This window comes from Hyperolius riggenbachi, chromosome 2 (assembly GCF_040937935.1).
Source record: "Hyperolius riggenbachi isolate aHypRig1 chromosome 2, aHypRig1.pri, whole genome shotgun sequence".
Lineage (NCBI taxonomy): Eukaryota > Metazoa > Chordata > Amphibia > Anura > Hyperoliidae > Hyperolius > Hyperolius riggenbachi.
Genome location: NC_090647.1, coordinates 452,914,783 through 453,058,961, shown reverse-complemented (window position 1 = coordinate 453,058,961; position 144,179 = coordinate 452,914,783). Strand labels below are relative to the sequence as shown.

The window sequence follows — 144,179 nt, the reverse complement described above, 5'->3', positions numbered from 1 at the left end:
GAACAGTCATTTCGTATGGAATAAGGAGGCCCAGGCAGCATTTTATAAACTGAAACAACACTTCACACCCGCTCCCGTTCTTAGACATCCGGATCCGGCACTGGCCTTTGTGGATGCATCTGACTCTGCGGTAGGGGCGGTACTATCACAAAGACAAGGAATCAAGGCTTTACTTCATCCGGTGGCGTTCTATTCAAGGAAGCTTTCGGAGGCAGAGAAAAACTACGATGTAGGGGATAGGGAATTGCTGGCTATCAAGGTTGCATTAGAAGAGTGGAGGTACCTCCTGGAAGGCGCAGCTCAACCTATACTCATCTTCACGGACCACCGTAACCTTGAATATCGGAAGACCGCAAAAAGGTTGAATCCAAGGCAGGCCAGGTGGGCTCTTTTCTTTTCGAGATTTGCATTCCACATCACCTACAGACCCGGATCAAAAAACATAAAACCAGACGCCCTATCTCGTATGTTTCCAGAGGATGAGAACCCAAGCGCACCTGACACAATTTTGTCTGATCAGAACTTCCTAATTATTCAGCCAGCCCTGATCAGTCAACTCCGTCAGGCATCAATCAATCCACCAGAAGCCATCAGGGATTCTCTGGAGGAAAAGGAGGGCTTGTGGTGGTGCGGCAACAAGATGTTTGTACCAGAAGAATTGCGCCCCGTAATACTCGAATCTTGTCACGACCACAAGCTAGCAGGTCACTTTGGCGTAACAAAGACTCTGGATCTGGTGCAACGCTCGTTCTGGTGGCCCAAGCTTAGAAGAGACTGTAAGTTATATGTGACTTCCTGCCCCATTTGCTGCGGATTTAAGGGGTCGAAGTTCAAGCCTTGGGGATTACTTAACCCACTGCCAGTACCACCCAGGCCCTGGTACTCCATCTCTATGGACTTTGTTGTGGAATTACTAGGATCGGAAGGGCACAACACCATCTTCATTGTGGTAGACCGACTGTCTAAGATGGCACACTTCCTACCCATGGAGGGTACCCCCTCAGCGCAAGGAACGGCCAAGACCTTTATAAAGGAGATTGTAGTCTTCATGGGGTTCCAGCCGACATCGTCTCAGACAGAGGGACGCAGTTTACATCCCGATTCTCGAAGGCTTTGTGCCTGTGGACATTCAATTACAATTTTCATCTGCCTATCATCCACAGTCAAACGGTCAGACAGAACGCACCAATCAAATATTAGAACAATATTTGAGATGTTTTCTATCATCAGCACAAGATAACTGGGTCCAGCTCCTGCCATTAGCCGAATTCGCCTATAATAACTCTGTTCATTCAAGCACACAACAATCTCCGTTCTTTGCTAATTATGGGTTCCATCCGTCATTCCTGCCAAATACTCTTCCAGAAACATCAGTACCTGCTTCCGATAATCTAATCAAAACATTACATGACAATAATCTGATTCTGCAACGAACCATGTCCCAAGCACAGGGAAACTATAAGAGGAAGGCTGATCTTCACAGGAGAGACAATCCGGATTTCAAAGGGGGGACTCGGTCTGGCTGTCTACCATGAATCTCAAATTAGCCTGCCCTTCCAAAAAATTGGGTCCTAAGTTTGTTGGACCATTCCTCATCAAAAGAAGAATTGGAAAGGTGGCTTATGAATTGGATCTCCCTGATAACCTGAAGATTCACCCGGTATTCCATTCCGCGCTGCTAAAACCTACCACACTGGACCCCTTTCCTGATAGAAGAACAAATCCACCACCACCGATTTTGGTAGAAGGAGAGGAAGAGTTTGAGGTGGAGGCAATCTTGGACTCCAGGAAGAGATATAATCAGATCCAGTACCTTATCAAATGGAGGGGATATGGCATAGAGGAAAACACCTGGGAACCAGCAGGTAACGTCCATGCCACCCGTCTGGTCAATCAGTTCCACAGGGATTTCCCGGAGAAACCAGCCCCTGAGGGCATCCGGAAGCTGCCCCTTAGGGGGGGGCATTGTCACGGTCAGTTACCTGTCCAGAGGAGGCGGCCAGTACGCACGAACGCTGGCAGTCGTCCTGCTGGGTCTCGGTGGGGCGACCTGTCGGTGCTCACCAGTGTGCATTGCATCACACGGCGTAAGCATTGGCGTCAGGAGGCGCTGGCGTGAGCGTTGTGTGGCGTTGCGTGCACAGGGGCGACTGCTGTGTATGTTTGTTCTGGCGTTTGCACGCGCGGGCGTTTGCGCGTGCGTGCGCGGGCGTTTGCGCGTGCGTGCGCGCGTTTTGGTGTGTGTGCGCGTCTGCGCATGCGTGCACAGCGCGTTGCATTGTGCGCATGCGCGCGCGGTGCGTGAAGGCCTATTCAAACCTGGAGAGTGCATTGCTTCCTTGCTGTAGTACTGCAGCTAGTTTTGTACTCCCGTGCCGTGACCTAGTGTCTGCCTGTCTGTTGTTTATTCCGGAACCCGACCTCGGCTTGTCTGACTGCCCGCTCTGTTGCCAAACCCTGCCTGTATGAGAACCCGCTCCGTTGCCGACCTCCGCCTGTTCCGACTACCCGCTCTGTTGCCAAAACCTGCCTGTATGAGAACCTGTTCTGCTGCCGACTTCTGCTTATCCTGAGAGTATTCCTACTACTGTCCACACTGGTTGCTGAGTCCTTGCACTACGCGACTCAGACCAGAAGAGTGCCGTGGTTTCATCCTGCTCAATGGTCCATCGGATTCTGCGAGCACTCCTGCCTCCTGCACACCTCGGTACCCCTGTTCCCACTCCAGGGGTGTCAGGTGTCAAGCTGCAAGAGTTGCTACCCTCAGCACAACGGTCTCCTCCACTACAAGGTTCGTGACAGGGTGGGGGAGCAGAGAAAGACAGTGGAAATATTACAATTTTCTTTTTGCCCATGAGGAAAAGTGTTGACATGAATGCAGAGACAGCAGATAGACAGTAAGGGACTTGAGATAATAATGTAAAGATGTAAGGACTTGAGAAGTAGATTTGGGCATCATCAGCAAAAAGATGATACTCAAAATCAAAAGGGTTTAAAGAGACACTGAAGCGAGACTAAATCTCGCTTCAGCTCTCATATATAGCAGGGGCACGTGTGCCCCTGCTAAAACGCCGCTATCCTTCGGCTGCATGAGGGTCCCTTCACCCCCAACCCACCCCCCGCAAAAGTTGGTCGGAAAGTTGGTCGTAGGATTTGTCTTCCTGGAGGCAGGGCTAACGGCTACAGCCCTGCCTCCAGTCGCGTCTATCAGACGCGCATCGCCGCCTCTCCCCCGCCCCTCTCAGTGAAGGAAGACTGAGAGGGGCAGGGGAGAGGCGGAGATACGTGCTGACAGACGCGCGTGGGGCAGGGCTGCGGCGGTTAGCCCTGCCCCAATGCGGAAGCGCTCCCCCGCATTACGGAGGGGATTTGGGGGGACAGGGACCCCCGTTAAGCCGCGGGATAGCGGCGTTTTAGCAGGGGCACACGTGCCCCTGCTATATATGAGGTCTGAAGCGAGATCTATTCTCGCTTCAGACTCTCTTTAAGAGCTTATTAATTGTCCACAGGCCATGAATGTAAATTGAGATGAGGTCCAAGAACAGAGCCTTGTGGTACACCAGCAGACAACAAGTGTGTTGAAGAATTAGTATTGAAGTATGAGACAGTGAAAGAATGTCCAGACAGGTAAGAGCAAATCCAGGAATGCGCAAGGCCCTTGATCCCAATAGGCGACACACAGTGGATGTATGCATAGTGCCTGTTGGTAAGTGCTTACTGACTGAACAAATTACCGGATTATTCTGCACTTTTGACAAAGGAATGCAAAGACATTACGAAACAATGGATTTTGTTGCATTGTTTACTGAAACCACCCTGCCTGAACATTGGTGTGCCAACATTACGTTTATATTTTGCTAGATGGACCTTGGTGGAGTTGTATACTGAGACATGTTTGAGCACCCTGTAACCCCAATGACAAAACCATATGGTGTTCACGGTTGAACTTTACCCTATATGTTTAAGTTCAACGCACAGCACTGCAATGGATGTAAACTGTATTCTGATTTTGAGGATTAAGAAATTATGTCAGAAGTCTTAAGTTTTGCATTGCATAACGTGTAGAAACTGTCATATAATTGGCCTGTGTTAAAATACATATGATCATAAAGATCTTTTGTTCACCCTGGTTGTTAAATAGGCGTAATACATTGCATGTAATGTATTGCTTTACGCTCTACTCATTGTGCGCTAAGACTTTATGCATGTTATTTCTGCTATTCATAGTTTAGTGAATCTACACCATAGTGATTTCCACTCTCTGTAAGGAGCTGCAGGTTTGTCGCTAGCACAGGGAGAGTTAATGGTGCAGGTTCATAGTCAGGCTGCTTTTGCTGTTTCTGCACAGACAGGTCACAGATGGTAAGCGTCCCCAGAACAATGCAGGGTGTGATCTGACACAGGCTAAGTAGCAGGAGCTTTCCAATGGAAAGAAGTCTGCCTCTGTAAGAGCAGATCCGCTGAAAGCCATCTGACACTAACAGACAGGCAGCGCTACACCTGAAATGTCTCCCTGGTATGACCAGCTGCCAGCAGATCACACAGAGGAAACTTAGATACTGCAAATAGACACAAATGCAGTCATGAGTCAGAATCAAGGCCAGAATAATCCGCTTGGTTTAAAAAAAAAAAAAGGTTCAGAACAAGGCCGGATTTATACTTTTCCTCCCCTAGGCCAACTTTCTTGCAGCTTTCCTTCCATGCGCAGCACCCCCTCCTATTCCTTGTGCAGCCCCCTCTTCCATATCTAACATCATGCACAGCAGCCTTCTTCAGTTCTATACAGGTCCCTTGAGCAGCAGCTCCCTATTTCCATGCTTTGCTCCAGATTTGTAATCTTCGTATTCTATTTGCAGCTTCTTCTTCCATATGCAGCAATCCCTCTTCCATGTCCAGCCGCCCCTTGGCCCACAGCTGCCCAAAGCCCAGGCCATGGTGACCTTTCCAGAAATCCAGCCCTGGTCTAGAAATACCTATATGGCATGAAATAGTGTTCATGTGACCAGGGGCATTTTTGACTTGGGTGATTTTAGGCTAGGTAAGCTGTGTCACCCCATCCCTCATACATAAGCTCTGTATGGAGAAGAGAGGGAAAGGATGAGCAGGATGCACCCCACTATGGGAAATACAATGATTATCCTACAGGAGGCACAGTCGCAGTGTCGCACTCAGAGGTGGATGCCAAACATTCTATTGGTTGAATGGCAACACATCCACTTTCTGAAAATATAGTGCAGGTCGGGTTTGCATGTTGTGGAGATGCAAAAGAAAAACTCAGAGAAGATGAAGACAGACGTGTGAACCAACCCACAGGATAGCATGAGTTCATTATGCAGCTCCATTGGCCTCCACTGGCCTCCGCTGTGGGAAACAGTTGGGTAGTGAACCTAGAGTGAAGCAAGATCCCTTCTGTGAAGATAATTATCTAAATATAACTCATTAAAAGAGCTTTTCCATGCTGCATACCCTTTGATCTGATTTTTGAAGCGCTTGCCAATCGCAAGGACACCGGCAAAATAATGGCCGTGCCTCCTTAATTGGTGCCCAGGGCCACCCCGCCCATGACGCCAGGTGACACTGCTTCCTCAGGTGGTGTCACGCGTCAGGCGGCATCCCACCCACCCCTCTCGCTCCCAGCTGCTGCCTACCTTCTTGAAGCAAGCGGCAGCCGCCTCCTGCAGTAGGACAAGCTCACTGGGTCCCCCTTGCCTATCCTGCTTCTAGTAGATCCCAGATCCGCATTATTACTTCTGGTATATGCATGGCTATGGAAGCTGTGGCGGGTCCCGCTGATCTGAGGTCTACTAGAAGCAGGACAGGCGAGGGGGGCCCGGTGAGCCTGTTCTGCTGCAGGAGGTGGCCACCACTTGTTTCAAGAAGGTAAGCAGCGGCCGGGGACGGAGAAGGGCCAGGGGAACCACCTTGCTAACCTATACTGCACTGCACTGTTGGTGGTACTTGAGGACAGGGTTAAAAAGCCCTGAACTATATTACCTATATGGGGGGGCAACTATGCTACTTATACTGGGGGTAAATATACTACCTATATTGGGGGCAACTATACTGGGGCAACTATACTAGCTACCTTAAGGCCCCGTTCACACTTGCGGTTGTCAGCCAAACGGACCGGATGGCCTGACCGGATCCGGACCGGATCCGGATCGGAACCGTACGGTTCTGATCCGGATCCGATCCGGATCCGGTCAGGTTGCATCAGGTGTTCATCCGGATGCGATCCGGATGCGATCCGGATCCGTTTGGCAAAAGTATCGTAAAAAAAAAAAAAAATGTTGGGGTCTGGGAGGTCAGCAGAAGGGGGACCTGTGGAATCAGGCCCTCTGCTGTTTAGCACTCACCTCCACCTCCAACATGCTGCCAACATCTCCAGCTCGTGCTGCTCCACTCCAAAATGCTTGCCCATGTGTCCCCGATCCAATATCGCCGCAACAATCCTCATAGGAAGTGGGGTAGAACATCCGGATTTTTTGCCAGTGTGTTGTGCGCTCTCCGGTTCTCATTGGTTTCCATTGGCCGGATGGTGCAGTCCGGCTCCGCCCCGGATACGGCTGCCGGAGGAGCCGGACCCAAAAATAGCGCATGTTGGAACGGACACCGGAGTCCGGATCCGGTCCGGCTCCGGTCCGGACGAAACGGACGCATGTGAACCGTGGCATAGACTTACATTGCTATGCCGTGCGTCCGTTTCGTCCGGCCACCATGCGGTGCGGCTCCGGCACGGCTATTCCGGATAGCCACCGCTAATGTGAACCGGGCCTTACTGGGGCAAATATTTATACTCCCTATAATGGGGCAACTATACTACTTATCCAAATCGGGGGGGGGGGGAGGGGGGGGATTGGAGTCGCATCCTCACAAGTTTACCTCAGGCTACAACTGGCCCTGGTGGTGCCTTGCAATGCATTGCAATTTTCATCAAATCGCAATCAAAGTGCTGGCACAGCTGAGAGATCAAATTACAATTGTGATTACTTGCAGCTGAGGGGATTTAGACAGGCTCTTCTCTCTAAAGACAATAAGGGTGGACTAATCTGTGTTTTCCTTGTGTCCTGTGCAAGAGTTCAGGTCTACTTTAACAAGCAGAGGGGGTGTAGCTTGTACTATAACCCAGGAATTATGTACATGTCTATTTTGTTATAATAAAGAGCTATATGTATGCAGAACAGATAATTTGCTGTGGACTCCTGCACTAATAATGGGTTGTACTGATTAAATTACCTGGTACATCGCTGTTTTGTACTGCCTGTGTCGTCTCCCCCTTGATTTTTCATACAGCACAGGATATACTGTAAGCTTGGGGGATCTGTGCAAATGTGTAAAATGTTGGGGACTATACAGTGTTAAAAGTGGAGTTTCCTCATACACACAACACTCTGTGTGGCCAGGCGGATCACTGGTATTTTAAAAGGAATCTTCTAGTTCTGTCATCCGCACTTCTTACTTATACATTTGCTTTCTGAGTACATACTTGTGCAAGCAGTTGCTAAGTGCATAGCTGTGTATTGTAAACACATGGCCACATTCCCACCGAGGGTCTCAGATTCTTCTTCTGTATCTGTAATATTTCTTCAAGTTCAGCCCATGTAGACATTAAATATGCTGTTTTCCAAAGCGCCTTATCCGTGGATTAAGCTGGCAGCACATCTGGAGTCATCTGTGACATCTCAATCGGACGTTATTTAGCTAGCGATGGTGGCCAGAGGTTCTGGAAACAAAGGTATTGATGCCAATCAACATTGCCATAAATGCTTTCTCTTACTATGACGGGGATTCCAAATGTACGAGCAATGGCAGATTGGCCAGAAATCAACCTGAGGTTGTGAAACCACTGGCATGTGTTTATCCCAAAAAGAGGATATTGACAAGTAGGAGATGATTAACATATCTCAGAAATAGATTCAGGTAATGGGAATTCAGTAGGATTTGCAGCACTCCACATTGTTTAACACTTTTTTAACACTCTACCAGCAGCCAGTGACACCCAGGGTTGGCCTTAGGTTTTACAATGTCCTAAGTGGAACTAGACTTTGGTGCCCCCCCCCCCCTCCTTCCCAGATTTTGACTGCCCCACTGGTAAAAATTGCTGCTAGTGAGAACTCTGTGTTCTCGGTAGTGGCAGGTAGCCAGGTAAGCCCCTACATATTAGTCTTCACTGTGGCTGGGTCTCTGTGTTGTACTGGACTACAACACAAGCAAACTTCCCATTTCACAAAAAGACAAGTGCAACAGCACAGTCCTCATCCTCTGGCACACAACAATTTGGCTACACTCTGAACAAGAAATATACCTATTACGGTCCATGCTGGTGGCTTACGTGTTATGTGGTCGCCGGTTTGATGGGCGCAGGGCGAGCCTATTGACGGCTCTCCCTGCTGCCGCTAAACTACACTGACCACATAGGGGGAGAAAGGAACAAGCATTGACTGTTCCCGTGTCCCCCTTTGTGGTCAGTGTAATAATGAACTGTTCCCATGTCACCTCCCCCAACATGGCCAGTGTAATGGTTTGTTGTAACTGTGTCCCCCTATGTGGTCAGTGTAGCTAAATTCCCCGGCAGCATGAAATACTATTCCCCCTCCAAGCTGTAGCAACGTGGATGGAGATGTAATTCGGGGCCTGGCGATCAATGTATCCCTGTGCAGGGCGTGCAGCATAGCAGTGTTGCTATGACGGCGCCCAGCATCGGGGCTGAGCGCCGTAGTTACCTGCTTCGAGCCGGCCACTGGTGCTCGTGAAGTGTTAAGGGAGCTATAGCTGAGTATGCAGTGTCACCACTTGGCTGTACACCGGCCTCACATGGCCTGTTATCCATTGCCTTGTGCAGGTGTAGGAGGGGCAGAGGGTGGGTAAATCCTCTATGCTGCTACTGTGTGTAAATGAATAGTAATTTATCTCCATATTAACTGAAAACATTAAAATATATCATGTAATTAGACATTATTTATTTAGCCTACCTATCCTGTTGTGTTTAGTGTTCACTGTCAGATTTAAAAGAAACGTTATATGAAAAAAGAAAGTAATAGTTCTGCTGGTTTCCATCTTTAATGTTTCTCTGTGATGCCAAAAGTGACATTGTTATTGCCCAGTTTTTTTTTCTGCTTATTTTTACAGATTAACGTCCCTCATACAGAAAACATCTCCTAGATAACAGGCTAACATCACTGTGTAAACCAGAGCTGCCCAATAGGTCAATCGCGATCTAACAGGAGATCGTGACTGCCTGCTGGGTAGATGGCGGCCTCATAGCTGCGTCCCATTAAGTTTTGCGGCCGGCAGCTGTAGAACGCAGCCAAGCGGCCCATCGGATTCTGCTGCTGGCCGCTGGTCTCGATCGCGCCCAATCGGGAGGAGAGAGGCGTGGCTGAGAGGCCAGGTGCGGCTCTGCCATGACGCAGTGTCATGGCTGGGGGCGGCGCTGGAAGCAACACAAACGCCTGCACTCACGCTGCCCGCCGGAGTGCTCCCTCAGCCGCCGGATTGCACATCTGCCCTCCAGGCAGCCGTGGCTGAGGGAGTGGAGACCAGGACAAGCCGCAGACGCTGGAGCTGGAGGGAGGTAAGTGATAATATGTACCCGGCTCCTATACCTAGCTAACGATACTAAAGGCACATATACCTAACTAACCTATACTGAAGGCACCTATACCTAACTACCTATACTAAAGCACATAACATATACCTAGCTAACCTATACTGATGGCACCTATACCTAACTACCTATTAGGGGGTGGGGGGTAAGTTTAGCATTTGATACATTGGTAGATCTCCTGGCCTCGGCAAATTTTAAAGTAGCTCACGAGCCGAAAAAGTGTGGGCACCCCTGGTGTAAACTCTTCAAAGGGAGGGGAGGGCGGCTGTGTTCCCACTAGCGCGGATTTCTGTCCATTCTTCACTCATCGCTAAACGGACAGTGAACAGCTCCTCAGTTGTGAGGATGAGCAATGCAGAGGCGGGATTTGATTCTGGATGTATGCTTCACAATGACACGGTGCTGTACCTTTGCCAGGTGCTGTGCCGAGGATTAATATGCATTGTTATTATACTGTACATGCCAGGTGTGTCAGGATTGAAACAGTCCATACCTGATGCAAGGAACCTCTGTCTTCTCATACAATGTTGAGGTAGTTTGCCGTGATTTTATTCACAATATCTTACATTAAACTGAGTGAAAAAAATATGTTAAGAAAATGTTTTATTGGAATTAAAGTATTCCTTGTTTAATTTTGCTTTTTATTATCAGTGTTTGCTCTGTGCTCCTTAGTGTCTAATGCAGCCTCCCTAGTTACACACATTCCTCTCACATGAGTTTCTCAAAGTGTATTTTTTTGGAAATATACAGACGATCAATTTAGACTTGAGTGACTTCCTCTTAAAGAGGCCTGAATGTATAGAAGGTCATAACACTCTGCACAGCACAGCTGCTGATGCTCTGATAGATCTCACAGTCTCCTCAGGGATGACTAGCTGGGTCACTGAAACCTGCTTCTGTCTCACATGTGGGAGTCTGTTCACATAGGTCTGCTGGCGCGGGGCCAAAACAGCTCAAATTTGGGAGTGCTAACAAATTACCAAAAATAATAAAGAAGGATTGTCATGGGGAATGTTCATGTCATCCCTCTGCTCATCTCAACATAAATATTATTGCTAGACTGTTCTGGCGATGTCGGAGCAGGAATTGCGCCCTAATGATGTGTCTGTGGATTGTATTATGGACATGCGTAAGTGCCGGCTCAATAGCTCTGGTGCTGTTAAAACAGTGAGAAGCTGGGATTTTACTACTTGTCTACCAACTAACCAGCCTGTTTATACACTATGCAGAGCAATTCATTTAATGACCACCTACAGCAAATATTGATGCTGCTTCACAATTAGAAAACAAATATTTGGTTTAGTAAAAAAAAGTCACACCTCTGCCTAATTTGAGTGAAATGATCTCATGTGCATTCATTCATGACGCTCCCGTATAATTTATCATTTATTTGCTGGCTAGAACAGTCCGTTATTTTAGCTAATATGTTTAACAGGATCCGTTTCCTCCCACACAGTGATTCAGCATCCATTTCCGTTTCGCTGGGCTCCGCTGCTCGGAAAAAGCGGTGCAACACCAAACTTGAGGACCCTTCAGTGGATCATGCGGAATGGAATGGATCCATTCGAACGGACCATGTGAATGGATCCATAGGTTAATACTGGATCCATTTGCGTCTGTTACAATCGGCGACCGAATCCGGTTTTTTATTGCCAGTATGTTCCGACCCTAAGGCCTCCGTGCCAGTCTTCATACTACTGAAAGATGTTGTACCAACATGAAAGACGTAAACCAACCAGAGTAATTTGCAAAGGAGCTTGTTTGATTGTTATCCACAGTTACATGTCATACAATACTCCATCTAGATGTGTACTGTGGTGAGGGTAACAAGGGGTGGTTGTGGGGGACTAGTGGCCGGTCACAATCGCGTGCAGTTCACTTGATCACTTGGAGACCAGACCAGGCCTGAGAGAGAGCTATGTTATTATGAATCAGTGGCTCTGCAGTTTGCTTCCAGATTTGGTGCTGATCCATGATGAAAGGCATTCTCCCCTCTGGATACACTTGGCTTAGCCCAGCACATATATTCTGGACCGCACTGAAGAATAGGTAAACCTTTTGGGCAGACAGATTACATGGCGCTCCACCCATCTATTTGACATGAGAAGAAGTACACTTTTTAGTGTGAAAATATTTGGACAAAAGTAAAGCCCTGCCCACCTCAAGTCACTCAGACCCTGAAGAATTCCTAAGCACAGGAAGTGTTTTCATTCCTCACATAGCGCTAGTCCTTCTCTTTCATGCTTAACTTTCCTGTATTTTAACTTTGAAAAGCAAGCAATGCAATAATTGAGGGCTCTTTTCATCTAGGAAATGCTGCAATTGTGTTTACGGTATTCCTAATTTTCACTACTACGATGGAGCTACTATGCAAATAGGAGCTCAATTGCACCAAAAACGCAGCAGGACAATTGCGCTCGGGATAAAATTGCACTGCAAACATATCGCATTACTGAAAACGGTGTAAATCCAATGCCCACTATGTAACCACAACTCCCATAACTTTCGGGTTCACCTGCACCAAAGTGACCAGGATGGCGAGAATCAATGTACGCCCACCATATACCCCTCAGTTGTCCTTTAATTTCATGTAAATTTATGCAGCTTAAAGGGAACCTGTACTGAGTAAAATTATTTAAAATAAACACATGAGGTAACTTCAAATGAACATTACATAGAATACCTTGCCACCAGATCCTCTCAGAAGCTCACCATTTTCTTCTGACAATAATCCCTTCCAGTTCTGACAACATTTTGTCAGAGCTGAAATATATCAGTTGCTGTCAGTTACAGCTGAGAGGAGAACTGATGTGTCCATGTTTCCCTATGGCTCAAGTAGGCGATGTTACCGTTTAACTGTGTGCTGACCAGAAAGCTGTTATTGGGTAATGGCCATTTTCAAAATGGAGGACGGAGAATTCCATTGATCACAGTGGATAAACAGGATGCAGTAGAGGAGAAAGAGATTGATAAGTAGAGTACACGGAAGGTAAGTATGACTTGTGCATGTTTATTTTGACTTTTAATTTTCAGTTCAGGTTTTCTTTAAAACTGGAGCAATCAATTGCAGCAACTGATGAGTTTAATCAAATTCTAAGCTGCATATATATTTGCATAAAACCAACATAAAATAAGCATTAGCTTGAAGTTATTAGCATCACGTTGGCCATCTCTAACCTGTACATGCTGACAAAAAAAGAGACATATAGGAAGAAAGATGGACAAAGGAATTTCTTCTAAAACAAGGACAGTTGTGAGCGATGGAGAAAGGACTGTAAGCTAAAGGAAACATTTCATTTTCCTAGGCTAACCACACTGTATTTCACATTTGTCAGTTTACCTCAATGAACAATTGAAATAGCTGAAGTGCTGCAGGCTAGGCTTAATGCATGAGTGGTCACTATTAGACAAGCATGAAGACCTGGCAGCCTCTACAGGTAATAGCTCTCCTGGGCAGGAAGCTAAAGAACTGTTCATCATGATAACTCCCATTGTATTTTCAATGGTTTGGAAATGGCTGGCATACCACCTGTGGGCACACCTACCTTCCACCTTCAAGACTGCCACTTTGATGGATAACTTATGAAAATGCAGTTATATAAAACAATCTAGCTATATAGAACCTATTGAAAAGAAAAGTGTTGTTTTTTTAAAACTGATTGAACGGTTCAATTGTCCACCTGCACAGTATAAATACCGGGCCAAATACTGTATGTCCTTTCTGCCTGTGCACCCTACCTAGGCCGTTCCACTTTATTCTGCCTAAATTATTTATGGCTATGGTGATCTGCTTCCACTGGGTTTAGTCAGTGGAATCTCTTTTTGTCTCAAAGTCAAAGGCGCTCCGAGGGCCAAGAGGTCTGAGGTGACAACCTCAATGGACTGTAATAAGATGCAGTTCTCATTTCATCTGCACCAGATGTCTTCTGCAGAGCTGGATCATCCACAAGGTAGTTGCTTAGGGCCTGAAGATGCGTCCCTGTGATCTTGCTGCCGGGAGACTTGGGCGCAGGATACACCCGATATGGCTTATCCTGCTGCTGCACAAGTTCCCAGTAGCGTTAAATACTATTCCCCCTCTAGGTCCATGTGGATGGTGGGGAATGATGTAATTCGGCTTCCAGCTATTGCTGGCGGCCGAATTACAGTGTTTTAAAAGTAACTTCAGCTCCGTCTTCTGACGGCACCAAAGTTACTCACTAGTGGCTATAGCCGTATTTCCTATTATGGTCTATGGTGGCATCGGCTGCGCCCAAATCTCCTGCACTGTTATTACAGCGCTCCCTGAAGATAGTCTAGGGACCTGGCATTTCCTACCCCCCACTGAATCTTACTAAAAAAAGCCACATTAAATGGGGTCCTAGGCAAGTACCAACTTTGGGTTCACCCATGATGGCCACCTGGCTTTTTTTGTAAGATTTGGTGGGGGCTAGTGCCAAGCAGGCCCCTAGTCTCGCTTCAGGCCCTAGGCACATGCCTAGGTTTGCCTTATGGATGATCCAACTCTGTCCCTCCTCCTTGGCAATCTCAGGCTACCCACTCACCTCAATCTTGGCGAGCTCCATTCCTAGAGTGTCGTAGATGTGCCCCTTACCACTGAACTTAGGGCACATGGACTATTTCCATGATGTGCTGTCCGTTCACAGTGTCTTCAAAGCTGGGAAAACACTACAAGGGCCACTGGAATGTTGGTAACGCACTACAGGGGCCACTGGAATATTGGTTACACACTACAGTGGACAGCAAATTGCCGGCAGAAAATAGAAATCTATGGACACACCAAACGGGTCAGAGTGTTCTCGGCTAAGGGGGTTTTAAGGCAACAGTTTCAACTGAATGCTGTAAAGTAAAGCAGGGCTATTCAATGATGTGAAGTGCTGACTGGGAGAAATGAATTAGATAAAACTGTCACATCAACCAGTTCTTTTTTTGAAGAAGACCACCACCCTGAAATAACAAATTGATGAGTGCTCCATATCTCTATCCGTTTCCTATTTCTTATTTTGTAGGTTACTGAAATAAAGTCTTTCATGCCTTCCCTTGTGCACAATGCCCATATCAGCCTCTACTGGACATGATAATATTAGCGGAAGCCATGATGCATAAAGCCTGGGACAGATACTGTAAGGTGCCCCTTTATCTTCCATTATTATGAGATATGCTCAACAGAAGCAGCAATTGTTCCGGGTTCCAGATCGGATTCCAGTAAGAGGGTCTTTGTGCAATATGGGCAGATGGAGTTCTCTTGTCACTAAAGCTGTGATTGGAAGTGGTTCTGCAAGAGGTTGTGTGAACTCCATGGCCCATCTTTCTCCAGTGGTATCACGTTAACACATAAAGTGCAATCAGTGGGGCTGTGAGACTCACAGGAGACAGTAGTCATATCACATAACTCCTGACAGTTTGAGTGGACAAAGACAGACACTTATGATAAACACAAGCAGACTGGCCTTTTGTTCCCGCTATCAGCTGGTCATTTAACATGCCCATCCAGCACACAGCGGCTCAGGAGAGCTTTATGCTAGCACAATGAGCAGAACAAATACGAGACTGTACATTTAACAATAGTCAGAATACATTATATTCTGTTAACTCAAGAAAAAGTGCAGATCATCGTGCAAATGTGTAATATTCTTGGACGTGCTCATGCTTAATATAACATAAAGGTCTCAACTCCTCTCCTGCCAAGACTGCAAAAGTATTTGACTCCAAAGGCACACACTTGCAACTGAAGATGCATACACACGGTTTTATCGCACGAAGGGACAAGGGCTCGGTTCTTTGGTTGACAGTTTTGGGAATGAGAGCAGGACACATGCCTTGCTCTACAATAGCAGAGCGCCATGTACTGTTTCTATGGGAGAGGAGGGACGACAGCAGGGCGCACAATGGAGTGGCTTCTGGCAGGAGAGGTAAGGTGGGGAACGTTATTGTTTGAGGCTCCTTTCACACATGCTGCGTCACAGAGCAGTATACCCCCCCCCCCCCATTAGTCTCTATGAGACTGGCCACAGTACCCATGGTGTAACGTGATGCAATGGAAGTACTTCAATTGATGCAGACTCTGTAGTGCATTGTCAAGCAGTATAAGGGGTACCACTCAGTACATGATAGCATTAGAGTCAATGGCACTGCTGTAGTAGTGTTGTCCGGAACATGAACGATTCGGATCTTTGATCCGAATCTCTTTTGTGAGTCGAATCATCCGAATCATCAAAATGAGTGATTCGGATCGCAAAGGGGCGGGGCCAGGAGCGACCTCCCCCCTCTCAGCAGGCTGCGGGGTCCTGGAAGCAGAGCAGAGATGGATCGCTCTGTTGGAGGGGAGCCAGGGACAGGTAGATGAGAGAGAGGGGACATCGGTGCCACTGCCAGATATGTGTAGAGCACACATACTGGCTATAAATGTGCTGCTCGTTATAGGCTGTCTGTTCCGTAGTTGTGCAGTGAATAAATTGGAAACTTTTGGCTCAGCTCAGTAACTTTGCAGGCAGTGTGCTGGGCTAGGACAGGGCAGGCACTGTGATTGCTGTGCAATATGATCCTCCTGCTCTAAACAGCTGCACTTCACTTCTGGGAATGCTTTCTTTCACTGTGTGACGTTTGCATTCAAAGTATACAGATGAACATATAGGTGAAATATATGTAAAGCACGTGGGTATTGTGTGCAAAAAACATTTCTGCTCTCTGCTCGTCCCTCCTCCCTTCTCTGTCCACTCCCCTTCTCTGTGTGTCCACCTCCCTCCCCTTCTCTGTCCACCGCAGGGAAAGACCTGTCCTGCTAGTCATTTCACCCCCGAATGCTTCCGTAGTAAAATGATCCGAGATTCGGATCAAAGATCCGGATCTTTTCAATGATCCGATTCGAATCATCCGGATCATTGAAAAGATCCGAACTTCGCATCTCTACGCTGTAGCAGTGCGGTACTGGTCACATGACAAACTTCCTGTCTGGAAATGTGCACGTGACTGAGGGGGGGACAGCCGTAAGTGACGTCTGAGGTCTCTTGCGTACACGCTCGAAAGCCTGCAGATTTCACTGTCGGCTCAACCTGTAGCAAGGACAAATCTGCACACAATAGTGCAGTGCGCTGCGATAGGTTCTTCTGCCGTATGTAAATTGCATGTACCATGTGCGAAAGTAGCCTAAAGATCCAGTGTTCTAGATCTTTAAGTGAGCTTGAGGGACATCTGTACACAAGCTAGATTCTTTGCCAAGGCGCTCATGAATGGCCAGCTCAGTTGACTTTAGTTTAGCTTGTAAAGTAGACCTTTAGTCTACTATAAAGGATACCCGAGGTGGCATGTGACATGATATGTATGTACAGTGCCTAGCACACAAATAACTATTCTGTGTTCCTTTTTTTCTTCATCAGCTTGAAAGAGTTAAATATCAGGTATGTAAGTGGCAGTTCCTGTCTGAGTCAGACTACAGTGTGACCCTCAGTGATCAGAAATGACAGCTACCCTCTTTCCCCGAAACGAAGACATCCCCTGAAAGTAAGCCCTAGTAAGAATTAAAAAAAAAACAAAACAAAAAAAACCTTTTTGTACATCATGTAGCTAGCACTTGGCTAGCTACATGTGTTGTCCGATTGCCGCCGCGATCTGCGGCGTTATACGCACCCCCCCGCCGTCGCCCAAGCTGGCGCAGCCTTTTCCATCACCACCAGGCATCGCTATGGCGAGGATCGGGACTGCGAATGACGTTGACGACATCAGACGTCATGTCTGATCGTCGCCATAGCGTCGACCGAAGCTGAATGAAGAAGTTACGGCTCTTGCGGGATCCCGGAGTGTTAAATATAGCCGGCGGCGATTGGGGGCAGAACACAGCACCTAGGCAATCAGGGGACACATGTAGCTAGCCTAGTGCTAGCTACATGATTTAAAACAAGTTTTTTTTCTGAAAAAAAACCTCAATTTTGAACGCCACTGAGGTTAAGGTATCTGTATACTATTCACATTTTCTAACAAAAATCTATTAAAGAGACTAACAAAATCTTCAGCCTTTTTTCTACTATCCTACAAGTTCCTATATCTATTCTAAAGTGCTCTGGCTTACTGCAGCCTTTTTTAGTTGCTCCATTGCTGTAATAAATCAAATTTACACTCCTTTGTCAGGCTTGTCGGCCCAAAGAGGAAGTGGCTGTAATTGTTTACAGACAGGAGGAGGTTACACTGATAGCCCTGCTCTGAGTCTTTCACACACTTAAAACTGCAAAAAGCAGAGCTCACACATTCCCTGCTCTCAGTAACTCAGTATCATCTACTGATAAAAGCTGATAATTGTGAGAAGCATAGCTCATAGACTATTGCAGAATGCAGACACGGACCTGCTATCAGTAATCACTACTAAAGATTGCAGCATTCTTTACAAGGTAAAACTTCTTCTAAACTAAATATACTTGAGGCTGAATTTATTGTTCAATAATATAACCTTTCATGGAAACTATAATGCAGTTTACAGGAACATGAAATATTATGATGAACTTCCTGTTTGGCAGCCATATTTTTTGTTTACAAAAACTGCTTTTTTTGGGCCAGGATCCTGGTGGAGAGCAGCGAAAATGTGATAGAGGGGGACAGGAGATGAAAACCTACAGGCTGGTATGTTTAGTGATGAGGCTTTTAGGTTACAGATTCTCTTTAAAAATAAGACCATCTGGGTTGTTACCTAATTGCAGCTGAATATGGCTGGCAGCCAGGAGGCTGAACTACTGTATTCCAAAACAACAAGCAGTTCATCCACCTGTGGAACAGAGGACTAATATGTTCTATGTTACTGTAGGTAAAAGGCATTGTGTCAGGTTATAACAAATACATATTTGTGCACCTTTACTGTAAGAATGTAAATCCACAAGTCTTCAAGCAGATATTTACTGTAAATGCAAAAAGTATAATGTCAAAGCATAAGTGTACTAATTCTAGCCTCTAAAGGTGATACGGACATGTCCATGAGTACTGTAAAACTAGTTTGGTCTTTTACCTAGCTTGTCATCCTTTCAAATACTAGCAGGCTACAGGAAGCTTAGTACAGCTTCTGTTTTAGAAAGGACACCAGTCTAGATCCCCTCTTCCATTGGCTCAGGCATTTTTATTGGGCTGCTGCAGTAATTGGAACTAGTAGTAGTTATAGCAGTCAGCACAACAATGGCCACTTTACCTGGACTGCAGCATGTCATGACTAAAGGCCCATACACACGTCGGATTTTTCTGAACGACCCGTCGTTTGAACGTTCCGTCGTTCAGTCGTTTGCACGCCAAATCCGACGTGTGTACAGACTATCGTTCGGGTGATAAGACTGGTTTCCAGCGATCCGCCCGGAAACCAGTCTTATCACGCGAACGATAGTCCGTACACACGTCTGATTCCGCGTGCGAACAACTGAACGACGGGACATTCAAACGACCCGTCGTTCAGAAAAATCCGACGTGTGTATGGGCCTTTAAGCTTAGTTCTATTTCTAGCGTTTACACAGCAGCCACAGACTTAACTTTAAATAAGCCTGATAGTTCTGTGAATAAGAAGGAAATTATTCCCTCTCCAAATAGAGTCCACTTCAAAAGACAGCTTACAATGGTGCAAACTTTGAAGTAAACCCAATCAATGCATAGAGATGAACTTGCAGTTTGGGCTGCACAACAAAGCAGAGAGCTTGCACTCCTTTTGGTGGACAAACTAGCCATACAATACTCAATTATCACTTCACCTTTTAATCAATATTATGACGATCAATAATACAATGGATATAATTAATTATTTTACAACAGACTATAAACCAAGACTGTGGAAACAATAAAATACCTTCATAGTAAACTTCCAGGGATGAATATATCTTACATTTACTATACCAGATTTGATCATACATTGTATTTTCATACAGATGAATATTTAGGACCTAGGGACTAAGCTCACTCTAACAAGATTCTACTGTATATTTTGATCAATATTAGAGTGTTTGAATATTGTATGACCAGCTTTAGTTAAGCTGCCCAGATACACCACAGTCAGACATTAATATAATATACAGGGCCAGCCTTAGACTTGAATAACCTGAGTGATTAATCAGGGTGCCACAATATTTTTCCTTGGAAGGAGTGCTGGGACCTCCATAAACCTCTCTACCCACCATCATATGCCTCTGTGTAGCCCAGTGATCACGCCCTGCCCCCTCACACAGCATGTGGCAAGGGGAGAGGATGATATGGATGGCTGCAGCAGCTTAAAGGAACACTATCAATTAACATGTTTTTTTTTTCCAATTGAGATAGGAATAGTTTGGAAAGTACTGGTGTATACATTTGAATGCTTCTCTCTTTGTTTACTGTTATCTAATTTTCACACTTCATTATCGCCAAAACTGATGGAACCATGAGGGGAGGGGGGATTCCCTTACAATACATTTATTAACCCTGTGTGAGAGAAAGCTCTCAGAGAGCTGTCTGCAGAGCAGAGGAAATTTCTTATGTGCAACTTAAACATTTGTAATAGTATGCAAACTCTGCTTCAATATTATACTGTTCTTAGCATGTCAGACTGCAGAGATCCATCTATGCAAATGAGACCGAACTAAAAACTACACACAATGAATTACAGCTTTTAGGTGGCCATACACTTATTTGCAGCAGATTCGACCTTCAGGTAGATTGGACTTTACAGGCATCTGCCAGAAATCTAGGAACAGTAGCAATGGACCTCTAGCTCAACTGCAAAGTTATTCACCAGGGAGTCAACCAGTGTGCACTAGGATCCAGCGTTGTGTCAGCAACAGTCACTTCAAAGAAAGGATAACTGGGTCTCCACCTGGATTTTGTGCAAATAGCTTGTGTTTAATTCACATTATAGCAAAGAAACACAATGTTTCAGCCTCACGGCCTTTATCAACACTTGATAAAGGCAGTGAGGCTGAAACGTTGTGTTTCTTTGCTATGATGTGAATCAAACACCAGCTATTTGCACAAAATCCAGGTGGAGACCCAGTTATCCTTTCTTTGATCTGCCAGAAATCTGATGTGTGCCACACACTAGGAACAGATTTTCAATAGATTTCAGAATTAAATTACTTACTGGAAATCGATCTAAATGCATTATTGGACCACTAGGTCCAATGCAACTCTAAAGGCTCATACACACATCAGACCATAGTCTTTGGAAATTGAAAGATCACAGACCAATTTTACCCCCTTCCATGTAGTATGAGAGCCATACCTACACAGTCTATTCTATGGAGCTGAACTCCCCATCAGACAGAAATCTTTGCAAGATGTTGCACACAAAGATGCTGTAGACATTCAAAAGATCAGTATCTGCAAAAGATCTGTTACTGTAAAAGATCCGTTCCTGCAAAATGCATTCATAGTCTATATCTGCAGATCCTCATACGCACCTTGTTTAACAGACATTCATCTGCAGATCAGATCCACCAGGATGGATTTTCAGATCTGCAGATGAATGTCAGTTAAACAATGTGTGTATGAGGATCTGCAGATCTCAGACTATGAAGGCAATTTGCAGGAACGGATCTTTGGCAGGAACAGATCTTTTGCAGATACTGATCTTTTGTGTCTGTACAGCATCTTTGTGTGCAGCATCTTGCAAAGATTTTTTTGTGATGGGGAGTTCAGCTCCATAGAAAAGACTGAAGGTATGGCTCTCATACTACATGGAAGGGGGTAAAATTGGTCTGTGATCTTTCATTTTCAAAAGACTATGGTCTGATGTATGTATGTGGCCTAAGGGTCATCGATCTGCTGTCAGCAGCAGATCAACCTAGATTTTCTATCCTGTCAGATCAATCGAAATCTGCTGCAAATTGATTGAATGGGGAATTTAATAGAATCTATTTCTGATCGATCGATTCTATAGAATCAATTGATCACTGAAATCGACCTAGGTATGGGCCCCTTTTGCCTTTGGTATTTAACATGAAAAGTAGGAAAAGGTTTACACAGTAACTTAGAGGCTTAAAGGAACCCTATCAAACTAAGTGTTCTAAAATGACAATGTACAAATAATATTTGACAGACTAGCAGCTTGTGGGATTTGAAGCTTAAAGAGCGACTGAAGCGAAAAAAATATATGATATAATGAATTGGTTGTGTACTATGAATAATTACTAGAAGATAAGCAGCAAAGAAAATATTCTCATATTTTTATTTTCAGGTACATAGTGTTTTTTCTAACATTGCATCATTCTCTAATATGTGCAGATTACACAACACTCAGCCTTCAAAATGATTCTTTCAGAGCAGTCTGTGAACTAATGACCTCTCCTCTGGCAGAGGAAAAGTAAAAAATTAACAGTTGAGATAATAAAAGTCAGAAAACAGCCCTCTCCACGACTTTGAAAGTCGTAGAGCTTAATAGCTTTTTTGTATAGAGATAACTGGAGTTTCTTAACTCTTCCCGTACTGGAAACAATTAGACTGATGTATCTGATCTTAATGTTTTATTTCTTAGCTGTACTACACATACAAATCATAAATATCAATTTTTTTTCGCTTCAGTGTCTCTATAAAGGGAAGGTTCAGGGTAACCTTTAAAAAAATAAAAATCCATATCCACTTACCTGGGGCTTCCTCCAGCCCGTGGCAGGCAGGAGGTGCCCTCGCCGCCGCCGCTCCAGAGGCTTCCGGTCGTCTTCGGTGGCCGACCCGACCTGGCCAGGCCGGCTGCCAGGTCGGGCTCTTCTACGCTCCAAGGACGGGCTCTTCTGCGTCCCACGCGGGCGCGCTGACGTCATCGGACGTCCTCCGGGCTGTACTGCGCAGGCGCAGTAGTTCTGCCTGCCACGGGCTGGAGGAGTAGTTCTGCCTGCCACGGGCTGGAGGAAGCCCCAGGTAAGTGGATATGGATTTTTATTTTTTTAAAGGTTTCCCTGAACCTTCCCTTTAAGCCATCTTCTCACTCATCAATAGGAATGATCAATGAGTTGCAAATATTTCGGAGTTTATGCAAATGTATGTACATTTTTATGTAAATATATGGCACTTGAAAATGGACCAATCAATTTAAACCTGGGTGGGACTTGATTGGTCCATTTTCAAGCTGCCTATATTTGCATAAATTTAGACATATTTGCGTAATATGTTGGCGCTATATAAATCTAATAAATAATAATAAATCATCCCTACTCATCAATCAACCTCTGTTCTCATTACTCATTCTATTGTCTCTCACCCCTGACACTCAATGGCGTCCAGTCTCCCCACCCAGTACCCTTCATGGTAACACGGTTTCTCCCTCCCCAAGACCATCAGATGTTCCTTTCCCTAAATTAGTATAGGTAATCAGGTGCCCCCCTGTGACCGGCGGACACCAATGTAAATCGGTAATCATGTGACCAGGCAACAAGTTGGATAGTAGCAGATTAGCTACTACATAGCAAATAGTGATTGCAGCTAGTCTATTTGTGATGATCGGCTACAGATAGTGGTCGTTTTTCACCACCGATTAGTGTTGCGTATAACAAAGAAGTGGTTAGTGTTAGGAACTAGGAAAGGAGGTCGGTGTTAGAGAGGATTTATGTGAGAATGTGTGTGGGGGGCAGGCCAGTCTGTAGTAAAATATCAGTAACCCCCCTTCAGTATAAGTAGTTGGGTGGCTTCCCCCTCCCGGTATAAGTAGCCAGATGACACCCCACCCTCTTTTTCTCTATAGGTAGCCAGAAACAACCACCTTCAGTACAGGTTGCAAGAAATCACTCTTCCCCTCCAGCGTAGGCAGCCAGATGCTTTCCCCTCCCCTCCTCTTTCAGTACATTTAGCCAGAGGAGTCTCTCCCCCCCCCCCCCATCCTTTTCCTTTAATATAGTCAACCAGATGTCACCCCCACTATTGGTGCCCTGATGTCCCCTTACTTCATTAAATGTAGCCAGAACCACCAACCCCACTCCCCTTCAATATAGGCCATCACATTGTTAGTGGGCAAGTTTATAGATGACAGTATTTTATGTTTCGTTTTTTCATGCCTGCCACCACTAAAGATGCAGACCTGCAGGCTCTCAGAGGATAAATGTATTTTTTGGTTTTAAGTTTGTTCAGGTTTTTCCATGCCTTCCAGCACTAAAGATGATCTGCAGACTCAGGATCAATCAACAGCAGAAAATTACATGATGAACATCAATTTCTTGATCTACCCACTATTGTTTGGAGTATGTTGAATAAGCTTCTTCAGGTCATTCGAAAGTGCAGCTGGAAGCAGCTTATTTGATGGTCTTAAGGAAGACCGGTAGGGTGCAAGAAGATATGGGAAACCTGTGGACTAACTAAAGGCTTTCCACTACTGAGGCAAGAATCTCATTTTTATTTTTTGAAACCGCTTGAAGGGTATTTTTATCCCCCCGCTGCCCATCTGATTGAGGCCTTACAGATTAAAAGCCATTGTAAAAACTAATGCTGGGAATACGAGGAGTTTTTTCAGCAGATTTGCTGGCCAATCTATTTTCTGATCACTTTCCATTCACTTCTATGAGAAAAACAATCAAAATCAGATCAGACATGTTGTAAATCAGATTGCGCCATCTGCCAAAAATCCTCATGGTGTATTCCCAGCATTAGGCACATTTTGCCAGTCTATCAAGTATTGATTTGAATTGTCCGTTTATTCAATCAAGGCCAAGTTTAGGTATAGATACATAGTGGGTGTCTATCCCTTGATACGGTTTAAAGCTCTCTTGTCAAATATAGCAGGAACAGCATTACAGCCAATAACACATTTTCTTATAAAATCTGTTATTTTGAAGTCAAAGGCACTAAAACGACTCATGATCACAGTTTTTCAATCAGGGAAACCATCATTTATTTCCTTAGTCAAGAATACTTCTGACTGTGTATATTGTGTATGCCTAGATTTAGCAAGTAGCTGGGTTACCAGGGCTGTGGAGTCGGAGTTGAGTAGTTGGGAGTTGGAGCAATTTTGGGTACCCAAAGTCGGAGGTCTCAAACTGAATCAAATGATCTTTGTACCAAATCCAAAGCCCTGGTAAGTATTAGACTAAGAAGTTGTAGTCAGACCCATTTTGGGTACCTGGGGTCAGAGGTTTCATAAACTGAGGGGTTGGATAATTTTTGTACCGACTCCACAGCCGTGTGGGTTACTCGATTTTTGGCATCAATATCCAGCAGATTCGTTCATAACATTTGACCCGCTCATGATCAATGCTGCACCATAGCTGTGATTTCAATGAATAACCATTTGAAATAGATAGAAATCATCAATCCAGCATGTTGGAAAAATCTTGTTCAAAAGGGCTTCATCGGGTGCACTGCGGCAGCGGCGCTTGATTTGCAGACAATTGAAAGACCACCTGGCCGTTCTCCCCCACCGTGGCGAGTGTGGAAGTGGTGCTTACTGGAGCACCTCCCTCAGTGTTTTCTCTACATCACTACCGGTATGCCTATACCCCCTGACCTGACAGCGCATACATGGTCACCCACTTGCCACCGCGTCACAGGCTACAGGTGCCCCTGGCAGTGATGGAGAGAAGACACAGGAGCGCACCAGTGGATAGGTGAGCTTAAAGCAGTATAAAACCCTGACATAATATTCAATAAAAACAAGTTTTCCTACTTTTTATATGCGATACGGTTATCATATTTGCTTTTGTGCACAAGTATTAGTATTCATTTAGAAATTATACGTTCCCAAAGTACACTTTCTTGCTCTGAAAGCTGACTTTTCATTTTATTTATAACTGCTTTATTTATGTTGTAACAAGCAGAAATGCTTTCTAAATTGTCTGACTTTGTTCAGGGGACCCAGCAGTGTGGGAGAAGTGTTTATTTACATTCCTCACTTGATACAATTAAACACAAGATAACATTATCTACAACTTCGGATGATTTCACTGAACTTTGAAGTCCTGTATGTAACCCTTTGAATGCTGTTCTAGTTAAAAAAAATGCTGGTTGCATATAATATGCTGTAAATCTTTTAGAGCAAAGAATACATTCTGGGTTTCATTCCACTTTAAAGGAGACCTGAAGAAAGTAGTAAATGGGGGCTGCCATATTTATTTCATTTTAAACAATACCAGTTGCCTGGCAGCCCTGTCAGTCTATTTGGCTGCAGTAGTATCTGAATCACACCAGAAACAAGCATGCAGCTAATCTAAATCTCAGAAACACTTGAGCTGCTGCATGCTGGTTCAGGGTCAATGGCTGAAATTAGAGACAGAGGATCAGCAGGACAGTGAGGCAACTGGCATTGCTTTAAAATATTGCAGCCTCTCACTTCAGGTGTCCTTTAAGCATGACTTTCAAACTCCATATGGGCTTGGGTGTACACATTACACGGGGGAGATGGCATGGTTTATGAGGGAATTAGGATAGCAGCCTTTAACTTCAGAGTCCCTTTAAAAATAAGACAAGAGCCAAGGCTGTCTTATGCTTTTCACATTCATACTGATTAGCCGCACCCAGGCTATGCATATACATAGGTTAGGATTTAGTTAGTGTTAGGCCCCTCCCATGGAGGATTGACTTCTTCGCAGTGGGAGGGACGAGTACTTAATAGGTTGCATGCAAGCTGTTAATGGAAACCAACATCCTCCTCTAGTGCTAGACAGGTCATGTGTATGCTCGGTGTGTATCCGACCCCACAAGTGGGGCTTGCACTCTTTTGCAGGTAGGCACTAGTCTGTTTTTAAGTAGCGCTGCTCATTTCCTTGCTATGTACATTCATACTCTGGTCAAACAGGCCCTACACAATCCAAAACCTCTAAGAGGTAAGAACCATCATATTAAAACTTACTGTAAGTGACAGATACATTTCACTTTGGAGCAAATATACATCTTATATGTATACAAATGTATTATAAAATGTTGCAGTTTTCGCCAGTGTTCCTTTATGTCTGCTGATTTTTTTTTCCATGTTTATACACAGAACTTTATGGATAAAATCAGAACTTACACACACACACACTACGTGGTTCCTTCTGTTTTAATAATAATAAAGGCAAACACTTGTTTTCATATAAATCGTACTGTACATGTGCCAAACCCAGACAAAATCTCCCTTTATACAAGATCACGAGCAAACATTTATGTCTAGAAAAAGGGAAAGTCAGTACAAAAAAAAAATGCACAAAAAGTGACGGTCGGATACCTGTGTGAGCAGAGGAAGATTTTAAAAATAAAGAGGAAAATCCTTGTTTGAGGGAAGGGACAATAAGTAATCTTCCATTCTCTCAGTCCTTGCTGGTAGCGATTGTATAGAGGCAGGCAAAGTTGGGGTGCTGGTGAGTTTGTTAGTCAAACAATTTTATTCCAGCTTCAGGAGGTGCCGCCCTGCATCTCTCTTGTATCTGGGGCACACTTAAAAACAATTGGCATGTAACTTCTAAACATTAAAGATGGAGAGATCAACATCCCATAATATATAAACACTGAAGTTCTGAAAAGTGGACATTAAAAAGTATGCCGGTAATGGAACCATTTAAGGAGGTCACCTTTTGCAGATCCCAGAACACTAAAATGTCACTTTGAGTCCTCTGCTGGCTGGACACACCAGTAAGTGCCTTTGACAGAAGTGTGTGCAGTGTTCAAATGACTGCTTATGATAAGAGATTTTGGGTAGCAGCACGTTGACAAGAGTGTACTGTACTGGGGTAGCAGTGTTTTACCCAATACTACAATGATTGAGATTCGGTTGGCTGCAGCACACATCTAACGTGGGATTAACAGTATTCGGGGTGGGGGGTAGAAAGCCAGCCACATACAAATATTTAAGGACCTCTCAGTCATGATTCATACAATCCTGAAAACGATGTTTGGTCTCTAATATAGGGGTAAGCTTCCAGTTCTGTCCCCACGACCGACTCTCAAACCCAACTTCGTCCCTCCCCCTGTCTGCCCATTTCCTCATTTCTTCCGCTTGCGCCCTTGGCCATTGCTTTCTGGATCTGGTTCAGGCGCCTGGCGCTTACGATGTCTCCGCTGGTATGCGTGTCCTGGGAGGTGTTTGCTGAGGAGGTCCTTTGCACACTGCTCAGTCTTCTCTAGGCAGGATAACTGCTGGGATTCTGACTCATAGAACAGCTCAGCATTTCCAAACACTAGCTTCAGGTCATTGAGGAACTCCTGTACGGTCTGATAGTTTCCACAGGAACACTTGCTTTGCATGGTCTGGAAGTCCATAGGGTTTGTCACCACTTTAAGATAGTTTTCATCCTCATCTGTGTTAACTGGCTCCCTGAAAGGCAACAAATATATTCACGTAATGTGTATTTTGACAGAACACCACAAAAGCCTAAGCAAAAAAATATTTGCAAACACTGAACATGTAATTGAAAAGTTTTTTGGGGGGAGTCCATACTTCTATTTCTGTAGTTGCACTGAGAGGTTTGGAACAAAGCTGCACACATGGAAGCCATGTTCAGAGTGGAGACAGGGCAGCTGCCATTATCTGTACAATAACCGCTTCTTCAGGACTAAAGCACTGTACAGACAGCCAAAATCCATCGTTATGACTATACTGATAGTACACAGACTATAGCACAGATGACTTTACTGCTCAGCTGCTGGTACCTATGGAGAGGAAACAACATCGCCCGTCAGGGATCAGGAACCAATCTCTTGGAAAGCCTTGCATGGCTGTGGCAGTGCAGATGAGTCGATGGCTTGAAAGCAGGTAAGGTGTTCTGTTCTATGCGGGTGGGGGAGGGAGTGACGTCATGCTGTGGTAGGGACAATTGGAGAGAACAATGCTCTTGATGGAAGTGATCTGCCAGGATGGATTGCTTGCCTAGTGGTTGAGAAGGCTCGTGGCTGCCATGCATACTCTGGATTCTCTGCAGAGGCACCTCAGCCGACTCATCTAATGTGTGTATAGAGCTCAACAGTCAGCACAACTGTACATCTGCTGTACAGTCAGCTTAAAGGGAACCAGAGACTAAGCACCCTCCTGTATTTTACCATATATATCAGTGGGAACATTCGAGAAAACACCTACCCTGCTCTCTGTTTCATTATTTACTGTTCAGATTGCTTCTTATCAGCCCAGATAAAATCCCCGACTGAGCATTCAGTCTGGCTTTGTTCAGGAATCTTTGTTTCAGAGTCTGTCTTCTGTGCTCTTTTCAAACCCAAGCCTGCCCCCTTGTGGCTCTGCTCAGGAATCATTATAGCTGAGTCATAGCAAAGCCAGACAATGCTCAGTCGGGGATTTTATCAGGGCTGATGAGAAGCAAGCTGAACAGTAAATAATGAAACAGAGAGCAGGGTAGGTGTTTTCTCTAATGTTCCCACTGATATATATATGGTAAAATACATGAGGATTCTTCATCTCTGGTTCACTTTAATAACCAGTCAGATCAGATCATCTGATGCAATAAGATGCTGGAATTACTTCGACAGATCAGATCTGAATGGAAATTCTTGTTTTTTATTTATCACCCAAAGGATTTTTAGACTAGTAGGTGACGAGTGGTGATTTCACCTCCTGTCAGCTGCTCTCCTTTAACGGCTGGGTGCTTGTTAGTGCTCAGTACCAGCGCTAGACAGGCAGCCCCCCCACAGAGTTGCATCTGTACTCTGCCACCAGGTAACACCTGCCACTAATTCGGCTGCATTAAAATTGCACTGGCTGGCGGCAGACAGGATGCTGAACTGCTCAGGTAGTGCACAGTTCAGTCATCCCTCTGAAAGAGGCCAAACTACTTCTGGGGAACTTTTGTCTGTTGTGGGCTGCTGCTCCCCTTTCCACCACTCCTGAATCATCCCTAGGGAGCTGCACACATGCCTTTTAGCCTGCACAATGTTAAGACTCTTGAATTAGTCAACATTTTTCAGAAAGTGAACATTTGGAACTAGACCATCAATAAGATGTTAATTTTTCCCAAGCTGTCAAGCTGGTGACCACTTGCATTTGATTGAACCAATTTCAATCTACATTTAAACTGCAACAACCAGGGAATAAAAAACATCTTCAATTAATTGATCACCTGACTGACACACCTGCATATGTAGGCTTTGCTGATCGACCATACTCTTTTTCCTGCAGACTTCTATATGTTTGCTGTGAGACCAGTTTCTCCACAAGATTTACATCCGTGCATGCTTGCACTGTGTCACCATGAGCCACAATCTGGTATTTATATTCTCTAGTGGGCTCAGGAGAAAATATCTACTATATAACAGCTTAGACAAGATATAAAAATAACCCCGAATAACTGGCATTCTTAAGCAAAGGGCATCATACCACCATTGCTTCAGAATACTCGCTGCTTGCGTTTGTGGAAATGGAAAGTGCAGCCTATGGCCAGCTAAGTGCCAGATAAACTTTGGTTACATTAGAAAGCACTGGTATTAAAAACACTCACAAATCACTACAAGTCTGTTTTTAGCATGAAAGTTTCAGTACTTATAGGACTTAAATATGCAAAGTAGTAAGTGTTTGTATCGCACTTTAATGACTAGAAATAGAGAAATAGGATGCCTTTTTAAATCTTGAAATGTCTCTTAAAATCCACAAAATGTGTTCCCATCTCTGCCTATGCTGTGCTCTGAGCTGCACGCTGGACAGCACTGTGCAAGAACAGTAGCTGTTACCATACATCCCGGTCCTGGAAACACCCACCAGGAGCTCAGGGATCACAAGGCAATATACAGGCATCAGAACAAGTATGGCATAGAGCACAGGTTCTTAAAGAGAACCTGAACTGAAAATAGTCAAAATAACCATACGCAGGTCATACTTGCCTCCTGTGTAGTCTACTCAATTTCTTTCTCCTCTTCTGTGTCCCATTTGTCTACTGTGATCAATGAATTTCTCCATCCACCATTTTAAAAATGGCCATTACCCCATAACAGCTTCCTGGTCAGCACACTGTAATTTCACCCACTTGAGCCATAGGGAAACATGAACATTTCCTTTCACATTCAGTTGTAACTGACTGCTGTGTGTATATATATATGTATATATATATATATATATATCTCTCTGACAGCAACTGGTATATCTCAGTTCTGACAAAATATTGTCAGAACTGGAAGGGATCGCTGTAAGAAGAAAATTGTGATTGTGTATATAATATTCGGTACTTATCCGTTAGCCGGGCGCATCCGGCAGGTGGCACTGTTGTAGCGAATTTCATTCATGCTTAGTTAACGTAGTGCTGTGTGAATGGAAGCGCCGCAGGTGGCGCTAATTGCATTGATGCGGCACATAACAATAACGGTGTTAATGGGAACTAATATGTATTTCAAGTGGCCGGAACTGTTACTTAATGCAATTAAAATGAAGGCGGCGGCAATTTAACAGATGAAGCCACCGCCTTCGTCTGTTCTTCGTCTTCTTCTCCCACTTTGCCCTCCTCTGGCTTCTATACAATGCTGGCAGCCTGCGGGGACATGCGTCTCCCCCCAGAGTCGTTCGTCGCGGAAGGGAATCCTGTTTGTTTTCTTGCGACGAACGACTCTAGGGGGACACGCGTGTCCCCCCCCCCCCCCAGCTGCCAGCATTGTATAGAAGCCAGAGGAGGGCAAAGGGGGAGAAGAAGACGAAGTGTGTATGGGCCTTTAGAGTAACCAGCAGGTAAAAGGCAGTAGCTGCATCCCCCTGTCCACAAACTGAAAAGAAAAAACACACCCACCACTAAGTCACAGTAAACTAGTGCACTCACCTGAACGGCCAGCTGAATCTGTATTTTATAAGTTTACATAAAATGTCCTCGCACTTTTGTAGCTCTTGGTTCTGGCGGCGTGAAACTGGCTTAGCCCGGCGTATCTAAAGGAGGCAAGGGAAAAGTAAGTTACTAAGACACTTCAGTCAAATGAGGAAAATACAATGGCCTGGCAAGTTAAACAAATGAGCACAGCGTAAAGGTAACTAATGGCACAGCAGCATTCCTAACAGTTTAAAGAAAACCTAAAGTGAAAAGACCATGACTTCCTGGGAAACCCGCCAAACTATTACAATGGCTGCTGTAATGATTTCTGTCTTAATATGGAGTATTGGAACACCTATGCAGATCACAAAGCAACAATTCTGAATGCCTTCTTGCTTTCCTAAGCTATTTTACAAGGAATTTACAGGTTACCATTTACTTGACTGTGAAAGTTCTACAAGTTCGGTTATGCTAAAATTAACTTTTCTACTGTCACTGTAGTAGATCGTGCTCAAACGCAGATTCGGTGTTCACCAATCCTAAACTATCTGTTCTAACATCATACTGTAATAAAATCTAGTATCACTTTTTCCCTACATGCTGTCTGGAGTTCCACCTGCTGGCTACAAATGGTAATACTCACTTACCTGGTTCAACAGAGTAAGCAAGTTCAGGGTGACCCAAAACCACTAGGAAAGTATAGGGGACTAAAAGACCGAAAAGCCCTCCTACTAAAAAAAGCAATGCTTAGTGTGGTTTTCCTTCTTAAAACAGAAGGTATTTGCGATAATTCATATTTAAGTGTGTAACTGGTTACCCACAATGCACACTGCTAAACATGCAAATTATCTCTATGCCCCAGAAGCTAGACTTATAGAAGATTCACATTCTTGGAACAGAGAATAAACATTTAACTTCTGCATGCAAAATGGCCCGGGGGTGGGGGGCTGGGAAGGGTGAATTAAAAAAAAAAACAAAAAAAAAAAAAAAACAGATAGGCTATATACTGGCAATATACTGGCAGTTTTACAATGCTTGCAGTGTATGATAACTAATTATATACCCTTTATGCTCTGGTTCTAACAGTGCATTGGAGTAACTTTTCCCGATTGAACTTGGGCAGATGTCTTTTTTTCAACTAAACCATGTAACTTTCAGCCATGAAGTGTAGGTTGCAACATGTTTAGTTTTAAATCTGGTCAACGAAAAATATTTCTTATGGGGCTCATACACTTAACGATTTTACCGTCGATATACAGCAGATTCAATCACTGATCGAATCTGCTGTGAAATCGTTGCGCATACGCTGAACAATCGATTTCCGTCCGAAATCGAAAGTTCCTGTCGATCCGTCCGTGCGGAAGATTTTGCTCGATCGCCGGGTCGGGAGTGCGTCGATAGCGGCGTTCGAATGTCCGATGATAGCGGCATTACCTGATCCGGCCGGCGCAGGCTTCACTTCTTCCTGGGGGGGGTGGGTGGGAGGTTGACTCGCGCGCCGGCCGGATCAGGTAATGTATGCGGGGGGCGGGGGGGGGGGGGGTACTACATCAGCTTCACAAATGGTGAATAGATTTCATGCTGAAATAGATTCACAATCTGTTTGCAGTAAAGGCAGCCATACGACCCCCCTCTGATCAGATTCGATCTGTTGGTCGATCTGATGGCTAGTCGACCAGTGTATGGCCACCTTTAAGGAATAAAATCGATTCACCATCTGTGAAGCTGCCGCCTCTGCATACATTACCGGCGAGTCCCCCGGTCTCCGCTGTCTTCTCTGTGCTCGGCTCCAGCTTCACTTCCGGGGAAGTTTAAACAGTAGAGGGCACTCTACTGTTTAAACTTCCTGTCGGGACAGGAAGACGTGAAGCCTGCCGGAACCCAACGGAGAAGGAGCAGCGGAGACGCGCCGGCGGAGCAGGTAATGTATTGCCGCTAGCATTGGTCATTTGAACGCCGCTATCGACTCACTTGCGACCCGCCGGCAATCGAGCGAAAACTTCCGCACGGACGGATCAACAGGAACGATCGATTTTGGATGGAAATCGATCATTCGGTCAGCGTTTGCGCAACGATTTCACAGCAGATTCGATCACATAGCAGATTCGATCACATTGATCGAATCTGCTGCATATCGGCAGGAAAATAGGTGTATGGGCCCCTTTAGCTGATGGAAAAAATTTGCAGCAGGAAAAAGAACTAATTTAAGCAGCTGCTTGCTTGAAAATTACTACAAAATATGCATAAACACTGAAGTGTCTAAAAAAACATCTTTTTATTTAATAAATGTGTTTAACCTAATAGCCCTAACTAAACCGCTGCATCCTCAGTGCTGTAAACTACCTAAATCTCCCCCAACTCCCCACCGCAAAAGGCAGGACTTTCTTGGTTGTGGATTTTGTTGCCCCTGTGCGCTTCCGTGTGAGGCAGGGCTATGAGCCGCAGCCCTGCCTTACACACGTCTGTCAGTGGCGGATCTCCGCCTCTACCAGCGAAGGAAGACTTAGGTTTTCAGCAAGGAGTCTGTGAAAGCAGCTTTCTTGTTGCTCTTGCTTCTATTTCTCTCTTTAACCGTTCCATGATAGACGCTCCAGGTGACAAGACAGGTTACTTACCACCTCATCTACATCCGCTCCGTTCTCTGGAGGCGATGCTCGCTGTCGGGCAGGTTTGGAGGGCTGTTGATTCTGACTCCTGTTCTGTGGAGGACGCCCACGTGTACGACCGGTTTTTGCTTTAGTGGCTTTGTAAGATCTCACTAAAAGATGGAGAGGGAGAAAAAAAAAAAAAAAAAAGGTAAAGCCAGAGAACATTATGAAGTTGTAAATACACAATATGCCCATTTCACAAGTGAAAACAGAGTGATTACTTGTTTACTTGTAACACACCCCAACCCCCCCTCCCTCCCCCCAACACATGGTTAGAATCCCACCATAGGTCGAAAGGTGATTATCTTCAGCAGATTAATAAAGCAGTGTGGGGCTGATCTTTATTATCCCAGCTCCATAGAGGCAAAAAACATGTCCAGTTACAAATGGAAATACCTGAAACTGATGCTTTACTTCAAGGCTAAGCAAGACTGCTAAGCAAAGTCTGGTACACGTCTGATTGGTCAATTTTAGCTTACTTGCAAAATCTGTTCACCCTCATACTACAAGGAAGTGGTAAAGCTAGCCAATCAAACTGGATGTGTGTATGCACCATAAAACTTGCTGCTCATCCCTGCTAAAGCCTGGTACACATCTTCAAATTGGAATGGCCAATCATTCAACAATTTTACCACCTATATGTGGTACAAGAGTACATCTAGCCAATCTGCTCGTAGTATTCAAAATCTGTTATGTTGGCTCTTCATAAATACAATAAATGTGTTGACCCTCATACTACATGGCCAATCAAAATTGAAGGTGTGTGCCAGGCTTAACACACTTGGCACAGTGATGGTCTGTGAGGATACCGGCCTGCTCTTCGGGAGGATGTGTACCTATAATTAAGCCAGCGGGAAATTTGGGTGCAGGGTGAAGCTAATAAGCCCACCCTTTTCCTGCAAATGTCCTGGTGGCGTTAATTACTATTCCCCCTCCAGGTCTCGAATTCCTGTTTTTTTATAGTAATTTGTGCTCCGTCTTGACGGCCCCCAAATTGCTGTCCAAGCGCAGCTTTAGCTGTAATTCCCTTTACGGCCTATGGTGGCGCCGGCTGCACTGAAATCTCCGACGCTGTTTGTGCATGATTTGTAGAGAGGATAGCCGGAAGCAGTAAGCTTACTGCAGATTCTCTGCAACTTACAGCATGAAAAAGACATGTTTCCAGTCTCTCTTATAGCCCACATTCCACTAATGAAGAGCTCAGATTATTCCAGAGATCATGACAAATCCCTCACCAAATCAGCTTTGCCACAAATGGTTTAGTGTTTATTCCCCCCTCACAAGCACATTATGGAATACCCAGATAGCTCAGGGTGACCCAGAACCACTAGATAAGTGTAAGGGGCTCACAGCAAAGCAAGCTTCAAGGACACACAATCATTGTAGTGGAAAGCAGGCACAACAAAGCTTCCATAAAATTAGGACTGATCTCTGTAGTAGACAACTGTGGAAAAAGAAAAAAACATTTGTTCCCCAGATCATCCCCCTCCTGACTTAATGGCTGCAGCACAGCTGGTGTCGGTGAGAGATGAGTGGAGGAGAAAACAAAAAGGGGGCCACACAGCGGGATGTCACAGTTGCCAAGTTAATCAGTGGGAACGTAACTAACGCGAGGTAGGAGGCAAACACGTGTCGTGTTACCACTACAGGAGCTAACCGTGAACTCCAGCGCCTGTTACTGCTCTGTAACTGCATTCTCTAGAGAGGCGGCTGTCACTGGCCCTGAAATGCTGATCCTGTAGGATCCCTGTGCTTTCATCTTTATGTCCCACACTCACATACAAACGTGTCTCTTGTAAATGAAGCTGCAGCCGACGGCATGCCATGCAGGCGGTTCTTGTGTGCTGGGGCCAACAATTCCCCATTCTCTGAGGTCCTGCAGGATTGCAAAAGCTTACTGCCTGTGTTAACTCCTTCACTGTTAAAACCACAAGCCCAGAGCAGCAAATTAAATAGTGCCAGTCAAGCTACAATGAGATTAGTGATGCCATTTTCGGAACAGTCTGCAGAGTCACTCTAAAGTCAATCCTATTTTAAACCTGTCCATAATCAATACACTTCGCATTCTCTGGCAACCGTGGGGAGCCCTTCATATTCCCCAGTATTCTCTGACCCAAATGTGTTCTGACAATGCTTTTAGAAGATACCAGAACTCAAAAACATGGCAATTACTATCTTTATTTTCCAAGCAAAAGGCTTTAAAGGAAACCAGAGACAAGTGTAACCAAGTTTTATGCATACCTGGGACTTCCTCCAGCCCCATGCGCACAGATCGCTCCCATACCGCCATCCTCAGTCTTCTCCCTCTTCGGTACCGGGTCCCGCAACTTTGGCCAGTTTGCGCAATTGAAGTGCCCTCTCTACAAGTCTCTTCGGCAGCCATTGGAGAGATGCGTAGGGAGCGCACTTCTCTTGCATTAGACTGGCTGAAGTTACGGGATCCGATACCAGCGATACAGAAGACTGAGCACCGCAGTGTGGGAGCGATCCGTGTGCATGGGGCTGGAGGAAGCCCCAGGTATGATTAAAACTTCAGGTTAAGCTTATTTCTGGTACACTTTAATACTGATCTTTTAACCTTCATAACCTGAATCATAAACCTGGAACAAGGATGCAGTGGAGTAAGTACATCACAAGCATATCTGTTCTGAGTCAATGATAAAAAAAATTTAAAATGGGTATATCGCAACAGGCAGGCAAAACAGTAAATGTCTTAGATTAGATTTGAAAATCATCCTTCAAAGAAAAGGATGCACAAAAAGGGGGGGGGGGGGCACAAAATTATATCGCAAGGCTTTGACCACTCTGGTTAAACAGACTACTCCGTACAGACCAATACATGAACACTATGGGGTCTGAGCAAAGACTATTTACAGTGAGAACTCTAGAGGAGAATTGGTCTGGAATAATAATAAAAACTTGCTTCCATACTCTATTGTGCATGCGGGTAAGAATGTTTTTTTTTTTTTTTCACACAAGATGTACAAGATGTAGACTTTGTAGAGGACTGAAGGGAGACTCCAAGGACATGGGAAAGGGAAGTGGCATCAAGAGCTTTGGGATGCCCATGACCCTATTTGTTCACTGGCTGTCCTTCCTTGAATCCACTTTTCATAGGTGATGGATGCATGCAGGAAACAGCCCACACTTGCCATTTTGTAGTTGCTCTGAATCACCAGTCATCTAGTTATCTCAATCTGGCTGCTGCAATCCCTGTGTTTGCCCATTTTTCCAGCTTCCAACACTTCACCTTCAAGAACTGATGCCTAATACAGCTGACTCCTTGACTAATGTAATTAGACTAATGTAATTCACTTCAACAAAGCAAGAAGAAGCTCTGCCACAGAGTCCTACACAGGACTAGATACATATCTGTGCCTGTTCTAAAGAAAAGCAGCTGCTCTAAACTGAACTGCAACACAATGGTTTCTGTTAAGGTGTGTACACACTCTAGACAGTATTCATCAGAAAACAAGCAATTACTGATAGTTGGCGACACACATTTGAATTCAGTGAATGCATTTCGACGGTCCACCAATAAGATTGTTAGAACTGCAAAAATGTGATGACACACGTATTTTGACTGGACTGATTTCTCGTTATGAATGACTAACCACTATTATCGTCTGAACTGACCCGCCAGGACGGATCAATCTACATGGATGACAAATCGCTGGCTTTTTTTTACTGTAATTTGGGCTTTTTTTCTTGCACCATCAGCCAGTCATTCATTTCTCACAAATGCGGTCATGTGTATAGAAGTTTAAGGGGCCCATACACTGGTCGATTGATACTATAGAATTGATCAGAAATAGATTCTTTCAAATCAGCCAATCGATCAATTTTGCGATCGCTTTCGATCATTTTGATCTGACAAGATGGAGAATCTAGGTCAATCTGCTGCTGGCAGCAGATCGGTGGCCCATAGAGTTGCATTGGATCTAATGGTGCAATAATGCATTTAGATCGATTTTCAATAGATTTCCAATAGATTTCATTCAAAAATCCAGGGCTTCCGACTCCAACTCCTCAGTTTATGAAACCACGACTCCGACTCCAACTCCGGGTGCCCAAAATTGCCCTAACGCCGACTCCTCGACTCCTTAGTCTAATACTTAACAGGGCTGTGGATTTTGTACAAAAATCCTCCGACGCCTCAGTTTATGAAATCACGTCTCCGACTCCGGGTGCCCAAAATTGCCCCGACTCAGACTCCTCCACTCCGACTCCACAGCCCTGCCATTGGAAATCTGTTCCTAGTGTGTGGCACACATCAGAGAGATTCCTGTCAGATTCCACTTGACATGCATCTGACAGAAAGCTGATGGTCAAATCTGCTTCAAATCTATAAGTGTATGGCCACCTTTAGACTGGTGTAGATATGCAAAATACCACATGTATTTTTTTTTCCAAGGACATCTATTCTCCTTGTGTAGCCAAGAAGCCAAGGCACACCATGCAGCTACTGGTTTGTTATGCTAGGACTCTCAGGTGTCTTACAAGCAAGAACTTTGTCATGTAGATGAAGCACTTGGTCAGTAATTAGACTTTTTTGCAAGCTGCAATATATGCCAATAAGTAATATTGCAGGTCACTATGCCAAAACAGATCTAGCTTTCAGAGTTCAAGTTTTTTTAAAAAAATGAAAGACAGGACGCTTCAAACAAGAGATCTGCGTTCTAAACATAAAAATAGTGCAGAGGGTAGATGGTTGTTGGCTGGGTTAGAAAGTCATCTCCCACTATTGTGTGGATAAATCAGCAGCTGTTGCTCTGGAATTGTGCCTACTGCCTTTTCATTGTGCAATGCAGAAATTGATAGCATACTTGTGCAATGGCAAAGAAGTGTTCTTGCAAGACCATGAACTATAGATGCTCTTTACAAGTAAGCAGGATAACCCTCCTGCCGGCAGATCTTCTGTTATGGGTGTCATGGCTGACAGCTCTCCAGCTCTGGTGGTATAGAAAACATGTAAAACTACCTACATGAATTTGAACTTCATATCACTATGGACACCTCTCCACATTCAAAAACACTGCAGAAAGTAGCAAGTTATAATTAAAAATCGGAAATGGGAAAATTATCCACAAAGAACAAAAAAAAGTTTTGATTCCTTTACCAGAATTAGGGATAGCAATCAGATTACAGGGAAAATCAGTAATGCTCACATAATGCCAACAGATGTCAGGAATGTTGCATACCAAGCACTGGCAGTGTAAAAGATGTAAGCACTGTGGGATCATCCTCCATGTTTCAAAACTGATGGTTGGCCAGCAGCTGCACCAACCCATTTATGTTTTTGGATGTTTAAAGAGGACCTGAAATAAAACTGACCATGCTTTGCACAACTCAGGATTTCATTTTGAAATTCAAAGGTAATGTTTTGCCAATTTTTTAAATATCTAAATTATAAACATTTGAGTAACTACTTGCAAGCTGAAGCACCCCCCCCAGCATCATTTCACAAGCAGGGAGTGTGGTCAAGGATGAGGTGTAGGGAAATTGTACTTACATCTGATCTTTCTCTCATGTTCAGTGTCACTTCCTGACTCATCCTCATCCTCATCTTCCTCCTCCTCTTCTTCCTCTTCCTCCTCCTCTTCATCATCATGGCTGGATTCTTCAGCATAACTCCTATTTGTGGAAGGCACAACATATCACTCTGAGTATAATAATGCAGCACTGTTTTGATTAAGCAATTATGCTGCTTTTCAGAGTCTCACCTGCCCCGAGAGCTGCGTCTGAAGGTAGCCGGCTGACAGGCCGGGCACAACCATTCACCGTCTGGTATGTTTAGGAGTACTGGCCGCAAACAGAAGAGGTGGAATGCTTTGTTGCACTCATCACACAGGATCAGCTTGTCATCTTCACCTGTGGTGGGGACACAACATGACATGAGTCAGACATATTTAAAGAGAAACCTTAACCCAGGATTGAACTCATTCCAATCAGTAACTGACACCTCCTTTCCCATGAGAAATCTTTACCTCTCTCGAATAGATCATCAGTGGGGTTTGTGTGGCCGATATTGTGGTGAAACCCCTCCCACAGTGTAATGTGATGACCAGGATCCTGACAGATTTTTTTTTTCTGTGAACCTCGTTGCAGTGTAGAAAAAAAAAAAAAAAATTCCCCCAACTGCCAAGCAATCAGTATCTCCCTCTGTGCATATATATATATCTATGAAAACCTAACCTTTTAGCCTATCACATTGCTAGTGGTTGTGGTTATAGCCAATGGCAGGTGGTGCAGTCTAGTTTTTATCTTGTCAGCCAGCAGAAGAGACGATGACGTGCAGGCTCGCAAATCAAACGTGAACGAATGATATGACGAATATCAATTTCTTGATCTCTTCTATCCTTTAACTTCTCACTTTGCAATGTATTGACTTATTCCACTCTACTACTATTTTTCAGTAAATATACTCTAAGCACACCATTGGCTGTCACAAGAATGTGCCCTCCCCCTCCCCAAATAAGCTTGTTTAAAGGACCACTACCGTGAATAATTTCATTTTTAATCATCCCACAGTAGATACATCAATTCTACAGAAGCCTTACTGTGTTATTTTTTGACATGGCCCTTTAATGATACATAGCTCAATGTAACCTGTTTCCGTGAGTCCTTGAACTAACGCTGACGGACTTTTGAATCTATAACTCCACAGCATGGGGAGACTTGTTGTCAGGTATTGTAATAAATGATAAAATAAAAATGATGCCATACAGACTCACGCTGTCCCTCTACCTTTTCTATAGCGGTTATATATCCTGGCAGCCTGCAGGCATTAGGGGAGGCAGCTGTCAGCACAGATTCTGCTGCGCAACGTTCTCCACTTCCTTCAATTCCCCACTTCTCTGTATTACTTCCTAACGCAGCTGAGCATTGAGCCACTCTGGCTGTTTTTATCACCGTAGGTCTGCCTCTGATGACGTGGTAGACTAATGAGCCGCTCCTTGTCTCCATTCATTCGCCTCTGATAAGCTGTTTTTTGCATGCGAGTAATTGATATAGTATAATTGATGCATCTACTTTGGGATTATTAAAAATGAAATTATTTGCGCTAGTGGTCCTTTAAGTGTCTCAGTGACATGCAAGTAGATTACATAGCCACTACAATCTAGATCAATTAACATTTAAAACTGTGTACCTTTCTTGCGACACACTTTGCATCGGGCGTTTTCTGAAGACATATCCCACTTGATGCAAGCATCGAGCATCCCCAAGAGCACATGCATACGTGAGAACGTTTGGGCCTCTCGGATGGCCACTTTCCATTTCTCAACTGCAGATGCAATCTGTGGGAAGAAACACAGATCTGCATTAGTGAATGAAATACATGCATAGTTTCAGGAAGACAATATGCTATATTAATACACATGGAGCAGCACTAGTGCAGGTCTGACAGTCAGTAAGCTGCAGTGGTTTTATCTGTCCCAGAGAATTTTCCCAATGCCAATTAGAAAGTACTTCAGGTAAAACTCATGGCATGATAGGGTCGCAGGCGATCTCTTCACCTCCCCTTCAAGTTGGGCTTTGGCAAACTTTTTAATCTGTCCTCATTAAGACATTGACAGGCGATTTAAAATAAACCTTAAAGGGGAAGAAAAAAAATTGTCCCTGGGGGTAGTTACCTCAGGAGGGTGAAGCCTCTGGCTCCTAAAGAGGCTTCCCCATCCTCCACAGTAGAGGGGATCCAGTGCTGGACCCCCCCCCCCAAGATATTGTCGGCAGCTTGTGAGCATGCACATTAGTGGCTTCCCAGGAAAACAGCCAAGCCCAATCTGGTCTGTTCTACTGCTCAGGTGCCTAAACCTGCACAACAGAGTGGGCCCAATTGGGCTTGGCTATTTCTGCTGGAGCACAAGCGGGAAGTCACTAGTGTGCATGCGCGCAGTGGCAACCAGGAACATTTTGTTTTTTCCCTCCAGAGGTAAGTACATTGTCCCCCCCGGGGCTCTTTTTCCTACAAGTTTACCTGAAGCTTAATGCAAATGACAGAGCACAAAGGAAACAAAACCTTTGGATTTACACATGCAATCTGTGGCCTTGTGGCTCTAGGCCCGCAAAAGCAACTGGGAAGTTATTTTAATGAAGCCACCAATAGTGACAGAAGTGTTGAGGTGGACACACACACACACACTACAATTCATTCGAGAAATCATGATCTTTTATTGAAAAAAGGAAATTTGATCAAAGTGTTGGATTTTTCTAATCAATTTTTCTATGAAAATTGAATGGTGTAGGGTAGAGTGTTAATTTCTTGATGTACAGACTCAATTTTTTTTCTGTTTTAATCATTTTTTCCATAATTTGGGAGGAAAAATTGGACCTGTGTGGTACATTGTAACATTTCAAAAATCTGACCCATCAGTCATAAAAATTGATCGCAATTGTTGAATTGAAAAGAGATTTAAAAAAGAAAAAAAACGCCAGAATAGCCAAGGTCTTTCCCTCAGCTAGCCCCTTCTGTTTCAGGGGATGCAGAGTGATTGGAGACATGCTACATACCTGGTGGTCCTGCCCTCGACTCATCCGACTCTGGAGTCGAGTTTTTAAACTGTTGTCTACATTGTTTCATAAAACAATACCCAGAAACCCGTGGCAAGCTTTATTGCATGCAAAAATTGACTCCCTCACAGCTAAACAAAATAAATTAGCCTCTCTAGTATTTTCAGCAGCCACCATGACTATAGCTAAGAACTGGAAGAAACCGTCAGTTAACTTTGAGGAAGTCAAGGCCAGAATGAACTCTTTCATGGTCAATGAAAAGCTCACAAGCATACTTCGAGACACCCATAAATCCTTTGAGAAAATATGGGAACCCTGGATTCAGCTCGAACACCCGAACATGGAGGATACTTTAATCTCAAGGCTATGAGATGGGCCCTCTCTCTCTCTCTCTCTCTCTCCCTTTCTATTCTCTCTCCCTTCCTTCTTTCTCTAGCTCTACTTCTATCCCTTACCCCCTCTAAGTGCTGAAACGCAGAGGTTATGCTCGCAGCTTGAGCTAACCTCCTAAGCCCATCTACCACCGGCCTTCCTCCTCCCACCCCCCCCCCCCCTCTAGGCCGGCTTCTTCACCTACCCTGAACCAAAGTATACCCCAGATAGCTGGCTCGATCCTCTGAGGTACATTGACTCTACCACAGACACTACCCCCTCCCCCTACTGGGCCCACAGACCCAGGCTACCCCCTTCCTAGTTACCCTTCGTGTTCTAAGTCTCCCCGCTGAGACACATTGGACAAGTAACTTAGTCAACCCACCCTAGCCTCTTTGCTTGCCCCAGCTGAGGAGAAGCATAGCAGGCCTACTTGATGACAAGTTTCACCCCTTCATGTACTGTGTGTTAATAACGTTATTCAAGTTAGGTGACTAATCTGCAACTCATAATCACTTTTCTATGTCCAATGTAATGTATTCCATAAGCTCTGTTGGTCTATGTTCCTTCCCTTATGTTACCTATTGTTCATGTTCAAAAATTTTCAATAAAAACGTTGAAATACAAAAAAGAAAAAAAACAAAAAACTGTATGGGGTGTGGCCACCTTAAGAGCATATCATTTGCATATATTTTTCCAGGACAGTGATTTGGAAAGAATTTTAGCCACAATCTGAATATAAAAATGTAAAAACACTTCATGAAGGCAATTCTATATACTTGAACTAGTTTGCCTTCAACAGTGAAACGCTTGCAGAATATAGTAAGGGACTTAGCCTGTCGCATTCAATCAAGTTCAATCATGCAGGCAATGAGCAGGAACACTGCACTAAAACAACAGCTACTTGTTGGCGAAAACCAATGTCCTGCTGCTTAAATCTTTCCTGTAAAATGGAAGCGGAGCACTTCTGGCGCATCTAATACCTGCATTTAACAATGTGCTGAAACATCAGCTTCAATTATACTCCATAGCTTACATCAACTCACACCTTCCAGGTCAATTATACGCAGTTAGTACGGCTAACCGTTTTCTGTGACGTAATCGTGTACCTAAAAGAAACATTCACAATCGTTGCCTCAAACTAAACATACAGGAATGTCACTGAAAGCGAAAAAGTCACACACACACACACACACACTGATAGAGTGGACTTCCACTGTAAAGTTCTAAAAGTGATGCAACGATCTGCTGCCACCATGTGGACATTCCACATATTCAAAACACTTCATATTGAAGATCCTATGCCATAAAAGGGGAAGCCCCATCCAAACACTCACAAATGCTATTTTCACCTTCTACAAGGACACCGATGTCACAAATAAAAATGTTTGGAGCACAATCAAAGGCCCCTGAAAAGGAACATATTCATAAGGGGAAGTTGAAACTGTGCAGGGATAAGATGACACAAAGGCCCCAAACAAAAATGGAAAACCTGGTGGTAGCTAGCTGGCACCACATCACAACATTCAAAGTACAAAGGACTGCACAAACAAACTATCCAGCAAGTGATAAATGATACAGTACTTTTATTACAAAGGATGCAAACAAGTGTGAAATGCCAAAATGGTCACGTTCCATACAGGCACAACTAACAGTACAATACCACACACACAAAAAACAAAACCCCAACAGCAGAGGCAGCCTGGAACAAGGAGGGAAACAGTCCTAATAGACAGTTCCCTATAGCTTACTATTACTAAGTGTGTAGATAGACTGCAATCTCTTGACAGATCACAGGGCATACATATAATTTAGCCCCGAGAGGGTAAAGCCAAGAGACGGCTCACCCTGCTTGTGCACAAGTCCCGGCAGTGCTATTTAATATTCCCCCTCCAGGTCATCGTGGATAGTGGGGAAAGATGTAATTTGACTGCCAGGTGTTGCTGGCGGCCGAAATTACAGTGTTTTTATAGTAATTTGTGCTCAGTCTTGATGGTGCCCAAATTACTCACTGAGCACCGCTATAGCCATAATTCCTATTACAGCTTTTGGCAGCGCCCAAATCTCCTGTGCGGTTTGTACAGCACTCCATCACAGGTCCTCAAATGCTAACTAAGGGATAAATGATTGGTGGGCAGTTAACTGCCCACCAGTCTGAGGGCTGATCCCCAGATCCCCTCCAGTTGTGCCAACTCCACCATTCTTGCCCAACCCCCACCGTCCCAATTATAGTTTACTTATTTGAAGTAATGATCTTCTAAAATGTGCTAAAATTTGTGTCTTTCTCTATTAAATCAAGACTACGATTTTTGCGGGGATACACTGCCTGATATGCGATCGTGACCAGACCATTTTTGGAGATGACATTTTCCATACCCTGGCCTCTTCTGCCATCCTCTTTTCCTCATCCTGTTCCTCTGTCTTGGCTGCAGACTCTTCGGACTGAGGCTTACGCTTTTTCTGCTTTGGAGCCATAAAGCCCTGCAGGAACTTCTTAATGACAGCTGCTTGGAGAAAAATAATGCACTCCCCAAAATCTTTCAGGCTATCCAGTGAACGAACCTGTAAAATATACACAATGGCAAATTTAATATTACATCTTTAAAAAAAAAAATTCTGCCGGGGTCCAGCACAAGTACCCATTTTCCTCACCCTGGCTTCAAACTCTGTGGAGTCATCCAGATAACCCAAACCTCCTTTCTGCAGCCTTGTTGCCACCTCCACAATATCACTCCGCAGGAAATTCAAGACCTCCTGCTGCCCATCGCATATCTTCAGGCCCAGATTCTGCTTTCGGGCAAGGTGGATGGAATGTAAAATGTCCTGATACCTACAAGATTAAAACTTCCATAATAAAATCCTGAAAATATGCAATTGTCTGCAAAGATATATTGAATAATTGACACAACTTAAAGGAATCAGGCAAAATGTAAATCTGATTTTCTTACCTGGGGCTTGTCCCACACTGACAGCTCCGTTCGCAGCCAACGGCCCGGGGTCCCTGCACGGTGCAGAGGAAGACCTTGAGGTCATACTTACTGCGCCTGTGTGAAGCGCCGCAATGAATCAAGTTCACGTAGTGGTAGTAGTTCTGCACCTGCGTAGTATGCCACGGACAACGTGGGCTTGATAGACAACGGCGCCTCATGCTGGTGCAGTAAGGATCTCAAAGTCATCCTCTGCACCGTGCGGGTACCCCAGGCCAGCGGCTGCGAATGGAGCGGTCAGTGTGGGACAGACATCTGCGAGGGGTTGGAGAAAACCCCAGGTAAATCGGATTTACATTATTTTGCCCGATTTCTTTAAGATTTAGTTCTAACTTACATCTACATTAGTTATCTAACATTTCAAAGCATCTGCATTAAGGTTTGGTTTCCAGTGCTTTCATTTAGACTTGTCAATCAAACATTAGGGGACACGGAATTCCTTCCATGGTATTTTGCCTGCAGGCAAGATGCTAATGGCTCATTCAGAAAACGCAATGAAAGCAACATATGATGTTACCACTATTGTGCAGTCATGTGCTGCACTTTCACCATGCAGTAGACTTTTTTTTTTTTAAACACACACAACACTATGTAATAATGAGGTCAGTGCTGCACCAGACAGTAATGCAGAGGGCTATGCGATCTGGAATACTACATGGTCACCACATATTCCCAGTATGAATGAGCCCATAGAAGAAACTCCTAATTTTTCCACCTCAAGCTATAGTTTTCTGCTTACCAAAGCATCTGCAGTGACATTTGTATTTCACTTGTAAAAACAGAGCAATTGAGAGCCCACTATATAGTGTAGTATTTTTGTCCAATAGGGTAAACCGAAAACGATATAAGATATAGTCACAAAGGTAGGTTGCTGACAACCACTTTCAAGGCGGTAGGGGAACTGAACCCATCCCCTTGGGGTAGATTAAGATGTTGCTCTCTGTAGGTAGGAACAACGGGGGTACACCCCTCCGCCAAAGGTGGACTAGTTCTACTTTTATCAGAAACATACTTGCCTAAGAGTGAAAGCTCTGGAGAGTATAAAACCTTCCTGTTCCTTTTGCCCAGTCTGTTCCTCTGCCATCAGAAAAGTTATTTGCCCAAAAAGCTCTTCAGAAACAGAGATGGTCAATGAAAATAATTTTTACTTTTATAGTATTTCAATTTCATGTACATTTTATGCAGCTTGATCAAACTGACAGGAAGATACTAGGATTGGTCCAATTTCAAGCTGCATACAGTTTACATGAAATTTGAATGCAAGTAGACATGAATTTGCATCTTACTGACCATCTCTGTTCAGAACCACTCATGTCCCTCAAGGACTGGTGCATCACTACTGCACATATCTGCACTATTGCATGTGCGGCAGTGATTCACTCGGTCCTTGGAACTGCTCGTTCTTGGGACACAAATAGCTCTAGAAAGCTGTTCAGTCCAGCAGGTCGAACAGCTTTACTGCAGAGGAATGGGAAGGGTCTATACTATCCAGGGCCTGGCCTTTTTTAGGCAAGTATCTAACCTAGGCATGGGCAAACTTGGCCCTACAGCTGTTAAGGAACTACAAGTCCCACAATGCATTGCAGGAGTCTGACAGCCACAGTCATGACTCGAAGGCAAATGCATTGTGGGACTTGTAGTTCCGTAACAGCTGGAGGGCCGAGTCTGCAGATGCCTGATCTAACCAGAAGAGAGTCTCCTCACTTCAGTGCCCCGTAAGCACTTGCGAGTCCCCTGCCGTCCTCCCGCGGTCTGCAGTCAAACTGCTATCAGCCTCGGTAAATGCTTCAGTCACGTCCAGTCTGGACGCGACTGAAGCAATGATCGGGGCTGATCGAGGCTGAGAGGCAGATGGTGGTGGATGGCGAGGCACCCACACGTGTTTATGGGGCTGCAGGAAGCCTCAAGTATTGGTTCTGGATATTTTAGTACATGGGAACTATACAAAAAAAAAAAGTCAGGCCCTGTAGGACGCCTTCCATCTCCTTATGTATCGGATTTTTTTTGTTTAGGCGACGGTTCCCATTACTTTAACTTCTTAGGGACCAACGCAGTACAAATCTACGTCGGGCGGGTGGCTCTGCTGTTCTGACCGGACGTAAACTACCGCCCGTTCCCGCCGCTCTGCCCCCGCCGCAATGTGCTGACCTGCCGCCTCTATGACGGCAGAGTACTGTGAGCAGGGCAGGAGCAGTTTTCATTGGCTCCCGGCCCTGTCATTACTGTAAGCCAATCCCATTGGCTTACATTGAGTGACAGGGTCAGGAGCCCTGAAAGCGGCTCCTGACCGGCGCACATCGCTCTGACGTCATAGAGAGGGCAGAGAGAGCAGCCTGTGGCGGGGACAGAGTGGCGTGACCGGCTGGAGCGACTGATTATTGCGGCGATTCGTCGGTATGCGGCGTTTTAGCGTACCAGCAGCCTCTGGTCCTTAAGTGGGCAGAGGCTGCTGGTACCGAAGTGGTTAAATTAAAATAGATATAGAATGAGGAAAAAAAAAAAAACAATCCTCACTGTCACTGAGCCTGGAACCAAGCAATTGCACTGTCGCCAATTCACTAACTTATCATTGATAGTGACTATGTTCTTGAAAGACAGATTATTGCAACCTTTTCCACACAATAGCTCGTAAAATTATACCAGGTTTGCAGAATCATTTATAATCCCCAGCCTGGGCAACCTTTAGAGAAACTAGTTTTCAGATGTATCTGAAAACTTGCTGTGAAAGGCCAATGCTAAAAGGTGGCCTCCTGACCACCTGTGATCATCCAGCTAGCTGCCAGTATGCCTGTGTTACCAGCATCCCTACCCCTAATGAGCTGCAAGCCCATAACTAAAAGGTTTAAGAATTCTATGCTCAAATAATTAAAACTGGTTACTTTGAAAGGTAAAATGTTGATCATTACAGTGACTTGGCTATAGGCTGGGTTGCTTTATTTTATTTGTGCTATATTTTTGACCTGATCTACATTTATGGCCAAAATTCATTTGGTTTGTCTGAACCAGCTAAAAATCTCTTAATAGACTGCAAGATACACAGACTGCCCTTTACTAAGATTCACCTTCCATGGTCAAAATACATCTTTTGTATTTGTTTCTCCGCAATCTGTCAAAATATGGTTCAACTCTTCTGATATTTAAACAGATTAACATGCCTGCAGCAGCCTACATAAAACTGCTTGGTATAGCCACAAGATTCTTCCTACACTATTACGAGATTTACCGCCATCTGCTGTCCACAAATAGTACTGCACTGCTAACAATTTTGTGAAAATAAGTGCACATAAAGGCAGCAGATTACTACATCATTCTTCAGAGCAAAAACTGTCTAAAAGAATTAACCTCGGCTACAGGTGAAACTCAAAAAATCAGATCATGCAGAAGTCCATTTCAGTAATTCAGCTTAAAAGGTGAAACTAACATATGAAATAGAAACCCTTTGCATGGGGTTTTGGATTAATTAGCTGATTGGAGTCTGAAAGTTTAAGACACGAATATTGAATATTTTTATAATCTTCCCACTGTGATATTTTGGGGTTTTCATAAGCTGTAAGCCATAATCAAAATTATAACAAAGGCTTGAAATATCTTGCTTTGCATGCAATGAGTATTTCATACATTAGTTTCACCTTTTAAGTTGAATTATTAAAATTAATGGACTTTTGCACAATATTCTAAATTTCAAGTTTCTCCTGTAAGTGGCAAAAAGTGTTAGCTGTATTACAAACCTTTTCTGCAATTTCTCCTTAAGTATGCTCTCTCGAAATCCTTGAGGATGAAGACAATCCAGAAGCTCATCCAGCTCCTTTTGTGAATCACACAGGAACCTAAGCAAATGCATAACAAGGTTGTAAGCTTGAGACAACACAAGAATATAATTCTTTATATAAGAACTTCACTAGTCAGAATGGGCCACCTTCTGTCATATGGGGAAATGACAAATCTCATTTTTAGTTTCAAAATATCTCTTCATTGGTAGAAGTAAAAGAAACAACAGTTTTGAACAGGTAAATGAAGCAAGATTGAAAATAGGTGGCAGTAGTCAACAATAAAAGTAAACTTAAACATGGGAAGGTTGAGATTTAGTAATGATAGGTCAGCACCTCCACTGGTCAAGGGATAGATAGATATATATATATATATATATATATATATATATATATATATATATATAGCAGGGAGTCCCTGACTTGTAATACAAATCTCCAACCCGCCGCAATGTCAGGGACTCCCCATACTGTGCCCATGCAGAGGACACAGGGGGACAAACGAAAGACACAGGAGACACAAAGGGGCATAGAGAAGGACACAGGAGGAAACATGGGGACACAAAGGGGACAGAGGAGGACACAGGGAAACAAGAGGTACAAGGGGGCATGAGGTACAGAGGGCAGGAGCGTCTTGTAGTCCCAAAAAATACAGGTACATAAACACATACAGAGAGATGTGTCCGAGTGTTGGAGGAATCCATACTGTTAATTAAAGATGAAGAATTGGAGGATAAAGTAGCTTGAGTTGAGTACCCGAGGTGGGTTTCATAAATCCTATTAGGACACAGAGGCACATTCTTTATACAATGAGCAGTGTGTCCTCACAGCGTTCCTCCAGCCCTACCCCCCGGGCTCTGCTGTCCCCCATAAAAACCGCCAGGCTAGCATCATGCAGATTGTTGCTAGCCTGGTATTTTTCTCTGCCTGTCATTCACTGCCGCTCCCCCGTCCCCTGTATAGCGCAGCTCCCCGCCCGTGTCCTTTCCCTCCCTGCCTCTGTAATCTTCCTCTAATCAGAAGCAGGGAGCAGCACTATACAGGAGGCGGGGAGCAGGACTAAATGACTGAGCAGAGGTAAATAGAAGACTAGCGACAATCTGCGTGTCGCTAGCCCGGCAATTTTTATTATTGGGGACAGCAGAGCCTGGGGGAGGGGGAGGGAGCTGGAGGAACACTGTGAGGACACAGAGGCTGCTCATTGTATACAGAGTGGGTTCAGAATGGGTTCTCTTTAAGCTAGAATGTTGAGGGAAGGGCATTATTTTAAGTCCAACCAAGGTGACCATGTTTATAGGAATATTTCAGATCTACCAGCAATTTTTGCGTTTATTTTTTCAGATGATATGGTCAACACACCTAACATCTGTGACTGACAAAATTCTGGTACGCCAATTAGCTGCTATATGGGTCTTATCGGCTTATGCAGCATATTTTGAATGCTGCTATTTGGAGTGCCTTAGAGAAGCTTGCTCATGGCTAAAGGGGATTAAGGGTCTTTAGTTATTAGTTTATGTAGGGTACTAGAAATAAGTTGGATGACTATTCCAAAAATGTGAGATTTTATGGCAACGCCACAATATATGAATAAGGGAACCTAGTGTATTGCAGCCTCAAACATCTGTCAGAGATTGAATGATCAATTAAGTGGAGCCTGTGAGGAGTAAGGTAAGTGCGATGGAGAGGTCAGAGAGAGACTTCAATATGTGTGCTGTAGAGGCTCCTTTTAGATAGGGTTTCTAAGGCCTCTGACCAATTATCTTGTTCAGGAGTTAAGGCCTTATACAAATCTCATTTTTTATGAGAAGGTTACTCTTCAAAATGAGGAAACTACTTTTTAGCGTTCCATTTTGCATAGATCCAACACAGCTGAACAGTTAACAGATTCAGTTAGGGTGAACACGGATGATAACTCTGATAACATTAGGCCTCATTTACAGTAAGATTCTTACAATGCAGGAACGGATTAAAACTGATAAACTGATAGCCCATGTAAATTTTGCAGCCGAATATGCTCGTGGAAAACTGCGTATAACGGACCATGGCGTGTATGGTAAACTGATTGGGGTTTATATAGTGTGAATAAGACTACAGCATCGCAGCATATGGACTGCATGATATAAATTGAGAAATGGACAATCGGTAGGATAAAGTGATTCTTAAAGAGACTGCAGTCTCTCAAAATGCAGGTTTTTATTATTTTAAAAATCTCTTTAATATCAATGCCCTAACTAAAACGCCGCATCCCCGCGGCTGCACACTAACTAAATCCTCCCCCAAACTCCTCGGGGCACATTGCGGGGAGCGCTTTTGTGAAGAGGCAGAGCTTTGGGCTGTAGCTCTGCCTCTACACGCATCCATCAGCGCGGATCTCCACCTCTCTTTTCTTCTTTCATTGAGAGAGCCGGGGGAGAGGCGGAGATCCACGGTGGATTGACGCGAATGGAGGCAGAGCTGCAGCTCAGAGCTCTGCCTACCTGGGCAGCAAAAGTCATGGATTTTGCTGGGGAGTTTGGGATGATTTAGTTAGTGTTCAGCTGCTCTGTTGCAGCGTTTTAGTTAGGGCATTGATGTTAAACAGATTTTTAAAATAAAAACCTGAATTTTATGAGACTTCAGTCTCTTTAAGAGACACTGAAGCGAAAAAAAATATATGATATAATGAATTGGTTGTGTACTATGAATAATTACTAGATGATTAGCAGCAAAGAAAATAGTCTCATATTTTTATTTTCAGGTATATAGTGTTTTTTATTAACATTGCATCATTCTCTAATATGTGCAGATTACACAACACTCAGCATTCAAAATGATTCTTTCAGAGCAGTCTGAACTAATGACTTCTCTGCCAGAGGAAAAAGTAAATAGTTAACAGTTGAGATAATAAAAGTCAGAAAACAGCCCTCTCCACGACTTTGAAAGTCGTAGAGCTTAATGGCTTTTTTGTATAGAGATAACTAGAGTTTCTTAACTCTTCCCGTACTGGAAACAATTAGACTGATGTATCTGATCTTAATGTTTTATTTCTTAGCTGTACTACACATACAAATCATAATAGTTTTTTTTCGCTTCAGTGTCTCTTTAACTACACCCTAACCTAGTAGTAAAGCTATATAGTCTGCTTCTTATACATAAGGTAATAGACAACTGAAACAATGGGGAAAAACACTCCGCAGTGCTAGATTACCGGGACGGATGGAGCCTCATTAGAATCCAGAGGCTTCCCCCTCCCAAGGTAAGTATCCCCCAGAGGGGATTCTCTTTGTTACAGGTTTTCTTTAAAAGGAAATAAATATTGCAGCCTCCATATCCCTCTCACTTAAAGGGGAACGTCAGCCTAAACAAACATACTGTCATTAAGTTACATTAGTTATGTTAATTAGAATAGGTAGGTAATATAATTTTTTTACCCACCCTGTTTTAAAAGAACAGGCAATTGTTTGTGATTCATGGGGGCTGCCATCTTTGTCATGGGGGCAGCCATCTTTTTGGTTGAAAGGAGGTGACAAGGAGCAGGAGACACAGTGCCAACTGTCCTGTGTCCTGATAACCCCTCCCAGCTGCACACGCTAGGCTTCAAATGTCAAATTCAAAATGTAAAAAAAAAAATTTGCACCAAAACAGCAGAACGAGAGAAACAACATCAGAAATCCCATCATGCTTTGCACAGCATCAGGGGAAAAAAGCCCGGGCAATTTTCTTCTGTGCAGCTTAAAATGAGGCTTGGATAAGAGAAACAAAGTTCTGATGCTGTGAAACTGTTAAAGAAACACTAGGCCTTTTCAGTGCTGCTGAGTCGATTTTTAGTCCGGAGGTTCACTTTAAAGAGAAACCGTGAACAACAATTGAACTTCATCCCAATCAGTAGCTGATACCCCCTTTCCCATGAGAAATAGTTTCCTTTTCACAGACCACCAGGGGTGCGCTGTATGCTGATATTGTGGTGAAACCCCTCCCACAGTGGGATGTCATGACCATGGTCCTGAGTCTCCAGTCTGTGAACCTCATTGCATTGTGGGATATAAAAGCTGTTTACAGCTTGGTTCAACTGCCAAAAAAGCAAGCAGCATCTCCTTACACTGACCTCACCTGCCAGCAGTAAAAATGTCAACATATGGTAAATGTCAGAATGTAAATCAGGGAGGAAAGCTTTTACAATGGGAAAACACTGACTAAATCATTTATACATAATTGTAAAAAATGAAGCACTTTTTTTATTACATTATTTTCATTGGAGTTCCTCTTTAAAAAGGTGTAGCGGTGACAAACTACATCAGGCAAAAGGAACAAAATGAGCTTAACTTACCTGGGGATTTCTCCAGCCCCTGGCAGCCGACATGTCCCTGACCCGGGATCCCCTTTGTTGTGGATGCCGACCTCGCCAGGTCGCTGTCAATCACGCTCACATTGTCTGGAGCGTCCTGCGCACAACACTGCAGACCACGTGAGCGACAGCGATGCTTGCGCAGGCGATGCCGAACTGGCGAGATCGGCATCCGCAACGGAGGGGACCAGGAGCCATGGCGAGGGACATGGCTGCCAGAGGCTGCAGGAAGCCCCGGGTAAGTAAAGATCATTTTGTTTCTTTTGCCTTATGACGACAACACATTAACTGTATGCACAGATTAAAATATTCTTGTTTGATGTTAGGAACTGTTCTGAGCTAGGCAAATTATTGTAGGCAGATTTATCTCAGAGGAAATCTTTCTACTTTTTATTCCTGTTCCTTTTCTCTCTTTTTCTCCCTTTCCTTCCTTTTTTTTTCCTCATGCTCTTTTCTATCTGGGGCACCTTTTCCCCTCTTTTAGGTATGCTGTTTTAAAGACAACTACAAGAACATCCTTATATATGGAGTTGTATTTTTGATGAATTAGAATGTGTATGCTCAATTGCTTCAGACCTCTTGCATAATTTTTTGTTCCGTTTCATGTTGGCATGTAGGTGAGATTACTTTGGCTTCTATATTTGTAATTTTTGAATCTGGATGTGTCCCTGATGTTTTTTAAATTTATTGTCATACTTTTATTGCACTGTTCTAAAATAAAAACTTTAAGGGCTTAAAAAAAAAAAAAATTCAGGAATCAGATTAATCATGGTTTTACAGAAATATGACCATGTATTGTCTTTGCATCAAGTATGAAATTCAGGTATATTCCTGACTACAGTACGGAGCCTGCCTGTCTTCAGGAGATTGATGACACGAGTGCTCCTGAAGCCTTCAGAGAGCTCACTGAGGCGGTGTAACTTCACTGAGGACAGGGATGAAAAGAGGGACTGAAGGATCTATAGGATCCAGAGGCTTCCCTCTCCATAGCAACTAAGACTGTTTTCACTACAGATTTGATTTAAGTATATACTGATAACACAACGATCATCATACCAGAGATTCTGGCCTTGCTTAGGAACTGTAGTTTCCACCACTTTCTCCTCCTTCTGGATGGAATCTTCTTGGCCACCAACACTGCTGTCTGCATCTTCACTTTCATTACCTGCAGAAGTAAAAATAATGCCTTAAACACTTGTTTTAAAATGGCTATATAAAAAAAAATTATGAAAGTGCAGTTCTGATGGGCCTGCAGGGGCAAAAGGAATGATCTGCATGTCTGTTGAATGTCCTGAAGTGATGCATTATGGTCTTGTGATAAATGGTAGCTAGGGTTGTAACAGCATAAATATCACGGTATCTAAAAAAAACAAAAACAAAAAAAGCCCAAAAAAAAACAACCACGATACGACAATTTGGACCCGGGCCTCCCCCTTACATTAAATAAATGTGCCCCCCCCCCCCCCCCACACACACACATTTGGTAGCCAGATGTGCCCCACTTCATCAGCACACATATGATTAAGCCACTGGGAGATTTGAGCACAGGTTAAAGAGAACCCGAGGTGGGATTTAATTATGTTAGTGGGGCACAGAGGCTGGTTGTGCACACTAACACCAGCCTCTGTTGCCCCATGGTGTGCCTCCAGGACCCCCCTGCACGCCGCTATCCCCTCCGCAGTGCTAGCGACACAGTGTGTCACCAGCACAATGTTTACCTATGCCGTGTCAGTCAGCGCCGCTCCCCCGCATCCTCTGCATCGGCGCTACCCGCCCGCGTCCCTTCCCTCCAATCAGCGGGAGGGAAGGTACGCGGGCGGGTAGCGCCGATACAGAGGCGGCGGGGGAGCGGCGCTAACAGACACGGCATAGGTAAACATTGTGCTGGCGACACACTGTCGCTAGCACTGCGGAGGGGATAGCGGCGTGCAGGGGGGTCCTGGAGGCACACCATGGGGCAACAGAGGCTGGTGTTAGTGTGCACAACCAGCCTCTGTGCCCCACTAACATAATTAAATCCCACCTCGGGTTCTCTTTAAAGCTGTAAAAACAGCTTACCCTGCTTCTGCAAAGGTCCCGGCGGCATTAAATACTGTTACCCCTCCAGGTCACCATGGATAGTGGTGAATGTAATTTGGCTTCCAGCTGAATTAGTGTTTTTAATAATACTTTGTGCTCTGGTTTTTGACGGTGTCCAAATTACTCATTGAGCGCCGCTATAGCTGTAATTCCTATGGTGGCGCCCAAATCCCCAGCGCTGTTTTTACAGAGCTCCACTCTCTCCCCTCCCCCTGTATAGTAGCCAAGTAAAGGTGCCTCCAGTTTAGCTAGTTAGGTATAGGTACCCCCAGTATAAGTAGCCAGGAATAGGCGCAGCCAGTAATAGGTGGCCACAGTATAGGTAGCTAGGAATAGGTGACCGCAGTATAGGTGGTCAGGAATAAGTGTAGCCAGTAATAGGCAGTATAGATAGCCAGGTGGAGAGGAGATGCAGCGGCGGGGGTAAACAAACACTAACAGCGCCCAGGGAGATGAAACGCAAGAACAGAATAAAGTAGTAGTAAGTAGTACACGTGCGTTGGATCGAGGCAGAGTATTTGTTTACCCCCGCTGTTCATGCGCCCTCCGCTCCGTCACACCCCCGCCGCTGCATCACCCTTACCCCGGGGTGGGGGTAAAAATTTTGGTAAAACGCGATTGTGCATGGTATGATTACCATACACAATCGAAACAGCGGTATACTGCAGCAACCCTAATAGTAGCTTCAGTATATCACCGTGGATAAGCCAACTATATTTACACCCAAAATGTGTGTTGTGTGGCTTCTCTTTGGGTGATATGTGCCAGGGCCCACCTATGCAGAGCCCGCATTGGAAGAGTGCTGGACAGCATGGCTACCTCCTCACTCCAGCTTGAATTCTCAATACACAACACCCCCCTCCCTGTGCTGCTTGAACTCCAAGTACACTAAAGTCACAAGAGTGATCCTGGAGCACTAGTTGCCAGTTCAGAAGCGGTCAGGGAGATGAGAAAATGTAAGCTAGAGCAAGGATAGCCCGCTATGCTGCCGCCACCACACTCCAAAGCGTGCTCTGCATTTACCAATGAGTGCTCTGCAAGGGGGACTTGGGTTCTGTCTGGGGGTGGGAAGGTTGCTGTCTGGGGGAAAGCTGAGTCCAAACTCTTCAACTACATATTAACACCCTCCTGCTACTTCCATCTCAAAAATATTTTCAGAATTCGTCTCTTCCTTACACTAGAGGCTACTAAAGTGCTGGTACATGCTCTAAATGATCTTGTCTTCATTACTGTAATACCATACACTCTGGCTACAAAAAAAAAAACCTCTCCAATTCCTACTGGACACTGCACACACACCACACACCACACCACACACACACCACACACACCTCTCTCTGCCAATCCCTCCAAAAGGATCCAGTTCAAACTTTTAACACAAAAATACAAAGCTCTACATAGGCTATCCCCTCCATCGATTTTCTTATTAATCTCCAGATATCATCCATTCCAGAATCTTCACTTCTCCCACGGGACCCTTTTGTAGTCCAACTTGGTCATCTCCTCTTACTCTCAAATCAGGACTTCTAACAAGAGTTGCCTCTCCTTTGGAGCTCTCTACTAGAGCTGCTCAAATTCAGATCTGGGAGATACCCGGATAGTTGCTATCTGTATATCCCCCAGTAAACCTGTGTGGGCGGGCGGGTGTTTCAATCTTACCTGTCTGACGTCTTCTTCGTCCATCCCTCGGCACCTCCCTCTGGATCCTGATGAGGATTCCCTATCCTCTTTCTGTTCCAGCGATGGCTCCTCCGAAACTACAGCCCACAAAGCCTGTCAGCTGTGGCGCAGTTGTGCCTGCCATATTTGCATTCCCTGGCTCCAGCGCAGGCCCAGTAGCAGCTTTCTGTTGGGGCTCAGGCGGAAATGGCCGAGCCTAATCGGGTCTGCACTACTGCGTAGTAGAGCGACCCGCTTGAGCTTGGCCATTTCTATCTGAGCCTGAACAGAAAGCCACTACCGCGCCTGTGCTGGATTGCCGTAGGTAAATATTTACTTTCAGTGGCTCCAAGCGCCGCACCGAGGGATGGAGTAGGATGGGAGAAGTCTCATTAGGATCCACAGGCACCCTCCATCCTCCTCCCCCCCTCAAGGCAAGTATCTCCCAGGTGGGGTTTTTTGGATTATAGAGTTTCTTTAAAACTATACAAACAAAATCCACTCTAGTAGAGGTCTTTCAAATGTCTTTTATCAAGCCTGATGTGCATCTCACAGGAAATACACTCTCCTGCACTGCATACAATAAGTGTCTCGGATGTACACATTTCTAAATTTTTTTACCTCTGAAGGAAAAACTAGTGATACAAACATATGTAGTTGCTACTTCCCCCTTCATATATGTACACCCACAGGACATCATATTTAGACTATAAAAAGACTGCAGGGGGGAAAAAAACAAAACAAAACACCATGCTCACCATCGGCATCCTGCTCTTCATCAATTTCTTCCTTAGGAAGACTGGAACTGTAATTAATACTGTCATGAACCCAGCCTTTCTCAATGTACAGTCCAGGGACCCCGTCCGAAAACAGCCAATACCTGTAATTAAAGAACACCTTTCAGTACATGCTGTGCTAGCATTCTAAACAGTATTAAAAAACTGGTTGGGGCAGCAGGACAGTGATTGCAATTGAGGGAGGCAGCTTCTGCATGCATCGCACTAATGGAAACGTTCACACCAGATTCCCTTAGTTTTCATGGATCTAGCACAGACATGGGCAAACTTGGCCCTCCAGCTGTTAAGGAACTACAAGTCCCACAATGCATTTGCCTTTATGAGTCATGACTGTGGTTGCAAGACTCCTGCAATGCATTGTGGGACTTATGGTTCCTTAACAGCTGGAGGGCCAAGTTTGCCCATGCCTGGTCTAGCATCTCGCAATTCGGATGTGAATCACAAAATGCTACTAGTGGAAAACAGACCTATTTCACCCGATTTAATACCCCCTTTATGAAAAAAAAAAAATCAATATATTTGTGTCCTCCCAAACAAAATTTGGTATGTGATATTTGAAAGTCGGTGGGGTTTTGCTTTAAAGTTACAAAGTATTTATCAACTTTTGATAAACAGAAGCTAAAAAGAAATATGCATTGACTAATTGTTTCCCGAAGGAGAGGCTGATGCTCCGATCCTGGCTCAGGCTCCTCTCCAGAGAGCCGAAACTAACAAAAAACAAAAAAGGTGCTGGAACTATAGCTAAAGCATCCCTTCTCCCCAGAAAACTTCCATAAACAGTTACTGAAAAGTTCTGATTACGGTTTAAAGGGGTTCTGTGGGGGCTCCTGAGGAGAAAAACTGCCACTTACCTTGGGCTTCTATCAGCCACCTGCAGTGGTAATGTCCCACGCCGTCCTGCTCCCATCTGCCGTTCCCCGCAGCCGGCACCGGGCTATTATTCGGCTGTCACACAGACGAATAATGCGCGTTGCCGTGCCTCCGCTCGCGTCATCTGAGGCTTACTGCGCAGGGGCAGTACAACGGAGCCTTGTACTGCGCTTGCGCAGTAAGCTTCCGATGACGTAGGCGGAAGCGAGCGGGTGCGCGGCCACTGTAGCAATGCCGCTTAGACCGGGGCCGGCGGCGGAGAATAGCAGATGGGAGGAGGACGGCGTGGGACATTACCGCTGCACGGGGCTGATAGAAGCCCAAGGTAAGGGTCTGTTTTTCTTCTCAGGAACCCCCACAGAACCCCTTTAAGGGAACCCGAAGTAAGATCTATATGGAGGATGAAATTAGTATGGCAGCCTCCACATGTCATCTTTGGTTTCAATTTTCCCCAGAAGCTTCTCATTCATCTTTTCGTATGGTTCTCATTCAGTATCTTGTTAACTGTACCTATTGTGATTCCGATCTGTTCCAAGTGGAGATCTCCTTAGCACTTCCTTTGCTTTTGCAATCCCTTCATAGAAAGCTTTCTCGGCAGAAGCTTTCTGTTTGCGTACTCTCTCCTCTTCTGCCTCTTTTTGGAATCTTTCTGTAATAGAAATGGCAAGTAAAATGTTAACATCTGATACCACACCACAAATCTCATTGCAGAGAATAAGCCCAGGCAAACTTTTATGGAGAGCGAAATTGCACAATTCTTACACACAAGACAGGACAATAACACCATCAGCCCCAGAGAAAAAAGGGGGACAGCAAAACGCATAACTGGATGAGGACTGGAAGGAAATTCTCCTGGAAGTGAGAAAATTCTCTCCTAAACTATAATCACACTACCGACTGAAGTACTGGTAAAACTCGTATGTCACACTTTGCCAAACTAGGCTTGACCTTAATATACATGACAACAAGAGGGACGTTAGACCAAAGTCTCTGCTCACTGGATCAAAGTTGCTAATTGAACATACTCTACTTACAGATTTGCTAAAAATGATGTGCATAGTTCACTGTGTACTGAATAAATATCCATGTAAATTGCCGGTTGGTAATATGTTCCAGATGGCTATATATAGCTGCAAGGGTCCTTGCTGATCCCCCCCCCCACACACACACACAAATATTTGAATGGGGTGTAGCCATCTTGCAGATACTATGCCTATCATCTGGACATAATTGGTTCAACCACTCAATTTTTAGGTACACAGAAAGCACAGTATCTCCTTTGTTGATATAACTGGCTGGTCATGTGTACTTGTGTAGCCGACCTAGCATATTGTAACAACGAGGGAGATTGACCCCATAGGGGATAAAATGAACACCTTCACAGAAGGTAGCTGGGTAGGAATAGAAATCACCATTAGGGTGTATAGCGTGAGATATAGAGTGTAAATGAGTAGGTGCCACTCAACAATTGTTTCACCTCATTTATCGAGGCGTCGTCAGGAGTTTGTGGTGCACAATAATTTACAATATATACATGAGGTAATCCCCCCACCAACCAATAGAGATTCCCCCAGCAACCCGCTCAAGTCAGAGCTGAGTGTGTACTGTACAAGGTGGTTTAAATACAGCCCTCCGTCACTGCCCCCTTCAAGGATCCCTCCCCCACGTATAAGCTCATGCTTACTCCTCCCTTACCTTTGGGAGAGTGGTACCCAGTCCTGTTGTGTCTGTTAATGTGCTATGTTCTGCAGCCAGTCGCCGTATAGAGATGCTTCCTGATTGTGACGTCACTTCCGCATCCACTTTGCTGCGCTGATAGGCTAATCGGCCGTTGTGTATAGCCACCACCTCTTCGTTACCCTAGCAACCACGCACGGGGGCCTGTTAAGTAACCATATGTAAACAAATACAATTCCGGCCAAGCCGCATGGAATAGACGCATTGATCGTGTTCATATGTACGTATACTGTATAGGGCAGTGATGGCTAACCTTGGCACTCCAGCTGTGACCAAACTACAAATCCCATCATGCCTCTGCCTCCCCGAGTTATGCTTAGAGCTATCAGAGCATTGCAATGCCTCATGGGACTTGTAGTTCCACCACAGCTGGAGTGCCAAGGTTAGCCATCACTGGTATAGGGCACATAACCCTCATGCGGCATGGCGGTAGTATGTACCCGCCTGTTCAATGTACATGTTGCGCATGTTATCTAGGGGTCTGGGTGCAAAGCCCAGCTCATCCTGAGGTTTTTCCATCGCCTGCATGTAGTAACATAAAATGCTGCAAAAATGGATGCATTGTGCCCACATCGCCAGTTGTGAACGTGATCTTCTATATATAGGCAAGACAACTCGAGCACTAAAAGGACAAAGTGTTGGAACATGTAGGAGACATAAAACACAAGCGTGACACCCCTGTTGCTAAACATATCAATACTTACCACCTATCTGATCCCCTGGCCATCTCCTTCTGGGGACTACAGCAATGGGAACAGGGCAAAAGGGGTGGTGACCTGGATAAGAAATTATTACAGCTTGAATTGGCATGGATTTTCCGTTTAGATACCATAGCACCACGTGGATTAAACGAGGATTTTTCCATTAAAGGCTTTATCTGAAATGTAACCTGTCTAGCAATTGCCAGATGTGCGTTCCACTGTGTATCGCACAACACACTAACAGTGACCTACTCTTTTGTACTGCTTATTCCTCTGCACCATGATTTCAAAACAATTTAAGTAAAATTTACAGCCAAACCAACCCCCCCCCCCCTCTCTTTCCCGCCACTGCCCCCTCCCCGGTGTCCTTGACCACATGTATACTGGCACCTTCAAATATGAACAACTATGTCCCCAATATAATGCATTGCCAGCACGGAAGGGACCTGAATAAGTGACCCAGTTTATATGGCAGGGTGAGTGAATCACCCGCTAGGTAGATTTTGTGATGTGGTAATACACATCAATATCCGTTCTTAGATAAATAAGATGCTTTAGTATCCTGATAGTACAATGGGCACAATGCATCCATTTTTTGCAGCATTTTATGTTACTACATGCAGGCGATGGAAAAACATCAGGATGAGCTGGGCTTTGCACCCAGACCCCTAGATAACATGCGCGACATGTACATTGAAAAGGCGGGTGCATACTACCGCCATGCCGCATGAGGGTTATTTGCCCTATACAGTATACGTACATATGGACGCGATCAATGCGTCTATTCCATGCGGCTTGGCCGGAATTGTATTTGTTTACATATGGTTACTTGACAACAGGCCCCCGTGCGTGGTTGCTAGGGCAACGAAGAGGCGGTGGCTATACACAACGGCCGATTAGCCTATCAGCGCAGCAAAGTGGATGCGGAAGTGACGTCACAATCAGGAAGCATCTCTATACGGCGACTGGCCGGAGAACATAGCACATTAACTGACACAGGACGAGGTACCACTCTCCCAAAGGTAAGGTAGGGGTAAGCATGAGCTTATACATGGGGGAGGGATCCTTGAAGGGGGCAGTGACAGAGGGCTGTATGTAAACCACGTTGTACAGTACACACTCCGCTCTGACTTGAGCGGGTTGCAAATACCCTACACAAGTACCGCAGGAATATCTATGCTAATTGCCCATGCTGCACAAAACCAAATCCCTCTTTACCAGGTATTATTGGACCAATTCAACCCTAGAGTAAGCATGACTGTTGCAGGGACATTAGATTATTAACTCTTTTACAACAGAGTATCCAAAAACCTCGGGGTGACCCAAACCACTAGGAAAGTATAGGGGGTCAAAAGAGACTGAAAAGCACTCCTACTAAAAAGCAATGCTTGGCGTGATTTGCTTCTTAAAAACAGAAGGAAACTAGCAATAATTCAGCTTTAAAGGAAACCTCAGGCATAAAAAGGTAAAATTCAGCTTTGCTCACCTGGGGCTTTCTCCAGCCCCTTGCAGCCGACGTGGTCCGCGGCGTACTGCGCAGGCGCAGTAGTTCTGCGCCTGCGCAGTACGCCGCGGACCACGTGGCCATGATTGACAGAGGCACTTCACGAAGCCGCAATAAGGACGACCTCGAGGTCAGACTGAACAGCGTATGAGGAGCCGGGGACGGCGGTGGAAAGCAGAGCGATCAGCGTGGAACAGTCGCCTGCAAGGGGCTGGAGAAAGCCCCAGGTGAGTAAAGCTGATTTTTACCTATTTTGCCTGAGGTTTCCTTTAAGTGAACATCTGTGGTTAACCACAAATCCACCACTACTGAATATGCAAAATCTCTTCATGTCGGTGGCCAGGCTAGCATCCAGAACCAGCAAGCCTATAGCTTTAAAATTTTACACAGCCACATCAACCCCACATGAAGACAGCCTGTTTTTGGACTTTTGGTCATCCTCAGTACATGGCCCATCCAGCTGTATCAATCCCTGCCATGTACTGAGGAGGGCCAAAAGACTGAAACAGACTGTCTACATGTGAAGTTAATGCGGCTGTGTAAAAATTTAAAACTATAGGCTTGCTATACACAAGCAGTTCTGGATGCTAGCCTGGCTACAGGAGCAGAGATAATTTGCATATTCAGTAGTGGTGCATTGTGGGTAACCACAGATGTTCACTTAAAGGACAACTAACGAGAGGCTGCCATATTTCCTTTTAAGCAATACTAGTTGCCAGGCAGTCCTGCTGATCCTCCTTTCTCTGATACTTGTAGCAATATACCATGTCAAGCATACAGTATATCAGGTGTTTGACATTGTCAGATTTGACAAGATTAGCTGCATGCTTGTTTCTGGTGTTATTCAAACACTACTGCTGCCAAATAGAACAGCATGGCCGCCAGGCAATTGGTATTGTTTAAAAGCAAAAATGGCAGCCTTCCTATTTTTCTCTCTACAGTTGTCCTTTAAAGCTGAATTATTGCAAGTTTCCTTCTGTATCATGAACTCTTTTAGAGACACACACACACACACACACACACACACACACACACACACACACACACACACACACACACACACACACACACACACACACGCGAAATAAAAGGTCTGAGCACTAGGGGCAGGATTCCACTAGGAGCATCGGCCGTTTCCTATTTGGCCGCAGCTCACGTAGTGCTGCGAAGCCACAGCCCGAATCACTAAGCCATGCTATAGGGATTCGGGTGTGAGCTGCAGAAAGCCATCCAGATTTGCACCGCAGTGCGATCTGGATGACAAGCCATGAAAGATAGGCAGAGTTTCCCTACCCCTCTCGCCTGTGGGGAAATGCTGCAGATTCCGACAGATGAAATAGGCCCCACCTAGTTTTATGGCAACACCAGAAGCAAAAAGTTCTGGCAGTGAAACAGAACAAATAGGCGCTGGCAAATTTGGGCGCACCATGTGCTGCCATAGGCCGTAATGTGAATTACAGCTATAGCAGTGCTCAGAGGAGAGAGTTTGGGCGCCGGCAAAAAACGGAGCCCAAATGACTTAAAAACAGTGTAATAAATCTATTTTTCCCAAGTGTCGATGCTGGCCTGGATGGGGAATAGTAATGAATGCCACCAGGACTTTTGCAGGGTCAGCAGTTTATCAGCTTCATCCTGCACCAAAATTTGCAGGCGCTGTTTTTTTTTTTTACATGTATGCTCTGACAGTGCATAGATGTCTTTTTCAAGGTTAGTAAAAGCAATACTGATAGAATACCTATAACTACTCCCTCAAAGGCCCTTTTGACCTGAAACCAACATTAATATTTGAATGCTTTTTACTGTACAGTGGAATCAGTTTTCCTAAAGCACCTTAAAGCGGTTTTACACTGACAAATTATTGAATATAAAATAAAAAAATAAAAATGTGTTTACCTACTTTTTATAACCTATACAATTATATTTGCTTTTGTGCACAAGTAGTATTATTCATTTGGAAATGATAAGTTCCCAAGGTTCAGTTTATTTACTTTGAAAGCTGCTGGTGAATTTTATTCATAACTGTTGTATTTCTATTGTAAATGTACCCGGTAATGATTTCTGAGCAGTGTTTCAGTTCAGGACTCATTAGCAGAAGTTTCAGCACAGTCAGAGAATGTTTATGTAATTGTATCAAGTGAAGTATGTAAGCACAAGGTAAGGCTATCACCAGTTCGGAAATGGGCCTGTTATTTAACCCTTTGAATGCTGTTTTACTTAAAGTGGATCCAAGATGAACTTTTACTCCTTGCATAATTGTGTTCCTTACATATAGTTCATAGGGCATTCCTCAAGCCAAATACTTGTTTTGTTTGGTTTTAATACCCTAATTTCATATAAACTAAACAAGCCACACCTACAGCTTCTCCAGAGTGCCTTGGCGCTTGCAAGGGATTGTGGGATTTCAGTCTGGGCAGGTAAAAAAAGTGTTACTAGCTATAGATTTCAGAGGCCGAGTTTTCACAATCTGAGAGCTGCAGTGCAGATACAGATCAGTTGCCTGTGTAATGGAGGAGATAGGAGTGGAGTTTTCACAGAATATGCAGATTAGCATGCCTAGATACAGATAAGCTTGCCTGTGTGTGTAATTGTGTAATAGTGACAAGCAGAAAACATGTCTGCTCCCATTGTATCACAGGAAAAAATATTAATATACTGTTGAAGCTGTTTGAAGATAGATTTGCTGTGTAAACTATCTAAACTTTAGATAAGATATATAGACAAGTCACTTGTTATATTTAGTTTTTCATCTCGGATCCGCTTTAAAGAGAATCTGTATTGTTAAAAATCGCACAAAAGTAAACATACCAGTGCGTTAGGGGACATCTCCTATTCCCCTCTGTCACAATTCCGCCATTCCCTGCCGCATTAAAAGTAGTCAAAAACAGTTTTAAAAAGTTTGTTTATAAACAAAATGGCCACCAAAACAGGAAGTAGGTTGATGTACAGTATGTCCACACATAGAAAATACATCCATACTCAGACAGGCTGTATACAGCTTTCCTTTTGAAGCTCAAGAGATCATTTGTGTGTGTTTTTTTTTTCTCCCCTGCAGCTCTCACCCACTGAAGAGTTACAGGCTGATTGTTTCTTCCTGCAGACAGCTCTGCCCGTGTCTAATTCCTCAGCATGTGCCTCCTTCCACAACAGAGGATTTATCCAGCTTGTAAAAGATGAGCGCAGAGAAAAGCTGGATAATATAAACACACACACAGAGGAGTGTGTATAGAGGGGCCTGGAGGGGGCGTGCATAGCAGAACACTGAAGTGTTGGCAGCCTTCCAGACAAAGGGGACAAGTCCGACAGGGGAAAGATACATTGATTACAGAGAGGGGGATAGTAGAAAGTGCTGAAGTAAGTCAGAGCACATTAGAATAGGTTTATGAACTTGTAGGATGGTAGAAAAATCGGATGAAATTTCGTCTTTAAGAAAAAAAATGGTTTTAGTATAATATATGCTGTAAATAATATTTTAGAGCAAAGAAGAAATGCGGGTTTCATTCCACTTTAACAAAAAAAATTCAATTTTTAAGTTTAGGAAAATTCTAAGGACACTCAGAAAATTACAGTACCAGTTCTTACCTTTTGTAATTTTTTCAATTTCCTCTTTTTCCTTCTTGGCTTGCATTGCCTGCAGCCTCCTACTCTTCACAGCACTGATCATGTCCTCAGGCTCCTGCTCTAGAGGAGGAGGAGGTGGTGGTGGTGGTGGTGAAGTATCAGTCTTAATTGGTTTATCGACTTTTTTAGGGGGTGGTTTGGGGAGTGCCCCCTCCTCTGTACCCTTGGCCGCCATTTCTTTTCTTTTCTGTTTTGCTGCACGCTTTTTATCATTTTCTTCCTTCAACATGGCTAAGCGTTCTTTCCAGAGCTCTCCAGATTTGTGCTGCTTGTCTTCCACATGGTCCTGGACAGAGTATGTCATGAGAATGCGATGACAAAGAGCAGCGAGGATGTGAAGCTTTTCCTCTACAGTCATCTCAAAGAATTCCGTTGTTTCCAATTTCTCCAGGAACGCATCTTTCACTTCATCGTCCTGAAACACTGCAGACCCCTCACTTTCATCATCTCCCTTGTCTGAACAGTCACTTTCTCCTGCAGGTGCATCAGATTTTCGGAGACACATGCGAACAAGCTCAGAAGCAGAGTGCATAGTGAGTGGAATCTCAGACAACCTCATCCCCAGTTCTGTATAATCCTCAGCAATCTCGTCCTGCAAAAGGGTTTGTAGAAGCACAACTAGCACTCTGTTTAGATACAAAAACCCACCTTTTTCAGCAGCAAGAGCTTCCATAAGTGAGACTGATGTTACAGGGTACTGGCCATCTGGAAGTAACAAGTCGGAGTAACAGCTGAGAAACTCTACCACCATTGCCACATCTCCAAACAAAGTATTTGGCAAACCTTCTGGAGTGTCTACCAACTTAAACGGGGGCAAAGTCTTTCCAGTCAAATCCTGGTCCTCATATCTTTTTTGCTTCTCCAATCGTTCTTGTTTCTCTTTTTGCTTTCGTTCCTGTGCCTTTTCCTTGAGACGGGCTCTCAGCTCCTCCCTCTTCTTCCTCAAGTGCTCTTCTTTCTCTGCTTCAGTCATCATTGCCCAGCGCTTACGGTCTTCCAAAAGCTCATACCGTTTCTGTACCAAGTCTTTCAGCTCATCAGGTAGCCTACTGCGTTCCTCTTCAGTTAGAAGCCTTGCCACTTTAGAGATGAGGGCAGAAAGGGGACTCTTTCGGTCTTCCCGGTCCTTGTTGTCTCGGTAGTAAGAAATCAGATGGAGAGCAGCGGCAGGAAGCCGCTTATGTGTTTTACTACTTGATTTAGGTGTAGATGGAGCACTCCTAGGTCGTGACATTTTTGGAGAACTCTTAGCCATATCCAGCAAAGTCATCTGCTTCAGTTTTGAATTTTTAAGAACCTTTTTAGGAGAACGAGCCTTACCAGACATTTTCTGACCATTGATTACTTCAGACTTTCCACTTCTCTTTTTCCCTGCAGAGGCACCTTTCTTATGGCTAAGTTTATTACCCATAAGTTTCATTAACTTCTGCAGTTCCTCTGGTGAGTATTTGCCTTCCAAATCTTTGAGTTTTAAAGGTGAGCCTTGCAATGCTTTCTTGAGGTTTATATGGCCCCATACGCTAGGGCTGAGAGGTGATTTCTTGCCTTTCAAAGCACTCTTATCACCATCAGTCTTTGCTTTCTTTGATGGTTTCTGATCAGAAGATCCACCACTCTTCCTCTTTGATGGAGGAGTTGGGTTTGAAGTCATGTACTGGAAGAAAAAAAAAAAAAAAAAATCTATTACTATTCCATGTAGAAAACAATGGCAGCGCATAACCAGATAGAAGACTTAAATTTAACCACTTCAGCCTACAGTGTCGAAAATCGTATGCATCCGAGCAAAGTTCACCTCCCCTTCATTCGCCAATAACTATCGCTAATTATCACAATTAATTGATCTATATCTTGTTTTTTCCACCACTAATTAAGCTTTCTTTGGGTGGTACATTTTGCTAAGAATTATTTTTTTCTAAATCCATTTTAACAGTAAGATTAAGAAATGGAAAAAAAAAGTCGTTTTTTGGCCATTATAGTTTAAAATTAATACATGCTACCGTAATTAAAACTAATTTGCCAATCAGTCCCGGTTATTACACCGTTTAACTTGTCCCTATCACAATTTATGGCGCCGATATTTAGAAATAAAGGAGCATTTTTTCAATTTGCGTCCATCACTATTTACAAGCTTGTAATTACAAAATCAGTGAGGGGTCAAATAATATATATATATATATATATATATATATATATATATATATATATATATATATATATATATATATATATATATATATATATATATATATATATATATATATATATATATATATATATATATATATATATATATATATATATATATATTCATTTTTATTTATTTTTTTTAAGTTTGTCCCTGACAAAGAAATGAAGTCTCAGAACAGTATCATTTCAATGGTAGGTTTATTTTAACAGTGGCAGATAGCACATCAAAAGGAAAATCGAAAAAATAACCTTAAATAAAAGATAGCTACTGATTTGCATTTCATTGAGTGAAATACGTTTTTGAACCCTCTAACAAATAAAAGACTTAATACTTAGTGGAAAAACCCTTGTTTGCAAGCACAGAGGTCAAAAGTTTCTTGTAATTGATGACCAAGTTTGCACACATTTTAGGAAGAATGTTGGTCCACTCCTCTTTGCCGATCATCTCTAAATCCCTAAGGTTTCGGGGCCGTCTCTGTGTAACTCTGAGCTTGAGCTTCCTCCATAGGTTTTCTATTGGATTAAGGTCCAGAGACTGACTAGGCCACTCCATGACCTTAACCTTCCTGGCGGTAAGCCCGAGCTGAGCTCGGGCTATGCCGCGCAGGAAGATATCTCAGCCCCTGGTGGAGCGATTTGCTCCATTTAAAATGCTGTACGCGCAGCTAGCACTTTGCTAGCCGCGCGTACAGCTTGATCGCCGCCGCTCTGCGGCGATCGCCCGTACGCAGCGGCGCAAGAGGCCCCCCCCCCCCGCCAGAGCCCTGCGCTGCCCGGACCAATGAGTTCCGGGCAGCGCTATGGGCTGGATCGGAGGTGTCTGACGTCAGGACGTCGGCTGACGTCCATGACGTCATTCCGATCATCGCCATGGCGACAGGAGAAGCCAAACAGGGGAGCGCGTTATATACGCGTTCCCCTGGTTGCTATTGCTGCCGGCGACGATCGCACTAGAGGGACACATGCGCCCTCTAGTGGTGTTTCATGTAGCTACCACTCTGGTAGCTTTACATGAAACACAAAAAAATTTTTTTTTTAAAAAAAGGATTTTTGCCATTTTGGCAAAAAAAATTAACCGCCAGGAGGGTTAATGTGCTTCTTCTTGAGCCACTCCTTTGTTGCCTTTTCTGTATGTTTTGGGTCATTGTCGTGCTGGAACACCCATCCACGACCCATTTTCAGTTTCCTGGCAGAGGGAAGGAGGTTGTCATTCAGGATTTCATGATACATGGCTCCGTCCATTTTCCCGTTAATGCGATTAAGTTGTCCTGTGCCCTTAGCAGAAAAAAACCCCCAAAGCAAAATGTTTCCACCCCCATGCTTGACGGTGGGGACGGTGTTTTGGGGGTCATAGGCAGCATTTTTCTTCCTCCAAACACAGCGAGTTGAGTTAATGCCAAAGAGCCCTATTTTGGTCTCATCAGACCACAGCACCTTCTCCCAGTCACTCACAGAATCATTCAGATGTTCATTGGCAAACTTCAGACGGGCCTGCTCATGTGCCTTCTTGAGCAGGGGGACCTTGCGAGCCCTGCAGGATTTTAATCCATTGCGGTGTAATGTGTTTCCAATGGTTTTCTTGGTGACTGTGGTCCCTGCTAATTTGAGGTTATTCACCAACTCCTCCCGTGTAGTTCTAGGATGCTTTTTCACCTTTCTCAGAACCATTGACACCCCACGAGGTGAGATCTTGCGTGGAGCCCCAGAGCGAGGTCGATTGATGGTCATTTTGTGCTCCTTCCATTTTCGAACAATCGCACCAACAGTTGTCACCTTCTCTCCCAGCTTCTTGCTAATGGTTTTGTAGCCCATTCCAGCCTTGTGCAGGTCTACAATTTTGTCTCTGACATCCTTGGACAGCTCTTTGGTCTTTCCCATGTTGGAGAGTTTGGAGTCTGCTTGATTTATTGATTCTGTGGACAGGTGTCTTTTATACAGGTGACTAGTTAAGACAGGTGTCCTTAATGAGGGTGACTAATTGAGTAGAAGTGTCTAACCACTCTGTGGGAGCCAGAACTCTTAATGGTTGGTAGGGGTTCAAAAACTTATTTCACTCAATGAAATGCAAATCAGTTGCTATCTTTTATTTAAGGTTATTTTTTTGATTTTCCTTTTGATGTGCTATCTGCCACTGTTAAAATAAACCTACCATTGAAATGATACTGTTCTGAGACAAAATCAGTGAGGGGTCAAATAATTATTTCCTCCACTGTATGTATGTATGTATGTATGTATGTATGTATGTATGTATGTATGTATGTATGTATGTATGTATGTATGTATGTATGTATGTATGTATGTATGTATGTACATACATACGAGATGAAAAACCAACACCTGGGGCTTCTACCGGCCCCCTGCAGCTGTCCTGTCCCACGCTCTCCTCTACGATCCTGTTACCCGCCGCCAGTCATGGTCCAATTATGTGTCTAGACGAATGCAACTGCGGGAGCGCGCGTCCTAGCTCCCACTTGCATCTCCAGGAGCTTACTGTGCAGGCGCAGTACAAAGTTTTCTTGTACTGCGCCTGCACAGTAAGCTCCCAGAGACGCTAGTGGGAGAGAGGTCGCGCAGGCGCAGTTGCATTCGTCTAGACAAATAATTAGACCGTCACTGGCAGGGGGGGGCGGGACAGAGGATCATAGAGAGGGCGTGGGACAGGACAGCTGCAGGGGGCCGGTAGAAGCCCTAGGTGTTAGTTTTTGTTTTGAAAAACTATCCAAAGATGCCCTTTAGAAGATCTATGTGGTGAAACTGTACTAAAATGGAGGCCTGATAAATGTAACATTCTTTCATACGGACACTTTCACATGAATGGTAGACAGCAGTGGGTTGTGCAACCTTGAGGCTAGGTTCACAGTGGTCAGTTGCATAACACGAGCGTTATTATTGAACTGCAATGGACATCGGACATAGACTTTAATACAAAGCCTGCATGCAGCGAGTTAGAATAATGTGATTAGTTACAATTTACAATTCAGTACTGTGAACATGCTTAAAGAATTAATACGGGCAGTGAGTTGACATGCAGAATTATTATGCAACAACTGACCACTGTGAACAGGGCACCAACCATTTAAAGTCAACCTTAACCCTGTAACAAAAAAAAAAAAAAAAAGTTTCACTTACCTGGGGCTTCCCCAAGCCACCCTACAGCAGTCCTGTGCCCTCGCCGCTCGATTGTCCTCCAGTCCTCGCCGCGGGTCAATTTCGTTTTCGGTCGACTGCGAGTCGGCCTCCAGCCAGGCATAGATTTCTTCGCCTTCCCACCGTCAAGCATGTTCAGCGCAGGCATACTAGTATGGTGCATTACTAATCAGTGCAACATTTTTAAGCGATCCTCTGAGGTTTATGTTGAATCCAAAAATAATGTATGAGATCATTTTTCAAAGCAATTATGTTAGTGTAATGTTTAAGCATTATCATTGTTGTCCGTTCCCTGAGAAGCTGCTTTTGCCTACAGCTATGCAACTGCATATCCATATACAAGACCATTAGTGATGGAAAAGTGTCCTGCAATTAGGCTGTGGTTCCATGATGATATTTGCTTACTAAGTGGACACCTATTACTATATCAACACAGATGACACAAACTGCACTCACTTATCTAAATACAGAGCTTACTAAAGAGAATGCAATCATACCAACTTACTTTATGTGGATCCAGTAAAAAGTCACTGAACTTGCTTGGTAAAGAGTACTTCTTCACCAGCTCTTCCTCCACAACCCATGGAGCATTCTCCCCTGTGCCTATCCGCATAGAGTAATGGCGGATAAAGTAGCGAAGGATCTCTTTATTGGGAGGGCGCTCTGAACGATAAAGACTTTCCACAGGAACCATGCTGATGACCTGAATAAGGGGGAAAAGTAGGTTAGGTAAGAAGTACAATCATTTGCATCGATTATAGCAGCATGAAACAGCTGCTGTGAGAAGTGTGCAGAAAAGTGTAGGATACAGAAGGAGGTGGCTCACTGATCTTACAGTAACCCTGTCTGTTGAGAAAGCTGTAATTGTCACAGTCTGATACTGCCAATCCTCATCCCTTGGAAGCAGTGTCGGATGTACGTGTGCAGCATTGTGCACACAAACATACATGCCATAGGACTACCACTGTATTTAGTGTCCGGTAGCAGCAGCTGTGGATATAACATATCCACAGTGCAACAGTCGTTTAAAAAAGTATTCCTGCCAAAACACTAAAATGAGAATCTAATGAAAGGAAAGGATTACCATCAGAGCCATGTCAGGAGCCTATAGGACAATATTCTGGTGCCCTCAGCTCCACCCACCTCAACCTGCAGATGAGGGCAGCATGGTTTCAAGATGGGGAGCATGGGTTTACAGGGAAAAATAAAATACACAATCTGAGATAGGGTGTAGGTCTCACAGCACAGAGATCATTACTTGTGTATGCATCAAACTGGCCTGATGCAGGTTTCAGCTATGCAGTCATTTGTGGTTGCAATTAAGGCCTCTTACACATTACAACGCGTGCAGGAGAACAGCTCCTGCACGCGTTGAACAGGCTGCGGCGTGTCGGGAATCTGCGGTGCGACGCTGAGTAGTGGTGGTAGTAATCAACCAGACGAGGAAACGCCGATTCCCGAAGTTAAAATGTTCCCGGGTGAGTCGTACCGCAATGCATCAAAACGCAGCGTCGAGTGTGAAAGGTTTCATGATACCTTGGTCAACTTTGCACTTAAAAAAAAGGGCTGTAGTGCGAAAGAGCCCTCAGAGAAAAGGGAAATTTGAAAGAGAAAAGGGGAGTTAATTTGAAAGAGAAAAAGAAAAAAGGGGGGGGGGGGGGGAATGGGCAGGATGCTAAATTACAAAACAACATGGACCCAGAAAAGAGGAGAGCAAGCAGAGGAATCAACTTTTTCAAACAGATTTCTGGCATTAAGGGCATTTACAAACATTCCACTACAGCCGTTAGCATGTAAATAATATACTGGGTGGGAGGAGGTTTAGTTTATAGCCCCAGTTTAAATTTGAGTGATTATGCACAAGAAAGACAAGATCCAGCTCGGACACAAAGATTTTTCATATTAACACGAATCTTGAGATCAGTTAATCAAAGAATATCAGGGAACAGAAGCTGGTCACAATCCTGAGCAGTGGAAAGTGATCCTGGCTGTTAAGTTTTTTTTATTACTACATGGTCATCATATAGCTCATTCTTACAGTACATAAGACTCGGTTCCAAAGATTTAGGCTGCTTAGATCTCATGATAATTTTAATAAGTGTGCCAAACTCCAGAGCTTCCCCACATCTATGCACTAAGAACCAACAGGGAGACGGAGCGAAAATACATTTTCAGTACTGCAAAATTTCCATATTACCGTAGCAACCAACCTCTGGAACTACAGATCATTTTGACAGCTGGTAAAAGGATTATGCATTTCCCCCACTCTGACACAGGTATTTTAAATACAGCCTTCCAAAAGCCATACCATATCTAGTGACAATTTCACATACATAAAAAAAACAAAAAACGCAGCACCATTACTCACCTTGTCTTCATTCAGCAACTTTACGTCATATTTATGTGGCAAGAATTTGGGCGGAACCCATTTTTTCTCCTCTTTCTTAAAACTTGCAGGAAGCTTACGTGGTGAACGTCTTGCCCTGTCACCTAGAAGGAAATTGGACATGGTATGTGTCAGACTTGTTTTGGCTGATAGAAAGCCGAAAGGGTGGAGGGAGGAGTCACCAAGTAGTGCATTTGATTTAAATGGCCACCTCAAACAATGCAGCAAACAGTCCAGATTCTGCTGGCCACAGTAGTCCTGGGTGATAGAGGAAGCCATAAGCCAATTTAGGGCACCACAAGCCCGAAACACTTTAAACAGGATACATACACACATTGTGTACTAAAAGGATAGAGAAAAGGACGGGAAGACACCAGGAGCCCAATCTGGTGTAGTATCTCACGGAGGGATACCGTAATTATTATGAAAAGATTATATATACTCACAAAGCTAGGTTGCACACAAGGCAACCAATCTGTATCGCATGTGGGGAAGTACCGTCCCCACTCGGCCTTGTGAGATAGGGTCGATGGTCGCAACTCCTTCAAGAAGATACTACCTGCCAAGGTAGTGACCCCTGATCCCAGGGGGAATTTGTAGTACGGGAGGGTAGGAGGCGCCCTTAGAGGTACTATTGATCCGGCTTTGATTGGAATTTACCAATAGTTATACAAATTGTTGTGTGTAACAAAACACACCAATTTTTCGAAAGAAATCTATGTATAGTTCCTGGTGATATACGTATTGGTATCAAACAATTGTTGGTACAAGAAATTGGAATGATCCTACCTTAATAAGTAGTCAAATCCATTAGTGTAAAATTTAGAATTTATTGTAGCACTTTAAAATGACAACGCGTTTCGCGGTTGAAACCGCTTCATCAGGTCGTGTGTTGTGCCTTGGAAAAAAGAAGAGGAAACAGGGCACTGAGACAAAGGAACATCACATGATAAGCTATTTACACCAAAAGGTTTACGGAGTTTGCAACCAGTAAAAATAATTTTAAAATTAATACATTGCAGTGAGACATTGGAATAATGCATCAGTATAACTCAGAGTATAGGCATCAGTATTTTACATTTTCCACATTGCAATGTGAGATTAATATAATGCAACAGGCATCAACCAGAGTATAGGCACCAGTGTTTTCCATATTGTAGAGAACACCAAAAATCTCATATTTAGGGAGAAAGAGAGGGGGGGGGGGGGGGGGTGGGAGAGAGAGGAGAGGAATTAAATACATACATATGCCCAAATGTAGGTATGTTAAAAGAAGTGTGCTGTATTACATATACACAAATCCTAGTCCTATGGTGGAGAAGTGCTCAGAATAAGGGGTGGTGTTAGTACACTTAGTTATGATTTACAGACCCCGCTAGGAGATAGTGACCTGTATAATACTAATCCCTGTGGGTCTAGGTTGTGGTATGAGAACGTACATATGAAGCTCACATTTAAATAACAGTCCTCTGAGCTCAGGCGCCTTTGTGCGCCGCTGTAGCCGCTCGTGGTTTAAATAAAAAAGTATTTCCGCATTCATGGACGGGCAGGGGAGGAGTAGTGAGCAGCGTCACCGCGCCTCTTGAGTAGTAGAGGGGCGTGACTCCATGTGTAACCTTACTTCACACACGGAGAAGAGGGGGCGTGGCCGATGATGTTCTCTCGCTCCCGGCGAGAGTACGCTATGCGAAGCGTTTTGTTATCATTGTGTCTCCTAGGAGACGAGGGAGGCGGCTCTCTCCCGGGGCTGCGTCGGCCATATTTCCGAAGCCTGTCAGCTCCGCGGCAGTGTTTACCTACGGGGAATATTGATTATATTCATATGCATACACTTTTTTTATACATAACCTTAGATTTGGTGCTTCAGACAAGGAAGGAGTAGCCCATATATGGGGAGACAGACAAAATAAATACATACACAAAATAAGTACATGATGAATACATTACCACAGTAGACTCATTAGATCACCAGTTTTATAAACATATTTACATACCCTATACATAGAGGTGTGCACATGTATAAACATCCCATGTTCCTACCCATGGAAAGGGCACCTGGTATATATTAACAGTATATTTGTTTGTGTCTTTTAAAAACGTCAGACAATTCATTCCTATGGGTGTATAGGTATCCCAATTTTTCTAGTATTACAGTTCGCATCTGTACCCCCTATATCTCCAGATAGGGAGCTCTTGACTATTGGTAACGTAATATACAGAGTAATCAATGCATAAAATTATAAAAAGATTATAAAAAAAAAAGAAAATAAATTTCTTTATATAAAAAAAGTAAAATCATTTCACGGAAATGTTTCTTTTCTGTATCCCTCTGGATAAGGGCGAATCTTTTCTTTAGAAATTATATCGTACATATAGTTTGTAGCATGGATACTTTGTTATAGGTGCATATATCCTTTATGTAGAGGTACCCAGAAGGCATATATAGCATGTTGTGGTTGACATTTCGTCACAATGTAAGCTTTTAGTGTAGAAATTACAGGAAGGGGAGGGGGGATAGGAAATGTTAGCCCAAGGAGGGGTTGGCGAAACCAAAGCATGCGATTTTTTGCAGATTCTGGGATATGTTCAATGGGACACACTCGGGTACCATCTATTTGTTGGTTGTGGAATGTTTTGTAATGTCTTGAAAGTCCATGTAGGCCGCACCACCCAACCCTTTCGTACACGATGAACACAGACGAAACATCACGAATGGCTATCTAAAACATGGACTTTCAAGACATTACAAAACATTCCACAACCAACAAATAGATGGTACCCGAGTGTGTCCCATTGAACATATCCCAGAATCTGCAAAAAAAAAAATCGCATGAGTAAACTTAAGAGTAGGGAAATGTTCTGGATATACAGATTGAATACCCTACAGCCAGATGGACTGAATATATGTCTTGAGCACAATCTATAATCTGAGTGAAAGATAAAACATTCATGTGCTAATCCAGCCCCCAGGACACAGTTCTCTGTCCTTATAAAGGGTGAACTTCCAGGGATCCTCCCTAGTTCCACTAAACCTAACAAATACCCCCGTCCTCTAAAACTCCTATTAAGTGACAGCTTGCCCTTTATACATATGTATATACACATATAGAGGTATAAAGAAACAGACACTCAGATGTTTAACTCTACCCCCCTTCGATTTACATCTAGCCATTAGTCATACGATAGTGGGGCCCCCCAAACGAAAGAAATAAAAGCCCCCCCCCCCTTCCCTCCCCACTCCCCGTAGGAACCTCCCTGAGATGCTTTGGTTTCGCCAACCCCTCCTTGGGCTAACATTTCCTATCCCCCCTCCCCTTCCTGTAATTTCTACACTAAAAGCTTACATTGTGACGAAATGTCAACCACAACATGCTATATATGCCTTCTGGGTACCTCTACATAAAGGATATATGCACCTATAACAAAGTATCCATGCTACAAACTATATGTACGATATAATTTCTAAAGAAAAGATTCGCCCTTATCCAGAGGGATACAGAAAAGAAACATTTCCGTGAAATGATTTTACTTTTTTTTATATAAAGAAATTTTTTTTTTTTTTTTTATAATCTTTTTATAATTTTATGCATTGATTACTCTGTATATTACGTTACCAATAGTCAAGAGCTCCCTATCTGGAGATATAGGGGGTACAGATGCGAACTGTTATACTAGAAAAATTGGGATACCTATACACCCATAGGAATGAATTGTCTGACGTTTTTAAAAGACACAATCAAATATACTGTTAATATATACCAGGTGCCCTTTCCATGGGTAGGAACATGGGATGTTTATACATGTGCACACCTCTATGTATAGGGTATGTAAATATGTTTATAAAACTGGTGATCTAATGAGTCTACTGTGGTAATGTATTCATCATGTACTTATTTTGTGTATGTATTTATTTTGTCTATGTCTCCCCATATATGGGCTACTCCTTCCTTGTCTGAAGCACCAAATCTAAGGTTATGTATAAAAAACGTGTATGCATATGAATATAATCAATATTCCCCGTAGGTAAACACTGCCGCGGAGCTGACAGGCTTCGGAAATATGGCCGACGCAGCCCCGGGAGAGAGCCGCCTCCCTCGTCTCCTAGGAGACACAATGATAACAAAACACTACGCATAGCGTACTCTCGCCGGAAGCGAGAGAACATCGGCCACGCCCCCTCTCCTCCGTGTGTGAAGTAAGGTTACACATGGAGTCATGCCCCTCTACTACGCAAGAGGCGCGGTGACGCTGCTCACCACTCCTCCCCTGCCCGTCCATGAATGCGGAAATACTTTATTTAAAGAGAACCCGAGGTGTGTTTAAAGAATGTTATCTGCATACAGAGGCTGGATCTGCCTATACAGCCCAGCCCCTGTTGCTATCCCAAACCCCCCTAAGGTCCCCCTGCACTCTGCAATCCCTCATAAATCACAGCCATGCTGTGAGGCTGTGTTTACATCTGTAGTGTCAGTCTCAGCTGCTCCCCTGCCTCCTGCATAGCTCCGGTCCCTGCCCCCGTCCCTTCACTCCAATCAGCAGGGAGGGAAGGGATGCAGGCGGGGACTGGAGTTCTGCAGGAGGCGGGGAGAGCAGCAGACTGACACTATAGAGATAAACATAGCCAGCTCTGACAAGCTGTTTGTCAGCAGCATGGCTGTGATTTATGAGGGATTGCAGAGTGCAGGGGAACCTTAGGGGGGTTTGGGATAGCAACAGAGGCTGGGCTGTATAGGCAGATCCAGCCTCTGTATGCAGATAATATTCTTCAAACCCACCTCGGGTTCTCTTTAAACCACGAGCGGCTACAGCGGCGCAAAGGCGCCTGAGCTCAGAGGACTGTTATTTAAAGGTGAGCTTCATATGTACGTTCTCATACCACAACCTAGACCCACAGGGATTAGTATTATACAGGTCACTATCTCCTAGCGGGGTCTGTAAATCATAACTAAGTGTACTAACACCACCCCTTATTCTGAGCACTTCACCATAGGACTAGGATTTGTGTATATGTAATACAGCACACTTCTGTTAACATACCTACATTTGGGCATATGTATGTATTTAATTCCTCTCCTCTCTCTCCCACCCCCCCCCCCCCCCTCTTTCTCCCCAAATATGAGATTTTTGGTGTTCTCTACAATATGGAAAACACTGGTGCCTATACTCTGGTTGATGCCTGTTGCATTATATTAATCTCACATTGCAATGTGGAAAATGTAAAATACTGATGCCTATACTCTGAGTTATACTGATGCATTATTCCAATGTCTCACTGCAATGTATTAATTTTAAAATTATTTTTACTGGTTGCAAACTCCGTAAACCTTTTGGTGTAAATAGCTTATCATGTGATGTTCCTTTGTCTCAGTGCCCTGTTTCCTCTTTTTTCCAAGGCACAACACACGACCTGATGAAGCGGTTTCAACCGCGAAACGCGTTGTCATTTTAAAGTGCTACAATAAATTCTAAATTTTACACTAATGGATTTGACTACTTATTAAGGTAGGATCATTCCAATTTCTTGTACCAACAATTGTTTGATACCAATACGTATATCACCAGGAACTATACATAGATTTCTTTCGAAAAATTGGTGTGTTTTGTTACACACAACAATTTGTATAACTATTGGTAAATTCCAATCAAAGCCGGATCAATAGTACCTCTAAGGGCGCCTTCTACCCTCCCGTACATATACACACGACTGTCTCAGACTTTAGGAACAATTCCTTTAACTGCACTACTACAGCGAAGCACACAAGCTTGAGCTAGCAAAATTTAAGGCCAACCTCAACAGCAGCCATCATACTTGTGCCAGCTCTAGCTTGTGTTTGCTGCAATAGTGCAATTACATGGGTAATCGTTTCAAAGCTACCAGAGTCACCTTTTAATATGCACCTCAAAGAGTGATCATTCTGTAGCTCCCTACCTTTTAGATGACCAGCTGAAGGTTTGTTCAGACTTGGGCCCCTTTCACACATGGGAGTGTCGCTTCGTGGTACACTACCCGCCCCAGTGGCCATTGGTCTCTATGAGACTGGCCACACTACCCGCGGTGCAACACTATGCAGCGCAAGTGGCTCCAACGACACAGAAGCAAGGCAAGCATTTGCACTGGAGTCAATGGCACTGCAACAATCTAGATGGCAGTGCAGCATGCATGCACCGATCATCTGACAACCAGTGACATACTTCCTATCCAACAAAAAGCAAGTCACTGTTCAGAGGCGGAGCTATGCATATTACTCTGTTGGCGTACTCTTACACAGGGTAATGTAATGGGGAAGTGGTGCGGTGGGATCGTCCTGCCCAGGGCTCTCATGCAGCAGAACAATCCCACATCATCATATGTGAAACTAGCCTGAGAGAACCAAAGGCATAATTAATGTACACAAGTAAATACTCCTCCAAAGGCTTGGCAGGCACAGTACTGCCACGCTCATGCTTGAAGAGCAGTGCATCCCCAAGCAGATTACAGACAAACCTTTGTCAGTATTCTCTGGAGAGTCTACAAGTGGCAACGGAGGATCGGAGGATGCTGTGGGAAGCCTCATTAGGATTCAAGAGTTCCCTCTTCTAAGGAAAGCATGCGATTTAAGCCTGAGCTTTCGCTCATGTACACTTTAAAGGACAACTGAAGTGAGGGTTCTATGGAGGCTGCCATATTTTTTACCTTTTAAACAATACCAGTTCCTTGACAGCCCTACTGATGTATTTGGCTGCAGTAGTGTATGAATCACACCAGAAACAAGCATGCAGCTATTCTTTTCAGATCTGACAATAATGTCCGAAACAACTGATCTGCTGCATGCTTGTTCAGGGTCTATGGCTAAATGTATTAGAGTCAAAGGATCACGACGACATGGTGTTGCTTAAAAGGAAATATGGCAGCCACCATATACCTCACTTCGGGTGTCCTTTAAAACAGCTAGGGAGTTCAGTATCTTCCATGACATAACTGTATACATTTGTATAGAACATATACTGACTAATCATGTATGATGTGATAACCTGGGAATGGATATCAACTGACAAAGAACAAGTCCAAAACTGGTATCAGTGAATTTATGAAATACCTGATCAGTGGATTTTTGCCTACAGTACAGTAATATAGCCAGTTAGGCGATACATACTTTCCCTCAGAGATGTCAGACTGTCCCGGCGGCTGGTCTCCTCTTTCATCTGCAGACTCTCCCGGCGGCTGCTCTCCTCTTTGATCTGGTTATCCTGGGCCACCTGACTAGAGTTCTCTTTGTCACTAGATGGAGAGTCACATGATCCATCAGACTTCTTCTCAGCTCCTGACTCATCCGTCTCCAGAGGATGCATCTTTTCAATCTTACCACGCAAGTACTTTTCTGGTCCAACCTAACAAAAATACAAAGTCATTGTCACTGCATTTTAATTTGAGCAGTGCAAATTATACACAGTACGTATTTGCATGCCTCGCAACACAGAATTCTCAGGAAAAAGAAAAAAAAAATATTTCTGGCTACAAAAGTTCATTCTACATTACATACCTCAACGTCACACTCTTCCCCAACGGCATATTTTGTTTGTATCTCCATCCAGGCCTGATCTACCAGTTTGTCTAAGGAAATTGTATTGTGGTGAACCATCTCAAGTACCAGCTTCTCATACCAGATTGGGAACTCTTCCTTTAATCTTAAATAGAAAACATACAAGCATAAACAATATGGACAAGCATTACAATGACAACACAGGCAAATGCCTTATTGCATTCAGGTCTTGTTTATCTGCTGATCGAATGCAGGCCTTAATGTATATGTACAGCTCCCTAAAGTAGTTCTAACTTCTCAACACAGCAATGGTGCAGGTTTGTGAAAGATCGTGAAGAAGAAAAAATTAATAGTCAAATGACCTACTGTACTATGTTCTGAAGATAAATATTAACTAAAGATTGTCCTTCTTACAGATCCACTCTCATAAATCCTGCATTTTTCATCCCTATGTGTAAAGTATTCCTCACTGCAGTTACACGAGTAATAAAAACCTGAGCACACCATCACATACTCCTTAGCAATAAACAGGGACTTCACAGGGTCTTCAGATGGGCACACTTATACGTTGTGCAGCAGTGTTCTGAAAGCGCACTGCTGCATGCACTCTGAGTGCAATTCAGAATTGTGCCATTCAATCTAGGTGAAAGGGGTCAGCATTGCAATGAAGAACAAAGAACCATGATTATTTTGAAAAACATACAGCCATCTCCATTGTAGACCAAGGCGAAGTTTTGAATTTTGTTGGCATGCAGGTCAAGGTTGACCAGATACCTTAAAAGACAACTGATGTGCGAGGAATATGGAGACTGCCATATTTATTTATTTTTGAACAATACAAATTGCCTGGCATCTTTCTGATCCTTCTGGAATCGATCTTTCTGAATCGCACACCTGAAACAAGCATGCAGCAAATCCAGTCAGAAAAAGCCAATCTACATGTTTGTTTATGGTCTATAGCTAAAAGTATTAGATACAGAGGATCAGCAGGACAGATAGGCAATATGCAGGTTTTAAAAGGAAACTATAGGATTGCCTCCATATTCCTCTAACTTCCGTGTCCTTTAACCACATAAGGACCACAGTCTTTTTGCCCCTTAAGTACCAGAGCCCTTTTTTCCTTTCAGACCACTGCAGCTTTAACGGTTTATTGCTCGGTCATACAACCTACTATCTAAATTAATTTTACCTCCTTTTCTTGTCACTAATACAGCTTTTTTTTTTTTGCTTTTCCAACAATAATTTTTATTAACCACTTGAGGTCCCACCCTTTACCCCCCCTTAAGGACCAGCGCTGTTTTAGCTGATCTGTGCTGGGTGGGCTGTGCAGCCCCCAGCACAGATCAGGGTGCAGGCAGAGCGACCAGATCGCCCCCCTTTTTTCCCCACTAGGGGGATGATGTGCTGGGGGGGGGGGGGGGGGGGTCTGATCGCGCCTGCCTGTGTGTTGCGGGGGGGGGGGGCACCTCAAAGCCCCCTCCGCGGCGAAATTCCCCCCCCCCCCTTCCCCGGAGATCCGAGGCTGCACAGGAACGGATCTGTCCTGTGCAGCCTCTAACAGGCTCCTGCCTGTCATGTGACAGCGATCCCCGGCCGCTAATTGGCCGGGGATCCCTGATCTGGTACAACGCTGCTACTGTTAGCAGCGTTGTACGAATGTAAACAAAGCGGATTATTTCCGCTTGTGTTTACATTTAGCCTGCGAGCCGCGATCGCCGGCCCGCAGGCTATTCACGGAGCTCCCCGCCGTGAATTGACAGGAAGTAGCCGCTCGCGCGAGCGGCTGCTTCCTGATTAATTAGCCTGCAGCTGCCACTTTGCTGACGCGCGGTATGAGTGCGCGGTCGGCAAGTGGTTAAGTCATAAGCAAGATTTGACATAAGATTTGTAACATAGCTTCCAACATAATACACTACAGGTATTATAGCAGATCTTAGGTGGAACCTGTGTGTGAGCAGGGGCAGTATATGCATAAGTAATCTGCGCAGTAGAAGTCTGCTGGTGGGGTGTGCAGTGCTAAATTACTAAATGCTGGAAGTAGACTTCCTATCCAGTCAATTTCTAACCTCAACGGCTGACTGGTAGGGGTAGGTTCCTTCCAGCTGTTTGTTCAATTGACTCAGTGGTCTATTGACCTGTCAATTGCAACATAAGAGAAAATTATGTGATAATTCACCCCATTAACGGATCTACAGTTAATGTATTTACTTGTAGTGGATTCTTTTCTGAGATAATATGAACGGCATGATGAAAGAAGATTGTGCTACTGCTCTTGTGCTCATTGCAGAGTTAATGTAGTGCGTCTACTTGGGATGTGAAGTCAGATTCAGGGTCTTCCTGTATATGACAGGTATGGGTGAAAGTAGTGTGTCTAGTAAAAACAAAAACCGAACAAAACTAACTAAACATTTATAGCATAACATACCCAGTGTTAACCTGTGTTCTCACTTAATATTTATAATAACTATAATTATTGAGTGAGTCCAATTACTATATGCCTGTACTTATATTTATGTATCTTATCTATTCCGTAGAGGATCAGTTTGGCCTTAAGTAGTTTTCCATTATGATGTTGCGATTAAATGTCGTTAAAAGGTTAGCAAAATCTAGTTTATCTGTGGACTTCCAATTGGAAGATATTATGCATTGGGAGGCTATAAGTAAGTGGCAAATTTGCATACGGTGTCTTGGGTTAATTTTTTCTATATCTATGCACAATAGTGCCATTTGGGGTGTTAATTGGAACATAGTGTCCCAGTTCTGCGTTATATGTTGCTCTACTGAGGTCCAAAGGTCTGAGACTATTGGGCACTCCCAGAGCATATGAAGTAAGGTGCCTGTGAAGTGAAACGCGAACATTTCCAACACAATGAGGAAATATTTGGTGAGAATGTTGCTTGTTTCCTAGGTGTTATATACCATCTGGTTAAGATTTTTATAGGTTGTTCCCAGTGTGAATTACATTTGGATAATTGTGATATTTTCCTAGTTGCTCTTATTATCTAGTCTGTTGATAAGTTGGTACCCATATCATACGACCACGTTTAGATACATTTTTCAATGGGAGAACGTGTGTTGGTTATAATTTCGTTGTACCACAATGATATTCCCCCTCTGTATGGTAGGGTTGAGTTCAGCATTGTAATAATCTGGCTATTCATTTCAGGGATTTTGATCTTATTTGATCCTAGGAAACTAGCCATCCTCTGCCATGTAAAATGGTATGTTATAGGAAGGTTGTATTCCTTTACAATTTCTGTAAAGGGTCTTAATGTGTCATCCTTGTATAAGTCGTTAAGGTTCTTGAGGCCTGCCAATCTCAATGGGACTTTGTTAAGATCTGGTAACATTATTTGTAGTGCTGTTATTGGGATTCTTGGGAGTAATGTTTATACCATGGTGTGGTGGGTGATGGTTGGGTAAAGAGGTTTATATCCCAGGATCATACTTGAGATGAGGTCCCTAGGACAGTGTTAAGATATCTTGTTCCATAAATACCCATTTTTTATCTCTGGGTTTGGACCACCATGCTTTAGTAAAGTCAGGGTTGCTTGCGTAATAATACGCTTCCAGATCAGGCAGACCCTATGCCACCCAATTTTTTTGGCCAAACCATAGTATTATAATTTATCCTGGCTTTCTTTCCTGCCCAAACCAAGTTATTGACAATTTTTCTTAATTCCAAAAAGTATGTCTTCTTGATGGGTATTGGTAGAGTGCGGAAGAGGTAGAGTATTTTTGGAAGTAGAAACATTTTAAAGAGGAACTGTAACGACAAAACGTCCCCTGGGGGGTACTCACCTCGGTTGGGGGAAGCCTCCGGATCCTAATGAGGCTTCCCACGCCGTCCTCCATCCGTCAGGGGTCTAGCTGCAGCCCTCCGTGCAGCGGTGACGTAATATTTACCTCCCTGGCTCCTGCGCAGGCGCTCTGACGGCTGTCGGCTCCGACGTAGGCGGAAATACCCGATCGCCGTCGGGTCTGCTCTACTGCGCAGGCGCAAGCTTCCGGCGCCTGCGCAGTAGAGCGGACCCGACGGAGATCGGGTATTTCCGTCTATTTCCGTGCCGAAAGCCGCCACAGCACCCCCGCTGGAGCCAGCAAAGGTAAATATTGAAGCTACAGTCGGCTCTGTCGCCGGCTGTTCGGAGGGCTGCAGCGAGACCCCCGTGGGACAGAGGACGGCGTGGGAAGCCTCATTAGGATCCGGAGGCTTCCCCCACCCGAGGTGAGTACCCCCCAGGGGAGGTTTTTGTTGTTACAGAGTCTCTTTAAAGGAGTTTAGCCTACCTGACAAGGATAGTGAGAACTTTATAAGGGTTTGTGAGTCCGCTTTCAGGGTCTCTAACAATGGTACAAAGTTATATTTAAAAATATCCGATGCCTTCGGTGTCAAATGTATACCTAGGTATTGTACTTTTGTGGTTGCCCACAGAAAGGAAAATCTTTGTAGGATGGAGTCTTTAAGGTTTGGTGGTATATTTAAGCCTAATATATATGATTTTGTTTGATTTAATTTATAAGATGCTTCAGAGAAAGAGGTTATTACTTTAAGGAGGTTTGGTAGTGATTCTAAAGGATTAGAGATTACCAAGGCTACATCGTCGGCAAAGAGACTGATTACATGAGTGTTGCTTCCAATAGAAATGCCCTGTATTTGTCGTTCTTATTTTTTGTGCCAAAGTCTCCATCAAAAGAACAAAAATGATGGGCGATAAGGGGCAGCCCTGGCGTGTGCCATTTGACATATCGAAGGCATCAGATAGGTATCCTGCTGCATTTACTCTTGCCGATGGGTGAGTATATAGTGACGTGATGGCTTCCATAATTGGGCCCTGAAAGCCAAATTTAATAAGAGTTGCTCTTAGAAATCCCCAGTGTACTCTGTCGAACGCCTTCTCAGCATCCAAGTTAAGGAGCAGAGAAAGCGTTCGACAGAGCTCTATGTGCCTTAGAATATTCAGCATGCGCCTTGTTCCATCAGGGGCTTGTCTCCCTTTCGTAAATCCTACTTGGTCCGGGGAGAGAAAGTCTGGAGTTATGTGCATCAGTCGGGTGGCAATTAGTTTGGCGTATAGTTTTGTGTCCGTATTTAAAAGTGAAATAGGTCTGTAGTTATTCGGTTGTGTGGGGATCCTTTCTGGGTTTTGGTATGACAGCTATTGTGGCTTGTAGGTATTCCTTGGGGATGGGAGTCCCTGACATGAATTTGTTAAATAAAGCAGTTAGAAAGGGAGTTAGGGTATGGGCATATGTATTGTAATATTCATTAATGAATCCGTCTGGTCCCGGGGACTTGTTCTTTTTTAACTTTAATAGCCTTGAGTACCTCTAGTTGAGTGAATGGTGTATTGATCTCAGTTGTTCTGGTTTTATAGCGGGTAGTTCAATTGATAAGAGAAATTTATTAATTAGTGCACTAGTGGGTTTTTGTAGGTTTAGGTCGTTTTGGAGGTTGTATAATTGGTTGTAATAGTCTGCGAAAGCATTTGCTATATGTTTGGGGTTCATCAGTTTCATATTAGTACTTGGATGGATTATTGAGTGTATCATGGACTTAGAGTTCCTATGTTTTATAAGGTTGGCTAGGTATTTACCTGCTTTATTGCTGCTAGAGTATTTAGTGGAGTTGGTTCTCCTCAAATTAGCTTCATATTTATACAGGAGTACATTTCTTAGTTCTTGTCTGCATTCATATAATTGTTTATTTATGAGGGGGTCTTGGGATGTTTTGTGTTTTTCTAGGTCATGTAATCTAGTTAAGATGTTTAGGCAAGTCTGTTGTCTCTTTTTACTTTGGCACTATGTTACAAATAGAGGCCTCTGATATAGGCTTTGTGGGCTGACCAAATGGTGGGTTTTGCTATTTCAGGTGTATTATTGATATTGAAAAATTCCTGTATATGATCTCTAAAGGTTGGGACAAGGTCTGAGGTGGAGATAGTGGAATAGTTCATTCTCCATGTTTTGGGTCTGTTGGCGAAGGTGGCATTTCTGATAGACATCTGAATTGGGGCGTGGTCTGACCACGTTATGCTACCTATTGTGGCATCTTCTATTAATTGTAAGATGTTTCTATCCGTCAGGAAGTAATCAATGCGAGAGTACGGTCGGTGTACTGTAGAGTAGTGTGAGTAGTCTCTGTTGTATGTAGAATTCTCCACGGGTTTAATAGACTATGCCATTTCAGTACTTTGTCCAATAAAGTGAGGTGGGTGGTGCTCTTAGCTGTGGAGTCTAATTTTGTAATGCATGCATTAAAGTCTCCACCAGTGTTCTCCCTAGGATCAATCAGCCGGGCGGAGCGCCCGGGTAAATTTAATTACCGCCCGGCTGGTGAGATTGCATGCCCTGTTGTCACTGTGACGCTGTGTCCCTGTCACCGTGAGCAGCGCTCGCCGCTAACGAGTGCTCGGCTGTCAGGATGCGCTGCTTCTCTCCTGCTTCCGAGATCTCGCGCTTTCCGGCGAGCTGGTGCTGTGATTGGCTCTTATGCGCTGAGCCAATCACAGCACCAGCTCGCCGGGAAGCGCGAGATGTCGCGCTGGCCGCCGACTGCAGAGCCGTGTGTCTGTGAGCTGTGCAGAGACGGGGAGACAGGTATGCACACAGCTCACTGTCGGCTTGAAGCTGAATCAAATGTTATGTGCGGGCTGCTATGTGCGGGCTGCTATGTGCGGGCTGTGATCAAATTCTATGTGCGGGCTGTGATCAAATTTTATGTGCGGGCTGTGATCAAATTTTATGTGCGGGCTGTGATCAAATTTTATGTGCGGGCTGTGATCAAATTTTATGTGCGGGCTGTGATCAAATTTTATGTGCGGGCTGTGATCAAATTTTATGTGCGGGCTGTGATCAAATTTTATGTGCGGGCTGTGATCAAATTTTATGTGCGGGCTGTGATCAAACTCTATATGTGGGCTGTGATCAAATACTATATGCGGGCTGTGATCAAATTCTATATGCGGACTGTGATTATATATACTGTATACGCAATCTGCAGGCTGTTATGTTCACTGACCATGGATATGGGTTGATGTGCATGATATCGCCGGGGGGAGGGGGCTGCTGGGAGGGTAAATGGGGCGTCATGTGATATTGCAGATAGTGTGCAAGGGCTACATATAATGATTATAATATATTAAAGGAAGTGTCCTAGGAGTTAGTAAACAAAGGTTTACTTCCTACAGTCCCTGGCAGCCATCCTGCGCCATCGCCTGAGCTCTGGCATCCCGGGATCCTCCCCGTTGGAGATACCGACTTCGCCAGGTCGGCATCTACTGCACCTGGTGTCAGCGCTCTGCGCAGGTGCAGTAGATGCCAGACAGACAGGGTTGCCATCTGAAACGGAGGAGATACCGGGACACCGAAGCTGCGGCGAGGGCACAAGACTGCTGCCAGGGGCTGGAGAATGCCCCCTTGGTAAGTAGATCTTTGTTTAACTCCTTGGACATTTCCTATAATAAATTGATTATATGTGGCCCCTGCACACTATCTGCAATACCCCACAACCAATGCAACTGGAAACTAAATGGTAAAAGTGGACAGCGATAGAGAGACGAGCGTACGCTAGGCTGCGGTAGTGCAGCATAGCGTGCTCTGGTAACTTACGCACGCCGCCAAATTTCCCCGTGCCGACCCACCCGGCTACTTTTTCATGCCACCCGGCTGGAAAAAAATTCTGGGGAGAACACTGTCCACCTATTAAAAGGTGACCCTGTTTATTGTTCTCAACCTTGCGTAATAACTTAAGGAATTGTTTTTGTGAGGAGTTTGGTGCGTATAATGTTACTATGGTGTATGTCTGATTATTTATCTGACCGATAAATATAATGCATCTGCCATCATCATCTACAGTAATTGAGATAGGATCAACCTTAACATCTTTCTGAAAGGCTAAAAGCACCCCTCTCTTCTTGTTGCAGGTACTATGGTATATGAGAGGGAAATGAGGAGACGTACAGTATTTAGAGTCCTTCTGCAATAAATGAGTCTCTTGAGCCATTAAGATGTGGGCTCCTTGCGTTTGGGCGTCCTTCCATAACATCCTCTTAAATGCCGAGTTAAGGCCACGAGTGTTAATTGAGTAAAGTTTTAAGTATTGTTCATGTGCCATTCTGACCAATTTAGACTGGCATTGCTTGCATACAGTATAGTGGGTTGCAGTGGTATCTTAGACAATATAATCTTGTGAGAATAGAAAGTGAGGAACATCATAGTAACAGCGTATTTAACAACTAAGATCATCAACACAGTAAACAGTAAATGTAGAAACAAGTTACTAATACAGCTTTCTTTTGGTGCTATTTGATTGCTGCTGCGAGTTTTAGTTTTTATTATATTCGTCAAAAAAAAAAAAAAAAAAAAAAAAAAAAAAACAAACATCAATTTTGTAAAAAAAAAAAAAATGATTGTTTACTTTGTGATAAAATTTGTCAAATAAAGTAACATTTCTGTATACATTGTTGTCCAAATTTATTGTGCTACATGTCTGATTAAAAAAAAAAAAAAAAAAAAAAAAAAAAAAAAAAAAAAACATTCAGTGTATATTTATTGGTTTGGGTAAAAGTTATAGAGTTTACAAACTATGGTGCCAAAAGTGAATTTTCCAATTTTGAAGCATCTCTGACTTTGAGCACCTGTCATGTTTCATGAGGTGCTAAAATTCCAGGATAGTATAAATACCCCCCAAATGACCCCATTTTGGAAAGAAGACATCCCAAACTAAGAGGCCTGGTGAGTTCATAGAAGATTTTATTTTTTGTCACAAGTTAGCGGAAATTGATTTTTATTGTTTTTTTTTTTTTTTCACAAAGTGTAATTTTCCACTAACTTCTATGAACTCACCATACTACTAACGGAATATCTTGGGGTGTCTTTCTAAAATGGGGTCGCTTGTGGGGTTCCTATACTGCGCTGGCATTTTAGGTGCCCTAAACCATGAGGAGTAGTCTAGAAACCAAATGCCTCAAAATGACCTGTGATTAGGACATTGGGCCCCTTAGCTGGATGGGAGAAATCTCTCTGTAGATGGACAATTGTGTAAAAAAAAAAAAAAAAAAAAAAATAGGATTTCTCCCACCCAGCATGGGTATGTGTAAAAATACACCCCAAAACATACTACTCCTGAGTACGGCGATACCACGTGTGGCACTTTTTTGCAGCCTAGGTGCGCTAAGGGGCCCGACGTCCTATGAGTACCTTTAGGATTTCACAGGTCATTTTGAGGCATTTGGTTTCTAGACTACTCCACACGGTTTAGGGCCCCTAAAAATGCCAAGGCAGTATAGGAACCCCACAAGTGACCCCATTTTAGAAAGAAGAGGAGTTAGGAGTATGGTGAGTTCATAGATTTTATTTTTTGTCACAAGTTAGCATAAATTGATTTTTTTTTCACAGAGTGTCATTTTCCACTAACTTGTGACAAAAAAAAAAAAAAAAAAATCTATGAACTCATTATACACCTAACGGAATACCTTGGGGTGTCTTCTTTCTAAAATGGGGTCACTGTGGGGTTCCTATACTGCCCTGGCATTTTAGGGGCCCAAAACCGCGAGGAGTAGTCTGGAAACCAAATGCCTAAAAATGACTGTTCAGGGATATACGCATCTGCAAATTTTGACGACAGGTGGTGTATGAGGGGCCGAATTTTGTGGAACCAGTCATAAGCAGGGTGGCCTCTTAGATGACAGGTTGTATTGGCACTGAAGTGCAAGAAGCACAGGATGTTCTCAAATCGTGATCTGGACATGGCAGCAGAGAACATGGGCATGTGATGTATTGGGTGCGTAGATCAATAAGACCGCAATACATTCTTTTTAACTAGACCCATGTTAAGGAGAAGGCCCCAAAAATGTTACGTTCGGAAACTTGGGAGTGGTTTCCACCGAAAAGGCTGAGCATGGTAGCTTCTTGGATTGTCGATTGCGTATTGTGTGGCATAACAGTTGGTCTCAGCCACAATTAAGTCGTAGAGACCAGCAGCGATCAGAAAAAAAAAATTCTGTCACTGCGGTGGGGCGGGTGAGGGTTTGGCCGGGTAATCAGAAACCCGCAGGGGGCAGATTAGGGCCTGATCTGATAGATAGGAGTGCTAGGGGGTGACAGGATGTGAGTGATGGGTGTCTCAGGGGGTGATTAGAGGGGAGAATAGATGCAATCAATGCACTGGGGAGGTGATCGGAAGGGGGTCTAAACGGGTTTGGCCGAGTGATCAGGAGCCCACACGGGGCAAATCAGGGCCTGATCTGATGGGTAGGTGTGCTAGGTGGTGACAGGAGGTGATTGATGGGTGTCTCAAGGTGTGATTAGATGGGGGAATAGGTGCAAGCAATGCACTGGGGAGTTGATCGGGGGGGAGGGGGGGTGTCTGAGGGTGTGGGCGGGTGATTTGGTGCCCGCAAAGGGGCAGAGGAGGGTCTGATCTGATGGGTATGATGGGCAGCAGTGACATGGGGTGATTGATGGGTGATTAGAGGGGAGAACAGATGTAAATGCACTGGAGAGGTGTTCAGGCAGGGTCTGAGGGTGATTTGAGGGTGTGGGCAGGTGTTTGGGTGCCCGCAGGGGGCAGATTAGAGTGATCTGATGGGTAGCAGTGACAGGTGGTGACAAGGTGATTGATAGGTGATCAGTAGGTGATTACAGGGGAGAATATATGCAAGCAATGCACTGGTGAGTTGATCAGAGGGAGTTGAGGGGGGGGGGGGGCTTTTTGAGGTTGTGGGTGGGTGATTGGGACCCCAAGGGGCAGATTAGGGTCTCATCTGATGGGTAGCAGGGACAGGTGGTGACGGGGTGATTGATGGGTGATTAGAGGGGAGAACATATGTTAACAATGTACTTGGGAGGTGATCTGAGGGCAGGTCTGTGGGCAATCTGAGGTTGTGGGCGGGTAATTGGGTGCCCGCAAGGGGCATGTTAGGATCTGATGGGTGGCAGTGACAGGTGATCAGTGGGTGATTACAGAGGAGAATAGATGTATACAGTACACAGGGGGGGGGGGGGGGGGGGGGGTCCTGATGGGTGCTGTGGGCGATCAGAGGGCAGGATCATTGTGGTGTTGTGCTTACTAGTGGGGCTGCAACCTGCCCTGGTGGTCCCTTGATCACTGGGACCACCAGGGCAGGAAGCAGCCTGTCTAATACGCTTTGTATACATTACAAAGCGTATTATACGCTTATGTCACGGCAGATCAGGGGTTAACAACCCGGCGGCGCTGCTAATTGGCCGGTGGGTGGGCGGAGCATATTGCTGGCGGATGCGCATGGTCCCCAGCCAGCTAGTCCGCAACAAGCCGCCGCCGATCGCCGTATTGCGGCCGTTGCAGCCTCCACTTTGCCGCCACCCATGGGCTGTGGGCAGTCGGCAAGAGGTCAAAAGGAAACTAATGTAAGAGGTATATTGGAGGATGCGATCATTTATTTTAAATAATAATAGCAGTTGCCTGGAAGTCCTACTGATCGTTCTGGCTTCAGTAGTGTCTAAATCACACACCTGAAACAAGCATGTAGCTAACCTAGGAAGACTGAACCAGAAACATCTGGTATGCATTCTTATTCAGGGTCTTGGGCTAAATGTAATAGAAGCAGTTTAGCAGCAGCAATCTGCATGGTTTATAAAGGAAATGTGTCAGCTTCTATATTCCTCTCACTTCAGGTTCCCTTTATTTCTAGTGCTCATCTTTATATGCTATTAGTGTACTCTACACCACCATATGGAATCACTGATTCGTATACTATATTTATCCTTAAAGGACAACTGAAGTGAGTGATATTGTGACTGCCAAATTTCCTTTTAAGCAATACCAGTTGTGTGGCAGCCCTGCTGATCCTCTGCCTTTAATACTTTTAGCCATAGACCCTGAACAAGCATGCAACATATCAAGAAAGCAAGGTTTTTCATGAAAATTATACGTTTTATTATGCACATCAGACAACGCGTTTCGCGGCTAAAACGGCTTCATCAGGTCAAATTCAAGTGCCCTTCGTGATTCAATTGTGTTAATCAGCCCTGAGCGCCTGCCCTTTGGCAGCACTAAGGTAAGATCTTCTTACCATTTTAAACAACCAATTTAGACATTTACAACTTGGGCACCCCAACCCTCCTTTAAACGTACAGTATGTAGTACACTACCCTAGAGGATTGTACTGAGTCCTAGACCTCTCTGAAGGTCAAAAGACTCCCCTTTTTTTGTTTCCTGGAGCAGCGACCGCTAGATCATCCTCTCACAAAGGCCGAGTGGGGACAGTACTTCCTCACACACCAGCACAAGTGGTTGCCTTGTCTGCAACACATACATTTCTTTCTACTTGCTACCATCGTTAACCTGACGATACTACACAAGATTGAGCTCCCAGTGTGTCTTTTTCTCGCCCCCACAAGATTTATGCAGCATATCAGGTGTTTGACATTATTGTCAGATCTGACAAGCATTAGCTGCATGCTTGTTTCTGGTGTTATTCAGACACTACTGCAGCCAAAGATCAGCAGGGCGGTGAGGCAACTGGTATTGTCAAAAAGAAAATATGAAAGCCTCCACATTCTTCTCACATCGGTTGTACTATAACAGATAAGTTGTGTAGCTCAGGACAAATGTTGACAAGTGGTTTTCTGTATAGAACATGTGTGTTGGGAACATTTTGAAAGGCAGTGGCTAGGCTAGCAGGGGTGAATGTTTGTTCCTTTTTCTAGATTCAATCCTGGTTTTTGAGACGACATATTCAACTGAGGTACACACTTATGCTACCAAGTTTACACCAACAGTATAAGCTACTCACAGTTCTGACACTTCTTGCTCTTCATCCCAGGCCTCTTTGTGAGTCAGCTGATTGCTCCCAGTGCTTTTGCAAGTCCAAACCCGTTCAGCATATCGCTCCAAACGTGCTTCATATTCGCTATAGACAACTGGTTAAGGACAATTGAAAACTCACATTTACTTCAGTGTAATGAGACACTGACAGATAAGATATACCTCTTTCTGAAATTAAGGGCACGTCCCCCCCCCCCCCCCCCCCCCCAAAAAAAAAAAATTTACTGAAAGTTACTTAATACATGTATAAAAAGAAAAAATAAATAGTATGAACAAGTACTGCTTGCTAAAGAATGAGAAATTGACTACAACAGTGACATCCAGTGGTGAGATGCTGGCATTGTAGAGTAAAACATGATCAAAGGAGGAAAACAAAGCCTGCTGTGCACACGCTAGATTAAACTCCGCTGATGAAGCCAATCACACACGTAGATTATTGCTGCCCATTTTATTATCTCCTTAAAAACCAGGAGTTAGCTCACCTGGTAACGACATTTTAAGTAACACTCCAGGACAGGTATACATTGAGACTTGGCTCCTCCCAGGAACAGGAAATATCCTTCAGCCTCTCTATAAATCAAACAAGGACCAAGGGTCAGGCAGTATAATATAAAGGAACAGGAACAATATACTCAACATAACCCTATTATATTACATTTACATACATATAACATATAACATAACATGTATATCATGCAATACTTGATATATATGGGGGTGGGTACCCCCACCTGTCCTGGAGTGTTACTTAAAATGTCGTTACCAGGTGAGCTAACTCCTGGTTTTTCCAATAACACTCCAGGACAGGTATACATTGAGATGATAAGCAAGAAATCAATCACCAACCTCAGGGTGGGCTAACTGCCTTTAAGACAGTTCTTCCGAAGTCTTGATCGGACTCTGTTATTCGGTCCAATCGATAGTGCCTCATGAATGTTCCCAGATTCTTCCAGGTCGCCGCCTTGCAGATATTCAACGGTGATGTACCTGCCCTGTAAGCCCACGTAGTTGCGGCTGCCCTGGTGGAATGGGCCCTTAAGTTTTCTGGAGGATCCTTACCCATAATGCTGTATGCTTGTATGATGCAATCCTTTATCCATTTGGCAATGGTCTTTGTGGAGGTTTTTAATCCTTTGGATTTGCCTGTATAGTTGATGAATAACGACTCTGATTTTCTGAACTCTTTCACTTTTTCTAGGTAAGACATTAGATTTTCTCTAACATCTAATTTATGCTGTTTACTTTCTTTTTCCGTTTTTGGGTCTCTGCAGAAAGAAGGTAGTATTATCTCTTGTGTTCTGTGGAACATGTCTCCCACCTTTGGCAGGAATTCCGGGCTTGTTCTAAGAACGACGCGATCGTCAAAGAAAGAGCAGTATGGTTCTTTACATGATAGTGCGTGTAGTTCACTAATCCGTCTAGCCGACGTAATCGCTACTAGAAATACTGTTTTCAGAGTACACATCCTTAGAGAATCCTCATCAAATTCATCAGATGTCAATGCCTGCAAGACTAAAGATAGATCCCACTTTGGGAACTGTCTGACTCTTACTGGTCTATTCCTTTCCACCGATTTGACAAATCGAATAATTAGAGGGTCTAATGCTAATTTCTTATCTAAATAAACTGATAAAGCGGATATCTGGACCTTAATTGTGCTTAAGGCCAGTCCTTTCTCTACTCCCTCTTGCAGAAATTCTAAAATTGTTGCCATTTCTGTTGATTGGAAGTTTGAGTTTTCTAACCATAAATTAAAAGTCTTCCAGTACTTCTGGTATATTAAACGAGTATTCTCTTTCCTACTCTTTAACAGAGTATTCACTACTCTTGAAGACAATCCCTTACTTTCAAGGACTGCCCTCTCAGATACCACGCTGTAAGTTTCCATTTTCCTAGATTGGTCACAGCCTGGTCTTGTACCTGTATCATATTTTCTGATAACGGTATTTCCCATGGTTGCTTCGTTAACATTGAGAGGAGAAGCGGATACCAGGCCCTCTTGGGCCAATTCGGGGCAATTAGTATCATTTGGCACTGTGACTTCATTAATTTTTGAAGTACCAGGGAAATCAAATTTAACGGTGGGAATGCATACAGTAAACTCTGATTCCAGTTCTGCGCCAGAGCATCGATTGCTAATGGACTGTCCATGACATTGAGGGAATAAAACTGTTCGCACTTTCTGTTGGCCTTGTTCGCAAATAAATATATTTGTGGTTGTCCCCAATTGCTCACTATTGTCTGAAATAAATTTTGATTGAGGGACCATTCTGTATTTGAGGTCTGTACCCTGCTCAATTGATCCGCCAGAACGTTTAATTCCCCTTTCAAGTGTACTGCCGTTAGGGATAGTAACTCGAGTTCTGCTATATCCAGGATCTCCATAGTTAGAAATAGTAATCTTTTGGATCTCGTGCCCCCCTGGCGATTCAGATACGAAACAACCGTCGAGTTGTCTGACTGAATCTGAACATGAGATGACCTTAGAATATGTATCGTGCTGATTAGAGCCATCTTTACTGCCATTAGTTCCCTGAAGTTCGATGAGTGTTCTGCCATCGTTTGACTCCATACGCCCTGAACCTAAATAGTGTCCACGTGGGCTCCCCATCCTGACAGACTTGCGTCTGTCGTTAGGATCTTTTGAATAGGTAACGACCATAGTCTGCCTTGGGTGAGATGCTGCAATGTTTGCCACCACTCCAAACTGGCCTTCGTTTGGGAATCCACTGTCACTTTGCTGTCTAGTGTCTCTTGATGCTTGTCCCATTGGGTCAACATCCATGACTGCAAAATCCTGGTATGTTTCAGCGCCCACTGGATTGCTGGCGCTGCTGAAGACAGCAGGCCGAGGAGTCGCATAATTTGTCTGATTGTCACTGATTGGTGTGCACAAAATGTACTCACTTCGGATACAATCTTTTGTATTTTTTCTTGTGGAAGAAAAATTTTCTGTTTCACTGAGTCTATTACAAACCCCAGGAATAAAATTTCCTGAGTTGGAGTAAGCTGCGATTTCTCTTTGCTCACAATCCAGCCTGCCTCTTGTAACTGCACTAGTACAGTCCGTTTGTGTTCCTCTAGTTCTTCTAAAGTTTTTGCTAGAATTAGTAGGTCGTCTAGGTAAGGAATTATAATAATTCCTCTTTTGTGTATTGCTGCGATTAGTTCTCCCATCACTTTCGTGAAGATTCTGGGGGCCGATGTTATGCCAAATGGGAGGCAGCGAAATTGTAAATGCTGAACCTCCTTTTCCATCTGCACTGCAAACCTCAGAAACTTTTGTGAATTTAGTTCTATTGGTATGTGCCAGTAAGCGTCTTGCAGATCTACACTTGCCATAAAGCCATCTGGTATCAGTAGATTCTTTATGGAATAAATGGATTCCATCCGAAACTTTTCGTATCTTATGTATGGATTGATTGGTTTTAAATTGAGAATTATTCTGTATTTCCCTGACGGTTTCTGAACCAGGAATACTTTTGAGTAGAAGCCTTCGCCTCTTTGCATCACTGGAACTACTGATACCACCTGCCTTTGTAGCATATCTGTGATGATCTCCTTTAATGCCTCCTGATGTTGAGGCAACAGTAATCTCTTGGTTATCACAAACTTTTTTGGAGGTCTTGTGTTGAAAGCTATATGATAACCCCTCTTTATTAGATCTATAATAAACGGGCTTTTTGTTATCTGCTTCCAATGTGGAAGGAAATAGCCCAATCTTCCTCCCACTTTTAGCGTGTCATTGTTTATTTTGCGTGTATGGAGTTTTGAAACTTGGTCCCGGCTTTTTTTGATCTTTATTGAAGGACCAATTTCTTCTTTTGTTTTGCATTTCAGGTTTGTCTGTCTGTCTGTTCTGACGAAAAAACCTTTTCCCAGTTTTAAACTGCCTTTTTTTCGGAAATGATTTTTTCTTATTGGCGGTTCTTTCAAGAACCTCATCCAACTCTGGCCCAAAGAGAGTGTCCCCTACTACCGGAATGGCACAAACTCTATTTTTTGAAGCCATGCTACCATGCCAGGTCTTAATCCACAGATTTCTTCTGGCTACATTAGAAATCCCTGCTGCCTTAGCTGTCAGTCTTATAGATTCTGACGCAGCATCAATTATATAGGCAATTGCCTTATGCATCACAGTCATTGAACTAATGATCTGGTCTTTAGGTGCACCCTTATTGATATTATCTTCTAATTGTTGCATCCATAGCGCGAGCATTCTTGCTACGCAGGTTGTTGCAGCTGAAGGCCTAAAGTTGGCACAAATTGCAGGCCACAACCTTTTTAATGCATATTCAATCTTTTTATCTGATTGATCTTTTAAGTGACCAAGATCTTCAAATGCCAGTTCATCATCCTTATTAACTTGTGAAAATGCTGAGTCTAGTTTAGGGCTTTTGTCCCACATTTTACAGTCCTCATCTGAAAAGGGAAAACGTCTCTTGAATCCTCTGGACATAAATAACTTTTTGTCTGGATTTTTCCATTGACTTGAAATTAAATTTTTTGTTGTCTGATGTACTGGAAAATTCAACTCTTGCGGATTTTCCATACCTTCATATAATTTATCATGTAGAGAACTAGGTTCAGTACTTGCTTTATTTAAATTTAAATCTTCATATATTGCTGTTAATAGCATTTCAGTTTCAGCCACAGGAAATTTAAACTTAGAGGGTTTATTTTCCATTTCCTGTGCTTCAACAGAACTTGCCGAAACGTCATCATTATCGCTAATTTCTTCCTCCTCTGATAGGATAATTGGTTTATTAGTTTTAGTAGTAGCTTTCTTATGCGTAACCGCTTCAGGTACTTTAATATGAGCGACCTGATCGGAATCTTCAGCTGGTGTGTCTGTTTTGGAAGGAGTTGCACTAGCTCTAAATTCTTTAAGTGTGTCTTTTAGATCTTGCCTCAGAGCCTGAATATCTCTCTGAGAGGCAGATTCTTGTTTCATTACTTTGTAGGTACAATCCTTGCATAAAATTTTTGTTGATGCAGGATTGACCTTTGTATTGCACACAGGGCACCGTTTAGTGGTCTTTGCAGGGTCAGGTACATTTGTAGAAGTGCCCTGAAATACACACAAAAAAACATAAAGCTAATTGTGTCCTGCAAAAATACCATGTGAAGTAAATCAATATTTATCTATAGGTTTTAACCTATACCAATATGACTAAGCAAAAGTTATATGCAATATACTGATTAATAACATAAGTCTGCATAAGTTAAACTTTTCAGAAGTTTCTCATTAACACAATATGCACTTCAAAGTCAATATAAGCCTATGTATGCAAAAACATAAAAATAATGCTTAATAGGTAATACATCATTGCATAGCCACAGCCTATGCTTGTAATGCACCCTTTGCAATATAGGCACCATGCAGCCAAACTTTCCATGCTGCGTACGGTTGAATGCTCCCACAAGAGTCACCACCGCTGCCCGGGTCCCAGCAGAGCAATCTTACCTTTCCTGGCTCCTGCTCTATCTCAGACATCCTTCCGTGCTGCGAGACGCCGAGATTCAGACCAACTGGGACTCCGGGCGGCCGCACCTCTTCACCCGGCGATGCGGAAGTGACGTCACGCGACCCGGAAGTACTCTCCGAGGTCGCGGCCGGAAGACTTCCGCTTTACGCCTCCGCCATGCGCATCATCCGGACGCCAACTTCCCTGCCGCTGCCTCCGCGTGGTGCGTCTTCGGTGCGGCCCTTCCTGAAGCGCTGCCTTCTCACCCCAGGCCGACCAACAGGGTGAAACATCCGGGCTGGGAACTGCAACCAGAACGGCAACCCCACAGGTAACTCCCAGCTCCAGCAGATCCTCTGTAGGTAGCAGGATCCACTGTGTGCCAACACCTTCCCTAGCCACCCAGGCTCTCCGGGACAGCGAGCACATAGAGAGACCTGGTTCCTGGACCAGGAAATATCCAATACTGCCTGACCCTTGGTCCTTGTTTGATTTATAGAGAGGCTGAAGGATATTTCCTGTTCCTGGGAGGAGCCAAGTCTCAATGTATACCTGTCCTGGAGTGTTATTGGAAAAAAGGAGCTTACATACACCCGCTCTACATTTTTATACTTTTTTTTTTTTTTTACACAATTTCATATACTTTTGATACAGGTAGTTTCTGCTGTACGTTACAATATATCTTGCCATTACCCCTTATTTCATGAACAATCACAGTTCCATGCAGGGCTGTGGAAACGAAGAGTCAAGAGTCTGATTTTATTAACTGAGGAGTCAGAAGATTTTTGTACCAACTCCACAGCCCTAGTAAGTATTAGACTAAGGAGTCGAGTCCAGTAGAAGAGGAACACTAGGTTAAAAACCATCAGTTTCTTTGGTGGACTTCAGCCCTGAAAGGGTACCAGACAATAGGAGGGGGTAAAAATGTATACATACCTGGAGCTTCCTCCAGGCTTGTCGCTCCCTCGTCACCCTCCTCCCAACTCCTGCATCCTCTGAAAATGGCCCCGAAAAGTCCTCCAGTCGGCGTATGCACAGTCCAGCCGTGCATGCTCCCATGTCTCGCTACCGTAGCGTTCTGTGACTGTGCACCCAGCCAGAGGAGCGCGCTCGCGGCCCGGGCAGGTGCAGTTTGCCACACAGCGGAGGACTCTCCATGGCTGATTTGAGAAGATCCAGAATGCGGACGGCGGCGATGGAGCAATATGCGAGGAGGGGGCTGAAGGAAGCCCCAGGTATGTATAAAACTTTTCTTGTTACTTGATAAAAATTTGGGATCTTGAAGGAAACCAGAGATGGTTTCCTAGCTCTAATTTATACTTACCTGGGGCCTCCTGCAGCGGGGCCCCTCCCTCATCGGCCACTTTGGGTCACCTGTTCTGCCGCTATAATTGCCGGTAATTCGGGCAGTCGCGGGTGCACCCCTTGTTGCACTCCCGTCCCCTGTAGTGTTCAGCGCAGAACGCTACAGAGGACAAGGACACCTGCGCAGTCAAACCACGTATGTGCAGAAGGCAACGACTGACTGGATTACTTGGATTTATAGCGCCAGAATGGGGGACCCGAGTACAGCAAGGGAAGCCCCGGGTATGTATAAAGGCCAGTGTACCATCTCAGGTACACCTTAATTCTGTCACTTGAAGTAAGTATCTTATTTTTTGGCCTGAAGTCCCTTTATATCAGGAAGCCGCACAGTGTATTGGAGAGGCCTGGTGGCTCGCTGCATCCTCCTATTCCCAACATTCCCAAATACATTTAACACAGGTTTGCTTTACGACCCTGGAATAATCTTTACTTGGTAACTACATAGAAGTATAGATTTACCTGAGATTTTTTTTATTTTTACCATAGATTCTGAATCTTCAAATATAGGCGTGATAAGAATTTCCAAATGTTGGATCACTTGTATGGGAAGTGAGCCCATACAATTTGCAGTGTTTTGCCAGCCTTTTGGTTTTGAAAAACTCATTCAGTTGAATGAGAATAAAGCCAAAATTGCGCAATTTTGCTGTGATTCTCATTTAACTGAATGAGAGGGTATTTTTTTAAAATGTAAAAGCTGGCAAAACACTGCAAGTGGGTCCCAGGTCTGAACTAGTCCTCATAGCATTTAGAAAGTGACAAGAGATATGAATGTAGCAAGATGCAAAGGGATTTGCTTAAAGAGATCCTGAGGTGGATGGAAGACCTATAAAATTTAGATCAGACCCTAACCCTTCTATCTTAATTAGCCAAGTAATGAGGGAGGAAAAGGAAGTCCTAGTCAAACCTGACAGATTGTTCATAGCTAGCGAGAGGGCAATATGCCATTACACTAGATGGTAATATGTCCCACTTCATATTTCAGGCAGCTGCTAAACAGCGGTAATTTCTTCCCCAGTACACAACCTATCACCTGACCACACCCACCACCTCCTCAAAATCTACAGTTTAGCAGTTGTCATCCAATCTAGTACTTGCCAGTCCAGTCTATGTTAAAGGGAAGGTTCAGGGACGCTGTGAAAAAAACAAAAATCCAAATCCACTTACCTGGGGCTTCCTCCAGCCCGTGGCAGGCAGGAGGTGCCCTCGTCGCGGCTCCGCAGGCTCCCGGTCTCCTCCGGTGGCGCGCCCGACCTGGCCAGGCCGGCTGCCAGGTCGGGCTCTTCTGCGCTCCAATGTGCGGCTCACTGGTGCGCGCTGACGTCATCGGACGTCCTCCGGGCTGTTCTGCGCAGGCTCAGTAGTTCTGAGCCTGCGCAGTACAGCCCGGAGGACGTCCGATGACGTCAGCGCGCACCAGTGAGCCGCACATTGGAGCGCAGAAGAGCCCGACCTGGCAGCCGGCCTGGCCAGGTCGGGCGCGCCACCGGAGGAGACCGGGAGCCTGCGGAGCCGCGACGAGGGCACCTCCTGCCTTCCACGGGCTGGAGGATGCCCCAAGTAAGTGGATTTGGATTTTTTTTTTTTTTTTTTTTATTTTTTTCACAGCATCCCTGAACCTTCCCTTTAAAGAACTTAAAGGATACCCGAAGTGACATGTGACATGATGAGATAGACATGGGTATGTACAGTGCCTAGCACGCTAATAACTATGCTGTGATCCTTTTTTTCCTTTCTCTGCCTGAAAGAGTTAAATATCAGGTATGTAAGTGGCTGACTCAGTCAGGAAGCGACTACAGTGTGACCCTCACGGATAAGAAATTCCCCTTTTTATCTTTTTCTTGCTCTCAGAAGCCATTTTCTGCTAGGAAAGTGTTTTATAGTTGGAATTTCTTATCAGTGAGTGTCACACTGTTGTCACTTCCTGTCTGAGGGAGGACTGAGTCAGCCACTTGCATACCTGATATTTAACTCTTTCAGGCAGAGAAAAAAAAAAGGAACACAGCATAGTTATTTGTGTGCTAGGAACTGTACATACCCATGTCTATCATGTCACATCAGGTATCCTTTAACCCTTTTGACGCATTCCCTATCGTGTTTTTAAGTGGTGTGCATCTGATCACCCTGCTCTACCTGTAGAAAGAAACCATTGTCCCTACTCTTATTTAATGCTTGTATAAAGGGCATAGGGTTTGGCAAGTATTAAAGAGACTCTGAAGTCTCTAAAAAAAATTGTTTTTTTATCTCAGTAATCTGTTTAATAGCTTAGCCCTAACTAAACCACCCCATCCCCGCGGCTGTAAACTATCTAAATACCCCCTAACTCCCCGGGGCACACTACGGGGAGCGCGTCTGTGTGAGGCAGGGCTATGAGCTGCAGCCCTGCCTCACACGCGTCTGTCAGCCTCTCCCCGACCTTCTCAGCGAAGGAAGACTGAGAGGGGCGGGGGAAAGGCGGAGATCCGCCGCTGACAGACGCGTGTGAGGCAGGGCTGCAGCTCGTAGCCCTGCCTCACACCACACGGAAGCGATTAGGGCAGCAAAATCCACCACCAAGAAAGTTGTGGATTTTGTAGGGGGGGAGGGAGGGCACGTTGGGGGGGGGGGGGGGGGATTTAGATAGTTTATAGCCACGGGGTGCGGTGGTTTAGTTAAGGCTAAGCTATCTTTAAATGCTTTAACAAACACTAAGTAGGGAGGAGCAGTATAGGAAGAGGATACTCTCACAAGGTGCACTTTTCTGATTGCCTACTGTTCAAGTGATGTGCAAAAGTACAGCCCTGGATTGAAGCATTTGTGGAGAGTGCAAAAATGCCCACTGAACACTTGTCAGGTCCTAGGCCCATGTCACCATGGATCTAAGAACATCTATAGAATTAGAATAGTGAAGAAGAGTGGCAGATCTGCAGCAATGGACACAGAGGCTTCTAGGGGCTGTAGGAAGCCCCACATAAGTAAATCAGCAGTAGATTTTTTCCAGCTCATGTAGCCTTTAAACTTAATATTGCTCATAGAAAATTTACTCTGTAAAATACTATAATCCAAAATTCTAATTATGTATGAATGTAAGGTTGTATAAGCAGCTCAAGTAGACTTCACACTAGTGAAAGAGCTGGGCACTGGGCTTTAAAGCAGTAGGATCAGCCATACTATGCCAGGGGAAAAAAAAAAAAAAAAACACATATATAAGTAGATAAATACTTGATCACTTATATAACACATGTATTATACTGTCCACGTTTGGATTTCAGTGAATGTTATATAGTAAATTACGAGAATTCTGTTCCTGGTGGGGGCCATGTCTTTTGCCCACAGTTAAGGCTAACTCGTGAGGTCATTTCTGCCCTTTACTTTTTTTCTTTTCTCCTCCAATCGCTGAGTCACCTCAGCCTTGCTTGTAAACACAAGGGTGTAGGGGATTAGATTTCAGATAAGAAGCTGGCAGGGAAATAAAGGGAAGAGGAGTAATAGATTATAGATAAAAAGAACCCCCAGCATGCAATTCTTTGGCACGACTACTAAAGGGCCAGTGTTCCTTATGTGATAACTCCAAATCATAACAGCAGAAAAAGTTTTGAATCCAGGATTAGCATCTTTATCACTTAACCACTTAGCAACTTCTGCCACGCTTTTCTACGTCCTTATTTACAAACACCTATAAACACATATAAATATTTGGTTCTGTTTTCTATTTTTAGAAAACTGAGTACGTATAGCACCATCTTGTGGCCAAAAAGTAAAACTACTTCCAAATACACCATTATTCACTTACCATAGGAACATTAAGCACATTTTCATTATTTTTGAAACTCCTTCACCCCTAACCCAAAACAAAATATTATCGCCATACTTTGTACTAGGGACACAATTTAAACATTGTAAAAACCGGGACAAATTGGCAAATAAAATGTCTGTTTTATCTACAATAGCACAATTTATTTTTAAACTACAATGGCTGAAAGCTGAGAATTGGTGATTTTTTTCATTTTTTTCTTCTTCTTCCCTGTCAGATCAGTATAAAATAATATAATTCTTAGCGTAAAGTACTGCCCAAAGAAAGCCTAGTTTTTCCCGTAAAAAATAATGTATAGATCATTTCAGTGATATAATTAGTGATACAGTTATTACCGAATGAATGGGAAGAGCTTTTGAAGGGGAAAAAAACCTGTGGTAGAGAAGTGGTTAATACACTCAGACCAGTTGCTGTTGAAATTTGATTTTTATGGTGACGATACCGCTTTAAGGCCCGTATACACGCAAGTACAATGTCGCCCAGTAGGGATCGGTAGCCGATTACTCATGTGACATTGCAGGGCTGAGGCTGACAGACGCACCAGTTACCTGCAGTCTAGCAACGGATACTGTTGCTATGGGGAGGCAGGGCCGACCAAGCGTGAGATCACACTCTTGGCTGGTCTAGAGGGGTTGGCGGCTGCCAGACACATGCAGAAGTAGTTATCAAGCATGTTTCATCTGGCGTGGGTACAGAGGTTTACTCTTACAAGTACTTTATTATGAATTTAAAATACTGTATTATATTTAACACAGTTTAATGTTACTTGAAGTTTACATATTTTCCAACTAAAACTCCAAGTACATAATTGCTTTGGACTCCACAGCCTTGGCATAAACTAGATTTTCAGCTGAGATACTCAAGCGATCATCTGCGCCAATGAGGAATCAGAGTGTGAACACAGCTTCAGAGGCTAGCTTACTGAGAGCAGTGAAAAAAAAATGTAAATAAAATGGTAGGCAACAGCTGTAATTTTCATGTAACATTGTCTGGCACTTTGTATTTTTCCATCTCTGACTGAAACTAAAGATCTGTGTCCAATGAAACTTCTGTTTCAGCGTGAATTCAGCCTGCATGAATTACCCTCTGACTCACTTCCCACAATGCAGTGATGTCAGCAGTCCAACTTCAACCAGGAAGTCTCAGCTTTACGTCCTATGATCTTAAGCAATAGCTCAACTGCAGCTTCATTCCCATAACTTATAAACATCTGACCAAACCCTGGCAAAGGCCACAACACACACACACATGTGGAATATAACAAAATGATCATAGCTTAAGTAGCACATGATAGCACTGTGTAAAATATTACATCAGTATGCAATATTTTAAACTTGATGCAAGTGTAGTTGCATTTGCTAGAAATGTAAAACAAAGGCAGAAAAAAAAAATATGGAGGGAGATCAAACACCAGCAAGTGAGAGGAGAGATGATGGTGGAGCAGCAGCTTGGCAATGTCTCCACTCATAGAAGGCACGTTGGCACAGCCAATTTACCAAGAATGGAACTACAAAGCTCCTCGTAATTAAGATATTTACACAAAAATTGACATTTATATATCTTATTCTAAATAGCTGGGGGAGAGACTCAGAAACAAAAGGAAACCGCTTGGAAAAGCGTTTTAATGGTTTTCCAATTCAAATTCAGTAGCGACTTGAACTTTTTAACATGATTGGTTATGAACCAGGTACTAGCCAACTATAGTCTACAGTCCCCATACAGGCATTCGACTTTCTGGCTGGCAGCATGCAGTTTTGCACAGCACAATCAAATATCACAGATCAGTAGGGAGGCTGGTGCTAATACATATATACATTGACCCATCAACCCAGTGCACAATCATGTTTCACCCAAAGGGCTTCGTCAGGAGAGTGATATGGGGTGAGGGTACTATCTACAATATGTGCAATACATACAACACCACCTTCCCAATTGCATCAGCAAAATAGCCCAAGTCAGAGCTTTGTTGCTTTGCAGTTCTGACTTGGGTTATTTTGCTTATGTAATTAAAGGGAAGGTTCAGGGACTGCATAAAAAAAAAAAAAAAAAATTCAATAAAAATCCAAATCCACTTACCTGGGGCTTCCTCCAGCCCGTGGCAGGCAGGAGGTGCCCTCGGCGCCGCTCCGCAGGCTCCCGGTGGTCTCCGGTGGCGAGCCCGACCTGGCCAGCTTGAGCTTCTTCTGCGCTCCAAAGTGCGTGTCACTCGTGCGCCCTGACGTCAGGGCGCACGAGTGACACGCACTTTGGAGCGCAGAAGAAGCCCAACCTGGCAGCCGGCCTGGTTAGGTCGGGCTCGCCACCGGGAGCGGCGCCAGGGGCACCTCCTGCCTGCCATGGACTGGAGGAAGCCCCAGGTAAGTGGATTTGATTTTTATTTTTTTATGCAGTCCCTGAACCTTCCCTTTAAGAGGTTGTTGTTTATATTGTACATATTGTAGATAGTACCCTCACCCCATATCACTCTCCTGAAGAAACCCTCTGGGTGAAATGTCGAGCACTGGGTAGATAGGTCACTGTATATATGTATTAGCACCTCCTTGTTGTATAGTTCATTGCATCAGCCACCCTACTGACTTGTGATATTTGATTGCGTTGTGGATTGATACGTTTCTCACTAATCTCATAATGTGGGCCTATGTGTCTACAGACCACTTCTATGAGAGCACATTCCCACTTACATGCAATCTGTGTGGTGTTGTAGAAGTAACTGGAGAATAGTGACACCCCAACTCTTTACACCCCCATGCGGAGTGGTGGGGGCTCAACAAGGTCCTCTTTGGTGTTACCCCACTGATATATACAGCACCACTACATATACGGTAATTTTACTAATCAAGTGTACTCACATTTTATGTATCGTTTAGGGCAGTGTCCAGCTGGACCGTGTTAATAGGTAAATTTTCCCTGATACTATCTCTGGGTAGTGTTTGCAAGTGTTTAAATATAAACTTGGTGGTACATACAAATTAGCCCATTGACTATGTGCAAGTGCTTTGATCCCTACAAAACACACCAATAGCTTATCTGAACACCTGTACTCATGTGCCCAACAATATCTCCCCCTCTCCTTTGCCCAACCCCCCCCCCCCCCCCCCCTCACATCTCATTCACTCTTGTGCAAAACACTAATCTCCCCTCACCTGTGTCCTACACACACCTCCCCCTCTCCTGTGCCCGACAACCACCCCCACTCATGTGCCTGACACCAACCAACATTGACAAAAAAAAAAAAAAAAAAAAAATCATTCTGAAGTATATACACAATTGTCCCTCAAAACCAATGGCCTCCTCTAGATATTCACATGGACTGATTCCTCTCACCCTATTACCTACTGTTATGCAGTATGTTCAAAGGAGTGTGCTGTTCATGTGTCTTCACCTCTCAATGGAGAACATGCCTCTTGGCCAGAAGCCAAAGTGCCTGTACAGTAATCATTTTTAATTTGGAGGTTGGCAGCTAAGTATTCAAAGCACACAATCAGAAGAAGCGTCACTTTATGTCAATATTGGCAACGGCAGCTTTCTACAGAGATCCACTTTGGAGAAATCAAGCCTCATACAAGTCAATATTCACTGCTGAATGATCTCATTAAAAATGATCAGATTGTCTATTGATCAAACTTAACTATTCTGCAGACTGACCTACTATCATGCTATTAAACTTTGAACGATGTGATGAGCTGGTAGATATTGAACGTTCCTGTGCATATGCAAATAACTGATCGATGTAACAGAATCCTGCAGAATGGAACACAGAATAAATAAATCGGTCGTAACATGTTTTGGCATTTCCCCCAATCGATAATTTGGCAAACTGTCAGTCAGGTCATGTATACAAGCTCTAAAATATTATATATATATATTTTTTTTTTTTTTATTTTTTTTACGTAGTCTAAGAAAAAAAAGGCACTCCAAATGTTTACTTGTAAACTAAACAACAGATATCCTTGATCACATGCAACTTAATGGGAATGATCTGAACAGGGTACAAGAGCTGACAGACTCAATGATCTAAAAAAACAAACAAAAAATTAAACAAGGCATCAGCTACTTTTCTACTGGATGATTTTATGCTTACAAACTTTCAGTATACCAGCTATAAAACTACTTGTACCAGTAACAAATTAAAAAGGCACTACATTCCCCACATCATTCAGCTCAGATCAATAGACCCCTCTAAGCATCAGAGCTCCACAGGACTAATAACACCACAAATAAGAACAATGGGCTGGCATTCTGGGGAATGGCGGCTCCCAGAACACAAAGTGATTAGAGAGAAACAGCATCTGGAGTTAAACAGGGAAAGCTGGACACAAATGGGCAGAGCATCTGCGCAAGACAGCAAACTGTGTTCTTAGCATCACAGAACACACAATATTATGACTCAAGTATTACATCTCCCTTTAAACAGTTTTGTACACAAGGAAAAAAGAATTAACTTTTCTGCTATACTGACAGATGTAATTTTTCCACTGTACTGCATCTCACATACTCAAGAAAGTAAACAGCACTTCTACATTGGAAGATTCTTCCAAAGGATATGCTCAATTATAACATTTTAAAACAAAAAAGAATGCTTGGCAAATGTTACATACCCATGACCTAAAACGCACTTCCGAGAATGGTTTCATATTAAAAACTATCACAGGTAACAGAAAATACTAGACAACACTTTACAGCACTCTGAACCTGTCATTTGCTAGGCTGATATCACAGTCTAACATGAAGCAGTACATACCAACCAATGTATAAACAGCACAAAAGAATGTAGTATGATTTAAATAACATTTCCTCTAGTGTCAGAAATGAAATTGTTCAAAAGAGGTTAAACTTCAACTATACAGTACATGAATTTTTGCTCTAAACAAACCAGACCGATTTATTAGTGCCACAGGACTAATCAGATTCAGTAAGGGAATGAATAAAATACCTGACTGAGTATGTAAGCTGTCAGGTAATAAACCAATAGTTATAAAAAGGTACCCACTTATTCTTTGCTGTGCAATCTTTCCACATCTCTGTAGAACAGTAAAAGGTGAATATACTTTGATTGGATACTTTAGGTAGTGCATCATTACAGTAGAATGCTATCCTTATCTAACAAGGGGCGGTTGTCTGATGCAAGATGTGTTCTTGCCAGTTGCTTGAGAAGTTAAGCGCTAACATGACACTAACCTTATCCCTTGCAGAGCTGTACAGACAGCTCACCAAACATTTTTAGACACTATCTTATATACTTCAAGGAGGTACCAGCATCCTCAGTGTACAACTTACAAAACGTGCACATGACACGATGCAGATCAGGCGATACACTGAGTGCCATACATGCATACAAGAAAGCCACTGGGAGCTACAGAAAATATAGAAGACAACATACAGAGGCTCAGTAAGTCCTTTTGGCAACCCACAAAAGTACCACCCCATCCCCCTCTCAGCTTTCCAGCTAGTTGACACTGCCAGATGCCTGAGGTCCACTAACTAGGACTCTACTGTACATAAAAGTGGTGAGATTGGATTATAGTATACAATGAAGATTGTATCATTAGTGGGCACCATTAGACAAATGTGACTAGCCCTGTGCAGTTTACCAGTTCAATATCCAATCGGCACCTGCACAGTCAAAAAGAGAAAAAAAAGGGTATTTAGAACACATCTCCAGTCATCACATTGACAAATCAGTTGCTCCCTTTTCCCCACTAAAAATGGAAAACTGTCATGGGGACAAGCTATGCAGATATGTGGAGAGACACTGGATGCAGCTGGACAAGTGGTAACTAACTGACGGCAGATCCCATCTCCTGTCCCTGGCTGGTAAAGCTCTGAGCGCATCATCACATTGCGGCGTGGAGACAGACTCCGCTCCCCTGTATCCCCATCCGTATGGACCACTCAGAGGCAGGCGGCGCATGTTCCCCTGGACTGATGGCTGCAAGGTGTAGGATGAGGCAGCCCCATGCATACAGGACACAGGGCTGCTGCCTGCCCTCATCATTCTCTCCACTGAAGCAGGACACACTCACAAGCTCAGCTCCCCGGACTGCTTAGTAAGGATACTCCCGGCTCCTGAAGGCCTCCTTCGTGTGCTCCACAATGAACACTTCCTCTCCTTCAGCGGGCTGCTCAGTCAGCGGCTTAGCCAGCGGGAAAGGCTTGCGGCCCAGCAGCGGCGCCATCCTGTCAGCGGCGTGAGAGGACGGTGCGTGACTCCCGAGAACACGGCGGCACTAGTCCGTGGCTGCCGAGGACGTCGCAGCGCAGGTGACGTTATCTGTCACAGGTAAGCCCTCCGCTTTCCCGCCCCGACTCTTCTTCACACGCAAGAAAAGAAGGGATTGAAAAATGGCGGGAGATTCCCTTCCGCCGCCGGCTCCCCCTCCTCCTCCTCACCGTGTCGCACACAAGCCTGAATACGCCGACAGTCTGACCACACCCTTTGCCCGTCCCATCGGCTCATCCCATTGGCGATTGTAGAAACCGGGTTTTTCAGTCCGCTTTCTCAATTGGACGTTGCCTTCCGTGTTTATCACGCCCCTTTCCTTTTACCTTTCTTTAGCAAGGTAGGTTGTAGTGAGCGCAACGGGGTCGCAGTTGTCATTAATGTTGACTTTTTTTTTTAATTCGAGGAACTTTATTGCTATCAACAAACGCGAGCGACGTCCGCGCTTTCTGGAGCGTCGGCTGTTCAATTTGTATTTTTTTACGGAATAGCCAAACCTCCGGTGACGGGGCTCCCGCCCCCTTTTCCCGCACACTAAGCCGCTTATATTAGTGGACAGGCCCGAGTGCAGAACAATGACAGCCTGCTGTGTGGCAGTGCCGTGGGCGGGGCGAGGCGGGATGCTCCGCTCTTCCCATAGGCTACTAGAGATGGGAAGTTCGGATCTTTTCAATGATCCGGATGATTCGAATCGGATCATTGAAGAGATCCGGATCTTTGATCCGAATCTCGGATCATTTTACTACCGGAAGCATTCGGGGGTGAAATGAACAGCAGGACAGGTCTGTGGACAGGAGAAGGGGAGGGAGTGGACACAGAGAAGGGGAGAAGATGGACAGAGGGCAGGGAGTGGACAGAGAAGGGAGGAGGGACAAGCAGAGAGCAGAAATGTTTGCACGTAATACCCACATGCTGCAAATCACATGCTTTACATATATTTCACCTATATGTTCATCTGTACACTTTGAAAGAAAAGGTCGCACAGTGAAAGAAAGCATTCCCAGAAGTGAAGTGCAGCTGTTTAGTGCCGAGTGCAGGAGGATTATATTGCCTTTCAATCACACTGTCTGCAAAGTTACTGAGCTGTGCTGAGCCAAAAGCTTCCAATGTGTTCACTGTGCAGCACTACGGAACAGACAGCCTATAATGGGCAGCACGTTACAGCCAGTATGTGTGCTCTACACATATCTGGCAGTGGCACCCATGTCCCCTCTCACATCTACCTGTCTCCCTGCAAGGCTGCCTCCCATACAACAGAGCGATCCCTGCTTCCAGGACCCCGCTGCCCGCTGAGAGGGGGCGTGTCGCTCCTGGCCCCGCCCCTTTTGCGATCCGAATCGTTCATTTTGATGATTCGGATGATCGACTCATAAAATAGATTCGGATCAAAGATCCGAATCGTTCATGATCCGGACAACACTATAGGCTACTGCATTCTGTTTCATAACAGTAAATTAAACAAGATTATAGCAGTTCATCCGCAATATAAACAGCTCAGAGGTTTCTAAATTATGACTGAGAGATTAAACTGTAAACACAGCAATATAAGGACGATGTAAGGCTTAAAGCAAACATGCAAAGTTAAAGAAGAACACCTTCCATAAATGTACTGTAATGCCATAAGGAGAGATGCCTAGCATATAGGAGTGAGAAACATTTTTTTTCAATCCATTTTATTGATTTTTAGTAAAATACAATCTGTCATGAATGTAGAAAAGAAACCAATGTTACAAAAAATATCAGAGATTGGTGCAGGGATATGATTGGGAAGCTAGCTTCTGGAGATGTAGGTCGACTTATTAAAGTGTTAGATTAAAATGCTACATCAAGGTGTACATGGAAAAACTGGAACTGCAAGAATCGGAACTAACTAACATAACATAACTTGGTCCCAGAGAGTGTGTGGGAGGACCGAACCTAGACTGGATGGTAGACACAGTAAGATTAACCACAGTCTTTTCGCCCCTTAGCGGACCCAAACCAAACATTTTTTTAATTAAAAATATTTAGTTGCACCACTCTGACACATACAAAGAGAAATATACACTCCTTCAAACCTATGATCATTGCGGTGCATGCTTTTCACCCTTCTCTTTTCATAGCTAGGGTTATACTGGGCGCAGCCATTAGCAATTCCTCCATTGCTGGACACCATCTACTCCCTAGGTTCTCAACGTGTGGTACACGTACCCCAGGGGGTACTTCTGATGGTTCCAGGGGGTACTCGGGCTTTATATACTTAACCAAGAATAACAAAGTTAGAGTTGTAGAAAATGATAAATCCTATTTAAACAACACCAAATTAGTGTTTTAGCTATTTAAAAGCAATAGTAAAGGCTTGGAAATAGTTTAGAACCAATCATCATGTACTAGCTTTAAATATATATTTGTCAAGGGGTACTTGTGATAATGTTTACTATGCTAAGGGGTACTTGGTGAGTACAGTGTTTTAAAAGGGGTACATACCAATAAAATGTTGAGAAACACTGATCTACTCCACCAGTTTTCCAGGAAAAATCCCGGCAATTTGAAAGGAAGGGAGGGGTTCCTCCAATAAATGTAAAATATTTTATATTTGTCATCATGCACCTGAAAAAAGGCTGCTATTTATTATTATAATTTAGAAAATAGATTTTATTTCTGAAAGCTTGTTATTTTAATTTGGGACCACTTTAAAGAGAACCTGTACTGAGTAAAATTATTTAAAATAAACACATGAGGTAACTTCAAATGAACATTACATAGTTACCTTGCCATCAGTTACTCTCAGAAGCTCACCATTTTCTTCTTACAGTGATCCCTTCCAGTTCTGACAACATTTTGTCAGAACTGGAATATATCAGTTGCTGTCAGTTATATCTCAGTTGCTGTCAGTTACAGCTGAGAGAAGAACTGATGTGTCCATGTTTCCCTATGGCTCAAGTGGGCAATGTTACAGTTTAACTGTGTGCTGACCAGGAAGCTGTTATGGGGTAATGGCTATTTTCAAAATGGAAGACGGAGAATTCCATTGATCACAGTAGACAAACAGGACGCAGGAGAGGAAAAATAGATTGAAGAGTAGACTACATGGAAGGTAAGTATGACTTGTGTGTGTTTATTTTGACTTTTAATTTTCAGTTCAGGTTTTCTTTAAGGACCAGAGCCTTTTTTTCCTTTCAGACCACTGCAGCGTTAACGGTTTATTGCTCGGTCATACAAACTACTATCTAAATGAATTTTACCTCCTTTTCTTGTCACTAATACAGCTTTCTTTTGGTGCTATTTGATTGCTGCTGCAAGTTTTAGTTTTTATTATATTCACCAAAAAAGACATGAATTTTGTAAAAAAAAAATGATTTTGTTTACTTTCTGTGATAAAATTTGTTAAATAAAGAAAAATTTCTGTATACATTTTTGTCCAAATTTATTGTGCTACATGTCTTTGATTAACCACTTGAGGACCCACCCTTTTCCCCCCCTTAAGGACCAGCGCTGTTTGAAGGGATCTGTGCTGGGTGGGCTCTGCAGCCCCCAGCACAGATCAGAGGGCACGCAGAGCGATCAGATCGCCCCCCTTTTTTCCCCCCTATGGGGATGATGTGCAGGGGGGGTCTGATCGCTCCTGCGTGCAGGCTAGTTGCGGGGGGGGGGGGCACCTCAAAGCCCCCCTCCGCGGCGACATTCTCCCCCTCCCTCTCCTACCTCTCCCTCCCGGTGATCCGGGCTGCACAGGACGCTATCCGTCCTGTGCAGCCAGTGACAGGACGTCCCCTGTCACATGGAGGCGATCCCCGGCCGCTGGTTGGCCGAGGATCGCCGATCTGCCTTACGGCGCTGCTGCGCAGCAGCGCCGTACAATGTAAACAAAGCGGATTATTTCCGCTTGTGTTTACATTTAGCCTGCGAGCCGCCATCGGCGGCCCGCAGGCTATTCACGGAGCCCCCCGCCGTGATTTGACAGGAAGCAGCCGCTCGCGCGAGCGGCTGCTTCCTAATTAATCAGCCTGCAGCTGGCGACGCAGTACTGCGTCGCTGGTCCTGCAGCTGCCACTTTGCCGACGCGCGGTATGAGTGCGCGGTCGGCAAGTGGTTAAAAAAAAAAAAACATTCAGTGTATATTTATTGGTTTGGGCAAAAGTTATTACAAACTATGGTGCCAAAAGTGAACTTTCCCATTTTGAAGCATCTCTGACTTTTCTGAGCACCCAGGGCCGGCCCGCTCATGAGGCGTGGTGAAACATTTGCCTCAGGCGGCAGATCTGGGGGGCGGCACCTTCCTCTCCTTGGATGCTGGGGGCCGCCTGCCGAGCTGGAGGGGTAGCTGGCAGAAGGGGGGTATTGGGCCTAGCGGTGGGGAGGGGGGTTGGACCCCCCCTCCCTCGCCTGGGTCCCCCGATCTGCGCTGCTCCTCCAGCGTTAAACCAGCGTGCATATCATTAAGAGGCAACAGGCGGGGAAATCACTAACCTCTTCCGCGTTCCATCGTGTGCTCCACTGACGTCTCTTCCGGCAACGCCGGCCACTGTATTGTAAGTGGACGGCCTTGCAGGAAGTGACGTTAGTGGAACACACGATGGAACGCGGAAGAGTTGAGTGATTCCCCCGCCCGTTGCCTCTTAATGATATGCACGCTGGTTTAACGCTGGAGGAGCAGCGCAGATCGGGGGACCCAGGCGAGGGAGGGGGGGGGGGGGGGGCGAACCCCTCCCCACCGCTAGGCCAATACCCCCTTTCTTCCCGCTACCCCTCCAGCTCGCCCCCCCTCCCCCACGGCTGGGGGGAGGGGGCGGCGATTTTTTCTAATTTTGCCTCAGGCGGCAAAAAGTCTAGGGCCGGCCCTGTTAGCACCTGTCAGGTTTCATGAGGTGCTAAAATTCCAGGATAGTATAAATACCCCCCAAATGATCCAATTTTGGAAAGAACACATCCCAAAGTATTCACTGAGAGGCATTGTGAGTTCATAGAAGATTTTATTTTTTGTCACAAGTTAACGGAATATGACACTTTGAGACAAAAAAAAAAAAGTTTCCATTTCTGCTAACTTGTGACAAAAAAAAAAAATGAAATCTGCCACGGACTCACCATGCCCCTCTCTAAATACCTTGAAGTGTCTACTTTCCAAAATGGGGTCATTTGTGGGGTGTGTTTACTGTTCTGGCATTTTGGGGGGTGCTAAATTGTAAGCAACCCTGTAAAGCCTAAAGGTGCTCATTGGACTTTGGGCCCCTTAGCGCAGTTAGGCTGCAAAAAAGTGCCACACATGTGGTACCGCCGTACTCAGGAGAAGTAGTATAATGTGTTTTATGGTGTATTTTTACATATACCCATGCTGGGTCGGAGAGATATCTCTGTAAATGACAATGTTTTGATTTTCTTTTACACTCAATTGTCCATTTACAGAGAGATTTCTCCCACCTAGCATGGGTATGTGTAAAAATACACCCCAAAACACATTATACTACTTCTCCTGAGTACGGCGATACCACATGTGTGACACTTTTTTGCAGCCTAGGTGCACTAAGGAGCCCAACGTCCTATTCACAGGTCATTTTGAGGCATTTGGTTTCTAGACTACTCCTCACAGTTTAGGGCCCCTAAAATGCCAGGGCAGTATAGGAACCCCACAAGTGACCCCATTTTAGAAAGAAGACACCCCAAGGTATTCTGTTAGGAGTATGGTGAGTTCATAGAAGATTTTTTTTTGTCACAAGTTAGCGGAAATTGACACTTTGTGAAAAAAAACAATAAATATCAATTTCCCCTAACTTGTGACAAAAAATAAAATCTTCTATGAACTTGTCATACACCTAACGGAATACCTTGGGGTGTCTTCTTTCTAAAATGGGGTCACTTGTGGGGTTCCTATACTGTCCTGGCATTTTAGGGGCCCTAAACCGTGAGGAGTAGTCTTGAACCCAAATGTCTCAAAATGACCTGTGAAATTCTAAAGGTACTCATTGGACTTTGGGCCCCTTAGCACAGTTAGGCTGCAAAAAAGTGCCACACATGTGGTACTGCCGTACTCAGAAGAAGTAGTATAATGTGTTTTGTGGTGTATTTTTACGTATACCCATGCTGGGTGGGAGAAATATTTCTGTAAATGACATTTTTTTTTTACACAAAATTGTCCATTTAGGTGTATGGTGAGTTCATGGAAGATTTTATTTTTTGTCAAAAGTTAGTGGAAAATGACACTTTGTGAAAAAAACAATAAAAAATCAATTTCCGCTAACTTTTGACAAAAAATAAAATCTTCTATGAACTCGTCATACACCTAACGGAATACCTTGGGGTGTCTTTTTTCTAAAATGGGGCCACTTGTGGGGTTCCTATACTGCCCTGGCATTTTAGGAGCCCAAAACCGTGAGTAGTCTGGAAACCAAATGCCTCAAAATGACTGTTCAGGGGTATAAGCATCTGCAAATTTTGGTGGGTGGTCTATGAGGGGGCGGATTTTGAGGATCTGGTCATAAGCAGGGTGGCCTCTTAGATGACAGGTTGTATTGGCACTGAAGTGCAGGAAGCACAGGATGTTCTCAAATCGTGACCTGGACATGGCAGCAGAGAACATGGGCATGTGATTGATGGGTATCTCAGGGGGTGATTAGAGGGAAAAATATATGCAATCAATGCACTGGGGAGGTGATCGGAAGGGGGTCTGAGGGGGATCTGAGTGTTTGGCCAAGTGATCAGGAGCCCACACAGGGAAAATTAGGGCCTGATCTGATGGGTAGGTGTGCTAGGGGGTGACAGGTGGTGACAGGAGGTGATTGATGGGTGTCTCAAGGTGTGATTAGAGGGGGGAATAGATGCAAGCAATGCACTGGCGAGGTGATCAGGGCTGGGGTCTGAGGGCTTTCTGAGGGTGTGGGCGGGTGATTGGGTGCCCAAGGGGCAGATTAGAGTCTGATCTGATGGGTAGCAGTGACAGGGGGTGATTGATGGGTGATTGGAGGGGAGAACAGATGTTAACAATGTACTTGGGAGGTGATCTGAGGGCAGGTTTGTGGGCAATCTGAGGTTGTGGGCGGGTAATTGGGTGCCCGCAAGGGGCATGTTAGGATCTGATGGGTGGCAGTGACAGGTGATCAGTGGGTGATTAGATGGCAGAACAGATGTACACAATGCACTTTGGAGGTGATCTGAGGGTGGGTCTGCGGGTGATCTGATGGTGTGGGTGGGTGATCAGATGCCCGTAAGAGGCAGGTTAGGGTTTGATCTGATGGGTGGCAGTGACAGGTGGTGACGGGGTGATTGACGGGTGATTGACAGGTGATTACATGGGAGAATAGATGTATACAGTACATAGGGGGGGAGGTCTGGGGGGGTCTGAGGTCGTTCTAATGGGGTGTGGGCAGGTGATTGGGTGCCCTAGGGGCAGATAGGGGTCTGATCTGATGGGTAGCAATGACAGGGGGTGATTGATGGGTGATCAGTGGGTGAGTAGATGGCAGAACAGATGTAAACAATGCACTTTGGAGGTGATCTGAGGGTGGGTCTGCGGGCGATCTGATGGTGTGGGTGGGTGATCAGATGCCCGTAAGAGGCAGGTTAGGGTCTGATCTGATAGGTGGCAGTGACAGGTGGTGATTGACGGGTGAATGACAGGTGATTGACAGGTGATTACAGGGGAGGATAGATGTATACAGTACACGGGGGGGGGGGGTGATCAGGATCTGAGAGTGGGGGGGGGTGATCAGGAGCCCCCAAGGGGCAGTTTAGGGACTAATTTAAAAAATAGCGCTGACAGACAGTGACAGGGAGTGATTGATGGGTGATTAGGGGGGTGATTGGTTGCAAACAGGGGTCTGAGGGGTGCTATGGGCGATCAGAGGGAAGGGGGGGGCAGATCAGTGTGCTTGGGTGCTTACCTGCGTGGCTGCAGCCTGCCCTGGTGGTCCCTCGATCACTGGGACTACCAGGGCAGGAGGCAGCCTGTATAATACGCTTTGTATACATTACAAAGCGTATTATACACTTTGTATGTGGCGATCAGGCATCTAGTAACTCGCCGGCGCTTCCAAACTGCCGGCAGGTTACTGCGAAAGGGGGGCGGAGCCTGTCACCGGCGGCTTACCGCGTCACGAATGACGCGATCACCGCATAACCATGCCCGCCGCCGCCGATGGGCGTATTGCGGTCGTTTGGGGCCAGCCCTTGCCACCACAGGCGGTCGTTTGGGGCCAGCCCTTGCCACCACCCATCGGCTGTGGGCGGTCGGCAAGTGGTTAACATTTGGTATTATAATTCCAAGATATCAGTTGTGGGGTCATGAGAAACATCTTACTTGCAATAGATAATATCATTAGAGTCCTTTCCCACTATACACATTGCAATAAGATCGCAATAGTGGGAAAAGTCGCATCACACGTTAAAAGTGTGATGTCAAGCATTCAGTGAAGCATACAGGGCAATGAAAGGAGGCTTCATTGCCACTGCAAACGCTCATGTTGTCTGGTACACGCACAGCATGCTGTACGTTACTCCGACAGAACCCGCTGTACCACACCCGATGTGAATACCATAGAAAAATGTTGTGATGCAGCTATATTGTCTATTGTGGCAGGATGCAACAGACACAGTGTGAAAGGAGCCTTAGGCATGTCTACAAATATCCCATAGCTATACTTATTAAGAGGAAGCATGACATGAGGGTCCTTTTCAAGTTGCAGAATAATTCTGCATGTCAATGCACTGTCCATACAATTTTATGGAGCTGTGTACATTTCCGCATTGTAATAGGTCGCATTATTCTGACTTGCTGCATGCAGGTTTTGAGTTAATGTCTGTGTCCAGTCTCCATTGCAGTTCACATACATTTTAAAGTGGACCTGAACTCTTGCACAGGGCAGATGTAAAACATAGAGAAATGCACCCTGTATGTATTTAGAGAGTTTAGCCTGTTTAATTCCCCCTCATTAGTGTCTAATCACAAGTTGTAATTTGATCTCTCCCCTGTGTCACATGACTGCCACGTCAGAGATGGCAGATAAGCTCATTTGAAAGCACAAAGGTATAAAGGCATCTTACAGTAGCATGGACTTCCACCTACACCAGCAGTCCCCACCAAGCCACTTCTAGTGATGTTCTTTACAATATCTATCTATTTTAAAAAGCAATTTTTCTGCAAGCAAACCCGATGCGGATATAAAAGGGAGACACCCACTCATGAAAAGAGAAGCATCTGGACAATCCAGAGCCATTCTGCCCCATACCCCCCCCCCCCCCCCCCTCTCCTCACCGGGACTACCATTGTCGCCGGGGACCCCTTTTACACAATTTAATTGTATTCGGCCACACAAGGTAGATCTGCCCCCTGCAAGTAGCCTCGTCCTCTGCTAGGCAGCTCAGGTAGGGACAAGTCATGCTGGTAAGTATGGTTCCTTTTGCAGGAACCAGGGGCAATCAGCAAAAAATAAGTGTAAACCCCAGCACTTACCTTTATGCCACTAAGGAGGGTGGGATGTGGGTGTGAGGAGGAGAATCGTCTATTAGCGGGGATCGGGGCATGCACTGGCTCACGTGCTGTAGCTCCACCCTGCACTGCATAGGCCAGCATAGTACATACGTGGCACAGCGTAGTGCCAAAGGGTATCAAGGTGTTAGACTTGGTCCGAAACTTTGATCCGGGTAGCCTGACGATGTGCCGGCCAAGATCTGGTAGCTTACAGTGTAAGAAAGGAAGATATTCAACCATGAGCCTTAATTGTGGTAAACCAAGTGTGCCAATGTGATATTACACAAGCGCAGCGTGGAGCTAGTGGGGTGTTGATATGGCCTAGATTGTCAGCGAATTAGCGTGAATCCCACGTCATCATAGTAGGCCCATGTTGACTTTGCATTAGCACAACAGAACTTTAAGTGGCAGGGGCTAGATAGTGTACTGGTTAAGGGTGTGGCCTAGTGGCTGCAGTTTTGGCACTTTCAGTCCCACAGGAGAATAATATATAATATAAATGTTCTGTGACTTGTCTTAAGTTCTCCAAAACAGCTGGTCAACAGCTGTTTTCAAAGATATGAGCAGTTCGAAACTACACCAACAGGACCCTTCTGCTGCTGTACACCGGAGCAGCCAACTCAGAGCCAGCAGGACTGGGCAGCAGAGCACAAAGCCCAGCCTCTCCTGGGCATCCTCTCTCACGTTGATAAACGTCTAGCCCATACCACACAGGCTGAGAATAAAGTTTCAAACTTAATCCAACACTTTGATCTAAAGCAGGGTTGTCAAACTCAAATACAAAGTGGGCCGAAATTGAACACTGGGATCTAGTCGTGAGGCCAACCTCAATGTTTCCTGGCCACCTTCCTCCCTTATAAAGGTCCCTGGTGTCTAATGGCTACCCTATATGGTTACCTGGTGTTTAGTGGTCCTCCGTCACTTATACAGTTACCTTGTGTCTAGTGCCCCCCTTCCTCCTCTATACAGTTCCCTTCAACAAAAGAATTGTCTCACTAAGTCTCAATTAACACTTCAAAATTTATTGATGTCTGCTTACAAAACCCCCCATAACCCCCCATAAAAACGAGCCTAAGAGTGTATAACAGCCTAGCATACACAGCCGGCCGTGTCAATCACACTGCACAACCATACATCACCAATCAATCACAGAGCTACACTCCCGGGAGTTTCCAGTTAGTGGTGGCTCTCCATGATGTTTGATTTATGGCCTTAGATCCAGTCCGTATCCAAAAATAAACACAATTTAGACCTTGTTTAGAGACCCAAATAAAACTTAACCTTTATTTCATTTTGATAAAATCATTGCTATTGGTTTGTAGTATTGTTGTTTGATTACTTTTGTACAAAAACCTAGTTGGGAGGTTCAAAGTTATGTTGTAAGAGATATACTGTATTTGTAGTGATCTCCTCACATCTCCCAGAACTAGGCACTAATGATATATTCCAATGCTGAGTTACTTCTAATAGTAAAAAGACCCTCCACCTAATACCGACATGTTTCGGCTCTTTACAAATAGAGCCGTCGTTAGGGCTAACAGTGAAAAAGTGCTTAGGGTGCAAAGTGCATAGTAAAGATAAACACAGCTATCTATAAATACATAATCAAAAAAACAACAAATGAGAGCTGTGCTCTCTTGCAATGTCAGCTATCAAATGAGGCTTCCTCCTAGCCTCCTTTATATACCCTTGAGGATGGGTGGTTTCAAAAATTGGCACCGCCCATCTAAATTATTCTCTCCTATTGGTCAAAGTGATTGTCAATCACCAAAGCGGTATACTTATTGGTTGTTCATATTTCTCCATACGTTTTCAAACAACCCTTTCCCAGGTTCCCCATTGTCCAGGAAAATAATAGTGTATACCTTACCGTCTGCGCAAACATCTGACGCTATGTAGATATCCTAAAAAATCCGTTAACAGTAAAAACTCCGTGTTCGGCGATGACTCCCATAGGTTTACATTGGAGATCTCCCATTGGTTGTACGGAGTTGAGACTCCTTACAACCAATGGGAGATCTCCAATGTAAACCTATGGGAGTCATCGCCGAACACGGAGTTTTTACTGTTAACTGATTTTTTAGGATATCTACATAGCGTCAGATGTTTGCGCAGACGGTAAGGTATACACTATTATTTTCCTGGACAATGGGGAACCTGGGAAAGGGTTTTTTGAAAACGTATGGAGAAACATGAACAACCAATAAGTATACCGCTTTGGTGATTGACAATCACTTTGACCAATAGGAGAGAATAATTTAGATGGGCGGTGCCAATTTTTGAAACCACCCATCCTCAAGGGTATATAAAGGAGGCTAGGAGGAAGCCTCATTTGATAGCTGACATTGCTAGAGAGCACAGCTCTCATTTGTTGTTTTTTTGATTATGTATTTATAGATAGCTGTGTTTATCTTTACTATGCACTTTGCACCCTAAGCACTTTTTCACTGTTAGCCCTAACGACGGCTCTATTTTTAAAGAGCCGAAACATGTCGGTTTTAGGTGGAGGGTCTTTTTACTATTAGAAGTAACTCAGCATTGGAATATATCATTAGTGCCTAGTTCTGGGAGATGTGAGGAGATCACTACAAATACAGTATATCTCTTACAACATAACTTTGAACCTCCCAACTAGGTTTTTGTACAAAAGTAATCAAACAACAATACTACAAACCAATAGCAATGATTTTATCAAAATGAAATAAAGGTTAAGTTTTATTTGGGTCTCTAAACAAGGTCTAAATTGTGTTTAGTTTAGAAATCAGTGCTGTGTATTCCGTATCCATAAATAGGCATAAAATATGGTAATGAGTCCCAGTACACTTCCAGGTACAATCTTCACATATGTATATAAGTAAGTATCAATTGCTGCGCTGTCTTGCCGTATAACATCATATATGGATTCAGGGGAAGTGAGGGTTAGCATGCAATAGTATTAGTCCATGCAGCGGGGGTCCCAGTTAGCAATTGCAACTACTTATTCACAGCCAGCGTTCAAGCATTAGTTAAGCCAGTGACACTTAGAGGGCATCGCCCAATCCTCGTAATGTTTATCACTTCTCCTATATGCATATACTATGCTGCACTGCCCTGCGGGGTCTCACCACCTCCTCAGGTTAGCCAGGTAGGTGCCTCCAGTATAGGTAGCCGGTATAGTTGCCCCCAGTATAGGTTAGATAGGCAGGTGCCCCCGGTATAGGTTAGATAGGTAGGTGCCCCCAGTACAGGTTAGCTAGGTGGGTGCCTCTAATATAGGGAGTCAGAATAGTTGCCCCCTGCCTAGGTTAGATAGGTAGGTGCCCCCAGTATAGGTTAGTTAGGTAGGTGCCTCCAATATAGGTAGCCAGTATAGTTGCCACCAGTATAGGCTAGGTAGGTAGGTGCCCCCAATACAGGTTAGATAGGTAGGGGCCCTCCAGTATAGGTTAGATGAGGTAGGTGTCCCCCAGTGTGGTTAAATTAGGTAGGTACCCCCCAGTGTGGTTAGATTATGTAGGTGCCCCCCAGTATAGGTTAGATTAGGTAGGTGCCCCCCAGTGTGGCTAGATTAGGTAGGTGCCCCCCAGTATAGGTTAGATTAGGTAGGTGCCCCCCAGTATAGGTTAGATTAGGTAGGTGCCCCCCAGTGTGGTTAGATTAGGTAGGTGCCCCCCAGTATAGGTTAGATTAGGTAGGTGCCCCCCAGTGTGGTTAGATTAGGTAGGTGCCCCAATCCAGTGTGGTTAGATTAGGTAGGTGCCCCCCAGTATAGGTTAGATTAGGTAGGTGCCCCCCCAGTATAGGTTAGATAGGTAGCTGCCCCCCCCCCATAATGGAGGGGGGAGCCGCAGCCGCGGGGAGGGCAGCCCGACCTCTCCCTTCCTTCCTCTCCGCGGGCCGCCCTCCGTGCTCCCCCCTCCGAATGTAACTGCAGGGAAGAGCTGTGTAGGGAGGGCAACTCACCTCCCTGGTTCCAATCGCAGCCGGTCTCCTCTTCTGTCTTCTCCTCATAGCCGCTCATACACACGCTGCTTCCGGGTAAACAGGAAGCAGCGTGTGTATGAGCGGCTATGAAGAGGAGACAGGCGGCGATTGGAACCAGGGAGGTGAGTTGCCCTCTCTACACAGTGCTTCCCTGCAGTTACATTCGGAGGGGGGAGCACGGAGGGCGGCCCGCGGAGAGGAAGGGAGGGAGAGGTCGGGCTGCCCTCCCCGTGGCTCCCCCTTCCATTACAGCGCCCACAGTTGGGCCGCACGGCCCTAGAAACGGGCCTGGTTAGAGGTATAAGCAGGGGAAGGGGAACAGTTTGCTAATGATTGCTACTATTCAAATCATCTATAGAAGTGATTATTGCCAGCACAAGACCAATAAACAACTAATACTGTGGTTGAGAGAGGGCCCCTCTGGACCAAGGGCCCCAATGCGGATACAACCTCTGCATCCCCTATGGCTACTCCACTGCAACATATGTATATAGTCCCTTATTCAAGGATATTTTTTTTTTATCTTCTGTTTAAAAAAACTTTTAGCATTCTGCAATTGAAAAAGTACTAAAAAAGTGAAAAGGTACTGTCAAAATTATTCTGGGCATTTTCTTGCTTGATAGTGGCTTAAAAGGTAAGGTGTGTAAATGTCACCTAGGAGAAAACTCAAAGGCTATATGAGGTCACAGTTACATACAGTATAAAGCAGTGGTTCTCAAACTATGGCCCGTGGGCCGAAAGGGACCCCCCAAGGTTTTTCACTGCCCCCCCCCCCCCCCCAAAAAAAATACAAAATGTATAACTTATAGATGTGGCCCACTGCACCTATAAATATTGGCGGCCTGCATATAAAATAGCAGTGGTGCCACCACTTATCCACCTACTGTAGAAGCCAGCGAGCAGTCATTCGCTGACTTCCAATCCAATTCTGCATCAGGTGACATTGCTGTCCAACTGGATGACAGGTTGTCACCTGGGTATGCTTCACTGTCTGGTGCACAAAGACATTCTTCAGGCGCGCATGACTGAATGTCTGCTGCTGGGAGTTTTCCTCCGGGCATGATTGGGGGCATTCAATACCTATATTCAATGTAATGTTTTTCAGCATCAATTTATGTATGTTCTGCCCCCACAGCAGCCTGAAATATAGTGACCTGGCCCTTGACTGAAAAAGTTTGGAGACTATAAAACTTTACTTGCCTTGGGCTACTTCCAGCCCCTAGAAGTCTGTGTTCCTTACCTCAGTTTCACTGTGCCTCACTGATCAGCATTCTGCTCTATAATGACTCTGTGCCTGCTTGGGCACCTCTTACGATCTGCGCATGCGCTGTAGCACTGCACATGTGCAGAACGCTCCCAGCACCAGGATTGCTTGCACAGAAGCTGCCGATCCCTCAGATCAGCGATCATTACAGAGTGGACAGCTGATTAGGGAAGCACAGTGGAACTGCAGCAATGGACACCCAGACTTCTAGGGGTTGGAAGAAGCCCCAGGTAAGTAAAGCTTTATATGTAACTATGACCTTGGATATCCTTTAAGAGAAAAAGTGAATTGAATAAGGGCTATAATATTTAAACAGTTTTGTTCACTTCACTGAATTTGAACACAGGGGGCCATATGCAATTCATTTTTTTCACCTGAGTTATCTTCTAAAAGATATTTTTTTCCCTTTGATTTAAAATAATTTTCCAACACTTTTCCACTAAAAAAGTACCAAACAGTAGGTGAAAAAGTAATATCAAAATAATTTTGAGTATTTTCTTGCTTTCTGGTCGCTTAAAAGGCATTTTATTGACAAGTTTAATAATATCACCTATAAGAAAACTCAGGTGAAAAAGTGAATTGCATATGGCCCAGGATTATTTTAGGCCCCTTTTACATTGACCACGTCGCTCATGGTCCTCTCCCCCACGACTGCTCGTCACAGTGAGTGGCCATAAAGTCATTGAGCCCTAACACACTGCCTGCGGTGTGACGTGATGCAGCGGAAGTGCTCTGGGCACTGCAAAAGTAACTCAAAACCTGCAGTGCTTTACCCTATAACTCCTGGAAGTGCACCGGAAGTCGTGTGGTAATTTATTTTCTTCTTCTGTGGCACTGCAGGGATATTAGACAGTGTGTCTTTTCAGTTGTGCTGCAATTGTTCCGAATGACACCACTACTGTAGTGCCCTAGTATAAAAGGACCCTTAACCTCCTTAGCCGTAACCCCGTGCTGGACATGGGGTAAGCCGCTGCAGAGGATTCCTCAGGCCCTGCTGGGCCGATTTGCATAATTTATTTTTCAAACACGCAGCTAGCACTGTGCTAGCTGCATGTTTGTTGCGATTGCCACAGCCCGCCACCGATGCGCCGCTACCCGCCGCGATACAGGGCCCCCCCCCCCCGCATACCCCTTGCGCAGCCTGGCCAATCGCCACCAGGCTGCGCTATTATTATTATTATTCAGTATTTATATAGCGCCGACATATTACGCAGCGCTGTACAATATATATATATATATATATATATATATATCTTGTCACTAACTGTCCCTCGAAGGTGCTCACAATCTAATCCCTACCATTGCCATATGTCTATATCATGTAGTGTATGTATTGTAGTCTAGGGCCAATTTTATGGGGAGCCAATCAACGTATCCATATGTCGGGATTCCCTGTGACGTCACGACGCTCGTCGCAATGGCGACGGGGGAAGCCCTCAAGGAAATCCCGTTTAGAACGGGATTTCCTTATGGGCAAGCGGCGCCGGCGGCGATCGGAGAATACGGGGGGACGCCGCACGGAGGGGGGAAGCATGTAGCTAGCGCTAGGCTAGCTACATGCTAAAAAAAAAAAGGTGAAAAAAACCCCTCCCGCGGCAGCGCAGCCGCACTTATCATACCGCCAGGGAGGTTAAAGAACTCCACTCAGTGATACATTTTGAGGTGCAATGGCATAGCTATAGAGGCATAGGTCTTAGGCCTCAGAAAAAATGTTACACTGGAGCCACTCCCAGCACTTTGACTTGTCTCCTGTTGCTCCCACTGGAACATAGGGCAGTTGAAAATGTCTTCCAGATTTGTTCTTTGCTGGTCCTTCACTTCCCAGGGGTCATAGCTGCTCTCTCTACAGTTCTTTTCCAAATCATCTTTGGCCAACCTCGATTTTAAGAACATAGGGAGTTCCAATTCAGAGCTGTTGTTTACTTGGCTCCATCTTGATTGCATCTAGTATGTCCTATCCAATTCCACTTTCTCTTTTTAATCTTGGGGTATACAGCAACCCTTTATTTTCTGTAGTATGTGGCCATCTTGTCTTCAGAATTCTAGAGAGACACGGTTTATTGATGCCTGTTATTGTGAACTTGTGGTTTTGGTAACCTTCCAAATTTTACATGCCTATAGGATTACACATTTTAAGTTATAAAGTCTAATCTTTCTGTTTTTGGGGATGTCTTTATAGATTTTTTGCTTTATTTATTCTCCAGCTCCTCCTATCTTGGTTGCCAACCTGTCACACAACCTAAATGAATGAAAGAGTCCACACTCTGCCAGTTTGACGCCAGTATCTAGATTTATTTTATTCTCATCTTTTTACTGAACTTCAATCCCACAACAGATGCATCTTTCTTCGAGCATTGTGCCGGCAAACAAATTTCATCTGCAAAGTTCAAATCTTCGAGCCTGTCATCTACAGCCTATTACAATTTTCCTCTCTCCTCACATTTCATAATATGATCCAATAACGGTAAAAATAATGTTGGAAAATGATTGCAGCCTTTTCTGATGCTTGAGTTCACACTAAGTGAATTATTAAGCTTCTCTTCATGAGAGACTTGACATTCAAAGCCTTTGTACCTCTCTTGAACAATTCTTCTGATCTCTATTGGGACAGCATATTAATTTAATTTAAAGGACATCTGAAGTGAGAGGGATATGGAGGCTATAACACTTGAAGCCATACTAAACAAGCATGCAGATATTTTTGACTTAAGTTTTCTGGATTGGCCACACGATTGTTTCAGGTGTGTGAGTTAGACATTACTGATGCATGAAAGATCAGCAGGAGGCCAGAGAACAGATATGACAGCCCCCATATCCCTCTTTCTTCAGGTGTCCTTTAAGTATCCTCCAAATCTCCTCTCTAATTAGTGAGCCATATGCTTTTTAAAGCCCTGTCTTGTAAGCAGTATTGCCCCAGCCAAACTGAAGTAAATGAAATCTGGGGAGCAGATGTCAAATTCCATTATCTTTTTTGAATATACACTACTTAGTTAGAATGAACTACTTATTTACAATAAAAGGGTAACTTAAAAAGTATATTTGAAATAAGAGCCAACAATGACAATCTTTATTTCTTTATTATAATCTCCGTATGTGCACTTGTATCCTGTGACGTTTTCGTCTTCCATCATTTATACCTGTATACTTATTTCTTCTCCTTTGAACTGCTTTTCTTCTAGTCTTCTGCCTTATCTAGAATACTAAGCGACAATTGTCATTATGCACGGCATGGATGCAGCTGTGTGCACCACAACCTCTGCATGGTGGGCAGACTTTGGTGTGTGCGCAGGCTTACTGTGGTTGTGGTGTGTAATTCTTTTGAGAATCGCCGCTGAAGGCTCTGTGGTGGTTGTGGTGTGTAATTCTTTTGAGAATCGCCGGTGAAGGCTCTGTGGTGGTTGTGGTGTGTAATTCTTTTGAGAATCGCCGGTGAAGGCTCTGTGGTGGTTGTGGTGTGTAATTCTTTTGAGAATCACAGGTAAGGGATTTGTGGTGTGCGATTAGAAACCATCCACAATCTGGCTTCAAGTCCCCATGTAACAGCCAAAGTGATTAGGTAAATGTGCCATGCGAGTTCAGCCTCATACAGACAACAGGGCCCATATGCAATTAACTTTTTCTTCTGAGTTCTTTCCCAGATGATATTTTCACAACTTGTTAATAAAATGCCTTTTAAACCACCAGAAAAAAGAGAAACACTTAAAAAAAATGTTAATAGAACTTTTTCATCTACTTTCTGGAACTTTTTCAATTGCAAAGTGCTTAAAAGTTCCTTTATACAGAAGAAAATTATCCTTTAGGAAAACTCAGGAGAAAATGTTAATTGCATATGGGGTCCAGAGCTGGAATTAATGATGAAACTTGGAACTGTATTTGCTGATGAACACCATTGTTTTAGGGCTTTTTAACCTAAAGACCACCTCTTTTTTTCCGATAAACCACTTTGTTTCTTTTAGTTTTGGACAGAGAGATAAAAAAAAAAGTAAAAACTACCGGTATATGTGTATTTATTGCTGTACATGCACATAAAGCAGAGAATGCACATTCTTGGCCATTCTTCCCGATCTCCTTATGTCAGACTATTATCCTACATGTGTATGCAGCATAAACACAGATACACTGTTTACTTTATTGCAGTCAGTTAAGTTCACTGCAATGTTTGTTCCTGTCCCTATGACACACCTGTAATCAGGTAGTGACAGTGCACTTGAAAGACACACCCATGTTGTTGCTGTTTTAATAGACATAATTAGCTGCCATATCCCTGCACGTCTATGTTTCATCATGACATGCAAAAATGGTTATGAAAAATAAAGTACACACAAAAAAAACCCAAACAATTTTTTTTCACTCCACAAGATGCAATCCCCCCCACCACAGGGGCAGGGAAATATCTGTGTGCCTTATGGAGCAAATATTGTGCGATGTGTGCCATAAGAGGCATGGGGAGGGTGGGCCTGGCTTCTTTCCTAACTCTGCTAGACCTTCCTCCCTCTCATTCCCTAGAGTTGTGACAGCAGACAAATACCAAGAATGGGGCTGGATAACACTGCACCAGGTCTCTTGTCCTCCAGTGGCCTTAACTTGCTTCCTACTATTTGGTGTTCCTGCATGTCATACATGTGATGTGTGGGAGATCAAGGTATGCAGAGAGCAAGAGGCTGCAGATGGGAGACCTATGTAGTCTTGCCCAGCCTAGGTCAGGTGAGTGTGTTCTAGAAGCACTTATGCTGCCACTACTCTGCTATAGGGAATGCAGGGAGGGATGACCATAGACCATTAGGGAAGCTATATGGGGGAGGGAGGGACACTCAACTAGACCACAAGGCAAGCTATATGAGGGATGGGGCTCCACTAGATTGCCAGGTAAGTTATATGGGGGAGGGGGGGGATAGGGGCCCTAGACCACCAGGAAAGTTTTTATCTCAAAAGTATTTTATTGAGAGCAATAAGTGTACAGTACAGAGAGTAAGGGAGTGCATAAACATCTGCGTAATTGCACTAGTACACGCAAAGAAGACATTCACAATGTATCAGTAAAGTGCATAATGAAACAATAAAACATGAATGCAAAAGAGTAACTAACAATTTAGCTCAACCTCTATGTCAGTGGGCTCTGACGTATGTCATAAATTTTAGCCTAGTTGTGCTTACTGCCTCGCTGGGTGGCAGTGTCTGTACGGTGCTAAGTTACAGGTGAGTGCCAGGAGCGCTAAGGCCTCTATCGCCGGCACCCTTCATTGTGTCCACAGGTTGGACTGTAGATGGATAAACTACATGGGAGCCCACCGGGCTGTGGCACCAGGAAAGTTTTATGAGGGATATAGGATTAGGTTCTGAATATTTTTTTTTTTATCTTTTCTTACCCTCTTAAACCTAGGTGCATCTTATAGAAAATCATGCCAACCCCAGACTCTCAAAATTGCACACCACAACCAACACAGAGCCCCAGCCGCCCAACACCACAACCACTGCAGAGCCCATGCCATCCAAAAACTTTGGTTGGTATATAGGATACGAGGGGTGCACGCGCAGCCAAGCAGGCGCAGAAGGCCTGACTGCCCAGGCTTACCGGGAGTCATAGCGGCTTAAAGGCGTTATCAGGCAAAAAAAAAAATAGTTTCACTTACCTGGGCTTCTATCAGCCCCATGCAGCCATCCTGTGCCCCCGTAGTCACTCACAGCTGCTCCAGTCCGCCGCCAGCTGGTTTTGTTTTTGCAGCATTGCGCACATTTTTACGCATTCCTGCTGATGCAGGAACATCAACACATACATTTTTACGCGTTCGTGTTTCAATGCATTGAACCACCAACGCGTATAAATGTATGTGTTGCTGTTCCTGCATCAGCGGGAATGCATAAAAATGTATGCAATGCGGCCCGCCGACTCCATGGTCGGCAAAAATGAAACTAGCTGGCGGTGGGGGACTGGAGCAGCAGTGAGTGACTACGAGGGCACAGGATGGCTGCATGGGGCTGGGAGAAGCCCCAGGTAAGTGAAACTAATTTTTTTTTGCCTGATAACGCCTTTAAGAAAGGGCCGAGGAGGACGGCGAGGGAGGCCACGGTACTTACGGGGCTGTAAGAAGCCCCAGGTAAGTATAAATTAGCGATAGTGTACCATCTATGGTTCACTTTCAGAAGTAACCCAGACATAAATCAAAAGCAAATAAAGACTTCTGCTAAGCACTGCCCTTTTAAAATCCTTTCCCATCAATATGCAGTCACATTTTAACATAACATAACACTATTAGCGCAACCCACGGTACTCGACTAGCGTGACTGTTGCTATGGTAACGCACGTTACCAATGAGCGTTACTGTTCGTAGCAAGCGTTACTTTAGCAACGTTCACACCAGTCGACTGCCGGGGGTTGCGCTTATGGTGTAACTCGCAGTACACAGTGCTGTAAGTAAGGTAATATTGCCGTACAGTGTCCGTTTTACAGAAATATTACCCCAGTTTGCGTTGCTCACCATACTCTCTAGTTACTAGCCATAGACTCTGAGCAAACATGCAGATCAGGTGTTTTCAGACTTGAGTGTGACTGAATTTGCTGCATGTTTGTTTCAGGTATATACAGTGGCTTGCAAAAGTATTCGGCCCCCTTGAAGTTTTCCACATTTTGTAACATTACTGCCACAAACATGAATCAATTTTAATGGAATTCCACGTGAAAGACTAATACAAAGTGGTGTACACATGAGAAATGAAACGAAAATCATACACAATTCCAAAAATTTTTAAAAAATCAATAAGTGCAAAGTGGGGTGTGCGTAATTATTCAGCCCCCTTTGGTATGAGTGCAGTCAGTTGCCCATAGACATTGCCTGATGAGTGCTAATGACTAAATCGAGTGCACCTGTGTGTAATCTAATGTCAGTACAAATACAGCTGCTCTGTGACGGCCTCAGAGGTTGTCTAAAAGAATATTGGGAGCAACAACACCATGAAGTCCAAAGAGCACACCAGACAGGTCAGGGATAAAGTAATTGAGAAATTTAATGCAGGCTTAGGCTACAAAAAGATTTCCAAAGCCTTGAACATCCCACGGAGCACTGTTCAAGCGATCATTCAGAAATGGAAGGAGTATGGCACAACTGTAAACCTACCAAGACAAGGCCGTCCACCTACACTCTCAGGCCGAACAAGAAGAGCGCTGATCAGAAATGCAGTCAAGAGGCCCATGGTGACTCTGGACGAGCTGCAGAGATCTACAGCTCAGGTGGGGGAATCTGTCCATAGGACAACTATTAGTCGTGCACTACACTATGTTGGCCTTTATGGAAGAGTGGCAAGAAGAAAGCCCTTGTGAACAGAAAAAGCATAGGAAATGCCATTTGCAGTTTGCCACAAGCCATGTGGGGGACACAGCAAACATGTGGAAGAAGGTGCTCTGGTCAGATGAGACCTAAATGGAACTTTTTGGCCAAAATGCAAAACACTATGTGTGACGGTAAACTAACACTGCACATCACTCAGAACACACCATCCCCACTGCTTCTCTTCAGCAGGGACAGGGAAGCTGGTCAGAGTTGATGGGAAGAGGTTTGGAGCCAAATACAGGGCAATTTTGGAAGAAAACCTCTTGGAGTCTGCAAAAGACTTGAGACTGGGGTGGAGGTTCACCTTCCAGCAGGGCAACAACCCTAAACATAAAGCCAGGGCAACAATGGAATGGTTTACAACGAAACATATCCATGTGTTAGAATGGCCCAGTCAAAGTCCAGATCTAAATCCAATCGAGAGTCTGTGGCAAGATCTGAAAACTGTTGTTCACAAACGCCGTCCATCTAATCTGACTGAGCTGGAGCTGTTCTGTAAAGAAGAATGGGCAAGGAATTCAGTCTGTAGATGTGCAAAGCTGGTAGAGACATGCCCTAAAAGACTGGCAGCTGTAATTGCAGTAAAAGGTGGTTCCACAAAGTATTGACTCAGGGGACTAAATAATTATGCACACCCCCCCTTTCACTTATTGATTTGTAAAAAATGTTTGGAATGCTGTATGATTTTTGTTCCACTTCTCACGTGTACACCACTTTGTATTGGTCTTTCACATGGAATTCCAATAAAATTGATTCAGGTTTGTGGCAGTAATGTGACAAAATGTGGAAAACTTCAAGGGGGCCGAATACTTTTGCAAGCCACTGTAACTCAGACACTACTGCAGCCAAAGAGATCAGCAGGACTGACAGTTAACTGGTACACTTTAAAAGGAAATAAATATGGCAGCTGCCATATTGGGTCTAACTTTAGGTGCACTTTAAGCCTCTAACTGCAGTCACCTTCTACAGGTGTGTGTTTTGTTATGTACAGTTTTGGGGTTCATTGTTAATGTATGAAAAGATCCTTCCCATCCTATACAATAAAATCCATGTTGCTGCGTCCAGCAGTCCCTGTGTCCCCGTTTTGTGCTACTGCGCATGTGCGCAGTAACGGACAGCTGGACAGGACCTGGGAGCGAGGCGGGTGAGTGAGGTGGGCGGGTGCGTGGGTGCACGCATGCGCACTGGCGGCAGCAAAAAAAACAAACCTAGAGCCCGTTTTTAAACGGGCTTGGGTCTACTAGTAAATAATAAATCAGTTTAAGAAAAAAAACTGCAGTGACTATGAGATTACCTCACCTATAACTCATTATATCCTATGGAGCTGCATGCCTTGCAACCATTAGAACTGACAGGATAATGGATCCTGTATGTTATCACTGGAGGAGTTTTTGTGTTATGTAAAAAAAAAAAAAAAAAAATCTATGAAAGTGAATAGAAGTTGATGAAGTTCAAAAGGTCGCATGACAGACCTCTTCCTGTGAGAATCATAGCCAAATCAGCTAAAAGGTAGATACACACGTTGGATTTTTCCAAACGACTGGTCGTTTGGACGTCAAATCGGTTGTGTGTACAAACGGTCGTGCAGCCGACATGACTGGATTTCGTCAAAACCAGCATTACCAGCTGAACGACCATTTGTACACACGCTGGATTTGACGTCCAAACGACTGGTCGTTTGGAAAAATCCGACGTGCGTACACAACTAAAGAGAGAACGTCTCTACAAACAGCAGTGGGGGACTTTGGGTGAGCTTTTCTTGCGATTGCCATATTGTTTTTATGACGTGTCAATTTCATGGCTCTGGGGAACCGAGCTATATAGAAATGCATAGCTTAAAGGAATACTATCGATACCCAAGTGTTCTAAAATGACAGTGTGCAAATAATGTCTAAGTAGCTGTGTAAACATTTTCCTACTTTTCATGTTAAATATCAGAGGCAAAAGCTGTAATGTATTGAGGGTAGGATTTAGCTATATTGGGACAAATCAATTGCAGAAGGGGTGTCTGCTTCAATGCACAGCCAGAGCTGCATAGACTACAGAAAGCAAATATCAAACATATCAAACTCTGAAAGCAAAAACAGTATGAAAAAGCTGTGACAATTAGTTACATTTCCTCTGCTCTCTTCAGACAGGTCAGTCAGAAACACAGGACACGGGAGCTGTAGCTGTTGGGAGCTCTCTTCTCTGTCACACACAGAGCTACACATAGAGTTAACTGATCAAGTGTGAGGGGAATTTTCCCTCTCCTCATGGCTCAGTCAGCCTTTTGGAGTCAGTAAAGTTTGAATGTATTTTGATAACAGTAAACAAAGAAGTTGCTACTAAAATGTATACACCAGTACTTAGCAGCACTTCCAAAACAATTTCTGTGTCAATTGAAAAAAATATGTGAATCGATAGTATTCCTTTAAGTCCAGAACCTATTTTATTTTTAAATCATCAAGGTCCTTTGGAGACCTGCTTCCCAATAATTTGAATACCTGATAGGAATCAAAACACTTTTAAATCAGGTGTAGCACATGCAACTGCTGGGTGATTATACTTAAAGGGAACCTAAACTGAGAGGGATATGAATGTTTTCTTTTAACCACTTAAGGACTGCAGTCACAAAACCCCTTAAAGCCAATGGGTACCGCTTAAAAAATAAAAAAGTCAGATACTCACCTAAGGAGAGGGAAGGCTCGGTCCTAATGAGCCTTCCCTCTCCTCTCCCGGTGCTGCACTGGCTCCCCCGGTCGCATCCGCCGCCGCAGGGACTTCGGAGGTCTTCGGGAGCACTCGGGCTTCCGAAGACGGGCCGCTCCATACTACGCACGCGCGATTGCGTCATAGATCGCGCATGCGTAGTATGGAGCGGCCCGTCTTCGGGAGCCCGAGTGCTCCCGAAGGCTTCTAAAACATCCCTTCGGCTGCGGAAGTGGCAGTATTTGACCGAACTGGTCGAATACTGCTACGGGGGATCCTGCGCGGGACCGGGCACCGGGAGTGGAGAGGGAAGGCTCATTAGGACCGAGCCTTCCCTCTCCTTAGGTGAGTATCTGACTTTTTTATTTTTTAAGTGGTAAACATTCACTTTAAGGACCTTTTTTTCCATTCAGACCACTGCAGCTTTAAAGAGAACCCGAGGTGGGTTTGACGAATGTTATCTGCATACAGAGGCTGGATCTGCCTATACAGCCCAGCCTCTGTTGCTATCCCAAACCCCCCTAAGGTCCCCCTGCACTCTGCAATCCCTCATAAATCACAGCCACGCTGCTGACAAACAGCTTGTCAGAGCTGGCTGTGTTTATCTTTATAGTGTCAGTCTGCTGCTCTCCCCGCCTCCTGCAGAACTCCAGTCCCCGCCTGCATCTGTTCCCTCCCTGCTGATTGGAGGGAAGAGACGGGGGCAGGGACCGGAGCTATGCAGGAGGCGGGGGAGCAGCTGAGACTGACACTACAGATGTAAACACAGCCTCACAGCAGGGCTGTGATTTATGGGGGATTACAGAGTGCAGGGGGACCTTAGGGGGGTTTGGGATAGCAACAGAGGCTGGGCTGTATAGGCAAATCCAGCCTCTGTATGCAGATAACATTCTTTAAACACACCTCGGGTTCTCTTTAACGGTTTATTGCTCGGTCATACAACCTACTATCTAAATGAATTTTACCTCCTTTTCTTGTCACTAATACAGCTTTATTTTGGGGCTGTTTGATTGCTGCTGTGGATTTTAGTTTTTATATTCATCAAAAAAGACATGAATTTTGTGAAAAAAATGTTTTGTTTTTTTTTTACTTTCTGTGCTGACATTTTTCAAATAAAGTAACATTTCTATATAAATTTTTGTCCAAATTTATTGTGCTACATGTCTGATAAAAAAAATCCAATAAGTGTATATTTATTGGTTTGGGTAAAAGTTATAGTGTTTACACACTATGGTGCAAAAAGTGAATTTTCCCATTTTGAAGCATCTCTGACTTTTCGGAGCACCTGTCAGGTTTCATGAGGTGCTAGAATTCCAGGATAGTATAAATACCCCCCAAATGACCCCATTTTGGAAAGAAGACATCCCAAAGTATTCACTAAGAGGCATGGTGAGTTTATAGAAGATTATTATTTTTTGTCACAAGTTAGCGGAAAATGACACTTTGTGACAAAAAAAAAAAAAAAAAAAAAGTTTCCATTTCTGCTAACTTGTGACAAAAAAAAAGAAAAAAAAAAAATCTGCCACAGACTCACCATGCCCCTCTCTGAATACTTTGGGGTGTCTACTTTCCAAAATGGGGTAATTTGTTGGGTGTTTACTGTCCTGGCATTTTGGGGGGTGCTACATTGTAAGCACCCCTGTAAAGCCTAAAGGTGCTCATAGGACTTTGGGCCCCTTAGCGCACCTAGGCAGCAAAAAAGTGTCACACGTGGTACTCCGGAGAAATAGTATAATGTGTTTTGGGGTGTATTTTTACACATATCCATGTTGGGTGGGAGAAATATCTCTGTAAATGACAATGTTTTGATTTTTTTTACACACAATTGTCCATTTGCAGAGATATTTCTCCCATCCAGCATGGATATGTGTAAAAATACACCCCAAAACACATACTACTTCTCCTGAGTACGGCGATACCACATGTGTGACACTTTTTTGTAGCCTAGGTGCGCTAAGGGGTCCAAAGTCCTATGAGTACCTTTAAGATTTCACAGGTCATTTTGAGGCATTTGGTTTCCAGACTACTCCTCACGGTTTAGGGACCCTAAAATGCCAGGGCAGTTTAAGAACCCCACAAGTGACCCCATTTTAGAAAGAAGACACCCCAAAGTATTCCGTTAGGAGTATGGTGAGTTCATAGAAGATTTTATATTTTGTCACAAGCTAGCGGAAATTGATTTTTATGGGTTTTTTTTTTTCACAAAAAGTGTCATTTTCCACTAAGTTATGACAAAAAATAAAATCTTCTATGAACTCATCATACTCCTAACGGAATACCTTGGGGTGTCTTCTTTCTAAAATTGGGTCACTTGTGGGGTTCCTATACCGCCCTGGCATTTTAAGGGTCCAAAACCATGAGGAGTAATCTGGAAACCAAATGCCTCAAAATGACTGTTCAGGGATATAAGCATCTGCAAATGTTGATGACAGGTGTTCCATGAGGGACCGAATTTTGTGGAACTGGTCATAAGCAGGGTGGCCTCTTAGATGATAGGTTGTATTGGCACTGAAGTGCTGGAAGCGCAGGATGTTCTCAAATCGTGACCTGGACATGGCAGCAGAGAACATAGGCATGTGATGTATTGGGTGCGTAGACCAATAAGACCGCAATACATTCTTTTTGACTAGACCGAGGTTAGGGAGAAGGCCCCAAAAAATGTTACGTTTGAAAACTTGGAGTGGTTTCCACTGAAAAGGCTGGGCATGGTAGCTTCTTGGATTGGCGGTTGCGTATTGTGTGGCATAACGGTTGGTTTCAGCCAAAATTAAATCGTAGAGACCAGCAGTGATCAGAAAAAAAAATTCTGTCACTGCGGTGGGGCGGGTGAGGGTTTGGCGGGGTGATCAAAAGCCCGCAGGGGGCAAATTAGGGCCTGATCTGATGGATAGGAGTGCTAGGGGGTGACAGGAGGTGAGTGATGCATGTCTCAGGGGGTGATTAGAGGGGAAAATAGATGCAATCAATGCACTGGGGAGGTGATCGAAAAAGGGGGTCTGAGGGTTTGGCCGAGTGATCAGGAGCCCACAGGGCCTGATCTGATGGGTAGGTGTACTAGGGTGTGACAGGTGGTGACAGGAGGTGATTGATGGGTGTCTCAGGGTGTGATTAGAGGGGGGGGGGGGGAATAGATGCAAGCAAATGCACTGGGGAGGTGATTGGGGGGGGGGGTCTGAGGGCGATCTCAGGGTGTGGGCGGGTGTTTGGGTGCCCGTAAGGGGCAGATTAGGGTCTGATCTGATGGGTAGCAATGAGAGGTGGTGACAGTGGGTGACGGGGTGATTGATAGGTGATCAGGGTGTGATTAGAGGGAAGAATAGATGCAAGCAAAGCACTGGTGAGGTTATCAGGGGGGTCTGAGGGTGATCTGAGGGTGTGGGCGGGTAATTGGGTGCCCACAAGGGTCTGATCTGATGGGTAGCAGTGACAGGGGGTGATTGATGGGTGATCAGTGGGTGATTAGAGGGGAGAACAGATGTAAACAATGCACTTGGGAGGTGATCTGAGGGCGGGTCTGCGGGCGATCTGAGGGTGTGGGCGGGTGATCAGGTGCCCGCAAGGGGCTGGTTAGGGTCTGATCTGATGGGTGGCAGTGACAGGGGGTGATTGACAGGTGATCAGTGGGTGATTACAGGGGAGAATAGATGTATACAGTACACGGGGGAGGGGGGTCTGGGGAGGATCTGAGGGTGTGTGTGTGTGGGTGATCAGGAGCCCCCAGGGGGCAGTTTAGGACCTAATCTAAAATATAGCGTTGACAGATAGTGACAGGGAGTGATTGATGGGTGATTAGGGGGGGTGATTGGGTGCAAACGGGTCTGTGGGGGTGATCAGGGGGGGGGGGGTCTGAGGGGTGATGTGGGCGATCAAGGGGCAGGATCAGTGTGCTTGTGGAACTATTATAAGGGCTGCCTCCTGCCCTGGTGGTCCCTCGATCACTGGGACCACCAGGGCAGGAGGCAGCCTGTATAATACACTTTGTTAGCTTAACAAAGTGTATTATACGCTTTGTATGCGGCAGATCGGGGGTTAACAACCCACCGGCGCTGCTAATTGGCTGGCGGGTTGAGGTCGCGGGTGGGCGGAGCCTAATGCCGGCGGATGCGCGCGATCCCCGTCTATTCAGTCCCCCAGGAGCCCCTGCCGATCGGCATTACGTGGTCCTCAAGGTGCCACTTTGCTGCCGCCCATAGGTAGTGAGCGGTTGGCAAGTGGTTAAACAATACCAGTTGCCTGGCAGTCCTGCTGATATCTTTGCTTGCAATAGTGGCTGAATCACACACCTGAAACAAGCATGCACCTAATTCAGTCTGACTTCAGTCAGAGCACCTGATCTGCATGCTTGCTCAGGGGCTGTGGCTAAAAGTATTAGAGACACAGGATCAGCAGGAGAATCAGGTATTATATAAAAGGGAAAAATCCATATCCTTCTCAGTTTAAGGTCCCTTTAAAGTCAATGGGAATCGATATTAAAAAAAAAATTAAAAAAATCAGCCAAATACTTGCCTAAGGAGAAGGAAGGCTCTGGGTCCTATAGAGCCTTCCTGTTCCCCTCCGTAAAGCGATGGCTCCCCCGTTTGAATCCCCTTCCGCGGGGGACTTTGGAAGTCTTCCTGAAAACAGGCGGCTCCATTCTGCACACGCGTCAGTGCCCGGGAGAGGCGCTTGCGCATGCGCAGTATGGAGCACTCACGCTCACGAAGACTTCCGAAGCCAGCAGTATTTGACCAAATTGGTCGAATTCTGCTACCGGGGAGCCAGCGCTGGAACGGGGACCGGGAAGGCTCTCTAGGACCCAGAGCATTCCCTCTCATTAGGGAATCTGACTGATTTTTTTTTTTATATATCGATTCCCATTGACTTTAAACCCCAATTTAGCAACATCTCACTCAGTGTTTGAGCATTGTACTTGCACGTAGATATGCAGAACCATACTAACTGATAGATGCTCTAGTTGGCCAAACCATCCAGTACCAATCTGTCCAGAAGACTAAGATAATTTTACATTCAATTTTCAACATAGCAATGCAAAACTAGTGTACACCTGGGTTGGATTAGCTGCATTAATTTGCATGTCAAAAAAAAAAAAAAAAGGTTACCAGTGATTGCACTTGCTCTATGCCTTGCCACTGGGCACCATTTTGGCTCACAAAATATATTTCTTGTATCTACTGTTCAATGGCATAACGGCCAAAATAACGGTAGGCTCACACTTGCGGCTGTGGAAAAATGACAGCTTTTTCTCGTGGCTGAATCCTCATTCTTGGCCGACAGCCGGCTGAGAACAGCTGACTGTTGGCAACAGGAAATAGCAAAAAAAACCCAAAAACTAAAAAACAAAAAAAAAAAACCCCAGCAGTGTCTGTTTTTTACCCGCTGCGGAAAACCGCACAATGCACCCAAGTTCACTACGATTGCGCATTGGGAAGCATACTGTGCAACATGAAAATGCCCGCGATTTTTCCCAAGTATGAGCCTAGCCTCAAGACCTGGTACACACAATCAATCAATGTCGCCTGATGGGTATAGGAACCCGATCCCCCAAGCAAAATTGCAGGCCGAAGCTGTGCAGGAGCATGATCGCTTTAAAATCAGTGACATGTTTTGGTTTATGGGGTGTGGCATGGCGGTGTAGGAGTGATGTCATACAGCTGGCAGGGTAAGTGGGGTGAACAATGCTCCCGGCCATCACGCAGCCAAAGTGACGGATCGCTGGCCGAGAGTTGAGAGGGGTCGGTGGCTGTTGTACACACGCTGGATTCTCAGCAGAGGCAGTAGTTATTGGCCATCTTGACAGAGTTTCATCCGGCATGTGTACGGAGCTTAAACACTAGTACATACTTTCAATTATGTTTGGTCAATCTGACCAATGTTACTGCCTCCATGTAGTATGATTGTCAACAGATATTGGCCTCAATTCACTAAGATCATGCTGGAGATAATAAGGCAAGAGAAAACTTACCAACACACAGTGAGAGAGTTATCTTATCTCTCCATTCCTTAAGTTACCTCCTCTGTAGTTAAGTTACCTCTTGTGTAGTTAAGTTACCTCCTCTGTAGTTATTTTCACACGCAGCTAATTAACAGCCTGTCTTTAACTTTAGAATTCTGGAGTTATTTTAAGGATTGAAGAGTTAAGGTAGCCATACACTGGTCGATTTGCCATCAGATTCGACCAACTGACAGATCCCTATCTGATCGAATCTGATCAGAGAGGGATCGTATGGCTACCTTTACTGCAAACAGATTGTGAACCGATTTCAGCCTGAAACCGTTCACAATCTGTTGTGGTGGTGTTGCTGCCGCCGCTCCCCCCGCCCGCATACATTACCTGCTCCGCCAACGCGACTCCAGTCCCCAGGTCACCGCTGCTCCGTCTCCGCTCTGGTCTCCGGCCCCGGCATGCTTTACTTCTTCCTGCCCGGCAGGAAGTTTAAACAGTAGAGCGCCCTCTACTGTTTAAACTTCCTGCCGGGCCGGAGGAACTGAAGCATGCCGGAGACCAGCGCGGACACGGAGCAGCGGTGACCGGGCGTAGACGTGCCGGCGGAGCAGGTAATGTATGCGGCTCTATTGCATCGGTCGTTGGGCACTCGAACGCCGCTAGCGACGCGCTCCCTACCCGCGGGCGATCGACGCTAATTTTCCGCACGGAGCGATCGGACGAAAAGGATCGAAATTCGAAGTGTAGCGCGAACGATTGGCAGCAGATTCGATCCCAGTGATCGAATCTGCTGTCGAAACGGCGGCGAATCGGGCCAGTGTATGGCCACCTTTAACTTAAAGACTGAAGAGTTAACTTTAGGTTTGCCTAAGGTAAAATGTTTCCTGAATACGACATGCCTTATCACCATGGTGATAACTCTAGAAACCTTATTAAAGACAGGAGATAAGCTTAGTGAATTGAGGCCATTGAATACTATGAGCAGATTGTGTAGGTAAAATTGGTTAGTGATTTTCCAATCATAAGTGAAACTGTGTACCAGGGTTAACTCTCAACTTACCATTGGCAGACAAAAGTATCAGGTCATGCTTACCTGAGGAAAATTTATGCGTGCTCTAACACCAAGTTTTAACCCTAGCAAGTCTGGCTCTGCAAATGTGGCTCAATTGGCTATTCATGAGACCATGCCCATGCAAATATGCATTTGCTTTCGCACGCCAAACTACGCAGGGTCAAAAAACGAATACCGCAAAGCGGTCGCCCTGCGGGAATTAGTTCATGCCACATTAGCACTATCCAGGAGCGCCACGGGGAGGCTTCCCAATGCCCCCATACAACCGGGGGACCGCGGGGTCCCAGGCACTCTCACCGCCTGGGAACCACAGCAGCACCCCGGAGGGGGAGGCTGGGTGGCGCAGGCGACCCCCCCAAGCGTGGCCAGCGCCGGGGGGAGCTGTCCGCTCCAACCTCCCAATATTAATAACAGGCACTTACCCTAACGTCCATTGCATTCTGCTACATGCTACATACAGGGGGCATTGGGAAGCCTCCTCGTGGCGCTCCTGGATAGTGCTATTGTAGCATGAACTAATTCCCGCAGGGCAACCGCTTTGCGGCATTGGTTTTGGACCCTGCATAAGTTGGCATGCGAAAGCGAATGCATATTTGCATGAGCATTGTCTCATGAATAGCCAATTAGGCCAAATTTGCTTAGCCAGTTATGTCAGATGTTCACTTGGTGCTTAATGCACACATTCAATTCTCTGTAGTGATTCATGTCTATGCCCCTTTGGAGGCAGGTGGTGGATGGCTCATTCCAGGTGGTGTGAGTCCTGGAGTGGGCTGTCTGCGCCTTTCCTCCCCCCCC

The 144,179-nt window shown here is 44.4% G+C and overlaps 1 protein-coding gene across 1 annotated transcript; it reads right to left on the bottom strand.

The window, feature by feature from the left end:
* Positions 1 to 26,534: 26,534 nt before the first annotated feature.
* Positions 26,535 to 111,922, bottom strand: BAZ1B (bromodomain adjacent to zinc finger domain 1B). The gene is made up of 19 exons (XM_068270068.1): positions 111,524 to 111,922; positions 94,812 to 94,928; positions 82,033 to 82,177; positions 81,646 to 81,880; positions 74,495 to 74,616; positions 72,632 to 72,829; positions 66,754 to 68,446; positions 59,743 to 59,881; positions 58,324 to 58,445; positions 54,884 to 54,992; positions 49,465 to 49,563; positions 45,402 to 45,579; positions 45,126 to 45,311; positions 41,017 to 41,164; positions 39,590 to 39,737; positions 39,379 to 39,500; positions 33,834 to 33,976; positions 31,234 to 31,337; positions 26,535 to 27,803 (listed from the first exon to the last, which is right to left on the bottom strand). Exons 1-19 carry the CDS (start codon positions 111,640 to 111,642, stop codon positions 27,473 to 27,475), a joined length of 4,458 nt encoding a protein of 1,485 aa, XP_068126169.1. The 5' UTR covers positions 111,643 to 111,922; the 3' UTR covers positions 26,535 to 27,472.
* Positions 111,923 to 144,179: the final 32,257 nt, after the last annotated feature.

What these genes read in the sequence shown, in the direction of transcription:
- BAZ1B (XM_068270068.1), bottom strand. Translation starts at nt 111,642, where the DNA reads ATGGCGCCGCTGCTGGGCCGCAAGCCTTTCCCGCTGGCTAAGCCGCTG. An exon ending in GAGGCCTTCAGGAGCCGGGA is followed by an intron (nt 94,929 to 111,523) that starts GTATCCTTACTA and finishes AGTTGTCTATAG; the next exon opens with CGAATATGAAGCACGTTTGG. An exon ending in AAGCAAGGCCAGAATCTCTG is followed by an intron (nt 49,564 to 54,883) that starts GTATGATGATCG and finishes GCATTTGCTTAG; the next exon opens with GTTCCTGTGTGATTCACAAA.